The following is a 112,397-nucleotide window of genomic DNA, read 5'->3' as shown; positions in this document are numbered from 1 at the left end:
TTAGATGAGGATTTGTGGTTGGAGGAGCGTGTCGGCCTGGATGAGGATACTGGACCCTTTTGAAGATTTGCAGGATCCTCTCGAGGGGATGGCTGCTGGTGGAGGAGCGTCTGGTTTCCCACTTTCTGGCGAGGAGGCGTCCGTTGTGCGCCTTTTTCGGAAGGATGTGCTGCCAGACCTGATTCAGCAAGTCTCTTCAGTGCTGTGTTTCGAAGAGGTGCCACAGGGGACCCTCTTAGGGGGATCCGCGCTGCTTGAAGCTCTTTTCCTATGCATCAGGATATTCGGGATCTTGTCCTGGTGCAGTGGAATACGACGGAGGCGCCTTTTCGTTTTGCGTGCTCCATGGCTCGTTTGTATATCATTCCGGAGGGGGATAGGGCTACCTTGAAGTTGCCAGTGGTGGATGCAGTGATCTCAGCGATTGCTAAGCAGCATACTGTGCTTGTAGAGGGCGGTTCTGCCTTAAAGGGACTCTGAGTCCATTTATAACAGAATTTTGATGTCTCTGCCTTGGCGGTCCAGTCAGCTATTTGTGGGGGCTGGTAGCTCAGGCCGTTTTTCGGTGGGCCGAGCGTGTCCTGGATCGTGAGTCTGATGACTGGTCCTTGGTGGATCAGGAGGTGGCAAAGATTGAGATGGCTGCCTTGTTCCTCTCGGATGCCCTTTATGACTTGATGCAGATGTCTGCCAAGTCTATGGCTTTTGGAGTAGCCGCGCATCGTACATTGTGGCTTTGCGCTTGGTTGGTGGATGCAGCATCTAAAACTAAACTCACTAAATTTCCCTTTCAGGGTCTTTTTTATTTGGAGAGGATTTGGATGTTGGTTCAGACTCTGACTTTAAAGTGCCCCACCTGCCTGAGGACCGTGCTCGCTCAGCAGTTCGGGGTGGCACTCCCAGGGACGTCTGCAGGAGTTCCGCAGATACCACCCTGGGTGTGGGGGCTGCTCCTTCCCAGCTTTGGGGTTTTCCCGGGGTCGTTTTTATCAGTGCATGCAGTCCTTTCAGGGGGCCCGTTGGGGAGCTGGGAATCCCTCCACCGGTTCCCCTGCTGTCTGTCCTGCCCAATGACTCCTTGCCGGCACCTCTTCTGGTTCTAGTGGGTGCCCGGCTGCATAAGTTTTTTTCCAAAATGGGCTGAGATCACGTCCGATCAGTGGGTCCTTGAAGTGGTGCGGGACGGATATGCTCTGGTGTTTGCCCGCTCCCTGCCAGATCATTTTCTAGCTTTTCCGTGTAAGGCGGCATGGAAGACGTAGGCCTTTCGCCAGACCCTTCAATGCTTGCTACATCTCAAAGCAGTTGTTCCAGTACCCCCTCAGGAGTGTGGCACCGGCAGGTAGTCAATTGGGCATAATCAAAAAGGGTATCACTACCAGAACGAAGGAGGTTATTCTACCACTGTATCGAGCGATGGTGCACCCATATCTGGAGTACTGTGTCCAATACTGGTCGCCCTACCTTAAGAAGGATATGGCGATACTCGAGAGGGTCCAGAGAAGAGCAACAAGGATGATTTAGGGCATGGAAAACCTTTCATATGCTGAAAGGTTGAAGAAGTTGGGGCTCTTTACCCTAGAGAAGCGGAGACTTAGAGGGGACATGATAGAAACTTATAAAATCATGAAAGGCATAGAGAAGGTGGATAAGGACAGATTCTTCAGATTAACAGGGCCAACAAAAACAAGAGGTCTCCCTTCAGAAAAATTGAAGGGAGACAGATTCAAAACGAATGCTAGGAAGTTCTTCTTCACTCAGAGGGTGGTGGACACCTGGAGTATGCTCCCAGTGGAGGTGATAGGGCAGAGTACAATATTGGGCTTCAGAAAGAGATTGGATGACTTCCTGAAGGAGAAGGGGATTGAAGGGTACAAATAGAGGGTACAGATAGAGGGTAACTATACAGGTACTAATGAATAGGGAATAAAGAATTTAAGTAAGGACTTACAGGTCACGAACCTGGGGGCCGCCGCGGGAGCGGACTGCTGGGCACGATGGACCCCTGGTCTGACCCAGCAGAGGCAATGCTTATGTTCTTATGTTACTTTGTTGTGCCCAAGAAGGAGGGGACCTTTCGGCCCATCTTAGATTTAAAAGGGGTCAACCGGGCTCTCAAAATACCCTCTTTTCGTATGGAGACACTGCGGTCTGTCATTCTGGCGGTTCAGCTGGGGGAGTATCTGACTTCTCTCGATCTGGTGGAGGCCTACTTGGATGTTCCAATTCAGGCCTCCCATCCGTGCTTCCTTCACTTTGTGACCTTGGGTCAGCACTATTGGTTCTTTGTGCTTCCGTTTGTTGTGGCCACGGCTCCATGGACGTTCACCAAGGTTATGATGGTCGTTGCTGCAGCCTTGCGGACAGAGGGCATTCTGATGCATCCCTACCTGGATGACTGGTTGATTCGGGCAAAGTCGTCTCAGGAGAGCACCAGGGTCACGGCTAGGGTGGAGTTTCTTCAGTCGCTGGGATGGGTAGTCCACCTTTCCAAGAGTTGGTTGGTCCCATCTCAGCGCCTGGAGTACTTTGGGATTCTGTTCGATACCTCCTTGGGGAAGGTCTTCCTCCCAGAGGCTTGGGTAAGCAAATTGCAATCTCAGATTCACCTGCTTATGGCGTCCCAGTGTCCTTGGGTACAGAATTTCCTCCAAGTCTTGGGGTCGATGGCGGATTCTCTCGACGTAGTGAGGTGGATTCGGGCCTACATGCATCCTCTCCAGTATGCTCTGCTTAGGAGGTGGTCACCCCAGAGGCACAGTCTGAATCTTCCTGTTCCTCTGAGGGGCTTGGCGCGCTGAAGTCTTCATTGGTAGCTCCAGACCTCCCATCTTGTTCAAGGGACAAGTCTGGATCAGCCACAGTGGATGGTGCTTCTCATGGATGCCAGTCTCCTCGGTTGGGGAGCTCAATGTCTAGGTCACTCAGCTCAGGGCACCTGGTCCACCAAGGAGGCATCCTGGTCAATCAGTGTTCTGGAGACCAGAGCTGTCTATCTGGTGCTGTTAGCCTTCTGCTCCTTCTTGACAGGCAAGTCAGTCCGGGTTCTGTTGGACAATGCCACAGCGCTGGCCTATGTCAATCGTCGGGGGCATCAAGAGCATTCAGGTGGCGTAGGAGGTGGTTCTCTTGGTCTGGACAAAGTCTCACCTTCAGGACATCTCAGCCTTCCACATAGCTGGAGTGGAGAATGTTCAAGCGGAATTCCTCAGTCGTCACGTGCTAGATCCCGAAGAGTGGTGTCTAAGCCATGTGGCCTTTCAGTTGATAGTGCAGTCTTAGGATCAGCTCCTCATGGAACTGATGACCACGATTGTCAATGCCAAAACACCCCGCTTCTTCAGTTGTCGCAGAGGTCAGGCCAAGGGCCTGGATGCTCTGGTTCAACCATGGCCAACGAAGCGGCTGTTGCATGTGTTCCCTCCATGGCATTGTTCGTCATCCGGGCCTGGTGGCTCTGGATTGGTCCAGACGGCCATGGTATTATGGTATGCATGGTGCGGCATCTGGTGTCAGATCCTCTTCCTCTGCTTCTTTCGCCCGATCTTCTGACTCAGGGTCCCATTCTCATGTTCGATCCGGGTCCCTTTTGTCTTGAAAGGGAACGCCTAAGTAAGAAGTGGTATTCAGATAGTGATCTCCACCCTCTTGGGGTCCCAGAGACTTTCCACATCTTGGGCTTATATGTGGGTTTGGTGTATCTTTGAGGACTGGTGTAGGGCACGTGGTGTCTCTTTTCACGCTTCCCTGCCTCACATCTTAGTGTTCTTGCAGGATGGCCTGGACAGGGGCCTGGCTTGGTCTTCTCTCTGGCGGTCTTGTCAGCCTTTTGTGGGTTGTTACAGGGTTCGCAACTGACTGCCATTCTTGATGTCGTTTGCTTCTTGACCTTACTCTTAAGGCTGTCTTCTTGGTGGCTGTTACTTCTGCTAGGCGTGTTTCAGAGCTGCAGGCTGTTTCTTGTAGGTGTCCCTTCCTGGAGTTTTCTAGGGTGCGGGTCATTTTGTGGCCTGTTCTTCCTTTCTGCCAAAACTAGTTTCTCCTTTTCATGTCAATCAGGTGGTAGTCCTCCTGGTGTTGGATAGTCGGGAGGGATCTTCAGAGCAGAATCAGTTGCGCAAGCTAGATGTCTGTCAAGTTCTTCACTCTTATGTGCAGAGGACAGGAAATCAGATCATCTCTTTTTCCTTGCGGGTCCTCGTAAGGGAGATGGCACTTTCATGGCTACCATTGCATGCTGGATCAAGGAGACTATTACTTCCGCTTACCTTCTTCAGAAGAAGCCTGTTCTGGTATTTCTCAAGTCTCATTCCACTCGGGGTCAGGCAGCTTCTTGGGCTGAGTCTTCGCTTGTGCCTCCAGTGGATAGTTGTAAGGCTGTGGTTTGGTCTTCCTTGCATTCCTTTGTCAGACACTACCTTGTGAACATTCAGGCGCATCGGGACACGGTGTTCGGTGAGCATTTTCTGCTGTCAGCCCTTCGGTGGTCCGACCCATGATGGGGACTGCTTTGGTACGTCCTGCTTGTAAGATACCTATACCGGTCTGGAGAGTTGCTAAAGAAGGAGAAATTAGAGGGCAAATTCTATAAGAAGCGCCCAAAAGTTAGGTGCCTAATGAGGCACTGTTCATCACGATTCAAGTAAAATTGGGTGCTATTTAGTGAATTGCGTTGAGCGGCACCTATTTGGGCACCTATTTTGGAGGCGCCCAATAAATAGACCAACTCTAGGCACAACTAAAAGTTAGGCACCCATGTGAGCACTTAAGCACGCTTAAGAGCAGGGATTCTGTAAGAAGGCGCCTAACACGTAGCCACGCCCACATCTAATATGCATAGCGCCTATTTTTTTGAAGGCCGCCTAAATTTATAGAGGTGCCTTGTTACAGAATCGCGCTTTCTAGATAGGCGCCTATGTTTCAATCAGTGCTGATTAAAAGCTTAATTGAGCTTGTAATTCAATTTAGATAGTTGCCTATCTAGTTGGGCGCCTCTGAAATAGGTGCCTAACTTTAGGCGCTGGTTATAGACTTTGGGTCTAGAGTCTTACCTGCTAATTTACTTTCTTTTAGCCTCTCCAGATCGGTATAGGACCCCACCCTGTCTATTGTCGTGTTGTTCTTGTGGGTGTTGCGCGTGCAGATTTTGTTTTTTTTCTGCGGGTTCTAGTATTTTTCTAGGGCTGGGGAGAATTGAAGAACAGCAGCTGTGGGGACATTTTCTTGCCAGGATTTCTCCTTTGCATTTTCCAACAGCATTTAGGTATATTAGTTGTTACTCCTATTTGGACTCTTGTTTATTTCTGTTTCAAGTTCTTAGTTCTGCTTGGCTATTCGGCAGATTGATAGGAATAAGGAAAGGTACCTATTATGTACTATTCCAGAGTTTTGTTTCAGTCTCCACCTGCTGGTCATGATGAGATATAAACCACTTGTAAGATACCTATATCGGTCTGGAGAGGCTAAAAGAAAGTAAATTACCAGGTAAGAACCTAATTTTTCCTTTCAAAATCTTATGGCTACAGTTTTGCAATTGAGGAAGTATATGGTTAGTTCTACATATGACAAGTTCGAACTTACCTCATAGGTGGCAGCCATGTCGGTGGCTATGAGACACCTTGCCTTGCTCCATGTCTCCAAGCTTGATGTCAACCACCAAGATCGTTTGGCTAACACTCTGTGTCTTGGGGATGAACTTTTTGGACCATCCACGGACTCTGCTACTCAAATTGTCTGCCCATGAGACCAGATGGGACACTTTAGTCAAACCAAAGAAAAAGCCTCCACCTCCTAGAGTTTCCGGCCTGCTTCATCGTATCAATGTGGATATACTGCTAAACCTGTTCCTCCTCAACCTAGGAAGCAAACCTAAACAACAGGCTGCTCAACAAAAACCTACACAGCCCTTTTGACGTGTTCCTCAAGGGCATAGTCAACGTTCCTATTCTCAAATCTCTACCTCAGTCGATCGGAGGACGACTTCAATATTACATCAACTGGTGGGAGCTCATCACTACAGATCTCTGGGTTCTAGACATCATTCATCAGGGGTATGCTTTCCATTTCATACCCTTCCTCCAGATCATCCTCCAAGACAGTCTATTTCGGACCCTGTACAGTTTTCTCTTCTCATTCAGGAGATTCAATCCATCCTTCTTCTAAATGCCATCGAAGAAGTTCCTCCCGATATTTTTTAATTCTGAAGAAGATAGGAGGTATACGATCCATTCTGGATTTCAAAGATCTCAACAAATTTCTAGTCAAAGATAAATTTTGGATGCTCTCCCTTGCCCTTCTTTATCCACTTCTGGATTAGAATGATTAGCTGGATCTCAAGGAAGCCTACACACATATACCAATTCATCAGGCTTACAACAAATACCTTAATTTCCAAGTAAACTGATGTCATTATCAGTACAAGGTTCTTCCTTTCGGCCTGGCATCTTCTCCCAGGGTTTTTACGAAATGCCTGATTGTTGTGGCCACATATCTCCGATCCCACAGTCTTCAAGTCTTAACTTATCTGGACGACTGGACGATCAAAACAGTTTCATCACAGAAGGTGGTTCTAGCAACATCTCAGACCATTTCAATCCTACAAGCTTTGAGATTCAAAATCAATTTCACAAGTCTCACCTAGTTCCAACTCAATGTCTGCAATTCATTAGGGCTATCCTCGATACTACACTCATGAGAGCGTTTCTCCCTCCAGATTGCCTGGACACTCTTCTCATCCTGTCAACAGATGTTGAAGATACACACCATCTCGGCGAGACGTATGATGGTTCTTCTAGACCACATGGCTTCCACAGTTCATGTAACTCCACTAGCAAGGTTGTCTTCGCATTCCTCAGTGGACCCTTGCTTCTCAGTGGTCTCACACAACAGATCGTCTATCAACATGTATCTGTCACATCATCTCTTTAGCAGTCGCTTCAATGGTGGATGACCTCTTCAAATCTATCCAGAGGTCTAATTTTTTATCACCAGAAGGTGATAACAAAGGACGCATCTCCTTATGCCTGGGGGGGCGCACCTGGATGGCCTTCAAACTCAAGGTCATTGGTCTGCCAGGGAGCAGAAATTTCACATCAATTTGCTGGAGCTTCAAGCTTTTCAACACCTCTTAAGTTCTCTAGTCCTCCTCCTTCGCACAGACAATCAAGTAGCAATGTACTACATAAACAAACAAGGAGGCATGGGCTCTCTCCTGTTAGGTCAGGAAGCCCAGAAAATCTGGCTTTGGGCAACAGCTTGCAATCTTTTCTTAAAAGCTGTCTACATTCAGGTTGAAAAGAATTTCCTAGCAGACAACCTCAGCAGAATTCTTCAACCTCAGGAATGAACTCTCAAATCTGCAGCTCTTCATCCACTCTTTGCTCAATGGGGAATTCCACAAGTGGATTTATTTGCAACTACCCACAATCTGCCCCAGTTCTTCTTCAGACTATACTCTCCTCACCGTCTGGAAACAGATGCATTTCTTCTGAACTGGACGAACATGTTAATTTACGCATTTCCATCCACTCTTCTCGTACTAAAGACTCTGTTCAAACTCAAACAAGAGTCAGCCACCATGATTCTCATTGCTCCTCGGTGGCCCAGGCAGCATTGGTTCTCCCTTCTACTTCAACTCAGCTCCAGGCAGCCAATTCCTCTGCCAATCTTTCCTACTCTGCTTACTCAGAATCAAGGATCTCTTCTACTTCCCAACCTGTAATCATTATACCTGACAACTTGGCTTTTCTCGGGCTGAATTCATATGAGTTACAACCAGGCATATGAGCTCCTCCCCCTATATCCCGTTTAAGAGATCAATCTACCTGCTTTAAATATCAGCAGCAGTAGAAAAACAACTGCTTTTACATACAAGCAGCAGCGAGACCTACCGCAACCACCAAGAGCCCACAGACCCGATCCTGCCAGGAGTGTGAATTCCTCCCCCTGCAGTCCATTGGAGAGATCAATCTACCTGCTTTAAATATCAGCAGCAGTGGAGATCAACTGCTTTTACACCTAAGCAGCAACGAGACCAGCCACAACCACCGAGAGCACACAGACCCGATCCTACCAAGAGTGTGAACTCTTCCCCCCATGCAATCCGCTAAGAAGATCGACTGTCGGCTCCGGGCGGCTTTCCCGCAGAGGAGAGAATCCTGCATTCACCGTGGGCCTCATCTGGGGCAGCCTCCTTGGAGCGGCTGGGGCACGGGCAGTGTGTCTGGGAGGGAATGCATGGATGGGAGAACATCGCAGGGGAGGAGACATAGGCATCCTGGGACTGTCTGCCAAGTCTCTTCCCTGAAGAAGCCCTTTCTGGAAACGTCAATCGCTCCTCCTAAACTTACTTGCTCCACTTCATCACTGACGCTGAAACCGTGGATTGAAGACAAAGTTTTATTTTATTTTTCTTTCCAGCTTATGATTTATCTTTAATCTTATCTATTGTTTTGTTCTATTTCTATCATTTAAATTTCTCCAGAATTCTACTGTTCAACGGCTCCCCCTTCTGCTTCTATTCCTTTCTCTCCTCTCTTCTACCTTCCAAAGTATTTAGATCAATGCTGTCTTGTTAAAATGTTTATTTTATTTTTATTTTTCCTCTAACTCTACTTTTCACTTCTCTATTACCCTCCAGGTACTTTAGTTAGATTGTGAGCCTTCAGGACAATAAGGGAATTTTTCAAGTACCTTTCTTATTTCTAATCTTAATGTATATTTTCTGTAAACCGCTTAGAACCTAACGGATGTAGCGGTATATAAGAAATAAATTACATTACATTACATTACATCTCTCCCAGCATGTCTGCAATATTATTGATGAAACCAGCAACACAACAATGTTATCAACAAAAGTGGACAAAGTTTTCTTCCTGGTGTCGTCGTCACCATCATCATGATCCAACTTCCTTGTCAGTGGAACTGGTGTTGGATTATCTATTTCATCTGTCTGACTCTGGACTTAAATCCACATCTATTAGAGTCCATCTAAGTGCTATTACAGCTTTTCACTTGCCAGTCGAGAAAAAACCTCTTACTGCTCATCCCTTGGTCTCCAGGTTCATGAAGGGACTTTTCAATGTGAAACCATCTCTCAAACCTCCTCCGGTAGTCTGGGACCTTAATGTAGTTCTTTCCAGGTTGAAGAAGCCCCCTTTTGAACCAATGGCCTCAGCTCATCTCAAGTTTCTTACCTGGAAAGTTGTTTTTCTTATCGCTCTCACTTCTGCTAGAAGGGTCAGTGAGGTACAAGCCTTTGTGTAAAACCACCCTTTACAGGTCTTCACCATGATAAAGTGGTTCTATGCACACATCCCAAATTTCTTCCGAAAGTTGTGACGGAGTTTCATCTCGGTCAATTGTTTTTCCCTAAGCCTCATTCTCATACAGGAGAAACGGTGCTCCATACTCTGGACTGTAAACGTTCTTTGGCCTATTACATCGACAGGACAAAGCCACATAGATCATCTCCTCAACTTTTTGTCTCATTTGATCCTAATAAGTTGGGGAATACTGTTTCTAAGAGAACGATTTCTAACTTGCTGGCTGCCTATATATCGTTCTGCTATGCTCAGCCTGGACTGCACCTGGAGAGTCGTGTCACAGCCCACAAAATTAGAGCTATGGCAGCTTCTGTAGCTTTCCTCAGATCTCCATTTGAGGAAATCTGTAAAGCTGCCACCTGGTCCACAGTTCATATCTTCACTTTTCACTATTGTCTGGAGTCTTTCTCCAGATGGGATGGGCACTTTGGCCAATCTGTATTATAAAATTTATTTTCCTAAAGGCCAACTTTCCCGCCATCCCATTCTAGTTAGCTTGGAGGTCACCCATCAATGAGAATATGCTGCCTGCTTGTCCTGGGATAAAGCACTTACCATAACAGGTGTTATCCAGGGACAGCAGGTAGATATTCTCACAACCCTCCCATCTCCCCTGGTTGGCTTCTTAGCTGGCTTATCTTAACTGAGGGACCGCATGCCTACGTCAGGCGGGAAGGCACTCGTGCATGTGCGGTGAGGACTGATCACAAACTTTCTAAAACTTGAAGTTGCAATTCACTTTTCAAGTGTCCGTGCTGGGGCTCTGTCAGTGATGTCACCTATCAGTGAGAATATCTGTCTGCTGTCCCTGGATAACACCTGTTATGGTAAGCAATTGTGCTATTTGTGGCCTTCAGCTTTTTTCTAATATATGTATACATATCTATTGAATACTAGAGGTTTTTTTTTTTTAATGAAACCAATATCAGTCTTTTGTCTGGTATTTGAAGCAAAGTTATATGTTGAAAAAGATATTATTGAAAGATTTGTTAATATGTCACACTTCTGGCAACGTCTGCTGTTTCACACAATGTATTGAAATTTGTTCAATATCTGTGTTTTCATTTCCATAATTTTAATTGCTGCTTGAACAGGTCATTTATTAGCTTTTTACATTGTCTGGCCATACTAGATTATCTATGGCTTACTTAAATTTTTTTCTGAAAGTGTTTATTTCTTCTTTTTGGTTTTATTTTATTGTATATTCTGTTAGTGTAGTCATTACTTATTAATTGATTTGTACATTTGTTGTCCTTTGCTACTGTATACAGTAAATATAGTTTGGTATTCTTGTTTCCCTTTTTTTCTGCATTTCAAGTGTGATTCTGTAGCCCTTGATATCAATAATGTATATTTTGTAAATAAGGTTAAAAATACATTTAATTTCCTTTGTATCAGTGGGACACACAATATTAAGGAGAAATTAGGTTCTTACTGCTAATTTACTTTCTTTTAGATACTCCAGACCAGTAGAGGTTAATCTTTACGAGTGGGTATATATCCAATCATGACCAGCAGGTGGAGACTGAAAACAAAACTGTGGAATGCTACATAAGATATACCTTTTCTTATTCCTATCAGTCTGCCGAATAGCCAAGCAGAACTAAGAACTGGAAACAGAAATAAACAGTACTCCAAACAGGAGTAAAAACTAACATACCCAAATGCCTTTGGAAAATGCAGAGGAGAGATACCAGAAAGAAAATGTTCCCACAGCTCGCCACCTAAGCCAGCCGAGCCACAGCTGCTGTTCTTTAATTCTCCCCGACCCTAGAAAAATACTAGAACCCACAGCAAAAAACAAAACTGCCCGCGCAACAGCTCCAACAACATAACAGACAGAGTGGGGACCTCTACTGGTCTGGAGAAGTTAAAAGAAAGTAAATTAGCAGGTAAGAACCTAATTTCTCCTTCTTTAGCATTCTCTAGACCAGTAGAGTGGGACGTACCAAAGCAGTCCTCAACACAGGCGGGACCCCTGAAGGGCCAACACCAGAACACGCTCACCGAACATCGCGTCCCGACGCGCCTGAACATCTACCCAGTAGTGTTTGACAAAAGAATGCAAGGAAGACCAAACCGCAGCCTTACAAATGTCCACTGGAGGTACGAGTGAAGACTCAGCCAAAGAAGCTGCCTGACCCCTAGTGAAATGAGCCTTAAGAAAATCTGGAACAGACTTCTGCTTCAGAAGATAAGCAGAAGCAATAGTCTCCTTGATCCAGTGTGCAATAGTAGCCTTAGAAGTGCCAGTCCCCCTACGAGGACCCGCCAGAAGGACAAAAAGAGGATCTGATCTCCTGGGTCCGCTGCACATAAGAACGAAGGACCCGACCGACATCCAATTTGCGCAGCTGTCTTTGCTCAGAAGAGCCCTCCCGACTACCCAACACCGGGAGGACTACCGATTGATTGGCATGAAAAGGAGAAACTACTTTTGGCAGAAAGGAGGAACAGGCCTCAAGACAACCTGCTTCCTAGAAAACTCCAAGAAGGGAGCCCTACAAGAGAAAGCCTGCAGTTCAGAAACACGTTTAGCTGAAGTAATGGCCACCAAAAAGACTGCCCTCAGAATAAGAACCTTCAAAGAGCAGCCACCCAATGGTTCAAAAGGCGGGCACACCAGAACAGACAGAACCAGATTGAGATCCCAAGATGGAACAGAGGGCCGCACGGGAGGCCTGATCAACTTGGCCGCCCGAAAAAGCGAAGCACATCAGGAATGGCTGTCAAATGGTGACGTTTCATGAACCCACGAGAGGCCATAAGCTGAACCCGGAGAGAAGACCAAGCCAGTCCCCTATCCAGGCCATTCTGCAAGAACTCTAGGATGGTAGGCAGGGAAGCGCGAAAAGAGACCACGCCCTGCACCTGGCACCACCCCTCAAAGAGGCGCCAAACCCGCACATAAGCCCGTGAGGTAGAAAGCCTCCGGGACCCCAAGAGAGTAGAGATCACCTTATCTGAATATCCCTTCTTACCTAAGTGACTCCTTTCAAGAGCCAAGCTGTAAGACACAAGGGAGTCGGATCGAACATGGGAATGGAACCCTGCGTCACAAGGTCATCCAAGAGAGGCAGAGGAAGAGGATCCACACCAGATGCCTCACCAGATCCACATACCACGGACATCGAGGCCAATCCGGAGCCACCAGAGCCACAAGACCAGGATGGTGAATGATGCGAAGAACTCTGCCCACTAATGGCCATGGAGGGAACACATACAACAGCCCCTCCGTTGGCCATGATTGATCAAGAGCATCCAGATCCTCGGCCCGACCGTCCCTGCGATGACTGAAGAAGTGGGGCAGTTTGGCGTTGCCACTCTTGGCCATCAGGGGCTGACCCCAAGCCTGCACTAGCAACTGAAAGGCCACGGGGCTGAGACATCACTCTCCGGGAACTAAGGTGTGACGACTGAGGAAGTCCGCCTGAACATACTCCACCTTGGCTATGTGAGAGGCCGAGAGGTCCTGAAGATGCAATCCGCCCAGAGCATGAGCTGAGCCGCTTCTTGCACCACTTGAGTGCTCTTGGTGCCTCCCTGACGATTGACCGTGGCATTGTCTGACAACTCTGACTGCCTTGCCCATCAAAAGGGAGCGGAAGGCTAACAGCGCCTGGCAGAGGGCTCTGGTCTCCAACACATTAATCGACCAGGACGCCTCCTCTGTGGACAATGTGCCCTGAGCTGAGTGACCTAGACACTGAGCTCCCCAACTGAGGAGACTGGCATCCGTGAGAAGCACCGTCCACTGCAGTAGATCCAGACTCACCCCTTGAACCAAATGAGAGGTCTGGAGCCACCAACGAAGACTGCAGTGTGCCAAGCCATGCAGAGGGACAGGGACATCAAAACTGCCTCTGAGGGACCACCGCTGGAGCAGAGCATACTGAAGAGGACGCATGTGGGCCTGCGCCAACCTCACTACGTCCAGGGACACCGCCATCGACCCAAGACTTGGAGGAAATCCTGCGCCCAAGGACAACGGGACGCCATAAGGAGGCGAATCTGAGATTGCAATTTGCTTACCCGGGCCTATGGAAGGAAGACCTTCCCCAAGGAGGTATCGAACATCACCCCAAGGTATTCCAGACGCTGAACTGGGACCAACCGCCCCTTGGAAAGTTGACCACCCAGCCCAGCGATGGGAGAAACTCCACCACCCGAGCCATAACCCGGGTGCTATCCTGTATTGACTTCACCCAAATCAACCAGTCGTCCAGGCAGGGGTGCACCAGAATGCCCTCAGTCTGCAAGACTGCCACGTCGACCACCAGCATCTTGGTGAACGTCCAGGGAGCCGTGGCCAGGCCAAAGGGAAGCACACAGAACTGATAGTGCTGACCCAAGATCGCAAAGCGAAGGAAGCGCTGATGAGAGGCCCGAATGGGAACATGCAAGTAGGCCTCCGTCAGAGTGAGAAAAGTCAGGAACTTCCCCGGCTGAACCGCCAGAAGGACAGACCGCAGTGTGTCCATGTGAAAAGAGGGAATTTTGAGAGCCCTATTGACCCCTGGTTAAAATCGAGGATGGGCCAAAAGGTCCCCTCCTTCTTGGGCACCACAAAGGAAATGGCATACCTGCCGGTGTCGCACTCCTGAGAGAACACTGGAACAACCGCTTGGAGATCTAGCAAGCGCTGAAGGGTCTGGCGAAAGGCTAGCATCTCCCATGCCGCCTGACATAGAGAGGCTAGATACGATCTGGCAGAGAGCAGGCAAACTCCAGAGCATAACCGTCCCACACCACCTCCAGGACCCACTGATTGGACATGATCTCGGCCCACTTGGGAAACAAGTCACGCAGCCGGGCACCCACCGGAACTAAATGGGACTCCGGCAAAGAGTCATCGTGCAGGACGGGCAGCGGGGGAACCGGTGGGGGATTCCCAGCCCCCCCGATGGGCCCCCCTAAAGGACTGCATGCGCTGAGCCAACCGACCCCAGGGAAAAACTGGAAGCCTGGAAAGAAGCAGCCCCACGCCCAGGGTGAAACTTGTGAAATTCCTGCAGATGGCCCCGGGCAGTGCCACCCCGAGACGCCGGGCGGCACAGTCCTCAGGCAGACAGGGCACCTTAGAGTCTGTCAGAGTCTGAACCAACTTATCTAAGTCCTCTCCAAACAAAAACGACCCCCGAAGTTTAGTTTTGGACGCGGCAACTGCCGACCAAGCGCAAAGCTACAAGGTACGGTGTGCTGCCACACCAAAAGTCCCACATTTAGCTTAAGTCTGCACTAAGGCATAAAGAGCATCTGAGAGGAATGAGGCAGCCATCTCAATCTTCGCCACTTCCTGATCCACTAAGAACTAGTCATCAGACTCATGATCCAGGACACGCTCAGCCCACCAAAACACAGTGCAAGCCACCAGCCCCCTCACAAATAGCTGCCTGGATCCCCAAGGCAGAGACATCAAAATTCTGCTTAAGGAAGTGTCTCTAACGTAGTCTCCTCAGAGACCCTAAGGGCAGAACCGCCCTCAACAGGCACGGTAAGCCGCATAGCAATCTCTTGAGACCACCGCGTCCACCATTGGCAAAAGTAAGGTAGCTCTATCCCCCACCGGGATGGGATACCCATGAGCCAGGGCGTGCGCCAACCAAAATGGCGCTCCCGATGTATTCCACTGTGCCAGCACGATATCCCGAAAATCCTGAAGCACAGGAAAAGAGCGGGAGACAGGACGGACCCTCGGAAGCAGAGGGTCCCCCATAGGCGGGGTCTCCGGTGGCGCATCTTCAAAAACGCAGCACCGAAGAGACCTGCTCAATCAGGTCTAAAAGCGCATCCCTCCTAAGAAAAGGCGCACAACGGACACCTTTGCACCGGAAGATGGGAAACCTGATGACCTGCTGTCAGCGGCCGTCCCCTCTAGAGGATCCTGGAAGCCCTCCAAAGCGTCCACGCCAACACGCTCCTCCGACCACCAATCCGCAATCCAAGCCCTCCGCGGGCGCTTGGATGAGGGAGGAGGAAGAGGGGACGCCAAATGAAAAGAGGGAGGCAAAGCCACAGGGGGTGCAGAGGGAAACCACCCCCAAAATCCCCCCCAGCGCACGTGGGATCCCCTGAAATAGGCTCTGCACAAAGAAAGAAATTAAATCAGGGGACAAAACCCTCGGGGGTCCCCAGGGACTTCCTGCCCCAGCAGGGGTCCCTGCTGAAATCTGCCCCTGTGTTTGCAAAACAGGGGGAAGGTCACCTGAGGTTGCAGACAAAATGGAGGGGACTATCTGTTAAAATGGCGAAGATCCCACCAAAAATAGCCCCTCCAGGGCCTGTAGCAGCTGGGAAGCCTGATCTGTCCCAGCCGCTAAAGCAGGCAAGCCAGCAACAGCTGAGAAATCAGCTGAGAGGGAATCCTTTGTCCCCTACCGTTGGCCATTCGGGGAATCCCTTCGGAGGCAGTGAGAGAAGACTGGGCTGCCTCACTGCCCTCAGCCGACTCGTGAGGCACTAACGCAGGGGAGCTCTGGACGCCTCCAGCTACTGCCAACGGAGCTCCTCGACCGCACCAGCCCAAACCGCTGAGTTCAGGCCGGCCATGAGTGCCTTGCGGTTTGACCAAATTGTGTCCCACTCCCCTGGAGAAGGGCACAATTGCTCCATAGTTTCAAGTTTATTTATTAATTTGAGGAATCGCTTATCCATAGTTTACTAAGCGAATTACAATGAATTATATAAACACGTTAAAAAACATACATATAATATTAAGTAAAACAGGGTAAAAAACAGATTCATAAACAAACAACAGAAATACAAAAAGGATAAAAGGGAAAAGTTACATCGTTAATGTTTTTAAAAAAGGAGAGAACATTCAGGGAGAAAACATAAGGAGGGATGACTTAACTACACTGCCTAAATTATGTTTATTTTAGAGACTAAAGGCATCCTTAAAAAGATAGGTTTTTAGTTTATTTTTAAAATGACTGAGTTCTTTTTCATATCTTATGTATTGTGGTAGGGAGTTCCAAGTTTGAGGGGCCACTATAGAAAACATGTCATGACGTCTAGTACCTACAACTTTTAAAGAACGAACTGCCAATAATCCTTGCGCTAAAGATCGAAGAGTGCGTGTTGAGTTATGCGGGATGAGCATCCGATTTATAAATAATGTTACACTCGTAGATAGAGTTTTGAATACCAAAAGCAAAATTTTATAAGTAATTTGATGGCTAATGGGGAGCCAATGTGATTCAATCAAAAAAGGAGTTACATGGTTATATTTTTTACCTTTATGTAAAAGTTTGACATGACCTAGCTAGAAGAAAAGTGCCGGTTAGTGCAAAAATACAGTAAATTGACAGGGAAGCAACCCTGCAGACTGGCACTACCTCAGGATTTTTTTTTTAACAGAACAGACTCCACAGGCTCTCAAAGCAATATGCCTTGCTTGATTTAGGGGGTAAGGCTTACTGCTGAGGCTCCTCTAAAAAAATGTGGGGAGGTGGAGGAAGTGGGGTGAGGGACCCTGCTCGAGACCCACAGGGTTTGGCATCCCCGAGATCGGACGGACCCCCAAACAGGGCCCACCCAAGCTCAATCCGGCCAAAAACAGGGACTAGAAACCCCCTTAAACAAATTCCAACAGCCCTACCAAGGAAGAGGGGTACAATTCGCTCAACACCTGCTGGATACTGAAAGAAGACTGATAGGAATTGGGAAAGGTATCTCTTATGTACTATTCCACAGTTTTGTTTTCAGTCTCATGATTGGCTATATACCCACTCGTAAAGATTAGCTTCTACTGGTCTGGAGAGTGCTAATGAATTAAGCTTTAGAGACTGGAAAAAATGTGTACAAAAACTGAAAATTCTATGTACTGGTGAAAATTTGTCAATTTCTGAAAGCAGGTCTCAGTCAAAAAGCTGAATTATCCAATCTCTAACACACAGTTACACCTATCTGCCCTTTTTATTCATCTGTGGTCAGGAGTAACTGATATTTTTAAAACATTTCCTATCATTTTCCTGATGCTTCTTTTCTGTCTTTATATTCCTTTTCATAGCTGTAAAAGTTTTGGCAGGATCTGAGTTTTTGAATACTGTATACATGGAAGAAAGATTCAGTAAATAACTAGGGCTATACATCGATTTACAATTTTTAATTGCACGATTAATCACAATTAAAATTTTAAGGGCATGATTAATTGCATAAAGCGTCCCAGTATAGTGCAATATAGCAAATATAAATTCTCAAAACTGACACATTTCAATTCCCATAGAAATGCAGTATATCAAATCCCATTACCCCTGTTATTAAAAATAAAATCATTTATGTTACCATTGTTGTCTGGTAATTTTAACTTTCTAATCATCTCATTCTGCATCTCTGGTTCTGCTTCCCTGTGCTCTGTCTATTCACTGTTTTTTCCTCTTTACTTCCTGCCCTTTATCCATGTTTCACGATTAGCTTTTCTTTCATTTTTCTTCCTGTTATTCAAATCTGTCTAGTTTCTCTCTTTTCTCTTCCCTGCCATTCATGAGTACCATCATCTCCCTCCCCTTCCTTTCTGTTCCCTTACATGGGTACCCACTCTTCCCTCTCCCCACCACTCCATGCTCACCATTTCTCTCCTTTCCTTCTCTGTCACTCCCATGTTTTTCCATATCTGTTTCCAGAATCTGGCCATCTTAAACAACACCCTCCCTCCCCTCTTTCTACTAGCAGATCTTCCTGTGCTCCTACCCTTCCCCCCCCTGTATTTGGGTATCTCTCTCCTCCCTCCGCCCTCTCTCTGTGGTCAGGTATCCCTCCTCCCTCATCCCCATCTCTGTAGTCAGATATCCCTCATCCCTCCCTCCCCCTCTCTGTGGTCAGGTATCTCTCCTTCCTCCCCCTCCCCCTCTCTATGGTCAGGTATCTGTTCTTCCTCCCTGTCGCTGTGGTCAGGTATCTCTCCTCACCCCCTTTCCCCTCCCCACTCTGTGGTTGCACATCCCTCTCTTGCCTTCCTCCCCTCTCTCTAACCTTTCATAGCCTGCTGGTAGTGTTAGTGATAAAGCAGAGCACTGCTGGCAGACTAGCTGGCTACAGTCTCTCGCAGTCTTTTCAGTCCCTGCTACACTGGAACAGTTGTGTAAATTGAGTGCAACAAGGATTTAAGAGACTATGAGAAACTGGAGTCGGCTAGGGCCTAGCTTACCGGTAGTACTCTACTTTAATAGCTAGTACTACTGGCAAGCTATGAAAGGGAGAGGGGGGGATTCAGTGGACTGTAGCAGCGGCAACAGGTAGTAGACAGCCGTAGGTGGTGGCAAGAGCGGCTCTCCATGGGGTGGGCAGTAGTGGCAAGGCAGCTCTCCAGGGAGGGCAGTAGGGCCAGAGGCAATTCTCAATATGGCTTTAAGCTAGCATTCCTACAACTTCGTCTTCTGCTTGACATCTGGTGGAGTACACCAGAAATGATAGATGAAGAATGCCATGACTGGGAAGGAAGCCAGTAGGCCTGACCGTGTTAATCCTGTTAAATTTTTCAATGATAAACAATGCATTGTTCAGCTCTAGTAATAAACAAATCTCTGTTCCAGTATAAAATAAAATTTCTTAGATTTTAGCAATTAAGATGAGTTTTAAAATATAAAGATTTGAAATATCTGTTGGCATCCATGAAGGACTAAATTTAACCGTCTCTGCCCTAGCAGAAGTCACTGGTTTCTTGATTTGCAATTTCATTAGGTTTTATGAAAATTGTCTTAATCAGAAAAGCAGATGCACTAGAATTAATAAGGATTAAGCAAAACCCCAAAACGGTCTTTGAAGATTCAAAGAACACCTAACCATACAATTCTGCATTAACAGCAACAAAAATGTCATCACTACTACTAAATTAAAAATGGGGGGAGGGGTGTTTAGTGTCTGTGCAGAGTTAGTTCAGCAGTTAACAGATTTAGTCTGCTAACTGGATAATTATCTGGATGAAGTTGAAAATACAAAAAGGCTGCCTTAACTTTTATGTAGTTCTCTGGTCACCACTGAATCCAGATTTGCAACACCAGTCACTAACTGGATAGCAATGCTAAACATCTAGATTTAATTCAGCTGTGGAAGCTAGCATTTTAAAAATGCTAGCTGCCCTGACTGAATATTAAGCTGACATTTGCCATGGCCTGGTAGCTTTGAATTCGGGCATAAACATTAAAATGCAGGCAATTTTCTGTGCAAACAGCATACAATTCCTTACGGACTGGTTGTATGCCCCAGCTCGCGAGTTGGATTGTAGAAGGCATCAATCATTTTTCTCAGCTCTGCCTCCTTATCTTCCTGGGCCCTCTCTCTTCTGTCTTAGCTTCTATAAGTCTTAGCTTCTTTTCCTCTGCTCTGCACTAGATTTGTTATTTTTGGGTCTTAATCTGATCTTTTTTTGAGGCTTACCTGTACTAAGATGTTCCCATTAGTCCTTAAACAGATCTGTTTGGGAGAAGGGTCAGATGTTTAGGTCTCTAGTCAGGAGGACCACATTTTTTTTTAAGAGAGCACCTGCCTGACTGGCCTGTCCTATACTTGGAAGCTTGGGGATTCGCCCCTGCAGAGACAGGCGCTGAAAGCGCAGGCAGATTAGACCCTGCGACTGGCCAGGAGACTTGGCAGAGGTCGGCTGTGTCCCCCTATTGAAGAATTGTGTGGGAGCATGAGGGAGCATGAGGGGGTCAAGGGTTTCAGGTTTTGGGATCTGACTAAAAGGCAGCCTAAAGAATCAAGCCACTGGAGCTACCCTTGATTATCTGAGGCAGAAATTCCTTCACCATTTCCAGCTGCCATGAGAAGCTGATGTGGGCACAGCACATGGCAGTTCTGTGAGTACAGCTCATTACTGTCTATGGGAAAATCGGGGTGGGACTGAATTAAGCAAAAGTAAGGGTTTCTAAGATTGCCCCAAGAGTCCCCCAGCTCCAAATTCCTATTTTGACAATTTTTGGAGTTTGTTCCCACAGGCTGTTTTTAGTCAGAATCGCTGCCAGGACAGTCATCTTAGATTTCCCGATTTTAATTTAAAAGCCTCTGTCTTCTTCCAAAATACCTCAATATTGGTTCAAATCTATTGTAATGGACTCCAGGTAGTTTTACCCCTATATCATGCCAAGTTTGTGCTGGATGAGCACCTGAGGACGTCTGTGTGCCGCACAAGAGGGGGGTGGGAACCTGGGGTTAGCCCCCTCTGGTCCCTATGGGTTATGAGTGGCTGAAAGCTCAAGAGCTGGGTGTCAAAACCTTGTTAGAGCCCCTAAAACATGGCTATGTGTAGCTGGTGAAGTGCTTCTGTGTGGAAGTACCTGACCCCAAGAGGAGGCAAATATCAGTACAGCAGAGGTTACCAGAGGATACAGGTTAGGTCTTTGACCCCAATTTTTTATCTTGCTGTCTGTAGCCTACCACCAATATAAAGTAGTACCTGCAGAGTGCCAGCAGAGAGGTGCACAGGTTTCCTCCTCAGGGCGAAAATTCTTTGCAGTATGTGAAACTGCAGGAACCATAGGTCCAGTCAGAAAAGGACTGGAATGATTTGGGGTTGGATATTATGCCATTGCTTTCCAAGAAAATATCTTCCTTGGAGGATTCTGTGTCACGGTTTGGGGAAGATGGCTAGGAATCAGTGGCAGCCCTAGACCAGGGAGAGAATTTGATGGCGTGAAGACTTCTCAATGTAAATATATTCACCATTTCCTCTTTCCAAATTGATCCATAGTGCCTCTTCCTTGTCCTGCAGATCCTGCAATTGTGTGGCTTTAATACGATCTTTAACTATGGTATTAAATACTAGCACAATCCTCTCTTGCCCCATAACATATTAATTCTAGTGACTAAAGGGCTGGAGGAGAAGGACAAAACATGGCTAGTGCCTATCTTTTATCCAGCCCAGCTGGCACAGAAATCATTACTAAAAACTTAAACAATTTTCCAACCTTTGTGTCTGTAGTTTAAATTCAATCCTCTTTTGATCTTGATTTCCTCTCTGTCCTCAAGTTCTTTATTTTAAGGATTCTCTTCCAGTTTTCCATATCTTCCTCATTGCTCTTTCCTCCATGTATGTGCCTCTCCATGATTTCTCTCTATGGCTTCTCATCTCACTTTCTTCTATTTATTTGTTTTCTCTCCTATTCTCAGAATGGGTTACAGGTAGTCTTACTCTCTCTCCTCCACTTCTCACTCTTTTTTCCACTTTGACCCCCTTTCCCTCAGCCCTTCTTTTCCCAGTGCCACACAGCTACTCTCCATCTCTTTCAGTTACCCTGAATTCTCCTCAGGCTCCTAGCCTAGGGCTAACAGATTTCATCTGTTTTTTTTTAAAAAAAGAGGACATGCCCCACCCCAACACAAACCATCTCTTCTTCTCTGAGCTCGGGGCTGCATCTGGAAGGCCTCTGAGCATGCGACAAGATAAACGTCACATTGCCTCCGCCCATTCTCAGAGGCCTTCCAGACGGGGCACCAAGCTCAAGGCCTTCCAAAACTTGGACAAACTGCTGGGTTTTGGAAATCCACCTGGCCACCCGAACGGTCCTCTAAAAAGAGGACATATCCGGGTTTTCTCGGACATCTGGTAATCTTATCATAGTCTGTTTCTACTTCCCCAGAGCTCCACTATCAGTTTCTGTCACCAACACCCAGGGTTACCAGATTTTACTTTAGTAAAATCCAGTCTCCTAGACCCACCCCCAGGCCCACCCAGTTCTACCCATCCTCGTCCCTCAATCCTGCCTTAGCCCCTTCCCCGCTCTCATCGTGCAGGAGACTGCCCGATGCGATTTTGAGGAAGCTTTTCAAAACCAGGAGAAAGTGCCAGGTTTTGAAAAGCTGTCCAGACCCCTGGACATGTCCTCGAAAAGATGGGCATGTTCAAGGAAATCTGGACGTCTGGTAACCCTACCAACACCCAGCCTCTTGCAGTATTTCAGAGTAGCATTTGTACAGGCAGTACAGCCAATGCTCAGTCACAAAACAAATAACAGTACGTCAGTTCAGAACGTAATATAATAAGTTGTCAAATCAAAGATAAAACATTGATAGGTCCGGGATACCACTCGAAGTTGGCCTGCAGAACGTAATATAATAAGTTGTCAAATCAAAGATAAAACATTGATAGGTCCGGGATACCACTCGAAGTTGGCCTGCCGCCTATCCGTTTTATTTTAAACAAGAAAACAAAATTGAAAACCCAAGTCCAAATCCCCCACTCTAATCAGGATCCTAATAAAAAATAGAAATCATAAATTGAAAAACCAACATACACACTCCATGCATTTCCCCCCCCCCCTTAGGTAGAATGAAAGAGCTAAGAAAGGGCACAGAGAGCGACCCAGAGAGTAAGAAAGAAAGGAAGGACTCTGTCCCACCCCCAGACATCATAAGGAGATACATTGCCGCCACAGCCACATGTATCACTGACGGTCCGGAGTCTGCCGTTTTCCCTTCTCTGCTAAGAGCTCACAATTAGCCAACTGTGCCATCAGAGAGGTTCAGGTGGTGACAGGAGGGCTCTCCTCCTTCAGCCAGTATTTCAGAATGACTTTGACCACAAGTTACCTTCATTGGTTCCAGTCCCACCTCCCTTCTGTTTTCTTGAGTATCGCAGTGCACTAGTGGAGCGAAGGAATTCTGTAGAGGTAATATTAGTGAAGGTGGATGTTTCTGTGTTACATGTCGCAGTCTTCCTGAGCCTACTGTGACCCATTTATTCCCGGGCTGTTTTATTCTTTGAGGTAGAGGTGGTAAGTTGGCATGATTTTGTGGAGTGATGAAAGCTGCTTTAATTGTATTCAATTACTGTTTAAGTTTGCAGAGCTCCTCCTTAATACTAGCAAGTTGAAGACAGATGGGGCAAGCCTTAAGCCTCCAAATAGTATGTTTTGGAATTAAAGCACCAGAGTGATTGCATAGAATAAAGGTCATCTTGATTGGTTGTGAAGTGACTTGATTTGAGTAGTCCTGATTATTTGGGTCTCTATATATGAAAAGTGGTCCCTGGGGTTGGTGGGACTATAAGTCTTACCCTTATTCCTATGAAGGGAAAGAGGAAATACGATTTAACAAAGGAAAGATGAGGGTTTATTTTTTTGTTTTTTTTTAATAAGAAACAGGGAGGAGAAGAGAAATTAAGCAGATATAATGCTGAAAACCAGTGAAAAGAGCAGAATATGAAATGCTGAGCACTTAGCTTTTTGAAGTTCACAGGGCAGCCTTGCTCACAGCACTGTCCCAAAGATAATGCAGTTAACCGTAGAAGTAAATCAGAGCCCCTCCCTTCTCCACCTAATCAGCAGACACAATGGCTAAAAACTAGTAAGTCAGAAATACAGGCTCTATACCATCTAAAACACAGTATTTTAAACAAAAATGCAGGTTCTATAACAAATCAGTGGCTACCCTAAAACACAGGATTTATAACAGGATTTTCCCTACTTTAGTCACCCTGAGCCACAGGCACCAGGATTTAATTAGAGTTAAGTCTTACCCTTATTCCTATGAAGAGGAAGAGGAAATAAGATTTAACAGAGAAAAAAGAAGGGTTTATTTTTTTGTGCTTTTTTTTTTTTAAAGTAAGAAACAGGGAGGAGAAGAGAAATTAAGCAGATATAATGCTGAAAACCAGTGAAAAGAGCAGAATATGAAATGCTGAGCACTTAGCTTTTTGAAGTTCACAGGGCAGCCTTGTTCACAGCACTTGTCCTGTTGGAGGAAGACCGGACGGTGCCACCGGAGGTCAAACGCCATCTTTACTGCAGGTGAGCTGGGGTGAACATGATGGTTTCAGGCTCCCTTATGCGGTATTACCCGCTAGGTCCTCCCTCCGAAAAGGCAATATGGTCCCTCCAACCTGTAGCAATCGAAATAAGCACTCTGGAATAAAAACTATGAAGGTAGGTTGGAGGGAAATGCTGATTTTAGTGAGCGGGTCCCAGAGCAGTCCCTCGGGGCGTCCTATTCAGCACGTGCACATCATGTGATCCCAGCATTGTATCTCCTAATCAGTGACCCCTTTCCATTCCCTTCACCCCTTTCTTGCCCCCTTACTTCCTCTCCCACTACTTCTCTTTTTTACCTTCACCCCTTCCTTGTCATGCCAATGAAGTTATCTGAATCTGTCTGTTCCTTTAGCTATTATCAGTCTGCTGCACTTGCTACTAGGCTTCAGCAACTACTTCCTTCCCTGTATTCTATTGGACAGGCTGCAGGGGGAGATGGGAGCAGTAACTAGGATACAGAAGCCATATGGTAACTCTAGGTATATGATCATGGAGAAATGCAAAATTATTTAAGTTTTTGGTCTCCTAGAAGTGTAATTTTGGCATTTCTCCATGATCATATACCATTACAAATTTTCCTTTGCATTTATGATATATTGTTAATTTTCCAACAACAGACTCTGGAGGAGGCATTTTCATATGCTGAAATAAAGCCCATGTCGGGTTTCTTCAAATAAAGCAGTGTCTCTCAAACTTTGTGCCCCGAAGAGATTCCAGAATTCTACTTTATTTTTAAAAATTATCTTCATAAGTATACACTAGATGACATGTACATCGCATACGCAAGTCTGTCAATGTTATGAGCATCGGTACATAAGGATACATCCACCCAGACAAACATCATTCTTTGTTGTGTTGGTCTTTAAAAACTAACTTGAGCAACAAAGCAATCAAGGCTTTGTTACCGTTTGATCTTCTTATCTTTGCAGACTTGGATTTTCAGCTCTGACAGAAAATTAAATTGAAAAAGTGAACCACTGCTGATGGTGGATGATAGAATACGTGTTTTCTTGTTGACTATCAAGCCGCGTTTTCAGTTTTCACTCAAAAACAAGCATTGCTATTGCACTAATAATAATTAGCAATTATTCTACTTTAGTTTCATTGTTGTTACAATTACCCATACATAGCTTAAAGGTTTCTAATGCTGCTAAAGGCCCACTGTTTTGAAACTGCTTTCAACTCTTAACTCCCACTCACTGTGTCAGATACCTATACCCACTATCATTTCCTCTACCATAATTTCCCCAACCCTGTAATGTCTTGTCTAAATTAGATTGTAAGCTCTTCTGAGCAGGGACTGTTTATTGTATGTTAAAATGTACAGCGCTGCGTACACCTTTTCAGTGCTATTGAAATAATAAATAGTAGTAGTATGGTAGAGGCTTGCATGCTCATAGAAATTCTATGAGCATCAGAGCAGTGTTGAAGCATTTAGGCCCTGATTCTGCAAAGTGCGTCCTGATTTTAGGCTACAGCTGTCTAATCAGCCAATCGGGATGCCCTTTTTTAAAAAAATGTTTCCCAGGTAGGCTGCCTATATTGAAGGCGCCTCCGGGAGCCTAGGGAGTCCCGCAAAACTGCCTAAGCTCGTCTAAGGGCCTTAGGTGAACCTAGGCAGCCCTATGCGTCTCCCTAGTAGAGGAAGAGATGCTTACAATGTAGCCCAGCAAAATGCTGGCCTACACTGTAAGTAGATGTGGCCGCTATACTTATTGTGGCAAGGGATTGCCCTGCAGCGATAAATATAGCGGCTGTGGCCGTCTTTCCCCCCCCCCCCCCCAATCAGCAAGAGGGTGACCAATCCCTCCTGCCGGAAGGCCGCCCACCCGACACCCTCGATTGCCAGCAAGAGGGTACCCAACCCTTCCTGCTGGAGCGCTGCCCACCCGACACCCCTGATCGCCGGCAGGAGGGTGCCCAACTCCTCCTGACGGAAGGCCGCCCACCCAACACCCCCGATCGGCAGCAGGAGGGTGCCCAACCCCTCCTTCTAGAGGACGCTCCCCCCTCCGGACCCCCCCCTTCACTAATGTTTCCCTGCTGCGCTAACCTCCCCCCAACTAATCTCTTAATTATTGGCCGGGTCTTGCTGCCGTCCAGCTGGCAGGCCAATCTTCGAAATGAGGCGGGCCCGCTCCTTCCTGGCCCATCCTGCTAAGCCTAAGGCCTGATTGGCCCAGGCTCTAGGTGCCTTGACCAATCAGGCCTTAGGCTTATCGGGTCTGCCCATCCCCACTAAGCCTAAGGCCTGATTGGCACAGGCTCTAGGTGCCTGGACCAATCAGGCCTTAGGCTTATCTGGTCTACCCATCACCACTAAGCCTAAGGCCTGATTGGCACAGGCTCTAAGCACCTGGGCCAATCAGGCCTTAGGCTTAGTGGGGATGGGCGGACCCACTATGCCTAAGGCCTGAATGTTCCAGGCTTCTAAAGCCTGGGCCTATAGGCTTAGCGGGGATGGACCGGGAAGGGACAGGCCCACCTCATTTTGACGAGGTGAGCCTGCCGGCTGGACGGCAACATGACCCGTCCGTCCAACAATTAGATGTTAGGGGGGGGGGGAGACTAGGGGGGGGTGTCATCGGGGGGCATTAGCAGGGGGGTCCGGAGGGGAGGCGTCCTCCAGCAGGAGGAGTTGGGCACCATCCTGCCGGCGATCGGGGGGTGTTGGGTGGGCGGCATTCCGGCAGGAGGGGTTGGGCACCCTCCTGCCGGCGATTGGGGGTGGGGGACAGGCGGCCGCTATACTTATCGCGGCAGGGAGTTCCCTTGCCCTGATAACTATAGTGGCTGCGTCTACTTACAATGTAGGCCAGCATTTTGCTGGCCTGCATTGTAAGCGTCTCTTCCTCTTCTAGGGAGACGCATAGGGCCGCCTAGGTTCGCTTAAGGCCCTTAGGCGAGTTTAGGCGGTCTTGCGGGCCTTCCTAGGCTCCTTCAATATAAGCAGCCTGCTTGGGGAGCATTTTTTTTTTTTAAACGTGCACTCCGATAGGCTGACTAGACAGCTGTAGGCATACACCTGCCTAAAATCAGGACACACTTTGCAGAATCAAGGCCTTAGTGCCCTGTGCTGAGTAACCTCTACTGTAGCTTAGTAAAAGGGTGGGGGTGGGTAATTTTTTTTTAAATTTTATAATTTCAATTATAATGTGCTGCAAAAAACATTTTTTTGCTCTGTTTAGTGTGCCAGACACTGTAATAAAGGATTCTTAGCCTTCCCAGTCTTTATCGTCCTTAAAGCTTTTTCTTTATTGGCGTTTAGTGTGCTTGGAAAACGTTACAGGTCACACTTTTCTTCTCTGTGATAGTTTTTAGTCTACACGCCATCTCCCCTAGAAAAGATAAATTAAGCTGTTTTCAAAATCGTACACTGTATTGCAACTGCTATTATGTCAATCATTACACAACTGTTTCAGATTGAGAATAACTGGCTCAAGAAACAGGGATTTTGTAAGCCTCATAATATATATTCATAACAGAACTCGTTCTGGAATTCTGTTCCATAAGAACAAAGAAATAGGTCTTCCTCAACCAACATGTATTGTGCACTACTTCACTTTGGCATGTACAGCGACGAAGCCAAACACAACCTTATACCCGCAAGGAAAAGAACAGAGCCAGAAGCTCCTTCCTATAAGCTGCTGAGTACCAAAGAGACGGCACCTGCAGGAAGGAGAGTCACCACGTCGTTCACTCAACGAACCGGAAATTATTCTGCACGAGCTGGAAGTTATCCTGCATTTCCGTAAACAGGAAAAAGAGCTACAATCCGAATTGGAGTAGCCATGGCGGGCACGGCACTGAAGAGGCTGATGGCAGAATATAAACGTGAGTATCTAAAGCTAGCTGGACGATCAGGAGTTAAAAAAAGAGACGGGTATTAGGTTGGTACAGTACGCTGAAGGAATCCTGTTGTTATATTCAGCATGCAAAAGGAGGATTGTGGCTCAAATAGAGTGGTGGGAGTGGGATTAGTTAGAGTGACCAAGGGCTGAAATATAACTGTCATGAGTGAGAGAGGAAGTGTAATTGGGGTCATAGTTTAAGCATCAGGAAGGAGGGAGGTGACCTGAGTAGTCAATTCTGATGCTTAATCTAATATTCAAGATTTCAGACATGGTCACATTGACTCGAAACTCTGAGAGCCGTCCATAACTATTTAGCACATAAAACATAGCTACTAGAGAATCTCCTGGCGTGGTGAGGATAAACAGAGCATTGTTAGTAAAAAAAAAATAATAATAATAATAAAAAAAATTAGAAGCTGATTTTGTATTTTTATTCCTCACTTGAACTTTCTCTATTAATTTATTCTGAACCTGCTATGTCTGAGGCTCAGTTGCCATAGCAAACAGAATTGGTGAGATGGGTATGGGTGTTTGGTGCTGCTCCTTGTGACCCTGGGTAAGTCTCTTAATCCTCCATTGCTGCAGGTATGTTAGATAGATTGTGAACCCACCATGACAGATAGGGAAAAATGCTTAAGTACTGAATGTAAACCACTTAGACAACCTCTATTGGTAGGCGGTATATAAATAAATAATTTTATCTTAATACATGCTAAAGGTGTACTATAAATTGAATGGATCCAGCTAGAAAAAAAAGGGTCCCCATTCCCCCTTGTTTTCCAATACCTTAAACATAAAGGGCCTGTTTTACAAAGCTGTGTGACAATAGCCCCGAAGCCCTTTAAATCTCTATGGGCTTCGTGGACGTTACCGCACTGCAGCCACTAGTGCAGCTTTGTAAAACAGGCCCAAAGAGTCACTGCACCCAGTGTTCTCCCCAGGGCTTTTTAGCTGGGCAGTCCGCCCAGCAAATTTATATGACCGCCCGGCTGTCATCTATCGGGAATCCTGCTGCTGCCGCCACTCAACATAAAAAAATTCCCCCCAAAAAACCATCTCTCACCGGCTTGGAGATGCGAACTCATGCTTCGGGGCTCTAAGGTGTGCATGCCAACTTCCCTTCTCTTCCCTCCGAAATCGGAAGTTACATCCGGGGAGGGGGAGAAGAGAAGGGAAGCCGACACGCACACCTTAGAGCGGGAGCCCCGAAGCATGAGTTCGCTACGGGCTAAGGCAGGAGACTGGTCAACGACGGATAGAAGCTTGCAACTTGCTTCAGGCCTTCCTCGCTGCCAGGTCCTGCCTACTTTCTGTTTCCGCGAAGCAGGACCCGGCAACGAGGAGTCGCTGACTATGCCTAATGAGGCAAAAAAGTCACTGCGCAAGGGAAGCCTCCCCTTCGCTTGCTTGGAAACTTCACCACAGCACAGGATACCTATGGTGCAGGACAGGACACCGAACAAATTTGATCTCGCACTCTCTTCCATGCTGTCCTTCGCAACCTCAAAGCGAACAAGGAATCTTTCCGGGAGCTCGAGTAAGTGACGTCATTGTGCGAGGTGGTTGCCGGTAGTAGAAGTCAGTTGGACTGGTCTAGACTTGTACATTATAGGGGTGTGAGTGATATATAACTCCATGATTGATATGATTGATTACTAGTTGACAAAGGGCCAAAATTCATTTGTGGATATATTTTGATATTATTTTATATTTAGCAATTTGTCACTGGAAAAAAAACTGCAGGTACAGTAGTACTGTGGTATTTTTCCCCCCCAGGATTTGAAGTTACTGTAAAGTTATTTAAAGTTTATTTAGCTCTTGGTAGGATAGTAATTGTGAATAATTTCTAACCAAAATTTGTATGTCTACTCAGTAAACAGGGACGTTCAAGATGCTGAGTGCAAAAAATAGAGAGAAAACTTAAAAAATGGTGAACATGTGAATATAAAGGAGTGAAAAAGCTAATATAAGGGGCCTGAATGCAAAAACTTAAATAGCTATGTGTAGAAAATAGCTCGGTTTGCATCTTGGAGATAAGGATTTTTTAAATTGAAAATGCAAAATTATGCATACCATCTCTCCTCCCACACTAGGTCCAACATCCATAGTCAGTGGAATGCTTTTTTTTTTTGGGGGGGGGCCCAAAAGCACTGCCCAGGCTCCACCCCAGACCCAGCCGCCATACTAATAATAGTACTAATTGTAAATTCCATTTCTTCTATTCATTTTTCACATACACACAATATAATCTTATTAATAATACATAATGGTAACCACGAGATTAAACTACACAAAGCACACACTTTTACCCCTCCCCACCTTGCACAGCATTTCTTCCTCTCTCCTCCACCCCATGTGCAACGTCCACCATCTCTTTCTCATTCCTTCCCTTGCTGCAAAGGGAGTGAGGAAAGAAAGATAGAGGGATCCAGGATATATCGCTCCAACTCCTTCTACTGCCACATCCAACATTTCTCCCTCTCTCATCCCCCCTGGACTGTGTGCAGCATCTTTTGCCCCTGCTCACCAGCCCCATGCCCAACATTTCTCCTTCTATTACTCCTCTCCAGAACCATGCAACATCTCTTCCTCCATTCCCTCCACCACCAGGTCCAACATTCTTCCCTCTTGCATCTGTCCCACTGTTCCCTCTCCACCACCACATCCAACATTTCTCCCTCTCTTCTCTCTCTACCTTACTCCTCTCCCACCAACATGTCCAACAATTCTCTTCCTATGCCCAACATTCTCCTCTTTCTTCCTTTCCCCATGTACACCATCTCTTTCCCTCACACCCATGCTCAACAATTTTCCCTTTCTATTCCCTCCTCCACCTCAGCATCTCTTTCCTTCTATCCTTCCATCCTATGTCCCAAGTTTGTGCCCCCCTCCCTCCTTCCTTACAGACTTTGTCTTAAGTTTGTGTACCCTCTCTTCCTTCTGTGTCCCAACATGTCCCTCTCTCCATTCTGTGTCCCAAGTTCATGCTCCCACCCTCCTTCCTTCCTTTCTTTGTCCCAAGTTCATGCCCCTTCCTTCTGTATCCCAAGTTTGTGCCCCATCCCTCCTTCCTTACTGACATTTTCTCTGCGTACAGTGTGCTTTGTGTTTTTTTTAAAATTTTATTGTTGGTAGATCATTTTGACTTGGTCATTTTAAAAGTAGCTTGCAAACCAAAAAAGTGTGGGCACCCCTGCTGTAGAGCCATTTCTTGTATGACTGGATGAGCTATATTTATCTTTTTTTTTTTTTTAGTTGTTTAAATTCATGCAGAAATAAATGGCTATATTGAACCTAATGACTTCATTAACGCATTTCCCTTTTTTAAACCTCTATACCATTTGAAAGAGGGCAAATATCTAATTATTCCCTTCTAAAATTGGATACTTCTTAAATTTAGTAAAAATATTCTGGCACAAGTGTCAAACCTTAAAAAAGGAAGTCATATTGAGCATTGGAAAATAATAATAAACTAATAAATAATAGTACACATTTAGGGCTCCTTTTACTAAGTTGCAATAGTGGTTTTAGCGTGCGCTTAGTGCGCGCAGAATTGCCATGTGCACTAGAAGCTAACACCAGCATTGAGCTGACTTTAGTTTTCCCGCTTAGCGCGGGGGTTTGCGCGTGCTAAAAATGCTAGCGCACCTTAGTAAAAGAGGGGGTTAATTTTCCCCATCCCACCCCACCCGGCTACTTTTTCATGCCACCCGGCTGGAAAAAATTTCTGGAGAGAACACTGACTGCACCAGATCAAAAGCTTTCTCCATATTCATGGAGAAATGAATCATCAGTGTCCTCCCTACCTGTATTCTTTCTATCAAATGCAATATTCTAGTAAATATTTTTGTATCAATATTAAGCAAAGATATTGGATGGTAAAAAGGTCATAGTCCTTTCTTTGGGAATGATAGTAATTTCAGCCAAATGCACAAAATAAGGGACTTTGGCTCCACTCTCCAGGGAGTTGAGTAGGTGAGCCAGTGGTCTCACTAAATATTCCTGAAAATAATTTACTGTGAAGCCATGTAACCTGGGTGATTTAATGATATGTCTAATCTACAAACCCAGTAATCAAATAATTCAAAGGGGCCCTGTCAGCCTCAGATATGGTCTGTAGCATAACATCCTCTAAATGCCACTCCATATTCTCTTCTATCATCTCATGATGTGTAGAAGGATCTATAGAACTCCACAAAATGCTGTTATATTTTCTTCTCTTCATTAACCAAGTTCCCTTCCAGATTCTAATTTACAGAACACTGTTCCGGGTTGTCCAGACTTTTAATCCATGAACTAAGAACCTACTAACTTTATTACTAAATTCAAAAGACTTTGCCTTAACAGCTCCAACTTATAATATAGGTCCTTATCTCTTTATCCCTCCATTTCCTATGGGTCTCCAATAGTTATACCTATATCATAAGAACATAAGAAGTTGCCGCTGCTGGGTCAGACCAGTGGTCCATCGTACCCAGCATTCCGCTCCCTTGGCGGCCCCCAGGTCAAAGACCAGTGCCCTGAGACCAGCCCTATCTGCATATGTTCCGGTTCAGCAGGAACTTGTCTAACTTAGTCTTGAATCCCTGGAGGGTGTTTTCTCCTATAACAGCCTCCGGAAGAGCTTTCCAGTTTTCCACCACTCTCTGGGTGAAGAAGAACTTCCTTACGTTTGTATAAAATCTGTTCCTTTTTTAACTTTAGAGAGTGCCCTCTCGTTCTCCCTACCTTTGTCAGTGAGTTGCTTCTTACGTTTACATTCTAAAGACTCCAACATTTGGTGTATCATCTAATGTTATATGTTTTCTTTAGGTTGCCAGTGCCCTCTTGTGACTTTCACATCTTTCCATACTGCCTCCAGTGCTATCTTATTCCCATCATTAAAGTTCAAATATTCCTCAAGATGCCACTCCATCTGTCACGCAACTGTTCGGTCACTTAGTAAGCTATCATTAAGTCTCCAGTAATGTTGGCCCATTACCCTCTGAGTTTCCACCAGCTCCAGCCATACAGCTACATGGTCAGATCATGTGATAGTGCCTATATCAGCCATCTCAAATGTGGAAAAATATCTTCCCATCAAAATAAAATCTGTCCTTGCACGTGAAAAAAACAGGTGTAATCCTGATCACAAGAATTCAGGATTATCACCCACCACCACATTTAGAATATCCATGAATTGGTGTAACTCTCCTATCCCTTTTATAATATGATTTCTGCCCATCCTATTTGGCTAATTTAAATGCCAGGGTAAGATTTAAATCCAACAATTAGCCCTTCCTCCTTATATTTCAAAATTGTAGAAAAGTGATTAGTCAAAAATGCCCCCTGTCCCACATTAGGTACATATTCACTTTTGTATACTTTAGGCCAGTGGTTTCCAACCCTGTCCTGGAGGACCACCAGCCAGTTGGGTTTTTGGGATAACCCTAATGAATATGCTTGAGAGAGATTTGCATATAATGAAGGTAGAAGGCATGCAAAGCTGCCCCATTCATATTCACTAGGACTATCCTGAAAACTGACTGGCTGGTAGTCCTTCAGGACAGGGCTGGGAACCATTGCTTTAGGCCATTAATGGTAGCCACAATAAGCAGGAGTTGTCCACCAGTGTTCTTGCGACCCGGTGCACTTTCACACCCATGGTTTTCACAAATAACACCCCACTCTAACCTTTTTACATTTTACCTTACTGGAGGCCCAAATAAATCTGGGAAATCCTTTTTTTTATGAAAAGATGCTCAAGGGCTTGCAACAAATGGGTTTCCTGCACCCTCTGCAATTCCCTAAATAGCAGCCTTCTCTTCAAGGATGAAATTAGGCCTCTCATATAGGATACAATCTTTACCTTAGAATTCTTTTTGGATAAGCCTGATATTTCTGCTCCCTCCTTGTTCCACCCACCGCCTTGCCCACTCCTGCTCTATTTCCCTCCCTTACCTCACCAGGAAACGAGTGGAAGCCCCTCACCTGTCCCACTCCTCATCCAGGAAGTAACCTCCCACAAGTCATTACAGACACCACACAAAACTACCCTCCAACCCTTTTCCTCCCAACTCATTGCTTCCCTACAATATCTCCATCACTCCTGTCTTTCCCCATTCCCTCTCTTCTCAGCAAAATTGGAAATAAAGTACCATTCTGATCACTCCCTTCCCCAGCCTCAATTATACTCACAACCATTCATTCGTTTCCCTAGTATCATAAAAGAATGAAGGTCCTTTAAAGTCCCTTTCGGCACCAAGTTAAGTCTTTTCCCAAGGTCCTTGTTCAGTGGCACGGTGTCCATGCTTGTTGGGCCTCTCCACTTTCTCATAATATATGAAGATAGTAGAGGGATTAATTAGTTTGTTAGGTCTTGCAAGTTTTAGGAGGTCAAAACTTGTATAAAATACCAATACTATAGAGAACTCCTAAAAAGGAAAGATTGAATAAATTGTATAAGAAAGATACTTTTCTCTTTACACTCAGAAATGTGTACTTCAGCAGGGGCCGAAGCTCCTATAACCAAACCCACCGCCCCATCACAGTGTATGAAGCTTTAGAAAAAATACTAGATGTGTGCTATTCTAATAATGGTGAGCTTTCAACGGTAAAAAAAGTGAATTTCCACTTATCTTTTAAAGATGTTTAGCAGGTCCCGACATGGACCATGTTTTGTGATTCTGTTTCAAGGAACCCGAAAAGGAAAAAGGTTCTCAGCGATTCAAATGCCAAAAAATTGGTGATAGTGCGTATTGTAATGTGTTCTGTTGAAAAAGAAGAAAATTTGTAAAATATAACAAACGGATGACTGTATTAAATCTTTATGCAAACAGTATAAACAATATAAGCAATGTAAAAACTACTTAGATAGAGAGGGTACTTGCCATATATATTGGATTAGAAAAGACTTCTCTGCTCAAGTTTTCATATAACGGCTGTGAAACGCTGACTGAAATTTAAAATAAAGTGTAATGACATCATCACGCCTATGCGGGATGATGTAAGGACCAGCTGAGCCTTCTTGCCTCTGTCAGATGGAACTAGTATTGATAAAGATGGCAGGAACAGTTTTGTAAAGAACTACAAAAAAGCTTGCCACTCTAATTCACTATTCAAACCATTAGACTGCAAGGTATGAAGTTTCAAAATAAGCCATTGTTCTTTCATCCAAAAAACACGGGAGAGATCACCACCTCTAGGTAATCTAGGTACTTCTATTACTGAAAAACGGAAGTCATCAATGGTATGTTTCTTGTCAGTACAGTGTTGTACTAGTGGAGCTTCTAATTTGTTGGTCCGAATTTTGCTCAGATGTTCTGCAATTCTGAGCTTGATACTGTGTGATGTCTGATCAATATATTGTAACAGACATGGACACTGGACAATGTATATTAATCCCTGGGTCTCACAGTTTGAAGACACGTGAAGTGCTTTCTTTTGAATCCAATTTGGAAGAGAAAATTGAGAAAGAGTTACACTGTATTGACAATATTTACAGTGTCCACATGGAGAATGTCCGCTGTGTGAAACGGATTCTCCTATTGGGGTGTAATATGATCGTACTAGATATTGTTTTAAATTGGGACCTTTGGAAAAAGCAAATTTGGGCTGATCTTGAAACTCGGGATGGTATTGCATAATGTTCCAATGTTTTTTAATGATGCGTTTGATGTTAAATGCATGATTTGAATGAGATAATACACAAACTATGGATGATTCTCGTTCTTGATGCTTGTGTTCTATAACAGCAATTACACACATAATTGCCATTACAGAATTTGTGCTTAGCGCGTATACTTTAGGCGGCTTTTTGAGAAATTCCCCTGTATCTCATTCCTCTGAGCTGTAACTGAAATTATTTACAAAACAAAAAACGTTCAGGGTTGATATGACAAAAAATTCAGGTCAAAGAGACTAGGACTTTTCAACTTATATTTTCTGGAAGTGACTTTTTGTGGAATTCAGTTTGGATTTATAGTAGTAGTTTGGTATTTATCACATTGTATTAAAAGTAATTCCTGGTGAAAGTAAGCAATTCTTTCTTTGACAGTCACAAAATTGATATTTTGCCCAGTTTTGAACACCAGATTTTATGCTGAAAAATTAGATTGGCGATGACTGCTCTATACCACTAGGGGGTGTTACAGTACAACATTTACTGTATAAAGATTTTAGGTTTTTAGAATCAATATATGGGGGCCTCCCAGAGTTTGCATGGTTTTAGCAGCAGTGTCATATGAAGCATGCAGCTGCTTCCCAGTTTGTGCTACTGTTCTAGGGTGATACAGGACTTTTTCCAGCTACCAAGACCTGGTGTGGTTGGGGAGGGCTGTTAGATGGAAGCTTTGTTTTTTTTTTTTAAAAACCCCAAAAACTACAGTAAGGCACTTAACAGTTCTATGGTGGGGATACCAAATAATATTTTATTCCAATTACCCTGCATTTATAAACAAAGAAACAAAAAGAAAAGAAAATTGTTCCCTATTTTAAAATGCAGAGGAAAAAGTAAGTAGATAATTAGAGAAATCCTGACTAAGGCCCGGGATTCTGTATAGGACGTCAGTCTCAGATGTCCTATACAGAATCGGGCCTACACCCGCCCAAAGTTAACCTGATTCTGTAACCGACGTCCATGTTGCAAACGCCAGTTACAGAATCGGGTTTAACGTGCCCAACTTCCCTCCCCGGCCCCCCCAACGGCCCCCCCGAAGATCGATGGCAGGAGGGTGCCCAACTCCTCCTACTGGACCCCCCAACGCCCCCCCCCCCTTAAGCAGGAGGGGCCTTAGGTGCCTGGACCAATTAGGTCCTAGGATCCTGTGGGTTGGACAGGGTAGGGGTGGTCCCGCCTCATTTGGACAGAGGTGGGCCTGCTGGCCGGACTTGCAAGGAGCCGTCCGGTCCAACTTGCTGGTAAGGTCAAGGGGGGGTTCCGGGGTGATGGTGTTCGCTGGGGGGGTCCGGCAGGAGGGGTTGGGCACCCTCCTGCTGGTGATCGTCAGGGGGTTAGGCAGGAGGGGTTGGGCATCCTCCTGCCAGTGATCTTAGGGGGGGGCTGTTGGGGTCAGCAGGAGGGGTTGGGTACCCTCCTGCTGCGATCGTCGGGAGGGCCGTTGGGGGGTCAGCAGGAGGGGTTGAGCACCTTCTTGCCGCGATCGCTGGGGGGAGGGGAGACTTTTACGGCCTTAGCCGCAGCCGATATACTAATCATGGCAGGGAGATCCTTGCCGTGATTAGGTACAGCGGTCGCCTCTACTTACCATGTAGGCCAGTATTTTGCTAGCCAACATTGTAAGTGTCTCCCGTTCTGTTAGGGAGACGCGTAAGGCCGCCTAGGTTCGCTTAAGGCTACCGCCTAGCCTTAGGCGAGCTTAGGCGGCTTGCGGGCCTCTCTAGGCTCCCTGGAGGCGCCTTCAATATAGGTGGCCTGCCTGGGGAGCATTTTTTTTTTTAAGAAAAGGTGCCTCCCAATTGGCTGATTAGACAGCTGTAGGACGCCTACAGCTGCCTACAGTCGGGAACACTTTGCAGAATCAGGGCCTAAAAGTCCACCTTTTGAGGCGGCTTTTACTTTTTAACCCCTTTATTCACCTATTCAGTACCTATGTTGTTTAAATCATTTCCTATAATAAATGTAACTCCCTAATATTTTATTTTTCCTATTTGTGTGTCTTGAATAGATTGTCTTATACATGTTTGGGTAAAGCACATCTGGTAATGTCATACACTATGCGCTCCTTTTACTAAGGTGCGCTAGCGTTTGTAGCGCACGCAGGAAATTACTGTGCGCGACACGGAAAAACTAATACCAGCTTAATGCTGGCGTTAAGGTCTAGCGTGTGCTATTCTGCGTGTTATAGCCCTAACGCAGCTTAGTAAAAGGAGCCCTATGTAACAACAAAAAAAACCCTCTCTATAAAGCTAGTTTTCAGCATAACTATCAAAACGTGATCAATTTCAATAAAATTTGAGATGTGTCATCCAGAATAAATTTGCAATAAGCCTACGCTCATGCTGGCTACCTCACCTAAATGACGTTGCCACCACCTAGCAATTTATCGTGATGATATGTGGTGTTTGCTCTAAACAAAACTATTTACTGTGGTTTTCAGTGAGAAGGATCTGATCCTATATTTAAAATTTTTGTATCTGGTGGAAAGTTATGGCTCTTCTAGACTGGTGCAACAGTTTCTAGAAAAGAGTTGAAAGAGGATAAGCATAGATTATGTTTTGAAGAGATTATAAGAAACCGATTGCCAGTCGGGAACTGGTGCAGGGCCTAATCCAGGGGTAGGGAACTCCGGTCCTCGAGAGCCGTATTCCAGTCGGGTTTTCAGGATTTCCCCAATGAATATGCATTGAAAGTAGAGAGTTGCGCGGAGACAGGAATCCCACCCGTCCCCGTGAGGAATCCCTCCCGTCCCCGTGAGGAATCGCTCCCGTCCCCGTGAGGAATCCCTCCCGTCCCCGTGAGGAATCCCTCCCGTCCCCGTGAGGAATCCCTCCCGTCCCCGTGAGGAATCCCTCCCGTCCCCGTGAGGAATCCCTCCCGTCCCCATGAGGAATCCCTCCCGTCCCCATCCGTCCCCGTGAGGAATCCCTCCGTCCCCGTCCGTCCCCGCAAGGAATCCCCTCCGTCCCTGCCCGTCCCTATAAACTTCAGAAATAGTTATTTCATTTAATTATGCTACTGAATTAAAGGCTCTGGTAGAAACCCATTTACAAATAAGCAAAAACACTTTATTAATTTGGAAATTTTAATTGGGAAGAATACATACTTTGTAAACGGGTTTCTACCAGAGCCTCTAATGTTTATAAATTTTTATCAACACAACTAATATACTACTTTATCCTGAAGCAAAAAAAAAAGAAATAGAATTCTTTTCCTACCTTTGTTGCCTGGTTTCTGCTTTCCTCATGTTCTCATTCAATTCCTTCCATCCACTGTCTCTCTTCCTTCTGCGTCTTCCATTTGCTCTCTTACTGTGCCTCTCCCTTTCTCCCCCCTTCCAAATTGGTCTGGCACCCATCTTCTTCCCTCCGCTCCCCCCATAATCTGGCATCTCTGTCTTCTTCCCTGCCAGCGTCTTCTCCCCACTCTCTCTTCCCCATTTCTTTTCAGCGTCCTTCCCCCCCATCTTCCCCATGTCCTGTCAGCGTCCTTCTCCCTCTCTGTCTTCCCCATGGCCTTTCAGCGTCCTTCTCCACCCCTTTGTCTTCCCCAGTGCTTTCAACGTCCTTCTCCCCCCTCCTTCTCTCCCGCCCCGGGTGCAGCACAGCCAGCCAGGTCCCCTTACTTTTGTGGCGCTTCCCCGACCGACCGACCGACAACAGCCCCAGTCTGACAAACCTCCCTGCCCTTAACCGTGAATCTAAATTACCTTCTTACAGCTGCTGTAAGAAGGTAATTTAGATTCACGGTTAAGGGCAGGGAGGTTTGTCGGACCGAGGCTGTTGTCGGTCGGTCGGTCGGTTGGGGAAGCACCACAAAAGTAAGGGACCTGGCTGGCTGTGCTGCACCCGGGGTGGACCGCCCCCCTCCCTTGGTAGCCACTCGAGCCGCGAGGCTACTCTCTTTCTCCTTACCTGCCCTGCCTGCAGCACAGAGCCGAACGGAAGTCTTCCCGACATCAGCGCTGACGTCGGAGGGAAGGAGGGCTTTGTTTAAGCCCTCCCTCCCCTCCGACGTCAGCGCTGACGTTGGGAAGACTTCCGTTCGGCTCTGTGCTGCAAGCAGAGCAGGTAGGGAGAAGAGCTGCGCGACTGAGTACATCCAGCCCCATAGGAACCCCGCCACCCTCGGAGACATCCCCACGGGATTTCCGCGACCCTAGGGGGCATTCCCATGGGATTCCTGCGACCCTAGGGGGCGTCCCCGTGACCTGAAGGGGGAACCGCGGGATGCCCGTGGGTCCCGCGGGATTCCCGTCATCCCGTTCCCGTGCAGCTCTCTAATTGAAAGCAGTGCATGCAAATAGATCTCATGCATATTCATTGGGGAAATCCTGAAAACCCGACTGGAATACGGCTCTCGAGGACCGGAGTTCCCTACCCCTGTCCTAATCAATTGACATGGAAGAAAACATCACAGTAGTTGAAGTGACATCATTTAGATCAAAGGTTTCTAACACACAGTATGCATACCCCAAGGGGCACGTGAATGCTGGTGGGGGGTACATAGCACTGCGTGTCTCCTACCTTCCTTCCTTCCTCCCCCCAGTCCCCGTGGAGCCACCATCACTAAAATCATTTTGCTGCCTGTGTTGGGAGGCAGGCTCAGCTCCCACATTGCGCTCTTATCAATCTCTTGCTTCAACGGGTAAGCGACAGTGATTCCTACATGCTGCCTGCTGCTGACCCAGAAGCCTCTCCTGCCACATCCCACCCTATGGAAAAAAAGGAAGAAATGTTGGGCATGGCAGAGAAAGGAAGAGGATGCTGCATGGTGGGAGGAAGAGAGATGTTGTACCTAGGGAACAAGGAAGGGAGAGGAAGAGATGTTGGACTTTGAGGTGTATGAGAGGGAGGGAGAGATGCACAGCAGGGAGAGAGGGGAAAATAGGGAGATGTTGGATCCAGGAGCAGAAGGAAGTGATGGAGAGATGCTAGACAATGAGAGTGAGGGATGACAAAGGGCAGGAAGGAAGAGAGAAGGGACAGGGAGATGTCAAGTTACGGGGTTGAGGGGAGGAAGTGGAAGCAAATGCTGGACTAGAAGGGTTGAGAGAGGAAGATGCTGGGAATGGTGGAACACTATTGGAGAGGCCATGAGGGGGAGGAGAGGGATGGCAAAGAAATGATTGAGAGGATAGTGATTACAGAAGGTAGAAATGTGGTAATGAGGAGTTAAAAATGAAAGGGAATGGAGGGTTAAGGAAAAAGTGAAATGGGAGAGCTAATGGATGAAAGAAGATGAAAATGTGATACTGGTCATTCCATACCAAGTGGACTAAAATTTTTTTTTTTTTTTTTTTAAAAAGCTCCCCACCATTATGTCTCAGATTTTGTTCAAAAATTTATATGCATAACTAGCACATCATTAAAAAAGTTTCCCAAAATATCAGATCCCTAGGAACTAGACCCCCTTGTTTTACTGGTTGCTCGTAGTATCGTGCACAGCAGTGAATAAAATGACATTTTTAGCTGCTCATAAAGCTGATAGTAATTGATGAGAAATACACATTTTTGGCAGTCCAGCACAACTTTTTATGCTAGTTTCAGTGACACTAGTATGAGCATCAATGATACAAAAGCCTGCTTAAAAATTTTGCTCAAAGTGTGCCTTAAAATTTGTTGCAGTTAGTCGTAACAGATTTTGACCAGTTTATCAGTTGCTATAGCTCCAGAGCACTGGACGCTACACGTGTATATTATCGTCCGTGCATACAAAATATCCCACACTTTTAAGCAAATGTATATTTCAATAAGGGCTGTATTGCAAAACAAATAAATATAAATCTTGTAGAGTAATATTTCCTCTTTTAGATGGTACTAGTTAGAAAAAGATTCAGGCAGACTCTTTTATTATAATTGACCCTGAAAATTAACAAATTTCAGCCCTTGTGTCAATGGTGCATATTTTGAAGGAATGTTCTGATGCTATTCATACTGAATTGCTGCACATTTGACAATATCACAAGGGTAGAAAATGTATATGAAATAGGTATTGCATTGATCCATGGTGGCTTTGCTACTACTTCAGGGGTCTCAAAGTCCCTCCTTGAGGGCCGCAATCCAGTCGGGTTTTCAGGATTTCCCCAATGAATATGCATGAGATCTATGTGCATGCACCGCTTTCAATGCATGTTCATTGGGGAAATCCTGAAAACCCGACTGGATTGCGGCCCTCAAGGAGGGGCTTTGAGATCCCTGTTATAGAATGTTAAGTATCTTAGCATTCTTTAGTTAAAAAAAAAAAGTGTCACTTAAATACTAATAACTGAGGTTAATAGTAAAAACAACAAAAACACTTCTCAGTGGTAGCCCATGCTGATAACAACCCCCCCTCCCCCAAATGACAGTTTATGAACGTTTGCACAACTTTTCTTTTTGTGCAAATTCCTTGCTAAATTTTTTGCTAAGGCCTATATACATGATGAAATGCACACAAACTGGCACTAAACCAGGGGTGTCCAACCTGCGGTCTAAGGGCCACATGCAGCCACATGAAGCATTTTGTGCGGCCCTGGTCGATGGTGATGCAGTGTTTTCCTCTGCTGCCCCCGGGTGTTTACCATCTTGCCGGATCCCTCCTCTGTCTTTCTGCAGCGTTTGCGCGGCCCTAGAAAAAAAATTTTCAGCCAATGCGACCCAGGGATGCCAAAAGGTTGGACATCTCTGCATTAAACCATGCATGGAATTTACCATGCTTCATTATTACTTCAGTCTTGTAGGACTGTCCTCTAAACAAAACAGTACAATCTGGCACTCACTCACCGGTTTATTTGAATACCTGATTTTATATCAGTTCAGCTCTTTCTTCAAGAACTTGTTACACTACCTCTGAAGTCTGATCTTATTTGTTCCAATCATCTCTTTCTTTCAAAATATTTAATCAAAGTTTCCAGCACTGTACCTCATGCTTCCCGACTATGAGGTTTTGGGTTTCAAAAAAACAACAACTATGATCAAGGTTAAACTTTAAATGATAATGTTTGAAAATGGAAGAGCAATTGCTAGGTAGATCTGTCCAACCTAAATGGCACCAGCTTGCTGCAGGGTCCATGTACCAAAACACTCATTCTGTTTCATGTGGGATCACCTAATCACAACCTGCTCAGCTGCCAACTACAGGTCACCCTTTAGACTGCTGAAATTTTGACAGATGTAAAGAAAGAAACATAAATCTGGTTGAAGATTACAAAGTACAATATTTGTATGGGATTTTCTCTTTTAAATAAAAGAAAATGAGCTTCGTATTTCATTCAACCTAGAGATCAGAAGCTTGTGAACCTAGGCCTCTTGATGGTAGGTGAATTTCATGATCTTTGAGACTCCTATTCTTCAATGAGCAATCTGTGGGTCACTCATTTTCAGGGCAGCTTGATTTGGGTATACATGTGTGGCATAAGGACTCACATGTCCCATAAAAAACATAAGAACAGCCTTACTGGAGCAGATCAATGGTCCATCTAGAACAGGGATCTCAAAGTCCCTCCTTGAGGGCCGCAATCCAGTCAGGTTTTCAGGATTTCCCCAATGAATATGCACTGAAAGCAGTGCATGCACATAGATCTCATGCATATTCATTGGGGAAATCCTGAAAACCCGACTGGATTGCGGCCCTCAAGGAGGGACTTTGAGACCCCTGACCTAAAGTTAGGTGCCTACATTGGCTCACCTAGCTGATGTAGGCCTCTAACTTAATTGATTGATAAGCTTAATTGGTGCTGATAATTGATACTTAACACCTCATAATTGGTGTTAATTGGGCTTAATTAAAAGCTAGGCATAGAACTTGCAAAGCACGTTTCTATAAAAAGGCGCATAGTCAAAAGTACGTAGTTAAAGGTGGGCATGGTTAGGTATGCATCATTGGCATGTTTTTGAGTTAGGCGCCTGTTTTTGACTTCAGCGCAGGCATTTAGACCAAGAAAACCATCCCTTGTGCTCAACTTCTCTCCCTTTCTGTTCTTTCCCTCCCTAAATCCCATTGTCAGTCTCTCTCCCTCTCCTCTGTTTTTAGACCTATTATTTCTTTCCCCTCCCTCCCCCCCAGTCCAGTATATTCACGTCTCTTTGAATCCCCCTTCCCTCCCTCCGTGTACTTCTACATCAGGGCCCCCCCCCCCCCGAAGGCCTGCATGTTTCCCCAGCTTCCCCTGTCCACCATCCATCCTCCCTCTGAATCCGTTATCTATCATATCCAGCATCTCTCTTCTGTGTCCTGTCCCTCCATGCCCAGCATCTTTTCTCTGTTTCATGTCTCTCCCCATATCCAACTTCTTCCTTACCTCCTGTATCCCCTTCCCCAGGTACAGGCTTTCTCCTACTATCTCTCCTGCCATCCTGCACCCTGCCCACCTACTTTGGAGCAGTATCTGTCTCTCTTGTACCTTTCCCCTTCCCCCGGTGGTCTTGCATTTCTCTCTCTCCCTCTCTCCATTAGTCCAGCATCTCTCCTCTGCTTTCCTCCTCCTCTTTTTGGTTTGGTCTCTCTCTTCCCTTCACTTCACCCCTCCCCTCTCTCTTGCCCCTTCCTCCTCCCTCTGCACAGGCCTGGCAGGCATCTCTGAATCTTCAACATATGAGTATAGCAAATGTGTTATACTGCCCCCACTGCCGCAAAGGCTTGCTTCCCCGCTTTTACCTTAAGCTAATACGGCAGCCTGCAGGATCGCCGGTGTTATAGCAATCCCTGCAGCTTCCGTCGTCCTCAGTGGCATGCTCCCTATTCCACAATCCCTGATGTCAGAGGAGGGGTGGGACCGTAGCAAAGAGAACGTGCCGTTGAGGACGATGGGCAGCTGCAAGGATCACTACAGCACTGGCGATCCTGCAGGCTGCCGTATTAGCTTAAAGTAAGAGCGGGGAAGCTGGGGGAACATGCAGGCCTTTCCAAGCAGGAGCGGCAACGGACGGCCAGCAAGAGGCAGTGCTGCTGCTCTTGCTTTAGGAAGGCACGGGGGAGGGTCGGTCATTGAATCGGGAGGCCGATTTTAAAAAAAATTGATTCGAATCGGTGAATTGATTCGCATCGAAAATCGGGCAGCACTACTGTCTTATTACACTGTTTAGATGCCTTTAGATCCTCAGGCACAATCACCCCAAGCTCCCTCTCTTCGTTTGTGCTTATCAGCCTCTCACCTCCCAGCACATACGGTTCCTTCGGATTTCTACTTCCCAAATGCATCACTATGCACTTCTTCGTATTGAATTTTAGTTGCCAGACGTTTGACATTCTTCCCTCCAGGGTGTCCACTCTGTTATAAATCTTGTATCATCCACAAAAAGGCTAACATTACCTTTTAACCCTTCAGCAATGTCATTCACAAATATATTGAACAGAATCAGTCCCAGCACCAATCCTTGAGGCATTCCACTACTCACCTTTTCCTCCTCGGAGCAAATTCCATTAACTACCACCTTCTGGCGTCTGTCCATCAACCAGTTTCTAATCTAGTTCACTACTTTGGGCACTAACTTCAGCCCAAGGAGTTTATTCAAGAGCCTCTTAATGAGGAACCGTGTCAAAAGCTTTGCTGAAATCTAAGTAAATTACATCTAGTTCATGTCCATGATCCAATTCTCCAGTGAGACTTTATATATAGTGAGGTAAAATGTTTATGATTGCTGGTCCAGTCTATATGGATCTCGTTGCCACACCAAATCAGACGGATTGAGACATTTTCTATTTTTAGAAAACAAGGCCTTTTATTTACACAGGCATATACTTGAATGTGCTGCTTTGTTTTAGTATAATTTTATGTTAAGAAACATGTTTAATTGTGAGATGCTCAGAATTGTAGATGGTACGGGATAAAATTTTTTTTTTTTTTTTTTAAATTAACATAAAGTACAGTACAGTGGAACCTCGGTTTGCGAGTAACCCGGTTAGCGAGTGTTTTGCAAGACGAGCAAACAGTCAGCAGTCTTTCGTCTCGCAAAACAAGTGTTGACTCGCTACACGAGCTCTCACTAGGGTGGCCCAGGGGTGGGTGGGTACCTGTCTGTGGGTGCTGCAGCCCTTGCAGCATGGTGGTTTCCTTTCCCCGGGGTCCCCATGTGGCTCTCCTCCCTCTTCGGCGATGCCTGCGTGCTTGTACATGATGCGTGTGTTGTTGGAGCGGCGCCGGCTTGACAGGGGAGTTCAGAGGTCCTGCGCATGCGTCTGGAGGATGGCTGGCTTGAATCGGAAGTCGGGAGGCGCTGGTTAATGGCAAAGGCATCGCTGAAGAGGGAGGAGAACCGCACGGGGACCCCGGGGAAAGGAAACCACCACACTGCAGGGGCTGCAGCACCCACAGGCAGGTACCCACCCACCCCTGGGCCACCATAGTAAACCTTGGTTGTGGAAAAAATTGTTTCCGTTTACATTGTGGCCTATGGGGACATGTGCTTTGATATACGAGTATTTTGGATTACGAGCATGCTTCTGGAACAAATTATGCTTATAAACCAAGGTACCACTGTATTTCTGACAGATTAATCACGGACTTCCAATCAGTAACATTCCCAGCCAACATACAGCTGTCTTGTACAAGTTCATCTAAGATTCTTTCTAGCAAACAATAAAGTTGCCTGTATGACTTTCTCAAGTCAAAACTGCCTGTCCAAGTACTTTAGTCTTCTAGGTTGGTGCTGTACCATGATTTCTACGTAATCGGGACTTTTACAGCCCACATACACAACTCCCTGCCCAAATGAATCCAGGATGCATTTCCAACAGACAGTAAAGCTCCCTCTCTTGGGTGGTCTGACCTGCAATAGCCCTAGGCTATAGTCTGTACATACTTTTTTTTAAATCTGCCATCCTTTTTTCCTTAACTATTTACTAAAATCTGCACCAGCAATCTATCCATCAAGCTCCTACAAGGTCTGGCATTCCTGATAACTAAACTACTTTTATTCTTCATGTTGGTTCTGGCTTTTACCAGTGACTTTGTTTTATTCCCCAGCAGCTTATCAAATTAGGTGCATGATGTTCATATGTGTCCTAAACACCAGCAAGTTTCTCACTATTGATTTATTATGACTTATTTACTGCCTTTTTGAAGAAATTGCAGGGTACAGCAGTAAAAATATTCAATTACTCGTATGTAGCATATCATACTATGTTACCTCAATACTCAATAAAACATGTTAATAGCATAAGATGTAAGTGGGGTTAGAACATATAGACTGAAAGCTAAAGTGGAGTTTGGAGAAAATAAGGCTAACTATACCTCTGACTGCCCTTCTTTTATTATTAATGTTTGCCTACCTTCACTTTGGCAAAAACCATCAATGTGTGGAGTTGAAAAATTTTTTTAAAAGTGATCATCCAAGGATGAAACTGAATAAAAGGCACCCAAAATAAAAGTAGTAACATCAAATTATAAAATAATAAGAAAAAGGATGAAAACAAGTCATACAACACAATAAAAAAATTAAATATTTGATTGCAAACAACACAGCAAGTGATTGAATATCCTCATGATAAATATATCTGCTATACCATGTTTTGTATCAAAGGTGTCAAAAACACATTAAACAGAGTGTGGGCCAGACTCCTGAGGAATGCCATGTTCCAAAATCCTGATATTCTAGAACCTCACAAACTGTGGGCTAGATTTACTAAAATACACTATTTACAAGTATGTGCTAACTCCTTTAACGTGTGTTCCTTTCAGAGCTTTCATGCTTTTTTGAGTTCTGAACAACTTATAACAGTGATATTTCAAAGCCAGTTTAATAAATAAGTACTTTTCTGTTTAAGATATTAAAAAAACCAAGCCACTTTAATTATATGTCAAAATTTCAGTTCATTTATTATGGTTTTTTTGTAAATTATTACAGAGTTGACGCTGAATCCACCAGAAGGAATCGTAGCAGGTAAATTACTGAAGAAAATTTATTTTAAATACATCAGCATTCTAATAAGAGCATTATCCCAGGACAAGCAGGCAGGTATTCTCACTAGTGGGTGATGTCATCCGACAGAGCCCCGATACGGACATCTTGCAAGCATGTCTTGCTTGAAGAAACTCAGAAGTTTCGAGATGCCCGCACCGCGCATGCGCCAGTGCCTTCCCGCCCGATGTACCGGGCGCGTCTCCTCAGTTCTTTTCTTTCCGCGGAGCTGAGAAGTTCTCTTCAATTCTGCGCTGACTGAAATTTCAGTATTTTGCCTTCTTTCCCCGCGTTTTATTGTTTTCTTACTTTCTTTGACTTTTATTTCTATTTAAAAAAAAAAAAAAAAAAAAAGTTACAATTATTTCGTCCGGCGGTTCGGCCGGGCCGGCCTCGTGGCTGCGACCTAGCTCCTTCGACCTAGCAACGTCACTTTTCCGGCCTATGTCCCGGCCTATCACCGGTTTTAAAAAGTGCAGCAAGTGCCAGCGTGCGATTTCGTTGACGGACCCACACCGGCGCTGTCTTCAGTGTCTTGGTCCAGAACACGTTCCGAAATCGTGCCGGCCTTGTTCCACGCTCACAGCGCGCTCTTTTAAACGGCGCTGCTTACTTTGGGAGTCCATGTTTAAGATGGAGTCTTCTAAGGAGCCATCTGCTTCGACTTCGACGGATGTTTCACCGGTCTGTTCGAAGCCTGCATCTGCGACTCATGCATCGAGCATCGTGAAGCCAGCATCGTTCACACCGGCTTCTGCATCGAGTTCAGCATCGGTTCCTGCTCCCGTCTCCTCGGTTCAGGTACCGCCTTCCACTGTTCCTCCCGTGGTCATAAAAGTGCCCAAAGCTACCAAGCAGAAGCACTCGACCACGAAGGAACGCGATGACCGTGCAGGAGGACCCCCTTTCGGTGCGGATCCCTCCATATCGGCATCGCTTAAATCCCTGCTCGAAGCTCAATTTGTTGAGCTCATGCGGACGATGGGACCAAGGCTTATCGCTAATATTCAGGGCGATACTACGGTCCCGGTCCCGGAGAGCGGTCCGCCCCCTCCCCCTCCTCCTCGTCGTTCGATTTCCCTGCTCGACGAGGGGGAGCGGCGGAGGGCGGCGGAACCCACTAGGCGGGCTTCCCTTTCTGACATGCCGCCTTTAGAGCCCATTACACCTCCACGTCACCAGGGTACTACATCGGCCCCTGATAATCGGAGTCCTGGGCATACTGCATCGCAGGAGGAGTTCTTTCGCACTCCATACCAGACTTGGGTGGCACTGCGTGAGTCGGCATCGTTGCCTCCCATGCGCTCCACTGCATCGAGTCCAATCCATTCCTTCGAGGCTTCAAGGGATCGATCGATGCATCGAAGATCACGTTCCCCATCCCGGCATCGGGAGGGGCATCGATCTCGACATTCTTCTAGACACTCCTCGCGTCATTCGGAGGTGTCTCCACAGAAGAAAATGCAGCGTATGGGATACTCATCCTCAGATTTATCCCAGCCAGAGGGACCGGAGTATGAAGAACCATCTACCTCATACTCTCCATGCCGCTCCCAGCTCTCCCTGGAACCGGAGGCTTCCACGTCTTCTAGTCCGTCTCGCCGGCCGGCCTTGGCGGACCAACTTTCCTTTTCATCCTTTCTCAGACAGATGGCGGATGACTTGGATGTGACCTTAGATACTGGGTCGAAGTACTCTAAGGAGTATCTGGACACCATGCATTTACCTCATCCTCCGGCGGAGACACTTCGGCTTCCCCTACATAAGTTACTTGACCAGACTCTCATGCGGTGTTTGGAGACACCGTATTCCATACCTGCGGTACCTAGCAAGTTGGATGCTCGATACCGCATCGTGCACCACAAGGGGTTTGAGGGAGCTCAACTCTCTCACCAGTCCCTCCTAGTCGAGTCTTCCCTTAAACGTTCGCACCCCTCCCAAGTCTACGCTTCCGTGCCTCCTGGCAGGGAAGGGAGAACGATGGATAAGTTTGGTAGACGTATCTATCAAAATTCAATGATGGCGACTCGAGTGCTCAATTACAATTTTTTCTTCTCGTCCTATTTGGATTTTTTCTTGCCGGTACTCCGCAAGTTCACACCTTTCATCGATGCTGAGGCTCGGTTTGAGTTTGAGGAGGTGGTGGCGACCCTGTCCCAGTTGCGCCTCCAATTGATGCAATCCTCCTATGATGCTTTCGAGCTCTCGGCTCGTGCTGCGGCCTGCTCGGTCGCCATGCGTCGACTGGCTTGGCTTCGCACCATTGATATGGATCCGAATCTCCAAGACAGACTTGCAAATGTGCCTTGTGCGGGAGCGGATCTGTTCGATGAGTCTGTCGAGACTGTTACTAAAAAACTGTCAGACCACGAAAAATCTTTCCAGTCTATCATGAGGCCTAAGCCTAAACCACAACAGTCTCGTCCTTCTAGACCGCCTATAATCTACCAAAGGCGTTATCAACCAAGGCAGGCCCCTCCTGCGAGACAGCCTGCAAAGCGACAGCCGCCCCAGAAGACTCAGCAAAAGCCTCAAATGCCGGCTGCTCCCAAGGCTACTCAGCCTTTTTGACTCTCCTCCAGGGAGCATAACCGATCTCGTTCTGCCTACCCCATTTTTTCCCATAGGGGGTCGTCTCCATCATTTTTGTCATCGATGGGAGGCGATCACCACGGACCTCTGGGTCCTCTCCATCGTAAGAGAGGGATACTCTCTTCATTTCCAACGGGTCCCCCCGGACCATCCTCCAAGAGAGTATCCTTCCAACTCCACACAGACCGCTCTTCTTCTCCAGGAAGCTCAGGCTTTGCTCCGGCTTCGGGCCGTCGAGCCGGTACCGGTGGATCAACAAAACCAGGGGTTTTACTCCCGGTACTTCCTGGTCCCGAAGAAGACGGGCGATCTGCGTCCCATTTTGGACCTTCGGGTCCTCAACAAGTTTTTGGTCAGGGAACGGTTCCGCATGCTGACCCTTGCCTCTCTTTATCCCCTCATCGAGCAGAACGATTGGTTATGCTCTCTGGATCTCAAGGAGGCCTACACTCACATCCCGATTCATCCGGCCTCCCGCAAGTTCCTCAGATTCCGGGTGGGACATCTGCATCTGCAGTATCGAGTGCTTCCCTTCGGCCTATCTTCGTCGCCCAGAGTCTTCACGAAGTGTCTGGTAGTGGTGGCCGCTGCACTCCGGAACATGGGTCTCCAGGTGTTCCCATACCTCGACGACTGGCTCATCAAGGCCCCGTCCGCTCCCAAGGTCATTTCGGCGACCTTGACTACCATTTGTTTTCTGCAGAGCTTGGGCTTCGAGATCAACTTTCCAAAGTCTCATCTTCAGCCCACCCAGTCTCTCCCCTTCATAGGGGCTGTCCTGGATACCATTCAACTTCGAGCATTCCTTCCTCCTCCACGCTTACATGCTCTCCTTCTACTCTGCCAGTCAGTGTCTTCTCGCCAATCCATCTCAGCGAGACACATGATGGTCCTTTTAGGCCACATGGCATCTACAGTTCATGTGACGCCTTTTGCCAGACTACATCTCAGGATCCCTCAATGGACTCTGGCATCTCAGTGGACTCAGGTGTCCGACCCGTTATCTCGTCACATTGTGGTCACTCCTGCTCTACGGCAGTCTCTTCTCTGGTGGATGACCTCTTCGAATCTATCCAGAGGTTTGCTGTTTCATTCTCCTCCCCATCAGAAAGTTCTAACGACCGATTCATCGAACTATGCTTGGGGGGCCCATCTGGATGGTCTTCGCACTCAGGGGTTCTGGACCAGTGCGGAACGACTCCATCAAATCAATCTTCTGGAGCTCAGGGCCATCTTCAATGCTCTCCAAGCTTTTCAACATCTGCTTCACGACATGGTGGTCCTTATTCGCACAGACAATCAGGTCGCCATGTATTATGTCAACAAACAAGGGGGCACGGGCTCGGCCCCTCTTTGTCAGGAAGCTCTTCGAGTCTGGGATTGGGCGGTTCGCCACAACACCTTCCTCAGAGCAGTCTACATTCAGGGGAAGGACAACGTCTTGGCAGACAAATTGAGTCGTCTACTTCAGCCTCACGAATGGACGCTCCACTCCGACCCCCTTCATCAGATCTTTGCTCAGTGGGGGACACCTCAGATAGACCTCTTTGCAGCCCCCCACAACTTCAAGCTGCCTCAATTTTGCTCCAGGATCTACACTCCTCATCGCCTAGAGGCAGATGCTTTTCTGCTGGATTGGAGCAAACGTTTCCTATATGCGTTTCCTCCTTTTCCTCTCATTCAAAAGACTCTAGTCAAATTGAGATTAGACCATGCCACCATGATTCTGATTGCTCCTCGGTGGCCCAGACAACCTTGGTTCTCCCTTCTACTTCAACTCAGCAGCAGGGAGCCAGTACTTCTTCCAGTGTTTCCTTCACTACTCACTCAACATCAAGGTTCACTACTTCATCCCAATCTGCAGTCCCTCCACCTGACAGCTTGGTTCCTTTCAACATAACTCCTCACCAGTTCTCTCAAGCAGTGAGGGAGGTCTTGGAGGCTTCCAGGAAGCCTGCTACTCGACAATGCTATTCCCAAAAATGGACTAGATTCTCTTCCTGGTGTATTTCCAATGCCACGGAACCTCAGCGAGCTTCCCTATCTTCTGTATTGGATTATCTTCTACACCTGTCCCGGTCTGGCCTCAAGTCTACCTCTATACGAGTCCACCTGAGTGCTATTGCGGCTTTCCATCAGCCTCTACAAGGGAAACCTTTGTCTGCTCATCCTGTGGTTTCCAAATTTATGAAAGGGCTTTTTCATGTCAACCCTCCTCTCAAACCTCCTCCTGTGGTTTGGGATCTCAATGTTGTCCTGTCTCATCTTATGAAGCCTCCGTTTGAACCTCTCAACACGGCTCCACTCAAGTATCTCACCTGGAAGGTGGTTTTTCTAGTGGCCCTCACGTCAGCTCGTCGGGTCAGTGAGCTTCAGGCCCTAGTGGCGGATCCACCGTTCACCGTATTCCATCATGACAAGGTGGTTCTCCGTACTCATCCAAAATTCTTACCTAAAGTGGTCTCTGAATTTCACATCAACCAATCCATCGTGCTTCCGGTGTTCTTTCCAAAGCCTCATTCTCATCCTGGGGAATCTGCTTTGCACACTCTGGACTGTAAACGTGCTCTAGCTTTCTACTTGGATCGCACAAAGCCACACAGAACTGCTCCTCAACTTTTCGTCTCCTTTGATCCAAACAAGTTGGGACGACCGGTATCGAAGCGCACCATCTCCAACTGGATGGCGGCTTGTATCTCTTCCTGCTATGCCCAGGCTGGATTATCCCTTCCCTGTAAGGTCACAGCCCATAAGGTCAGAGCAATGGCAGCCTCTGTAGCCTTCCTCAGATCGACACCGATTGAGGAGATTTGTAAGGCTGCCACTTGGTCCTCGGTTCATACATTCACCTCTCATTATTGTCTGGATACTTTCTCCAGACGGGATGGACAGTTTGGCCAAACAGTGTTACAAAATTTGTTCTCTTAAGTTGCCAACTCTCCCACCATCCCATTGGGGTTAGCTTGGAGGTCACCCACTAGTGAGAATACCTGCCTGCTTGTCCTGGGATAAAGCAATGTTACTTACCGTAACAGTTGTTATCCAGGGACAGCAGGCAGCTATTCTCACGTCCCACCCACCTCCCCTGGGTTGGCTTCTCAGGCTAGCTACCTGAACTGAGGAGACGCGCCCGGTACATCGGGCGGGAAGGCACTGGCGCATGCGCGGTGCGGGCATCTCGAAACTTCTGAGTTTCTTCAAGCAAGACATGCTTGCAAGATGTCCGTATCTGGGCTCTGTCGGATGACATCACCCACTAGTGAGAATAGCTGCCTGCTGTCCCTGGATAACAACTGTTACGGTAAGTAACATTGCTTTTCTGAACAACCTGCTTTTTCCTTGGCTTTTTTTAGGTCCTATAAATGAAGAGAATTTCTTTGAATGGGAAGCTCTAATCATGTAAGTGTCACACTGCTTTTACTGTTCTTATTTATTTTTTCCAACTGAACAGAATGTTGAAAAGAAATTTATATATATTTATGAAGAGATTCACCCAAGGCGGTATTTCCCTTCCCCCCCTCCCCCCCAATTTTCAGCCAGCAGTAGTGAGTGTTTGCTGCTCGTCACTGGCATTATTCCTAGACTAGTCTTTAAGCCCGTTACATTAACGGGTGCTAGAATAGATGTGTCTGTCTGTCTTTCTTTATCTCTCTCTCCTTGGCTGCTGTCTGTATCCTTCTGTCTCCCCCTCCCCCCCGAGCAAAGCTGTCTGCCCCCAGCACCCACCTCCCCCCCAAATGTCTCTCCATGGCCCTCTTCTGTTTTCCCCCCAGAGCAAAGCTGTCTGTCCCCAACACACCTCCCCCCAAAGCAGCCCCCTTTCCCTATCTCTCCATGGCCCCTTCTGTCTCCCCCCAGCACATCCCTCTCCCCAAAGCAGCCCCCTTTCCCTCTCCCTCTCCCTGTCTCTCCATGGCCCCTTCTGTCTTCCCCCCCAGAGCAAATCTGTTTGCCCCAAGCACACCCCTCCCCCCAAAGCAGCCCCATTTCCCTCTCCCAATGACTCTCTCTCTGGCCCCCTTTCTCTGTCTGTCTTTCTGTCCCTCTCCCTGCCCCTGTGTCTTTCTTTCTTTCTGTCTCCCTCTCTCCGCTGTCTGTCTGTCATTTTTCCCCATTTCCCTGTGCAGCAGCATTTCCATCCCACTTCCCTATGCAGCAGCAACAGCATTTCCCTCCTATCCCCCCTTTCCTGTGCAGAAGCAGTAGCAGCATTTTCCCCACCCCCCTTTCCCTTCTCTTACCTTCTCTTCCCTGCTCCGTTCGGCCCCTCCCCCTTCTTGCACTGCCGTTGTCCTGCTCGATCTGGCCTGCTCCTGACCCTCCCACCGCCGACAAATCTCAGGGCTCCAGCCACGTAGGCAGCACTTTAAACACGCTGCTTTGCGGCCTTCTACTGCTGATTTCCTCTGCCGCTTCTCTCTCCGATGATGTCATCAGAGACGCGGCAGAGGAAATCGGCAGAGAAGGGCGCGAAGCAGCGTGTTTATAGTGCTGCCTACGCCGCTGGAGCCGGGAGGTTTGTGGAGGGTGAACGGCCGGAGCGGGGCTGCTGTCCACTGGTGCTGCCTACTCCGCTGGAGCCGGGAGGTTTGTAAAGAGCACAGTCGCACGCCTTCAGCCCCCGCATGCGCCGTGAGGTTAGAATGTTGCCACAGAAGCACACCTCAGGGTGCCACACCGCACGAATTTTCGAGAGCGCATGTGCGCTCTAGCGTTTTATTATTATTGATATTCAATGCTGGGCCCTATCCAAGTTTCAGCATTGAACATCTGTTGGGGGGGGGGCAGTTAACACTTAGCTGGTTAAGTCAATATTCAGCCTTTGACCACAGAAAACAAACTGCGTAAAGATAGGACTTCTGTTTTGTGGCCCGAATGGTTTACCTATTTCGAGAAAGGCTGAATATTGATACTTAACCCAGCTCCGCCCCTGGAATGCTCATGCATTAGCCGCTTTGGAATTCAATGCTAACCTATAATTTTCAGTGGAGATAACCGGTTAACTACTGCTGAAAATGACTGGATAACTGTAAACAAGCAATTTAACTGGTTATTGGCCATGTCCAGCCATTTAAATTGATTTGAATATCAACTGGGTGGGGTCTAGAATGTACTGCCACATAAGATTTTCTGTCATTTGTTAAACAGCATCATTTGTACACTTTGCTGGTTTGATAATGGAATTACTATAGAGATATGACTCCATGTTGAGCATTCATGAGGACTTTGGTAGACCTGGATATTAAGGGGCAAAATATGTAAACAGCGTCCCACTGCTGTCTAACCAGCCAATTGGGACACACATTTAAAAAAAAAAAAAATAATAACATCCCGAGGCAGGCCGCCTACATTGTAGGCATCTCCAGGAGCTTAGGGAGGTGCTTAGGTCCTCCTAAGGCTAGGCGTGGGGTTATGGCTTCGCCCAGAAGTGGCCTTAGGCAGCCCTATGCATCTCCCTAAACCTGCGGTAGGCGCCTGAAATGTAGGCCAGCAGCCTCAGCCTCTGAGCTTATCTTGACAAGGGATACACTGGGAGTGGCCTAAGATTCCGGAATTGGCCAAATCCCTTAGGTCACCCCATATGGAAGTGTATCCCAGAATGCACTATGAGAGGGGCCTAAGATTCAATTGGCCCAGGTGCCTAAGGCTTCTCCTGCAGGAGGGGCCTTAAGCGCCTGGGCCAATCAGGGCCTAAGACCCCACCCCGGTGCATACCATGATGCATCGGAAAGGGACAGGCCCCACATTGAAGTGAAGGCGTGCCTCCGGCTGACCATCAGCATAAGGGGAGTAGGGCTACTTTACGGGGTAGGGAGGTGTCCAGCAGGAGGGACTGGGCATCCCTCCTGCTGGCGATGTTTGGGGTGGGGTGCTGGGGTTCCGGCAGGAGGGACTGGGCATCCCTCTTGCCTGTGATATTCGGGGGGGGGGGGTGTCCCGCAGGAGGGACTGGGTATTCCTTCTGCCGGCAATCTTTGTGGCGATGTTCAAGGGAGTCTTGGGGTTTCTGCTGGAGGGTTTGGGCATTTCTCTTGCCTGCGATCTTTGTGGCGATGTTCGGGGGAGGGGGGTTCCAGCAGGATGGACTGGGCATCCCTCCTGCTGATAGTCTTCACAGGGGGATGGTGGGGACGGGTTGCTGCTAAACTTATCATGGAAGGGAAATCCCTTGCCGCGATAAGCTCAGTGGCAACCTGATTCTCTAACCAGTACTTGTGACATGGATGCCGGTTAGAGAATTGTGGTGTTAGGCGGGCTTAGGCGGACAGACACGATTCTACAGAGGACACCTGTATGTGATTCTCAAAAGCTGCTTGGGCGACTTCTGAGACTGGGCGTCCTATACAGAATCCGGCCCTCAGTGTCTAGTGTGAGCAAGCTGACTGGCTTTTGGAACATGCAGAGAAGCACCTTAGAACAGGAAGCAGGCTGAGTCCAGGTTCAGAACACACAAGAACAGTAAGTGCATACAGGGTTTGGCTTAGTTTTGCAAACTTCAATCGGAAAAAGATTCAGTATTATAGATAGAGATTTTTGATGTATTCTGGGGCTTTCTCTTCCAAGTTTGGGGCCTCCCTGCTTCACTCTGAGCCTGGGGTTTAACCTTCCTTCCTTAGGAACCAACCTCTATCCTCGTTCCCTGAGAGAAATTTCTGTTAAGGTGGGTTGGGCACAGCACCTCTCTAGGTGTTGAGCAGGACTCTGTCTCTGAATGTAGAGCATAGATCCCTCTGTGGATGAAGAGCACAAATCCATCCAAATATTTTTTGAAATGGTTGTGAGATTGAGGTATGCCAGAGGTGGAGCTAGTAGGTGGGGCTGGGGCACATACTAAAATTTCTCTATCAAAAATCGGGTCCCTTTTGGCATAAGAACATAAAAAATGCCTCCGCTGGGTCAGACCTGAGGTCCATCGTGCCCAGCAGTCCGCTCATGCGGCAGCCCAACAGGTCCAGGACCTGTGCAGTAATCCTCTATCTATACCCCTCTATCTCCTTTTTCAGCAGGAAATTGTCCAATCCTTTCTTGAACCCCAGTACCGTACTCTGCCCTATTACGCCCTCTGGAAGCGCATTCCAGGTGTCCACCACACGTTGGGTAAAGAAGAACTTGCTAGTATTTGTTTTGAATCTGTCCCCTTTCAACTTTTCCGAATGCCCTCTTGTTCTTTTATTTTTTGAAAGTTTTAAGAATCTGTCCCTCTCTACTCTCTCTATGCCCTTCATAGCATAAATATATCATGTGCACCTGATATATTTATATCCTATCTTAGTGATGCAGTAGAACAAGACTGCTTCAAATAATTTATCAGTACACCATACAAGACGTTATGTTAACAATTAGAGCAATACAAAATAAAACAAAATCTTAAAACAACAAATACTCTCCAAAATTCATTGTAAAACTTACTATATTTTAAAGGTTTCCTGAAAAATAACTGTCTTTAAAGGAGCAAGTTACTAAGCTGTGATAAAATATAGCACTTAAAGCAGCTTTGTTTACCATGGGAGTCACTAACCTCAGTTGCTCAATATCGCAGGTTAGTGACTCTTGCAGTAAATGAACAAAATACAACTTGGGATTAACCTCATAAGCTTTGGGCCTCTATTTTAAATGGTTTTGAACTGTATAAATTGAGGGTCTTCCCTTACCCAATCTCCAACACCCCAAGCCTACCTGAAACAATTCCTGTTGGTCCAGTGAAACAAAGCCGAAGTGATCCCCAATCTCTTTTACTCTTTGCTGCTCCAGGTTCATAGTGGCAGCTGTGATCCCCTAGCCAGACTTCTGCGAGGGTTTATGGCTGCAATTTTGGACCCAGGGCCTTAACGCTAGGAGTGACTCGGTATCCCTCCTACTGCCATCCCACTGGACCACTAGGGATTGTTTCAGGTAGGCGAGGTGGAACCTTGGACTAGGGTTTAGAAAGGTGTTTGCGGGGGTGGGGGGAGGGGGCAGTATTTATATAGCCCCAGCCTCGTTAAGATGGCACCCAGGAGCATTAGGCAGTGTGTTAGTGGCACAGTGCTCCCAGGCAGGTACAGTAACTCAGCTTGTAAAGTTCAACACAAGTTATATATTTTATTTGCGTAATAATGAGATACTTTGCATCTGATTATTATGTAGCTTGCAGTGACTTACACTAACGTGCGTTATAACAAAATGACATACAATTTGGTGTTTAAAGCATGTTGAGTCAAATTTTGTGCATTTTTCCCTTAATACACATATAGTAACAACCCCTTAAATGTTTCTAAAAAATAACCAGACTCCACCGTTAAGCACTCTGTTAGTGATTTCCATTTAACAAAACCAGACAAAGAAAAAACTGAGTTCCAATTAAATATATGATTCTCAGTCTTAAAAGCCAACCAACCCCCCTTTTTTTTTTTTAGCATCCCCACAATCCACTGGCCTTAAATTCATGTAAAAAAAATTAGCTCCCTTCTCTCTCCCCTCCCCCCCCCCACCCAGCATTTTCATGGCTATCCATGCCTTGTACTGGAAGTAGAAACAACCTCTGATGTCTCCTACCCTCATACATCCATTTTCAAAAATGAGACCACCAAGCACCTATCAGTAGCCTTATACTATATCTAGGATCAGACTGCCAAATAAGAGATTGTGCCTGCTCCTACTAGAAATCAGGCATACCCCAGTAGGTGGAGTGCTCTTATTATAAAAAAAAAAAAAAAGGGATCATGGGGTGGCTAGGTGTTTTACTTTCAGTGGCCCCTTTAAATGATGATGGGCTCAAGATAGAGCTCATGATTATTGCATATCAGATGTTGGGAACATGCGATATTTCTGACCCCAGTAATGCAAAAACTTTACTGCAGGGTTCAATAACCCATTAGGTATCATATGTTGGTGAATCTTGCAGCCTTTTTATCCTACTGCAAAATAGCTTGCAAATGTATTTTGCTGTAGGGTTAATAGATAGGAGGCCAAAGAAGTGTGGGATGAACACAGAAGATTTAGAATCAGAAAATAATATTAAAGATTGAACTAGGCCAGTTACTGGGCAGACTTGTACGGTCTGCGTCTGTGTATGGCCGTTTGGAGGAGGATGGGCAGGGGAGGACTTCAATGGCTGGGAGGGTGTAGATGGGCTGGAGTAAGTCTTAACAGTGATTTCGGCAGTTGGAACCCAAGCACAGTACCGGGTAAAGCTTTGGATTCTCGCCCAGAAATAGCTAAGAAGAAAAAAAAAAAAAAAAATTTTAATTGAATCAGGTTGGGCAGACTGGATGGACCATTCGGGTCTTTATCTGCCGTCATCTACTATGTTACTATGTTAGAGAATGAAGTAACTTTTTTTTCAAAGATCACAAGAGCATGAAAGGAAGATAAGGGATTTTGAACCTTGATTGATTCTCAGTCCACTGCTTAGCAGTCTTCCATATAACCAGAATAACAGAAATAACTGGATTATGGTATCTTTTTGATCTCATTAGTCACCTTGGATTATTTTGTGTGCTTTGTTTTATATTTAGGGCATTTCCATAGAAATATATCCTCCTGGATTATTTAGTTATTGATCAAATTCAGATCAGTCTTTCTGCATCTCTGTCAGGCATAACCTCTTGTACACTGATGATGCATTTATTAACACATTTGTAAGAGAATGAAACCTAGAAATTGGAAATGAGGTGAGGTTGTGTGCTTAAGAACATAAGAATAGCTTTACTGGGTCAGACCAATGGTCTGTCAAGCCCAGTAACCCATTCTCACGGTGGCCAATCCAGGTCACTAGTACCTGGCCAAAACCCAAGGTGTAGCAATATTCCATGCTACCAATACAGGGCAAGCAGTGGCTTTCCCCATGTCTTTCTCAATAACAGACTATGGACTTTTCCTCCAGGAACTTGTCCAAACTTTTCTTAAAACCAGGTATGCTATCTACTCTTACCACATCCTCTAGTAACGCGTTCCAGAGCTTAACTATTTTCTGAGTGAAAAAATTTTACCTCCTATTGGTTTTAAAAGTATTTCCCTGTAACTTCGAGTGTCCCCTAGTCTTTGTAATTTTTGACAGTGTGAAAAATCAATCCACTTGTACCCGTTCTACTCCACTCAGGATTTTGTAGACTTGGCACAAAAAGATAACCTAGACATCATCAGCATCACGGAAACATGATGGAACGAGGACCACGTCTGGGACACTGTGCTACTGGGATACAAGCTATACCGCAGAGACAGAGTAGGACAAAATGGTGGGGTATTGCCCTATACCTAAAAGAGGGAATTGAGTCTACCAGGGAGAACACGCCAAAGACGAACGACAAGGTAGAGTCTCTATGGGCCAAAATACCAGGAACAAATAGAATGGATACGAAGATCGGCATCTACTACCGACTTCAAGGGCAGTCCAAAAAGACTGATGGAGAAATGTCAGACGAGATTAAACACAAATTCAAGGGAGGCAACACAGTTATCATGGGCGCTTCAGTTATCCGGGGATAGATTGGAACTTAGGCAACTCCAGCTGCAGTAGGGAGACCAAGTTCCTGGATGCTGTAGGCGATTGCTTTCTAAAACAACTTGTCAAGGAAAATACAAGAGGAAATGCAATTCTGGACTTAATTCTAAATGGACTACAAGGTCCGGCACAAGGCATAGAAGTAGAAGGGACACTGGAAAACAGTGATCACAATATGATCCACTTCAACCTGGACAAGGGAACAAAACATCGATCCAGAACAACTGCCATGGCACTGAACTTCCGAAAAGGGATCTACGAAGGGATGAGAGTCATGGTGAGGAAGAAGATTAGGAAGAGGATAAGTACTGTAAATACACTAGAGCAAGCATGGACACAATCACCGAGGCGCAAAATCTGTATATACCCCGTATCAACAAGGGTTCCAAGAGAAGAGGGAAAAGAACAAGGAACCGGCATGGCTCACTGTAGCGGTAAAGGAAGCGATCAGAGACAAGAAGACTTCTTTACGGAATGGAAAACGGACGAAAACTGGAAAAAGCATAAACAACATCAAACCAAGTGCCATAAGGCGGTAAAAGTGGCCAAAAGAGACTAGGAGGAGAAAATAGCCAAGGAGGCAAAAGATTTTAAGCCGTTCTTTCAATATATTAAGGGGAAACGACCTGTGAAGGAAGCAGTGGGGCCGTTAGATGACCATGGAATAAAGGGAGTACTAAAGGAGGACAAAGCCATCACCGACAAACTGAACACATTTTTTGTGTCTATTTACAGAAGAGGATATATCTAATATACCGGAAGCCGACAGGCTATACACAGGAAATGAAGACGGGAAACTGACAGGGTCGGCGGTCAGTCTAGAAGAGGTATGCAGGCAGATTGATAGGCTTAAAAACAATAAATCCCCTGGACCGGACGGCATCCACCAAGGGTAATCAAGGAACTGAAAGGTTATAGCTAAACTGCTTCAACTAATAGCCAATATGTCGATCAAAGGAAGGATTCCGGAAGACTGGAATGTGGCAAATGTTACGCCAATCTTCAAGAAAGGTTCAAGGGGAGATCCGGGAAACTACAGACCAGTGAGTCTGACTTCGATACCAGGAAAGATGGTAGATGCGCTGATAAAGGACCGTATCATTGATCACAATCTGATGAGGACCAGCCAATATGGCTTCAGCAAAGGAAGATCTTGCTTGACCAACTAACTGCACTTCTTCGAGGGAGTAAACAGGCAGATAGACAAGGGTGACCTGGTCGACATTGTATATCTAAATTTTCAAAATGCGTTCGACAAAGTCCCACATTAACGTCTACTTTGAAAAATTGCAAGCCATGGAATCGAGGGTGATATACTCATGGGAATTGGCGGATAGGAAACAAAGAGTGGGGGTAAATGGACAATACTCGATCTAGAGAAGCGTCACAAGTGGAGTGCCGTGTGGTTTGTGCCCGTGCTCTTCAACATATTTATAAACAACCTGGAAATTGGTACGATGAGTGAGGTGGTTACATTTGTGGACAATACAAAGTTATTCAGAGTAGTGAGGACACAGAAGGATTGCAAAGACCTACAACGAGACATAAACACACTCGAGGAATGGGCCACGAAATGGCAAATGGGATTCAACATGGACAAGTGCAAAAATCATATGCACGAATACAGGATGTCCGGTGTTGTACTCGGAGAGAGCCCCCAGGAAAGGGACTTGGAAGTACTTGTAGACAAGTCAATGAAGCCATCCGCACAATGTGCGGCGGCAGTGAAAAGGCAAACAGAATGCTAGGAATGATCAAGAAGGGGATCGCAAACAGATCTGAGAAGTTTATCATGCTGCTGTACCGGGCCATGGTGCACCCCCACCTGGAATACTGCATCCAACATTGGTTGCCGTACATGAAAAAGGACATAGTACTACTCGAAAGGGTCCAGAGAAGAGCGACTAAAATGGTTAAGGGGCTTGAGGAGTTGCCGTACAATGAGAAGCTAGAGAAACTGGGCCTCCTCTCCCTTGAAAAGAGAAGACTGAGAGGGGATATGATCGAAACATTCAAAATATTGAAGGGAATTGACCTCGTGGAGATAGAGAGATTGTTCACCCTCTCCAAGGTGGAATGAATTGGCGTTGGGGAGCGGCATGCAGGTCAGCATGATGCTTCTGCAAGGAGAGCTTGGGGCGGCGGTGGCTTGGGGGGCCTGTTCCCTGATGATGGCGGCAGCAAACCTAGTGGCTTGGGGGAGGGCAGGGAGTAAGAAAGACAGATAGGGAGCAGGCTAGGAGACAGAAAGAAGGGGGGCAGGGAAACAAAGAAAGAAGGGAAACGGAAAGAAAGGGGGAACAGGGAGACAAAGGGAGTCAGGGAGACAGAAAGAAAGAAGGGGGCAGGGAGAAAGAAAGAAAGGTTGGGGGAGAGAATGAGGTCTGGAGGAGAGGAAGCATATAGGAGGCTGAAAGAAAGGAAGAAATATTGGATGCATAGTAAGAAGAAGAAAGTGCAACCAGAGACTCATGAAATCACCAGACAACAAAGGTAGGAAAAATGATTTTATTTTCAATTTAGTGATCAAAATGTGTCCATTTTGAGAATTTATATCTGCTGTCTATATTTTTCACTTTGGCTCCCTTTTACTAAACAGTTTTACTAAACAGCAATAGCGTTTTTTTGCGCAGGGAGCTTATGAGCGTCGAGAGCAGTGCAGGGCATTCAGCGCAGCTCCCTGCGCTAAAAACTGCTATCGCAGTTTAGTAAAAAGGGAGGGGGTATATTTGTCTATTTTTGTATGGTTGTTACTGAGGCGACATTGCAGAGTCATCTGCCTTGACCTCTTTGGAATAAAACCCCGGAATATGAATGATAATTAACATTTTCTCTGCCTTTCAGTGTGCTTTGTGGGGGTTTTTAAAAATTTTATTGTTGGTAGATCATTTTGACTTGGTCATTTTAAAAGTAGCTCGCAAGCCCAAAAAGTGTGGGCACCCCTGGTCTAAGTGTTCCACAATTTTATTTTTTATAATCGTTTCTACCATTTTGCCCAGCATGGAAGTGGAATTTCCCAGATCTCCCCTGGAGCCCTTTTTAAAAATCAGCGTAACATTGGCCACCCTCCAATTTTCAGGTACTACAGACAATTTTAGCGACAGGTTACAGATCACTAACAGCAGGTTAGCAATTTCATGTTTGAGTTCTTTTAGTACCCTGGGATGTATACCATCCGATCCAGTTGATTTATCACTTTTTAACTTGTCGATTTGGCTTAGTACATCTTCCAGATTCACTGAGATTTCTTTCAGTTCCTCCGCATCTTCACCCTTGAAAACCATTTCTATAAAGACCGAAGGAAAGAATTCATTCAGTCTTTCCGCTATGGCCTTATCCTCCTCCCTGAGCGCCCCTTTCACTCCTTGATCATCCAATAGTCCCACAGATTCCTCACAGGTTTTCTGCTTCTGATGTACCTAAAAAAATTGCTATGAGTTTTTGCCTCTTTTGCAAGTTTCTCTTCATATTCTTTCTTAGCTGTCTTTTATCAGTGCTTTGCATCTAACTTGCCAGTGCTTCTGTTTCTTCTTATTTTCTTTATTTGGATCTTTTTGCCATTCTTTAAAGGATGTTTTATTTTTTGCTCTAATAGCCTCTTTCACTTCATTCACCTTTTAACCATTCTGGATCTCGCTTCCACATTTGATGGGTTGTTATTGGCTGTTATACACTGGATGAACTTGTAACAGACTGTTCCGGAGCTCTGATAATGATTTATGAGTCACTGCCTTTACAGCTTTTGAAACCTCTGTCCATTTAGCAGAGAGGCCTCTCTCCTGAAAAAGCAAACCTTCAAATACCTACCATACATTAAAATCTTTACAAATCCCTTGCAGGCAGCTAGTTGAATTATTTTTCAGCACACCCTGGTTATTAACAGAGCACTATGACCATGCTATTACTTTAATGCATACACTTTGATTTTCTTTTTTGTTTGCTGTTTGTATTCAGGTTGCAAGATAAGAGGGCATGGTGAAGGGGTTCACTCTTTGATGTCTGTTTACAAAAAACAAATTAGCAAGATACCTTACATTTTGATCAGATAGGGAATTAGGTATGTCATGAGTAATACAACAAACACATTAGTAGCTGAATATGGGACTGCTGCGATTGAATAATGAGAAGAAAAATGTGAAGCTAGGAAAGCAATGCAAGAGCTTCAGATTTACAATAATAACATGGGAATTGAATTCAACAGATATTTTGTTCATACATGCTAAAGAACTATTTTATGTGTCCATGTCCAGGCGCTGGTTAGAGAATCGTGTTGCAGTTGAGCTGATCGCAGCAAGGGAATCTCCCTGCAGTGATCAGCACAGCAGTAGGGACCCATTCCCCAATACCGTCTGCGGCAGGAGGAGTGGCCAATTTCTTCTGCCACCCCCCCAAACCCCTCCCCCCCTGGAGTCCCCTGGCAGGAGGGTTACCCACTCTCTCCTGCCGAAACCCTCAAAACACCCTCCCAAACACAAGAGGCAGGAGGGCTACCTACTCCCTCCTGCCACCCTCCGAAGCATAACCTAACAGGAGGAGTGCCTAATTCCTCCTGCCACCAACCCCCTGAACCATTCCCCAGCAAGGTTACCCACTCCCTCCTACCAGAACCCCAAAATACCACCCCCCCCCCAAATCATGATAGGCAGAAGGGATACCCACTCCCTCCTGCCAGCAGGCCACCCCCACAGAGCAGAAACCCCAGTAGAACAGAGCTCCCACCCCGTTATCCCAACCCCCCTAAATACCTTTTGGAGTACTGCCAGCCAGAGGAATGCCTACACCTCCGGCCAGCAGGCTCGCCTCTTCAGAATGGCGGGCCATCCCTTCTCGGTGCACTGGAGAGGGGCCTAAGGCCCTAATTGGCCCAGGCGCCTTCCCATAGGAGAGACTTTAGGCACCTGAGCCAACCAGAGTTTTAGGCCTTCCAAGTGCATTCTGGGATTCACTGGGCGTGGTCTAAGACTCTGATTAGCCAGATCCCTAAGGCCACACCCATGGGTGGGTCATTTGTTTGGGGGGTGCCAGCAGTAGGGAGTGGGTATCCCCCTGCCAGGGATTGTTTTGGGGTTTGCGGCAGGAGGGATTGGGCATCCGTCCTGCTGGGGGTTGTTTCAGGGTTTGCGACATGAGGGTTTGGGCATCCCTCCTGCCATGGACAATGTGGGAGGTGGTTTAGGGTGGTGGCAGGAGGGAGTGGGCATCCCTTCTGTCGGCCAACTTGCAGTGGGGTTTAGGGGTTCCCTGCCACAGCCGCTCAGCTGATCCTGGCAGGGAGATTTCCTTGCCGTGATCAGTTTAGTGGCCGCATCTATTTGAAATTTAGACCAGCAATTCAATGACCTACATTTCAGGTGCCTATTGCAGCCCTAGGGAGATGCCTAGGGACATTTAAGGTCACCTAAGGCCACTTCTAGGTGAAACCACAACCATGCCCAGTTTTGGGCGAGCTTAAGTGTCCTTGGGTGCCTCCCAGCATCTGCAATAGACACCTACAATATAGTCGGCTTGCTTCGGATTGTTGGGTTTTTTCTTTTGTGAAAACATGTGTCCTGATTTGCTGGTTAGAAGCGGTAGGACACTTACTACCGCCTGCAATTGGGATGCCGTTTATAGAATTTGATCCTTACTGCCTAATATTGTAATTCCTGGACAAGTTGTTTTGCTTTTCTTATCCGTCCTTGAAGTAATTAGGTAAAAAGAATAGAAAATCTGCATAGCATAGCGTATAACATAGCACTTAACCACCACCAATTTTGTAGGGTATTTCTACACTAACCAATTAGCTGCATGTTCCCTCTGTCACGGTCCTGACCCTCCTTTGATGTAAGGTCCTGTTTTGTTCTGGGTCGGACTTCAGCAGAGGGGAAGGTGCAGTAGAGGTTGCAGGCAGCCTGTTAGAATCGCTGCAGCACCGGTGATACTCTGCAGGTTGTAATTACTTTTTAAAGCTTGAGCACCCCTAATCATTTTGAAAAGTTGACTCCTTATGGCTATGTCCCTGAGACTAAGTCACACTGAATATAATAGAGGGTGTGTGTTATCGTAGCTTAAAGGGCAAAGAAGTCAGAGTAATATTATATAACTGGACTAGTCGTTAAGCCCGTTACATTAACGGGTGCTAGAATTTATGTCTGTCTGTATTTTTCTTTCTGTCTCTTTCCTCCCTCCATTTCCCTGTGTAGCGCTGTCTCTGCTTTCTTCCTCAGTCTGCACTCTCAAGCTGTAACATTACTGCTTAGCTTTTTCTCCCTGCAAGCATCTCTGCTCTAGCCCCCTGTCCTTCTGTGACTGTCTGTCTGTCTCTCTCTACTTGTGCACTGTTTGTTTGTTTTTTTCAATCTCTCTTTAGCTCCTGATCCCCTCTCACTGACCCTTGCCGACTGCATGTAATTCCGGTTAGGTTTCCATGGCAACCCTGCTCGCGGGTCTGTTCGGTAGGGCCGTTTTTTCGGGTCTGCCGGCGCCGGGTGGGGAAGAGTCCTGGCTCCTTTTTTGGTTTGGGCGCGTGCAGAGAGGCTCAACAGCGCACAACCACCTTTCCTTCCCTCCCTCCATCAGGTGCAGTGCAGCTCCACCAATGTTAAAAGCAGCCGCATCGAAATCAGAGGCCTGCCACTGCCGTAGCACGTTCCCCTCTGCCTTGGTCCCGCCCCTTCTCTGACATATGGGACCGCGGCAGAGGGAACGTGTTACGGTGGCGGCAGGACTCCAATTTCAAAGCAGCTGCTTTTAACATAGGCGTAGCTGAACTGTACCTGATGGAGGAAGGGAAGGAACGGTGGGGCAAATTTCGTCAACGGCAGTCCTTGTGCGATTCGAGAGAGGGGGGGGGTGGAGTCGGCGACTTGCAGCTTCGCGTGCCTCCCACCCCCCCTTCCCTCCGGCTCCGCTGCCGATAGTCTCCACCTGCATTGCCCCTGGCGCAGCACTCACCGGCCCGTCGGGCGGGGAACGGAGGAACAGGTTCAGGGCTGCCAGGGGGGGAGGAGTGAGTCCGGCTGAGACTGGCAGGAAGAGGAAGGCGGAGCAGGTGAGCCGGCACCGAAAAAAACTTTAAAGAGCCAGCCAGACCGTGAGTGCGAGCTGTTGTAAGTTTGCATGTGCACTCTTGCCGGCCACGGACATACGGATCACGGAAGCACACGGATTAGAGTGCGCATGCGCCGCCTACGGTTTTATTATATAGATAAGACTTCTCAGTATACAAATAAGCAAAATATATGTCTGGCTTAAAAAGTAAGTAAATTGTTCACATACACTCAGAATTGTGAAATTTGACCAAGAGTGTTAGCTCCTATAGCCAAACCCACTGCCCCATCACTGTGTATGACTACAGTGGTACCTTAGTTTACGAGCATAATCCGTTCCAGGATCATGCTCGTAATCCAAAATGCTCGTTTTGCAAAGCAAAGTTCTCCATAGGCTTTAATGCAAACTCAAAAGATTCGTTCCACAACCGAAGTTTGCAATGGTGACCCAGGGGTGAGTACCTGCCTGCGGGTGCTTCACAGCGATTCAAAAGTGGTTCCTTCCTTGCCTCGGGGTCCCCATGCAGCTGCCCTCCTGCTTCGGCGATGCCTCTGCCGTCCCATCAGTGCTCTCCCGGCTCCCATCTAAACCGGCCGCCATCCTGAATGAGCATGCGCGACTTCACCTCTCTCCTCTCCTAAGTCAGCCGCTGCCCCGACAACACGCTCACCATGTACAAGCACGCAGATGGTCTGCGCATGCGCTGGACCTCAGGGCCAGCATAGAATTTTTTTTTTTTAAAGGCAATCATTTTAATGGAGCCTGTGGTTTTAACCCGCTTAAGCCCATGGGTTAAAACCACGGGCTTGCAGTGCGGGGAAGGGAGGCAGGCAGTGTGTTCAGGGCAGGCAGGTAGCGTGTTCGGGGCAGGCAGGCAGCGTGTTCGGGGCTGCAGGATAGGGACTGACAGGGCAGAGAGCAGGGTGGCAGAAGGCAGGGCAGCCGGAAAGAGCTTCAGCAACTGGTCCTCAGCAGTCGCTTTTTTTGATCGGCCAGCCCAGTTGGTGTTGCAGGGTTTTCTTTAGTGAAATGGGTCCCTGCCTACTTTGCATGCTGTTGCCCTTATTTTTCATGTGCGGAGCGGAGGATGGTCGGAAGAGAGGTAAATGAATCGGGCTGGGGTCGCTAAGGGGTCGCAAACCGATCAGTTTGCTTAGTGAATTTGGGCCAAAGATCTACCGTATTTTCACGCAAATAACACGCACCCGTATAAAACGCGCACACGGATATAGCGCGCAGAAATCACGATGATTTGCACAAAAACTTTGATATACCGCGCTCACGGGTATACCGCGCATGCTGCCCGACGCTCCTTTCGCCCGCCCTGACTTTCCGTGCGCTGTCCCGACTCTCCGTTCACCCCCCCTGACTTCCGTGCACTGTCCCCCCTTGAAGGTCTGTCCCCATCCTGAAAGCCTGATGCCCCACCCCCGACGTCCGATACATCCCTCCCCCCCCCCCGAAGGACCGCCGACTCCCCAACAATATCGGGCCAGGAGGGAGCCCAAATCCTCCTGGCCACGGCGACCCCCTAACCCCACCCCGCACTACATTACGGGCAGGAGGGATCCCAGGCCCTCCTGCCCCCGACGCAAACCCCCCTCCCCCCCAAGAACCTCCGACCGCCCCCCAGCCGACCCGCGATCCCCCTGGCGACCCCCACGACCCCCCCACCCCCCTTCCCCGTACCTTTGGTAGTTGGGCCAGAAGGGAGCCCAAACCCTCCTGGCCACGGCGACCCCCTAACCCCACCCCGCACTACATTACGGGCAGGAGGGATCCCAGGCCCTCCTGCCCTCGACGCAAACCCCCCTCCCCCCCAAGAACCTCCGACCGCCCCCCAGCCGACCCGCGATCCCCCTGGCGACCCCCACGACCCCCCACCCCCCTTCCCCGTACCTTTAGTAGTTGGCCGGACAGACGGGAGCCAAACCCGCCTGTCCGGCAGGCAGCCAACGAAGGAATGAGGCCGGATTGGCCCATCCATCCTAAAGCTCCGCCTACTGGTGGGGCCTAAGGCGCGTGGGCCAATCAGAATAGGCCCTGGAGCCTTAGGTCCCACCTGGGGGCGCGGCCTGAGGCACATGGTCGGGTTGGGCCCATGTGCCTCAGGCCGCGCCCCCAGGTGGGACCTAAGGCTCCAGGGCCTATTCTGATTGGCCCACGCGCCTTAGGCCCCACCAGTAGGCGGAGCTTTAGGATGGATGGGCCAATCCGGCCTCATTCCTTCGTTGGCTGCCTGCCGGACAGGCGGGTTTGGCTCCCGTCTGTCCGGCCAACTACTAAAGGTACGGGGAAGGGGGGTGGGGGGGTCGTGGGGGTCGCCAGGGGGATCGCGGGTCGGCTGGGAGGCGGTCGGAGGTTCTTGGGGGGGAGGGGGGTTTGCGTCGAGGGCAGGAGGGCCTGGGATCCCTCCTGCCCGTAATGTAGTGCGGTGTGGGGTTAGGGGGTCGCCGTGGCCAGGAGGGTTTGGGCTCCCTTCTGGTCCGATATTGTCGGGAAGTCGGCGGTCGTTCGGGGTGGGGGTGCGAGTGGTCCTGCCGGGGGGGGGATGTATCGGACGTCGGGGAGTCGGCCGGGCAAGAGGGCTTGGGCTCCCTCTTGCTCCGATCGTGGATGCGGGTGTGGGTGGGAGCGCGTGCGAGCGGTCGTTCGGGGTGGGGGTGCGAGTGGTCCTGCCGGGGGGGGGGGGATGTATCGGACGTCGGGGAGTCGGCCGGGCAAGAGGGCTTGGGCTCCCTCTTGCTCCGATCGTGGATGCGGGTGCGGATGGGAGCGCGTGCGAGCGGTCGTTCGGGGTGGGGGTGCGAGCGGTCCTGCTGGGGGGGTGAATCGGGCGTCGGGCGGGGTGGGAACTATGTTTTAAAACTTTGGTATACCGCGCTCACGCATATAACGCGCGAGGGGTGTGCGCGGTAGGTAAAAACGCGTATAACGCGCGCGTTATATGCGTGAAAATACGGTAATCTTTAATAGGTAATGGCTATGGAAGGTGATGGTTTGAGAGACTAGATGGCCTGGCCCCCTGGGCGGAAGAGAAAGATTCAAGATTGCAGGTCACTGTGGGGGGCTAAGGGAAATGCTAGTCATCACTGTGTGGAAGGGAGGAGGAAGAGAGAAGTGCCAGTCTCTGTGAGCTGGGAAAGAGAGAAAGAAGTGCCTATCTCCATGAGCTGAGGGAAGGAAAGGGAGAGAGAAGTGACAGCCTCCATGAGCTGGGGGATGAGGGAAGTGAATGAGAGAAGTGCAACTTTCTGCGAGCTGGGAGTGGGGGGGAGGAGGGAAGAAAATGAGAGAAATGCTACTCTTCTCGAGCTGGGTGAAGGAAATGAGAGAAATGCAGACACCACAGGGGGGAGGGGGGCTAAGTGAGAAATGCAGGACACTACGAGGAGGAAGAATTACCAGTTATTCTTGAATATAAACTCCCCAGCTTATATCCCCAGTTGATACCGAGTTAACAGTTTCCCCCCCTTTTTTAGGAAAAACTGTTAATTTGGCTGATTCGCAGATCAGCTTATATTTGAATATCTGTGGTATTCATACTTGTTAATCAGTTAACTGCAGGAGGTAACCAGATAAAGTGGTGCTATATTTGATATTTAAAGGTAGACAACTTGATATCTGGCCAAATGTCCTTTCAAAGTAGGGAGGAACAAGAGACACTCTTGAGATATGACTGCAGATTTACTGGACGGCGCTAATACTGTGTGTTAACCAATTAAGCTGGACCCCACATAATAGCAAATCTATATTTAACTTGTGGTGCCTAGTTAGCCAGAAATGTCACTGAATTTTCAGTTAAAGATAGTCAGATATCTTATCCAGTTAAATTTACTTGGTTAGTGCTCCACTGAATATCGATCCTCGTGTGTTAATGGGTCAATACCCTGTTTCCCTGAAAATAAAACCTATCCCGAAAATAAGCCTTGGCATGATTTTTAAAGATGCTCCTAATATAAGCCCCACCCCCAAAATAAGCCCTTGTTAAGATTGACCCCCGAAGCTCCCTCCCTCAGATGCACCCGATACTCCCTGACTCCATCCCTGACACTAATGCTGCCTGATTTGCTGAAAAAATTGGACTCGTCGATTCAACAACCCCCACACCTGCTGCTTTAGGAGGCCTCGGAGCGGTGGTATGTCTGTTTCGCAGTGGGAAGGTCGGTGAGGTTCTGCTGCACAGGGGGAGGGGAGTGAGTGGAGGAAATATGCTGCACATGGGGGGGGGGGGGAGTAGGAAAGAGGAAGGATTGGGGAGAAAGAATTGTTTTACATGAAAAAAAAAAATAAGACATCCCCAAAAGTAAGCCCTAGTGCATTTTTTGAACCCAAAATTAATATAAGCCACTGTTTTATTTTCGGGGAAACACGGTAGTTTTAGAAAAAGTCATATGTTGGCAAGTACCGTATTTTTTGCTCCATAAGATGCACTTTTTCCACCCCCAAAAAAGGGGTGGAAAGTAAGTGTGTCTTAAGATCGAAGATACAAATTTAAGCCCGCTGCTGCCGCCGCCACTGCATATTTTAAACCCCCTGCCACCGCCGCTGCATTTTTCTTAAACCACCGTCCCCGCCACATATTTTTAACCCGCCGCATATTAAAAAAACTCCCACCACTGCTGCAACTTTAATCCCACCCGTCCGCTTGCTCGCTCGCTGAGGATGCATCAGAGGAGAATCGCTGCCGTTGTACCTGATGGTCTAGCGAATTTCCTGGCCAGAAGCACAGAGATCAGGAGCAAGCGCTCCGCGTTCCTGTCTGGGTTCGCGCTAATCTCCAAATGGCTTCAGTCAGCTCTCGTGGGACTCACGAGAACTGACTGCAGCCATTCGGAGATCAGCATGGGCCCAGGCAGGAACGCGGAGCGCTTGCTCCTGATCTCTGTGCTTCTGGCCTGTGCGCTGCTGGCTGGGAAAAATGGGAGGAATTAAAAAAAGGTACCGAGGGGGGATGATTAAAGGTACGGGGTGATTAAAAAAGGTACTGGGGGATATGTGGGGGATGATTTATGGTACTGGGGGGCATATGGGGGCATGGGGGATGATTTAAGGGATATGGGGGATGATTTAAGGTACTGGGGGGCATGTGGTTGTATGGGGGGATGTTTTAAGGTTCTGGGGGCACATGGGAGTATGAGGGATGATTTAAGGTACTGGGGGTGTTTGGGGCCTGCCACTAGGCCTGCCTGCTTGTCACTAGGCCACTAGGCCTGCCTACCTGCTACTAGAACTGCCTGCTCTGTGCCCTGCCCCGGCCTACCACTAGACCACCAGATGAGGGGCAGGGTACAGAGCCTGGCAGTGAGGGGGGACAGGATGCAGTGCCTGGCAGGGAGAATTTAGTTCAGAATGGTTTTTTCTTGTTTTCCTCCTCTAAATCTAGGGTGCGTCTTATGGTCAGATGCATCTTATGGAGCGCAAAATACGGTAACCCCAGAAAAGTTCTTACTGTAGCTACTTGTCTTATGTAAAGAAACATTTTATTTCTAAGATAACATTTAAAGTACGAGTATTTTTATTTAATTCTCAAACACAGTTTTTATAGTTTATATGTTTTCTTCACAAACCACTAGCTCTAACTGTAGGAATTTCTGGTTAATGCAGCTTTTTGCTTACTAGCTCTACCCCAGTCAGTTTTCTTCCTGATTATTATTGTTTCTTTTAAATTTAATTAGTTCATCTTATTCCTACTTTTCTATGAAATCCTCTCCTTATGTGTTGGAGATGCTAAAGGGGGGTCATCAGAGTTAATATTTCTACCATAAATATTGTTTTATATTTTGGATTTTTGCTGTATATATGTTCTAATTTCTCGAACAAGTGGATCACTTGTATTATTTTTGTAAACTGATTTACATTTTTTTAAATTTATGTTTATCATGTCAAACATCATTAGAGCTGACTATTTTTCTGCAATATTCTGGGTGTGACCTTTCCATGGGAAAGTAGTTTGCCTTCCTTTGGGATTAAAGGGCAAATATCTACAACTAGCACTTACCAAGTTTTTTTTAGGTTGTCTGGTGTTTGACTTTGACATATTAGTGTGAACTGAACCAGCACTGTACAAATTAAATCTTTAAGTCAGTAAAGTAATTTGTACAAAATGTTTTGAAGAAAAAAAATCATTTGTTTTGATTTCTTAGTATTGCATGATGGTTTGTCAGAATCTTGTGTAGGACATGGCTATTACACTAAAACAGTAAACAAGACCACAAGGCAGTTTAACTATGCTTGATGAGATAGTGTGCTATATATAGTTTCACTAAACATTCATAAAAATGGATTGAAAGGTAATATTTTGTAAAGAAAAATGTGTACTCCGTATCACTTAGTGATAATATAGTTTGCATCCAATCAACATTAGCATACAAAAGTACCGGGTTGGGAGCGATTTTCTTGTATAGGGCTATACACACACAAATAGCATGCAACTCATAGGCATGTTATTTGTGTGGAGTAGCTCCATAAAAGAGAGGGGAACTATGCCTGGTGCCTGCTAAGAAGAGCAATTGCTAGGCATAGCTCCTCTTGCTTTCAGCCACAATTCTGTCCCTCTGCCCAGCTGATTGTGGCTCCAGAGCTGCTATCAGCTGAGAGCCAGCAGAAGAGAGAGCAGTGGCTGCCACATCAGCAGATCAGGGGTTTCCCCTGCTGGCTAGCTGCGATCATTACATTACATTATATTAGTGTCTTCTATTCCGCCACTACCTTTCGGTTCAAGGCGGATTACAAAAGAATTGGTCTAGGCATATCCAGAGAAATGACAAGATAGATAGTTAGAAGCATTAAGTTCTGAGGATATATTGAGAAGGTTAGTTAGATCAAGACTGTAAGCTCTCTGTGGTAAGAACATAAGAAGTTGCCTCCACTGGGTCAGACCAGAGGTCCATCTCGCCCAGCGGTCCGCTCCCGCGGCGGCCCATCAGGTCTATGACCTGTGAAGTGGTTTCTGACCACTTCTATAACCTACCTCTGGTTCTATCTGTACCCCTCAATCCCCTTGTCCTCCAGGAACCTATCCAAACCTTTCTTGAACCCCTGTAAAGTGCTCTGGCCTATCACATCCTCCGGAAGCGCGTTCCAAGTGTCCACCACCCTCTGGGTAAAAAAGAACTTCCTAGCATTTGTTCTAAACCTGTCCTCTTTCAATTTCTCCGAGTGACCCCTAATGTAACAAGCCTTGAGCTACTTTTGAAAGGACATGAGCTAAAAAGGAAAACCTGCAGTAAGAATGGCTAGCATTAGATTTGTTTTCCATCCTGTATTTATGTTTAACTTAGAGAGCTGAACGGGAACAACGGGAATCCTGTGGGGACACCCCATCGGATCACAGGGATCCTGTGGGGACCCCCCTTGTGGTCTCGGGGATCCCACGGGGTTGGAGGCAGCTTGAGCCGAGGGGGCTCGTCTTCTTTTCCTGCCCTTCATCTGGCTCCGCTATGCAGCGCTGCCAACATGCCACATGCAGCCGACCCGGAAGTCTTCCCCCAACATCAGAGCGAACATCGGAGGGAAGGCTTCACATCAGCCACGTGCAGCGTGCAGGGCCCGCTGCCCTGTGAAGAAGTGCAGCTCTGACGTTGAGAGAGGTACAGTCTTGCGGGAGGGGGAGAAGAAAAGGAGGGAGGGAGGGACTAGATTGCAGGCACGCATGGTACGTGTTGCAACTAGGAGGAAGCATGTTGGAACATGGGAGGCAAATGCAGGAGGGATTGCGTTTTTGGAAACTTGTGAGAGAGGATAGAGGAAGAGAGGGAAAGAGATGCTGAAGTGGGGGAGGGAATAGAAAGGGAGAATTGGGCATGAGTGTGTCAGTGAGAGGGAGAGAGAGATGGTGTACTCGGGGAATGGAATAAAGAGGAGAATTTTTGGTCATAGGGAGAGAGTGAGGTACAGATGATAGGGAAGAGAAAGATGAGAGGGAGAAATGTTGTGGAAAGGGAACAGTGGGACAGATTGAAAGGGATGCAAGAGGGAGGAATGTTTGACATAGTGGTGAAGGGAATGGAGGGAGAGATGTGGCATGGTGCTGGAGAGGGGTGATAGAAGGAGAAATGTTGGGCATGAAGCTGGTGGGCAGGGGCGAAAGATGCACTTGGTCTGGGGGATGAGAGAGGGATAAATGCTGGACCATGGTAGGAGGAACCAATGGACAGCAACAAGAATTTACAGAATACGGGAAAGCAGAAAAAAGAAACTGGGACTAACTTGATGGAAAAATAAGTCTGCAGACAACAAAAGTAAAAAAACAGAATTTATTGACTAAAATATGTTAGCTTTGGGAAATGTATATAGCAGATGTCTTTCTATTTGTTCAGAAGAAAAGGAAATGCATTTCTGGTTTTATTTCTACAGTGTTGAAGTACTTGCTGACCCTTGCTGTGATAGATGGCCAGAACTCCCCTCTACCAAGCGCAGCAGTTGCTGGCAGCATCCATGAGCCACTGAGGTGCCAGCATCTGTGACTCAGGGACGCTACTACTGCCTACCAAGCTTAGCAAGAGGGACCCCCGGCCAACTGCAGAGGAAGTCCTGAGCTGACAGCTTGGGGGTCCTTATCAGCTGAGTATTTAGATTTTATATTTACATTAGAGGCTCTGGTAGAAACCCATTTACAAAGTATTTATGCTTCCCAATTAATATTTCCAAATTAATAAAGTGTCTTTGCTTATTTGTAAATGGGTCTCTACCAGAGCCTTTAATTCAGTAGCATAATTAAATGAAATATCTACTTCTGAAGTTTATAGGGACAGGCGGGGACGGATTTGATTCCAGTGGGGACAGGTTTGATTCCAGCAGACATGGATGGGGACGGGTTTGATTCTACCGGGGACGGGTTTGGTTCTACCAGGGATGGGCGGGGACAGGTTTTATTTCTGTCCCCGTGCACCTCTCTAGTTTGACTCTCGATTTCTTGTGTCTTGCAAGCACTCCCTTGCTGGCTCTGCTTTTCTATTTTCTTCCTTCCGAAAAATGACATCTGATTTCCACATTCGGTTGCTGTGCCTTCTTTGCTGAGTGCTGTGAAACATGAGGATTATATTTTCAATCACTGCTATTTAAAATATATTAAGCTAGTCACAATATTTCAATGGCGAGGCTTTCTATTATATTTTTAAAGTACAAGTTCTTGGGAAATAAATAACTTGATAACATTGATATTAGGTTTTAAGATAAACTTATAAAAATATAGAATCTTCTGTAATGGGCAAATCAGTGAGCTATATTTTCCTAAACATATAGCTTAATGAAGTAATCCACAAACTATTTTTAATCGTTTCTGTAGGAGTGGTAGTTGCCAGAATCAATGTTATGAAAGTACTGGAATGGATAGAATATGATAAATGTTTCTTTTTATTATTAGAATAACTTTGTACATGCACCAACAGATCTGGTGAAGAGTTAGTAAAGTTTAGAAGAAACCTGAGGTGGTTCTGTTTTACGATGAACCAAATTCATTATAGGGTTTTTACAATTGTGCTGCTTATACAGAAAAGTTATTTGTGTGTTCCAGATATGCACATTTTTCTGCAGGACTTCATTCTGATTCTGTTTATGAGTGGACCCATTGGAGGGAATTTGTAGTATTGGATCTGATCCCCATCCCTCCCCATTCATTTCTTTTTACACTCCAATGTGGGTCCTTTACACCTTGAATTCAGGAGACAAAAGGAGGGTATGCTGCTATTTGGAAACATCACTCCCTCCTTTATGGTTACCAGTAGTCATTCTGTATGTCGATTTTAAGAGTGTAACTCAAGAGAGAAGAAGGATAGATTCCAGTTCACATTCCGATGATGTTCAAGGTCAGACCAGGAATGGTACCTCTTTGGTCTGAATTTCTATACATACTGTATATACTTATGGCCCCAAAAGGCATGAAAAATGTGAATCTTGGTTTATTTCCAGGCCTACCGTCCCTCCCCCGTGGCATCTGGCATTTCTCCTGTTTACTTCGCGCCCCCCACCCCCACACAGCCTTCCATAAAACTCTTGGTGAGCTGAGGCTGGAGGGTTCCCTACCTGCTCTTGCCTATGGCATCTCCCTTTCCAATAAGGCTGCCATGAATTCCTGTAGCAATCTTGCAAGATGGCAGCAGACATTTTGGGATTGGAGTTGGCACAGGCATTAACTCCTGCCCTTGCCAGCTCCAATTCCAAAATGGCTGCTGCAACTTCCAGTGGCAATTTTGTGAGACTGCTGCTAAAAATTCACAGCTCCTGGTTCATAAAGGGAAACTGTATAGGGCAGGAGTATGTGGGGATTGCACCTGCCCTAGTTTGCAATTCGACTACAAAGACTGTATGGTAAGTCCATGGGGCAGGGCATACAGATGGGTCTGGAAGAGGGAAATTCATTTGCTCAGTGGAAAGGAGTGAGGGAATTTCTGGTTTGGGGTGGGTGGGCCATTGGGAGAGGGGTAGTGGCAGTAACGGAACAGCACAGGGGAAGAAGGAAGGTGAGGAAAACGTGAATAAATATTCCAGTTAACATTTCCCCCGCCCTCTTTTTCTAGGGAAAAATGTTATCTTGGTTTATATTTAGATGTATATACACCATTATCACCTCACACCTTTTGCAACCTGCACAGGTCTTCATGTAACTGTCTCTCTCCCCTTCAATCCATTCAAAATTCTGCTGCATGACCTGTATTTCATTAGAGCCGCTATGCTTATATCACCCCTCTCCTCAAGTCACTTCATTAACTCCCTATCCATTTCCACATACAGTTCAAACTCCTCTTATTGACTTAAAGCAGGGGTCTTAAAGTCCCTCCTTGAGGGCTGCAATCCAGTCGGGTTTTCAGGATTTCCCCAATGAATATGCATGAGATCTATGTGCATGCACTGCTTTCAATGCATATTCATTGGGGAAATCCTGAAAACCCGACTGGATTGCGGTCCTCAAGGAGGGACTTTTGAGATCCCTGATATTAAGTGTATTCACTCTGCAGCTCCTCAATATCTCTCCTCTCTTATCTCACCCTATACAGTACTCCCCTGATATTCGCAGGGGTTCCATTCCAGGAACCCCCGTGAATCTTGAAAAACCGCAAATACGGTGTTTTGTGGGAGAGGCAGGAGAGGGCAGCTGGAGCACCAGTGAGTGAAGGAAATCACTTGCTGTATGCTCCAACCTCCTCTTCCTACACTAAAATCGGGCCTTACCAATCAGGAGCTGTGTGTCAAAGCGAGTGATTTCCTTCACGTGCTCCAGCTGCTCTCTCCTGCCTCTCCAGCTGTCCTCCCCTGGTCGATGGTTTGCGGTTGGAAAATAGCACGAATGACTGGGACAACGAACCGCCAACCACGAATGACTGGGGGAACACTGTACTCCTTATTGTTTATTGAAAGCTTTTATACTGCTTCTAATGACTGGGGGAGTCGATTCAGAGCGGTTTATATGAGCTTTTTAATTATGTTACAATATAGAGTTTGTGTTTCAATACAGACATTATTAAATCACAATCAATACATTATTAAACCATAATCATTACTTGTGCTTTTGTAAAGGTGTTACAATAAAGAGTTAGTGTTTTCTGAGTTGGTTCTCAATACAACTCTCTTAAACCATAATCAATCCTCTTTCTCATTTCCACCTAAATATATAATCTAATCTACCTGTTTATACATATCTACTTGTACATACCTATATAAAATACATCATATATTTATTCATATTATATCTTCTATCTGCCGTCGCATACAGTTCAAGATCTTATTGCTGACCTACAAGTATGTTCATTCTGTTGCCCCTTCAATATCTCTCCTCGCTTCTCACTCCTTATACACCTCCCAGAGAACTCTGTTCCTCAGATAAGTCTGTAAGCATTACCCTCCTCTACTACCAATTCCAGACTTCATTCCTTTCATCTAGCTGCCCCCTGTGCCTGGAATAAATTATACTAGTTTGTCTGTCAATCCCCTTCCCTTGTTTAAAAGCAGACTGAAAACCTACCATAATTTTTACCACTATCCCTATATTTCAATCTGTTTCCAGGGGCCCAGAAGATACCTGTTTTGAATGTGGTGTTTTCCCAGCTGTCCTAAGTTTTCCCCTTGACTATCCTTTAAGTCCTCCTAAAATGAGGTTCACCTGTGAAATGTTTCATCCAAACAGTAAGTATCACTTAACAAAATACTTTTCTTTACCTTTAGAAAACAGCCAGTTTGAGATGCTATCTTTGACAGATGTTATCTATATCCAGCCCTGAATACACAACAATAATTCTGATTTTGAAATCAGAGGCCCTTACCTCTTACATGGGATTTTAGGCTTGCCCTTCTGTCAGAGGGGCTAACGAAGAAAGCTACTTTTGGAGGGAGTGCACAGTTACTACAAGGTCTACGCATAGAATTCTAATCACAAAATGCAGAAAGGGATTCACCTTGGTAGTGTGTTTCTACTGCAGTCATCAGTGCACAGCATATTAAAATGAGGTTATTAGCTATTCTGATGGCAAAGTACACTGAAGATCTGAAGGTGTGCCCAGCATGAAAATTTATTGCCAAGTTTAAAAAGGTGTAAAAGGGTTAGCTTGCCCTTCTGCTTCAGTTGCATCTGGGCAGCAAAGCTAACCGCCTCATTACCATTCATTCCTCCCAGATTCACTGACTCCATGATCTCTTATTACCCCCTCCCCCCAAAAAATAAATAAATAAATTGCCCTAATGTGTGTCAGGAGTGGGGAACAAAGGCCGCAATCCATTCAGGGTTTCAGGATTTTCTTCAATGACTATGTATGAGATTTATTTGCATGCATTGCCTCCATTGTATGCAAATAGATCAAATGCATAATCATTGAAAACATCCTGAAAATCTGACTGGATTGTGGCCCTCGTTCCCCATCCCCTGGTCTAAGTAAATCTCCCACCAACAAAATTGCCCTGCTGTCAGGTGACACCCCCATCCCCAATTCTCCAGCCTCTCCTACCCCTTTGGCATATTTTAAGGCAAGATTAATGCCTAGTTGCTCCTACCTCCACACTGTCAACTTGAAAAATGGTAATGCTCCACCTTTTGGTGGAGAATATCAAAGAAGGGAAAAATTGCCTTATTTGGAAGACTGACCTAAAGTGGTATGTTCCAGGATATTAAAAAAGCAAAAAACAAATTATGTATTCTCATGCAGGTAGTAAGATCTAATCACATGCACATTTATTTAAATTTGCCATTAATGGACTGTTGCGATGTGCATTCATGCAAAACAGCTTGTTTATTCCCAGTGCAAATGGAGGTTCCTTGCATCTTCCTGTACCTTAGTCTCTTGAGAGCTAGAAAATGAATGAGAAAAGAACAGTCTTATGCTATATTGTATTGTAGACCACTTTCCCCTCTTCTGTTTAATATTTTTCTTGCACCTCTCATGACTCTTTGTCAATCTATTGGTTTTCCCATATTTGCCTATGTGGATGATATACAGCTTTTACATCTACTGGATCCCAATAGCTCTTCTGGAAACATCAGCAATTAATGAGAAACTTGAACAGATACATCAATGGCTTGATACCAACAGATTAGCCCTTAACATTAATAAAACAAACATTATGTTTTTCCCCTGGAAAGATAGTTATAAACTTATCTTTCCAATTTCTATTAAAGGTATCGCCCTGAAGTTGATAAATAAAATTAAGATTCTAGGTGTTATCTTTGATAATAAATTAACTTTACATTACATTAGTGATTTCTATAACCTACCATGACTATATTAGAAACATAGAAAGATGACGGCAGAAAAGGGCTATAGCCCACCAAGTCTGCCCACTCTACTGACCCTCCCTATCAAGACTGAGTGTCTTATTAGGCCTCTGTAGGGATCCCACGTAGATGTCCCATTTATTCTTAAAGTCAAGCACGCTGTTGGCTTTGGCCACCTGCTCCGGAAGCTTATTCCAGTGCTCCACCACTCTTTCCGTGAAGAAATACTTCCTAATGTCACCCCTAAATTTCCCTCCTCTGAGTTTGAGCGGATGCCCTCTTGTGGCCGAGGGTCCCCTGAGTAGGAAGATGTCATCTTCCACCTCGACACGACCCGTGATGTATTTAAACGTTTCAATCATGTCTCCCCTCTCCCTGCGCTCCTCCAGAGTGTAGAGCTGCAGTTTGTTCAGTCTCTCTTCGTACGAGAGACCCTTGAGCCCCGAGATATTCCTGGTGGCCATCCGCTGAACCGACTCGACTCTAAGCATATCTTTGCGGTAATGTGGCCTCCAGAACTGCACACAGTACTCCAGGTGGGGTCTCACCATGGTTCTATACAGTGGCATTATGACCTCAGGTTTCCTGCTTACGAAACTTCTATTGATACATCCCATCATTTGTCTCGCCTTGGATGATGCTTTTTCCACCTGGTTTGCAACCTTCATGTCTGCACTGATGATCACTCCCAAGTCTCGCTCTACTGTCGTCCTAGCCAAAGTTTCTCCATTTAAGGTGTAGGTTTTGCACGGATTCCTGCTACCGAGGTGCATGACCTTACATTTCTTGGCGTTGAAGCCCAGCTGCCATGTTGTGGACTATCTCTCCAAAGTAAGCAGGTCCTGCGTCATACAATCCTGCAAATTATTTTCCCTTACTATATTGCATATTAATTACTATATTGCATATTAATCACGTTGATAAATCAACTTTTTATAGGCTCCGTCAAATTCGCTCAGTATCAAAATTCTTATGTCCAAAGTCTCTGACCATACTAATTCATTCTTTGGTTATTTCAAAAATTGACTACTACAATGCCCTATTTAAGGGAATGGCTCAAAAGGATATCAGGCATCTGCAGATCATCCAGAATGCTTCAATTAAACTTATTATGAGAGCCAAGAAATTTGATCATGTGACTCCTTTACTTAAAAAAGCACACTGGCTTCCAGTCACACATCGTATAATGTACAAATTAAGTTTGCTCACCTTTAAATCTCTGATATTTAAAACCCCAGCTTTTATTTATAAAGTATTGATTCCTTATACTGCAGGTCAAATGACCAACACTTATTAGTCATTCCCTCCCTTAAAATTATTAACACACGACGGCAATCCATCTTTTCCATTACAGCTCCTCAAACATGAAATTCCCTTCCAATTTACTTAAGAGAAGAAAAAAATTTGGAAAAATTTAAGAGCAAACTCAAGGGCTTTCTTTTTAAAGATGCATTCAGTGACTAAATGAATTGCTTAGGAGTTTCATTTTATCTTTATATTTTTTGAGAGTTTTTCTCCTTCCCCTTCCTATTGTTTTTGATCTTAATTGTCTTTCTTTTTATTAATCAGATTGTATTTCTTTCCTATTTTTTCCTTGTGTTTTATTATGTTTGTAAAGTTGGTTTTTATTATGTTTCGTAGATTTAGTCTTTTTGTTAGTTATGTTTGTTTCCCCTAACTTTGTAATTTTATTAATTTGTTCATCACTTAGAATTTGGAATAGGCGATTAATCAAATTTTATAATAAACTTGAAACTTGCTAAGCGGTATATTGAGAGAGGGGGAGGCGGGAGGATATAGGTGATTAAGTGTCAAATAGCTGAGTTTTCAATTTCTTCCGGAATATGGTGTGGTTAGGTTCCATTCTGATCGCATCAGTAAGGTCATTCCAAGTTTTTACACCAAGAAAGGTGAGCATGGAGTGGAAAACACGTTTGTATCGAGGGTTCTGCGGGAGGTAGACCATACTTTGGAGAAGAGTTGGATGAGAGGAGCCGCAGAGTTTCCATAGTATACGGTGAATGATGTATGAAGTTGTGAAGGTTATTCGTGATTGGATGGGTAGCCAGTGCAGTTGCCTAGTGAAGGCTGTAATCGAGTCGTATTTTTTCAGGTTGAAGATTAATCTGATAGCTATGTTTTGGATGAGTTGCATTTTGTGGATTAAAGCGGTGTTGAGTCCTATGTAGATGGAGTTGCAGTAGTCTAGTTGTGGTAGTATCATCAGTTGTACAATTAGGGCAAAGTGGTGCTGGTGAAAGTATGGTCTGATTAATCTTAGTTGTCTCAAGGTGTAGAGGGATTTCTTTCGGAGACTGGAGATTTGTGATTCCATGGTAAGTGTGGAGTCAAGTATGCAACCTAGGATTTTGGAGGATTCTTCTACAGGGAGGGTCTTGCCCGATCGAAGAGTGATGCTTGTTGGTGCCATCTGTTGGGGAGTGTGTAAGTATAGTACTTTGGTTTTAGTTGTGTTTAATTTTAGTTTGTCGGTGGTTGCCCAGATTTGGATTCTTTCATTGTTGTGTGAGACTTTGTTGGTGATGTCCGAGTGATTGTTGGCTATGGGAATAAGGAGAATGATGCCATTTGCATAGGACAATATGCTTTCATCTTTGAATTTGATGTTACCAAGAGAACTCATGAAGATGTTGAATAGGATGGGGGAGAGTGGGGAGCCCTGTGGGATGCCATAGAAGGCCTTCCAGGGGTTGGAGATCTCTCCATTCGTTTTGACAATGTATTCCGTTTGTAGGAAATCTGAGAACCATCTTAGCATTGTGCCAGTTATGCCGATTTCTGACAGTTTTGTTAGTAGTAGGTGGTGGTCTACTGAATCGAAGGCTGCTGAAATGTCGAATTGAAGGAGTATTGCTTGACATCCTGTACTGAGTAGTTGTTTGGTTTTAGTGATCAAAGTCAGAAGAAGTTCTGTGCTGGGTTGTTGACGGAATCCGAATTGGGATGGATGGAGGCATGAGTGTTGCTCAATGTAGGTTGTGAGCTATTTGCACACATGGGTCTCAATGATTTTTGTCAGGATGGGTGAGTGCTATTTTACCCATTATTTCTGGCAAGTGGCCTTGGTTTAAGGGGTTATTTAAGAGGTTGGTAATCCAGATGGTGATCTGTTCAGGAGCGGCAGTGAGAAGATAAGAGGGGCAGTTGTCTAGGGGGCTGCAGTGCTTGGACAGTTTGGATAGTAGTTTTTTTGTGTGTCAGGGTTGGACAGGTTGGAGAATGAAGCCCAGATCTGATCTGCTTTGGTGGGTTCAATGGGGAGTTGAGACATGTCGAGAGTGTGCGTCTCGGTGGTGAGAGCTTTGGTTACCTCAGATTGAACATTTTTTATTTTGCTGAGAAAGAAGTAAGCTAACTCTTGAGCTGTGATTTGGTTGAGGAGTCCTGTGGATTCTTGTATCGGTGGGGTTGTGAATTGCCGCACCAGGTGAAATAGCTTTTTATTGTCCAACGTTCCGGTACCTAATTTGCTGGCATAGTAGTTTTTCTTGGTCTCAGCTCTGTTGGATTTGTATTTATTTATTGCCTTGCGCCATTGTGTTCTGTGTTTTTGTGTGCCACTTTTCCACCACTTCCTTTCCAGTCGCCTGCATAGTTGTTTGTCAAATCTCAGCGATTCGGTGAACCAGGGGGAATTATGGTTTTGTTTTGTTTTGTGGGGATAGAGTATTCAAGGTGTTGGTGATGGATTGGTTCCAGCTTGTTAGCATAGTCGTAGTGCAGTCTGAAGGGGGGATTAAGGTAGTCTCAACTAAGTTCCAGAATAGGTCTGGCCTTGACTTTTCTCAAACTAGTTTAACTTCCTTGGTGGCTTTGTTGTTCAGGTTTGCCGTTGTAAAATTTAGGCAGAAGTTTAGTAGATAATGGTCTGTCCATGGTACCAGAGTCCTGATATTTGCAGTCAGACATTTAGTTTAACGAAACAAGACTTAAACTAGTTCTTGCTGCTTACAGTGAGTACAAACCTCTATGTGAAGTGTAAGTATTTAAGCAATACCTTAGAGACTATATTAAATGAAGCCAGTATAAATCATATGGTGATGTGAAGTTGCTTTGAAATGTGATAGTTTCTCCACCTGTTTAGTGCTATGACTTTATGGTAAACCTGTGCAGGTTTTAGTAATATAGCTTACACTTTGCAAAATGAGTGATTTGAAGTGGGTTGAACTTGGCTGATGTACTCTAATCAAATGATCTAAGAAGCCCTTAAGCTAACAAACTTGTTTCCCCCAAAGTTTTAAACAGAAGCTGCAGTTTGCCTGTTCAGCACTTCATGCCTCACATCTTTCTTCAATGTGCCTAATCATACCTCTCAGGACTCACTTGAACGACTTCTGTAAATCACTAACTGAGCTGAACTCCTAATTAGCATACATTTTGCCTCTATTATGTTTGAGGTTGCAAGCACATGCCACTGTCTTTAGCCTTTTATCAAAATCCTAATTTTGCTACTATTAGAGATTATTGAAGTATCAGTTGTAGCACTAATGCTGAGTGAAACTTTAATTCATCAATCTGATGTCATTTGATTTTGAATCTTTGTGGAAATATAGCCACTGAATTTAGCTGTTAAAAATGGATGTATTCCAGTACTTTATCACTGTCTCTGGTCAAAACTACCACAATACACATTCTCCAAAAATGTAACTGCTATAGATACTCCAAAAAAGCAATAAAAGTCAATGGGTTCATAGAGGGGACCAACCTGCATATGTAGCCACTTGTGAATGGACAGTAAGTAATTAAATAAATTAATATGAGAAACGGGGTGTCCTCAGTGTGAGAAGTCAGCGACGGGAGATTCTCCAAGGCTTTACACAACATGGCACAGGTTAAACAACCTCTGCCTGCACACCATCACCGGATACCTCACCTGTGCTCAAAGTGATTAATCATGTTGAAACTTAAACACTGATATAAAAAGTTCATCAATCACACAAGTGCATAGGTAAAGCAGGACATCCCGCTAAAAGTGCCCCCCAGCCAACTCCTAAAGGTAAACTCAGACTTAGCTTGAAAATTCATCCATTGGTCTGTAGTCAAACAAGGAGGTCAGCATTCCTATATGACCTCATAACCAGGTTCAACCAAGCCCGGTTTTGGAGACTCAAAATGTCCCTTCATCAGGAACCCGTTGCCAATCAGGAAGGAGATGAATCAAAAGCGTAGCCACATCCAGCGAACAGATAAGCACATAGCACATAAGCATTGCCTCTGCCGAGTCAGACCATAGGTCCATCACGCCCAGCAGTCCGCTCCCGCGGTGGCCCCCCAGGTCAATGACCTGTAGTGATCTATTACTCTACTACTCTATTACTTTACAGCCTTCTGTACTGTATAGTAACCCTCTAATTGTACCCCTGGATCCCCTTTTCCTTCATGAACTCGTCCAATCCCCTTTTGAACCCCAAAGTCGTACTCTGCTCTACCACCTCCTCTGGAAGCGTATTCCAGATGTTCACCACCCTCTGCGTGAAGAAGAACTTCCTAGCATTTGTTCTGAACCTATCTCCCTTCAATTTTTTTGAGTGCCCTCTAGTTTTTGTTGCCCCTGCTAGGATGAAGAATCTGTCCCTCTCTACCTTCACTATACCCTTCATGATCTTATGAATTTCTATCATATCCCCTCTAAGTCTCCGCTTTTCCAACGTAACCAGCGAAGAGGAGGGCGGAGCTAACAGAGGAGCGCAAAAAGTGCTTTAAAGCCAAAATGGACTGACATCAGTAGGGTAAAACAGCCAACCAAGACCAAAAGCAAATTAGGCCAGTCAGGAGAGAGACTACACGATAGTGTTTCACTCAATACTCTTGTTGAGGCCATATGGTTGAACAGTGTTAAGTTGAAAGATCCAGAATTGTTCCCATAACTGAATATGGGCGGCCTTGTTTCCTTTAAAATCCCACAATATCTGTTCCATGATGAACCATGAGAGATCATAAAAATCGTGGCCCTTCTCCAAGCAATGAGGAACCATGGGGCAGATAAAGTAGCAATATTGAGTCTACTTTTATGTTCTGACAGTCTTGTCTTGATCTTTCTGCTAGTGCGTCTCACATATACCAGTTTACATGGGCACGTGATCACATAAATCACCCACTGCGACAGGCAAGTAGTCTGATGTCTTAATTTATATTTGCGGTGGGTTTGCGGGTGATGCCAGCTAGAGATGGAGAGAGAATTGTGGCACATGTTACAATGACCACAAGCACTGTGTCTCCCCTGAGTGAAAATATTGCTTGGAGAGGCCTAGATTCTTGGAGAGGCCTAGTAAGGAGATTGCCTAGATTCTTAGGGCGAGAAAAAGCTATACATGGAGGGTCCTCAGTGTTCTCCCCAGAAATTTTTTCCAGGCGGGTGGCATGAAAAAGTAGCCGGTTAGGGCAGTATGGGGAAATTTAGTGGTGGGGAAAATTAACCCCCTCTTTTACTAAGGTGCACTAGCATTTTTAGCACGCGCAAACCCCTGCGCTACGTGGGAAAACTAACGCCAGCTCAATGCTGGCGTTAGCATCTAGCGCGTGTGGCAATTCGCACGCTAAGCGCATGCTAAAACCACTATTGTAACTTAGTAAAAGAAGCCCTAAATGTGTACTATTTTTATTAGTTAATTATTATTATTTTCCAATGCTCAATATGACTTCCTTTTTTAAGGTTTGACACTTGTGCCAGAATATTTTTACTACATTTAAGAAGTATTTGCCCTCTTTCAAATGGTATAGAGGTTAAAAAAGGTAAAGGCGTTAATGAAGTCATTAGGTTCAATATAGCCATTTATTTCTGCATGAATTTAAACAACTAAAATAAATAGATAAATATAGCTCATCCAGTCATACAAGAAATGGCTCTACAGCAAGGGTGCCCACACTTTTTGGGCTTGCGAGCTACTTTTAAAATGACCAAGTCAAAATGATCTACCATCAATAAAATAAAAAAAAACACAAAGCACACTGTACGCAGAGAAAATGTTAATTATCATTTATATTCCGCGGGTTTTCAAAGAGGCCAAGGCAGACGATTCTATGCAATGTCACCTCAGGAACAACTATACAAAAATAGACAAATATCTCAATAGTGGTTTTTAGCGCAGGGAGATGCGTTGAATGCCCTGTGCTGCTCTCGATGCTCATAGGCTCCCTGTGCTAAAAAACGCTATTGTGGTTTAGTAAAAGGGGGCCATAGTACAAAATATAGATAGCAGATATAAATTCTCAAAACAGACACATTTTGATCACTAAACTGAAAATAAAATCATTTTTCCAACCTTTTTGTCTGATGATTTCATGAGTCTCTGGTTGCACTTCCTTCTTCTGACTGTAAATCCAATATTTTTTTCTTTCTGCCCCTCCCCTTTTCTTTCTGTCTTTCTTTCTCTCTCCCCCCTGCCTGCCAGTCTTTCTCTCTCTCCCTGCTCCACAAGCCATCGCGCCGATTTCTCCACTTCGCCGATTCTTTCCCTACCCCCTAAGCCACCACAACAATTTCTCCCTGCTGCTTCCACGAGCCAGGCCAGGCACGTACAAGCGCCGGACTCACAAGACTTCACCTCTGATGTCAATTCTAATGTCGGAGAGGAAGTTCCAGGCCAGCCAGGCAGCGATTGGCTGGCCCAGAACTTCCTCTCTGATGTCAGAATTGACGTCGGAGGTGAATTCTTGTGAGTCCGGCGCTTGTATGCGCCTGGCCTGGCTCAGGAAGGCAGGAAGAAAAAGATTGCAAAGGCAACGCGATCAACTCACATTGCCTTTGCGATCTACTGGTCGATCACACTCGACCATTTTGGCACCCCTCTGCTGTTATGGTATCCTGTCCTGACCTGAGGAAAGGGGTTTAGTCCCCAAAAAACTGCCTTATTTCCATTTCCTATTTATAAACTTTAATCAATAGATACAATACTACTTGATTCTACATAAAGCAACAAAAAAATTTTTTTCTACCTTTTGTCGTTTCTGCTTTAATCATTTTCTTTTCGCTCTCTTCTTTCTATTCAGCATTTGTCCTCGCTCCCTTCTATGCAACATCTGTCCTCTCTTTGCCCTTTCCACCCAGCCTCTGCCCTCTCTCTCTCTCCCCCTTCCATGTACTGTCCACCCTCTGTGCCCCTTGCATCCACTGTCCACCCTCTCTGCCCTTTCCATCCAGTGTCCACCTGCTCTCTGTTCCATATGGCATCTTCCCTCTTTCTATGTCCCTTCAATAAACTGTATATCCTGTGCCCTTTCTCTCCTTTGTACATGATTCATTTCAGCTTCACCCCTCCCCTATGCTCTGTTATCTCACTCTTCTCCTTTCCTTCCCTCCCACTCCACCCCATGGTCTGGCATCTCTATCTCCTTCCCTTCTCCCCCCCCATGCCCTGGGATCTCCATCCACCCCCTCCCCCCATATGCGCGAAAGTTGCATCCCGTGGGGGGGAGGGAAGAAAAGGGAAGCTGGTATGCACACGATAGAGCCCCAGAAGGAAGTTTACAGCTTGCTGCTTGTACTTTCTTCGGGCCTTCCTCGCTGCCGGGTCCTGCCTTCGCAGAAACAGAAAGTAGGCAGGCCCAAAGCAAGTGAAAGCATGCTGGCAAAAACAAACAAAAAAAAGGCAGGCATCAAACAAAATTTTTGGTGACGAGTCAGCCCAAGAAGGAGCAGCGGCGGCAGCAGCAAGATTTGCTGGGCGGTCATCTAAATTAGCTGGGTGGAGCGCCCGGCTAAAAGACCCTGGGGAGAACACTGCCTATGTATGTTTAAACAACCAAATCTGTAACTCCTCTATTACGTTCCACTCCATATATGTTAACTTGTAATGAAACATTATTCGCCGATGACGCTGATGACACCAAACTAAGCAATGTAGTGGGCAAAAGCACAACAGACATAAATTCAATGTCCGACAACATGATGCACGACCTACTCCTACTGGAGCACTGGTCTAGGTCCTGGCAACTCAGCTTCAGTGCCAAAAAATGCAAAGTCATGCACCTGGGCAGCCAAAATCCATGCAAGACTTACACCCTTAATGATGAGATCCTAACAAGAACTGAAGCAGAACGAGACTTAGGGGTGATCGTCAGTGAAAACATGAAGACTGCCAATCAAGTGGAGCAAGCTTCATCCAAGGCAAGGCAAATCATAGGTTGCATACGCAGGAGTTTCGTCAGCCGAAAGCCTGAAGTCATTATGCCATTGTATAGATCCATGGTGAGGCCCCACCTGGAATACTGTGTGCAATTCTGGAGGCCGCATTACCGTAAGGATGTGCTGAGACAGGAGTTGGTCCAGAGAATGGCCACCCGGATGGTCTCAGGACTCAAGGATCTCCCATACGAGGAACGGCTGGATAAGTTGCAGCTGTACTCACTCGAGGAACGCAGAGAGAGAGGTGACATGATCGAGACATTCAAGTATCTCACGGGCCGCATCGAAGTAGAAGAAGATATCTTCTTTTTCAAGGGTACCGCAGCAACAAGGGGGCATCCGTGGAAAATCAGGGGCAGGAAACTGCACGGGGACACCAGGAAATTATTTTTCACTGAAAGGGTGGTTGATCGCTGGAATAGTCTTCCACTTCAGGTTATTGAGGCCAGCAGCGTGCCTGATTTTAAGGCCAAATGGGATAGACACGTGGGATCTATTCACAGAGAAAGGTAGGAAAGGATCATTGGGGTGGGCAGACTAGACGGGCCGTGGCCCTTATCTGCCGTCTATTTCTATGTTTCTATCTTTCTAAGGCAAGCAGTCCACCAAAGAATCTAACATGAAATAACAGAAAACCATGTCTTGCATACACACAGAACACAGATTCACCCTCACCCAGTATGGAATAAGTAATCACAAACTAAAAATAGAAATATGTTGATAAAGGTTAAACTGAACCGCCAAGAAGCCAAACTGCATACAGTGAAACACCACAGAAACAATGACACATAGCCCCCTAATACTCTGCAAAATATAAATATAGCAGATGTAAATTTGAAACTACTGACAATCACCACTTTACAAATTAACAAATAGAAATAAAACAAAAATTGAAAATAATATACCATTTTATTGGACTAATCCATTTTTCAATTAACTTTCAGAGGCCCTGGCCTCCTTCTTCAGGTCAATATAATATACTGCTGTTACGTTATACTGTCCTGACCTGAGAAACGGGGTTTTGGTCTCTAAAAGTTAGTAAAAAAATGTATTAAAATGAGTCCAATAAAAAAAATTACCTTATTTTCTACTTATAAAAGTTTTTCAATACAACTACAATACTATTTTATTCTAAAGCAACAAAAAAAATTTTTCTACCTTTTGTTGTGTCTGCTTTAATCATCTTGTCTTCACTCTTCTTTCTAGCCAGCATCTGTCTGCTCTGTCTTCCATGCAGCATCAGCCCCTTCCATCCACTGTCCGCCCTCTCCCCGTTCCATATGGCATCTTCCCTCTTTTTATTCTCCTTCAATAAACTTTCTATTGTGTGCCCCTTCTCTTCTCCTTTGTACATGATTGATTTCAGCTCTGCTACCTCTCCATTTTTCTCTCTCTTGTCACCATCCCGTCCCCTATGCTCTGGCATCTCTCTCTTCTCCTTTCTTTTCTTCGCACCCCACAGTCTGATATCTTCCCTTCCCTGATTCTCTAGCATCTCTCTCCTTTCCTTTTCTTCCATCTCTCCCTCCTCCTCCATGCTCTGACATCTCCTCCTTCCTTTCCCCCTTCCTTTTCCCTTGGTCTGGCATACTTTCCTCCTTCCCTCCATGCCCTGGCATCTCTTTCTCCCTCCCTTCCCTCCAAGCCCTGGCATCTCGTTTCATTCCCTCTCTCATCTTCTTTCTCCCTCCAGTTGGGTGCAGCAAGTCTCTCCCCCTCTGCTCCCTTTCCTCCTTCTGTCACCCAAGGCCTGGCGTCATGAACTTCGGGCAGCAGCATTCACAATTCGCTGCTGTTGCCAGCTTCGGGTCCTGCCTTCATGGAAACAGGAAGTAGGCAGGATCCGGCAGAGAGGAAGGCCTGCAGCTTGCAACAGCAGTGAATTGTAAATGCTGTTGCTAGGCGAAGAAGTTCATGACGCCAGGCCGAGCACCTGGGGCAGACTGCTACTCTCCCTCCCCCCGACCCTCCTATCTCTCCCTCCTTCCCATCACGAGACTCTAAACAGCACTGCTTCACTCTAAGCAGGCTGCTTCACGGCTTTCTCCTGCCGTGATTCCCTCTGGCATGTCACTGATGAGGAAGGAGGAAAAGATAGGAGGGTCGGATCGGGTTGGGGGGCGCCCGGAATGATGACGAGGCTGCCAGCGAATCCAGCAAGGGTGAGGCCCCAAAGCACAGCACTGGCGGGCCCCCCTTACCATTTCGGGCCCTAGGCCTGTGCCTACTGGGCCTATCCTTTAATTCGGCCCTGCTTCCCCTCCCCCCATATGTCCTGACATCTCTCTCTTCCACTTCATGGTCTGGTATCTTCTTTCCCTCCCTCCCATGGTCTTGGCCTCTCTTTCCTCCTTTTCCTGGTCTTCCTTCTCCCTCCTTCCCTCTCTCTCCCCAATTGGGTGCAGCAGCATTTCTCTTCCCCCCTCTGCCCAAATTGGGTGCAGAAGCATGTCTCTTCCCCCTCCCTCCCAATTGGGTGCAGCAGCATGTCTCCCCCCCCCCCCGATCGGGTGCAGCAGCATTTCTCTTCCCCCTCCCATCCATTGGGTACAGCAGCAGCATTTCTCTTCCCCCCCAATTGGGACATCAGAAGCAGCATTTCTCTTCACCTTCCCCCTAATTGAGTGCAGCAGCATGTCTCTTCCCCCTCCCCCCCATTGGGTACAGCAGCAGAAGCATTTCTCTTAAACCCCCCTCCCCAATTGGGTACAGCAGAAGCAGCAGCATTTCTCTTCACCCTACCCCCCCATTGGGTATAGCAGCAACATCATTTCTCTTCTCCTTCCCCCTCTAATTGGGTACAGCAGCATTTCTCTTCACATTCCCCCCCTCCCCCCCCCCGGTCTCATACATATGGCAGATTTGCTACAGACAAAGGCAAGTTGCAAGTTTCCCTTTATTGCTGACCTATCTCCCTAAGGTCAGCGACAGAGGGAAGCTTACAACTTGCTGCTCTTGCTTACTTTGGACCTTTCTCGTTGCCGGGTCCAGCTTTCGCGGAAACAGAAAGTAGGCAGGACCCGGCAACTTGAAAGGCCTGAAATAAGCAAGAACAAGTAAGCTTCCCTCCGTGGCTGGCCTATCTCCCGCATGCTCCGGGGCTCTAATGGTACCGCTGTCCGTGCTGGCTTCTCTTCCCTACCCCCCTGCCCCCCCCGGACGTAACTTCCGGTTTTGGGGGGAAGAGAAGGGAAACTGGGTTCAAGTCGCTTCCTGGATTTTGTTTTGTTTAGTCAGGTGGGAGTCTTTCAGCGGCTCTTCAGGCTGTGCGTTAAGCAGTGGCGGCAGCAGGATTCACAGCAGATGACAGTCGGGCGGGCATCTAAATTTGCTGGGCGGAGCGCCCGGCTAAAAAGCGCTGGGGAGAACACTGGTCCTTGAAAATGGGATGGAAGTCTAAAATATGCCAGTGCTTATTGGCAATCTTGGCTACCTTTTGAGCTTGATCAGAAAAAGAAATAACACAGATTTGCTAGTCTGTAGTTTTCTTGCCATGAGGGGTGTGTAGTAACTCCAGGTTGGCATAACGGGCCCTGCGATAAGCATTTTTAATAGCCTATTCCGGGTACCCTCTAGCTCTAAAACATTGAGACATCACGTTAGCCTGAGTTTTGAACTCGGCGGTGGTAGAACATATATGACGAATCCTTAAGAATTGATTCACTGGAAAAGATTGTTTTAATCTGGTGAGATGACAACTAGAATAGTGTAAGTAGGGTTATGGTCGGTTGATTTCCTGTAGACCTTAGAGGTCAATTTTTGAGATGTCTTAGAGACCACAATGTCAAGGTAAGTAAGTGTGACTGTTAACCACCACATAAAATTTCAAATGAGAATCTAGGGAACTAAGCCATGTTAAAAATTCCTGAAAATTCCCAGCAGAGTCAGACCAAATTTAAAAAAACATCGTCAATATACCTCAAACATAAGGTAATAGACATAGCCCAAGCGGATGGATACAAGTGCTTTTCTTCAAAAGCTGTAACGTAGAAGTTAGCAACGCTGGGAGCCATGGCAGTACCCATGGCAACTCCATGGGTTTGAAGGTAGAACTCACCTTGGACCTTAAAAATTTTTTTTTGAAGAACCAGAGAAGATAAGGTCATACGAAAGGATTTAGATATGTGAATATCATCAGGCAAGGAAGATAAAGTACAGTCCACAATCCTGAGCGCTTCCTGTTGAGGGACATTACTATACAGGGCTTCCAAATCAAGGGTAATCAAAAGGTCAGATTGCTGTACACAGACCGATTTAATACGGTTCAAAAAATGTGTGGTATCCAAAACAAAATATTTAGCCTTGGCTACTTCAGGTTTAAGAAAGTGATCCACCATTTTTGAGAGGGATTCCAATACAGTACCTCAAAGGGACACAATGGGTCTCCCAGGTGGGTTTTCAAGGATCTTGTGTATTTTTGAAACGGTGTAAAAAGTTGGATTATGGCTGGGGACTTGAGTAAGAAATTTAGCTTCCCCTTTTGTAATAACATTGTCTGTGAGGGCGGCTTGGACAATGTTCATAATGGTAGATTGAAGACCAGGGGCTCCTGATGAAGGGACATTTCGAGTCTCCGAAACCGGGCTTGGTTGAACCTGGTTATGAGGTCATGTATGAATGCTGCCCGCTTTGTTTGACTACAGACCAATGGATGAATTTTCTAGCTAAGCCTGAGTTTACTTTTAGGAGTTGGCTGGAGGCATTTTTAGCAGGACGTCCTGCTTTACCTATGCACTTGTGTGATTGATGAACTTTTTATATCACTGTTTAAGTTTCAACATGATTAATCACTTTGAGCACAGGTGAGGTGTCCAGTGATGGTGTGCAGACAGAGGTTGTTTAACCTGTGCCATGTTGTGTAAAGCACTGGAGAATCTTCTCCCCTCGCTGACCTCTCACACTGAGGACACCCCGTTTCACATATTAATTTATTTAATTACTTATTGTCCATTCACAGGTGGTTACATATGCAGGTTGGTCCCCTCTAAGAATCTATTGACTTTTACTGCTTTTTTTGGTGTGTCTTTTGAAGTATCTATAGCAGTTACATTTTTGGAGAACGTGTATTATGGTAGTTTTGACCAGAGGCAGTGATAAAGTACTGGAATACATCAATTTTTAACAGCTAAATTCAGTGGTTATATTTCCACAAAGATTCAAAATCAAATGACAGCAGATTGATGAATTAAAGTTTCACTCAGTATTAGTGCTATAATTGATACTTTAATAGTCTCCAGTAGTACCAAAATTAGGATTTTGATCAAAGGCTAAAGACAGAGTTGAGAGGGCATAGAATGAGGTTAAGAGGTGATAGGCTCAGGAATAATCTAAGGAAATACTTTTTTACAGAAAGGATAGTAAATGTGTGAAATAATCTCCCAGTAGATGTGGTGGATACAAAGTCTGTGTCTGAATTCAAGGAAATGTGGGCCAGGCATATGGGATTTCTTAGGGAGAGGAGGAGATAGTGGGTGCTGTGGATGAGCAGACTTAATGGGCCATTTGGCTTTTAAGTGCTGTCATGTTTTTCTGTTTCTAACTGTATAATGGGAAAAGGTAAGACTACTATGCAGATCCTAGACCTGATGGGTGAGCGAGTGGACTGCTGGGCGCGATGGACCTCTTGTCTAACCCAGCAGAGGCACTTCTTATGTTCTTAATAATTGAGGCTTTGGTGGGAAAGTACTGAAAAGATTCTAAGATGTGATTTTTGTTCAAACAGTTTACCCAGATGGCAGAGTATGTATTTCCATCCTTCATGCTCCAGGAGATGATCCAATGGGCTATGAGAGCAGTGCAGAGCGATGGAGTCCAGTACAGAGTGTGGAGAAGATTCTGCTTTCAGTTGTCAGTATGTTAGCAGGTGAGCAGCTGTCTGATTTACATTTAAGAATTACCATCATATTGCTTTACCAAACCTTTGGTTTCTTATTTTGATTTTTATTGTGGAACTTTCTTGAAATAGATGTGAGAGAGAAATAATGTAGAATCATCGAAAAGAGCTGTATCTTTTAATCATACTGCTGTTTTTCTCCTTTCAGAGCCAAATGATGAGAGTGGAGCCAATGTGGATGCATCTAAAATGTGGCGGGAAGATCGAGAACAATTTAATAAAATTGCCGTGCAGATCGTAAAGAAATCACTTGGCCTTTAAAGTAACAGATGGACATTGTTCGTTGTTTTGAGACCATTGGAGATCAGTGTGTGCTCTGCATTGGTACCAAAAAGCAGATTTTACCTACAAATTCTCTGGGTTTCAATTTTATTTAGTATGGTGTGGCTGGCTTTTTTTTTTTTTTGGGGGGGGGGGTTGGGGGAGAGGGGAGAGGAAGAGAAGCAAAAAGGCAGGAGGTTAATTCAAGAAACACTAGCTAGTTGATAAATCTGTTTTCAATCTTAGTGATTAGGCTGTGTTTTCTAGATTCTTAATCCAGTCCTCAGGATACGCCCGTCAGTCTGGTGTTCAGAATATCACACAATGAACATGCATGAGAGATTTGGACGCACTGCTTCCACTTTATTCAGACCTATTTCATTCAAATTCCTTGTGGATATCCTTAGAAATTGGCTGAGTGTGTAGTTCAAGGACTGGGTTGAGAACCAGTGTTCAAGGCAGATAAAATAGATGTTTGAAAAATGTAGCAGATGAAGGATGGACCCTTTCTCTCTGTATTATGGGGTTCACGCAGTAATCCAGAAGCTGGCTGATCTGTGATTTCCTAGCTTGAGTTTATGCACGAGAATGACTGATTTGTTATTAGAAGGGGCATAATTCTAGCTGTGAACATATGTGCATACATGCCAAAAATCACCTGTGCACTTTTATCTTACATAGCATGTATTTTATAGGTGGGTGTGCACATGGGCAGAGTGTGGGTGGGACTGACACGTGCGTAACTTATAGAACAGTATATGTTACACATGCATCTGCAGCATTTAGGCCTGATCACAACTCTCTTGCTGGTGTAAGTTCTCGTGCCTAAGTGCCTATATGCATATTTCGACCTGTGGAACTAGTATGCTATAAAGCAGGGTGGACAACTATGATCCTTGAGGGTCACAGTCCAGTTGGGTTTTCAAGGTTTCCACAATGAATATGCGTTGAATCTATTTGCATATATTGGAAGCAATACATGCGATCTCATGCGCATTCGTTGCAGAAATCTTGAAAACCCGACTGGGTTGTGGTCTTTGAGGTCTATAAAGGAGCATAGGCGCCCTATATTCGTTTATAGAATAGATACTACACAAATATAGGTGCACAATTATAGAATTAATCTCTTAGCTCCTAGGATAGGTGAGCACACTTGCGTCTTACCGTTCTTGTTCCTCCCTTCTTGTACTCCCTTCTCCATGATTTCTAGTTTCCTCTCTTCCATAACCTAGAGATGGGAAGAAAGCAATACACACTTCCTGGTTTTTCATCTTTTGCATCCACTTATGGTTTGGCCCTGATTATTTGTGCAGATTATTTTAAATGGTTCTCTGACATATTTGTATGCAAATACCCAAATGTTGTGCAGTATTGCTGTGAGTGCCAAAGGCAGCTTCTCTGGATAACATTTTAGCAATATTGCAAGAGGGCTGCTTGGCATATGTTTGCATTACTCCAGAGCTAATTGTACCTTTTACATATTCATCTTTCCCCTCTCCAGATATCTTTAGTAGCTTCTATACACCTTTTGTTGGAATGGAATCGAGAACCTTCATTAATTGATTCTGGAAAAAGCAAACTATCGTATACAGTAATTCACAAAGGGGGTTGAATACACGAAGGTTCTTGAGGCATTGTGCATTTTTCTCAAGATATGCCACAACAGCCTGGGAATTATTGTCACCTATGCAACAATTCATTAATGCTTATGACCTAATAGAGACTGGCCAGGATTTATTTCCCTTAGTCTGCTTATCAGAAAAAATTGCCAGAACTCAACTGAAACATGTATCTGATAAATGTATTTCAGGACAAAATAGTCAAACTGATTTTCCAGACTGTACGGGGATAGTTTAATAGGGTATCTAGGATAATAGGCACCTTTCCAACCTATCTTATAAAGATACCTATGTATTTTTATAAAACACTAGGACAAATCGTACAGAAATCGTGCCTGTATTGACAAACAGATGTAAATTCTGACTCTGGCTTAGCTGTGACCCTGGGCAGGTATGTGCTGGCTTGCACCACACATACTTTTGGGCATGACACAATTTTATAATAGCCTATTACATGTATCGTACAGTGTTTTACTTGTGAAAATGGTCTATAAAATTACCTTGTGTGTGGGAGATATCACAATCTGATAGCTTGAAGTGAATCTCTCATCAGCTGAAAATGTATAAAACGTATATGACTTTGCAAGATCCACGCTGAAAAGAAAGTTAAGCATGTCTTTTGACATCAATTTTCTATTTAGATCAGGGGTTCTCAATCCAGTACTTGGGCCACATCCAGCCTGCCAGGTTTTCAGGATATCCATAATGAATATGCATGAGATAAATTGGCATATGCCACCTTCATTGTATGCAAATCTGTCATTAGTTATGTCCCAATGACTGGATTGAAAATCACTGATTTAGACAAAAGATCGCCTTTTTTCTGATGTATTTTCAATTTGTTGCATTGGATTTTTTCACAATTGTCTTTGAAGTTCAGTAAGCCACCTTTAAAATAAGTAGCTCTGAAACAGCACATCTCTGAAGCTTTTCTCCTTTTTACCTTTAAGTAAATTCTCTTCAAATTTGGAGTTCAGATGTTTGTATCCCTGGTGTACATTGATAGATAGTGTTGCTATGCTTCATTTCTTTGGGTATTCCAGTGCTCACCTGACTGGGATTTGGCTCCAAACTCATGTCTTTAGAAAATATCACTGTTTGAAAAGGGGAAAGTTAGGTCATGCAAACCATTACATACACTTAAAAGGGTCTGTCATCATTTTGCAAAGTCTGTTGAGAACAATTACTTTATATACTGTAATATAAGATGAGATTTTGGGGGCCAAAAATGGGGGTCTCATCTTATATTCAGGTCAGCACCCACCCGTCCCTCTCCTAGCCTTTGCCGGCATGCCGTATGACCTGGTAGGCTGGGACAGGAGGGATCCCTCCCATTTCCTGTTCCAATTGACTCTGACAATTTTTTAACCTTCCTTCCATCTCCCCCTGCGTACTTTTTTAAATCCCTAGTGGTCCAGCGGTGTACTAGGCAGAAGCGAGCTTTCTGCGCTCCCTTTCTGCGCTCCTGCCCCACGCTGAGACTCTCTGAATGGCTGCTGTCAGTTCTTGTGGTCCAGCGGTATACCGGGCAGGAGTGAGCTTTATGGCCTTCTGCCCGACGCTGAATGGCTGCCACCAGTTCTCGCGGGACTCATGAGAATTGGTGGTAGCCAATCAGAGAGCGTCTCAGGGCTGGGCAGGAGTGTAAAAAGCTCACTCGGGCTCGGTACACCACTGGGGCGCAAGAATTTGAGGCAGCCATTCAGGGAGGGGCTCAGCGCGGGACAGGAGCGCAGAAAGCTCACTCCTGCCCTGTACACCGCTGGACCAACAGAGATTTAAAAAGGTACACTGAGGTTGGAGGTAGGTAAAAAAAATTGTCAGTCGGCCAGGACAGGAGACAGTAGGGATTCCTCCTGTCCTGGCATATCAAGTCATACGGCAGGCTCGGTGGAGGCCTGCAGGACATTGGGAGAGAGTGGGGAACAGGGTGCAGAGCCTATCACGGAGTGAGGGGGGCTTGGGGCAGAGCCTGGCAGGGCAGGGCACATGAATATTAACCTCCAGGTTTATCTTAGAGTCAACCTTTTTTCCTCGTTTTTTTGGGGGGAAAAGGATACCTTGACTTATATCTGGATCATCTTATATTCAAGTATATACGTTACACTGCATTGGAATACTAATGTATGCAAAAATTATGCACAGGAGTAATTCTGTACCAGACAGAGCTGATTAATCACTGAGACAATCTAAATATCTTCTTTTCAACATGAACAAAATTAGCTCTAGAATGTTTGACCTTTCACACAGCACAAAAATTTAGTGGAATTGTTTTTGTTAATACATTTATGTCATATACAATAAATATAATTAGACCTAATTTAATAATGAAAATCAGTATAAAAAATGAACAGTAATGTATTGTGCGAGAAACTCTCCAAATGGTGCTTCACATGATAAAACGCCAAGGGGAGAAGTTATCAGCATGGGCTACCATTAAGTGTGTTATGTTACTGTTAACCCCTGTTATTAGTAACCAGGTCTTATTGCATAAACTGGGACCTGTGCTAAAATTACACAACTTAAAGGTAGCCCATGTTGATAACTATGCTCGCAGCTAATGAGTGTGCATTATGGCAAGTAACATAATTTGGCGTTGGAGCACACAAAATGCAGTTTGTGAATTTGTTTGCTTTTGCACGGAATAAAATTTTGTATGCAGTTTTCAGTGTGCAAACATTTATTCAATTTCAAATTGATAGGTGTGATATATTGTGATGAAGAATCATGCAGAGGAGCTCGTTGACTGTTAGCATATAGTTAAGCTCTGTGAAATAGGTTTTGCATGTTTCCATTTTTACCACTTGTTTGTTTTTGCAAAATTTTAGGCCACAAAATTTCATGTGCAATTTTTCTTCCCAGGTCATATGCATGAGCCAACAGCAGGAAGCAAAATTCTCAATTAGTTTGTGCAAATAGTGCATTTTAGTAAATAACCTTCAAAGATTACACTTCAATAGGAACAGTCATTGTATGTAACTATATTGCTTGAAATATTTTACAGTCATATAATTTGTGATCCCTAAATAGAGTTATCAGTGCATACCTGATGATAGCTTTGGAAAGGAGAGAGCGGCAATATTATTACGATGTCACAGCTGGAGAATGGAGGTATATGACAATTGCAGTAATCCAAAGAGATTTCATGGTAGTGTTAGGATTAGAAGTTATTTCAAGTCATATTCTCATGCAGCATATTAAATAGCTCAGCTGAGATCCTATGCCTTTACAGTAACTCTGTGTGTATTTTAATAGAAGAAGATTTTAGACCTACTTGGAGAATAAGACCATGCACACAAGGTGATAGAAGTACTTGATTGCACAATCTAACACTGAATTTCCCGATGGATCAACTTCAGTGTTGTGACCCTGATTAGCACTCCAGTAGAACCCTGAATCATTTTATAATAGCACTAAAATTTAAATCATTTTAAAATAGCACTAAAAAATAAGTTATATTCATCAGAGTATTTGATGTTTATGTTTACGCTTATTCAAGATTCATGTGATTACTTTTTGTTTGCATTGTGGTTCTCAAATTCCTCAATTGAATCTGAAAGGAAACTGCAAGATGAATTTAGGCGAGATGGCAAGCAGTTCAGGTCCACATCTGCATATATCTGAGGCTGCTGGAAAATCTTGCCCAGCAGGCAACCAATACTTAGTAGCAGATGGCAAATTACTGTGTTTTTTTTTAATATATTTATTTTTATTTTCAAAAATGATTTGTACAATACAAAAGGTATAACAATCTGAAAACAACTCAGAACCATAAAGCAACAGATGATAAGAGAGTCTACCATGTGGTTTCTTCATGGAGACATCAGGAACCAGCAAGAGCAGAGCAGACCAGAATCCACCTCCCACCCCTCCCCCAAAGCACTCCAATGTCAAAAATTCAAAAAAGCACTTTGGGCTTCATGGGACAAACTGTCCCAAACCAGAGCCCAATAGCCCGGAATTTTTTCCAACAACCAGGACCAAATTGTTTGACATCCAAATATTCAAATTTTAACAAAGTGATCATTTCATTTCTTCACATAGTAACGGTAGGTACCTCAGCCTGCTGCCAAAAGAATACATTTCCTAGCCAACAAAGAATTATCCCTAGATAGTCCCAAAGATGAGATTTGTAAAAAAGCATAACATTCACCCACAGAGGAAGTCTCTTCTTCATGATCGTCTGTAGATAAAGTCCCACAAAAGACCAAAAGGTCTGCAGCCTATCACAGGACCAGGACATAGGGAAGAGTGTGTGGCACAGTGGATGGCGCTACAGCCTCAGCACCCTGGGGTTGTGGGTTAAAACCCTGCGCTGCTCCTTGTGACCCTGGGCAAGTTGCTCAGTCCTCCATAGCCGCAGGTATGTTACATAGATTGTGAGCCCGCCGGGACAGATAAGGAAAATGCTTGAGTACCTAATTATAAAACCGCTTAGATCACTGTTCTTCAACCGCGGACCGGTGCTAGTCCGCAGAAAATTTCTGCCGGTCTGCGCAGGGCCGGCGAGATAGAGTCAGCAGTTCAAGTTCCTGTCGACTGCGGTTCCTGCCAACTGCCGTTCCTCCCAGCCTCGGGCGATCAGGACAGGCTGCCGACATCGGGGCCTTCCCTCTGTGAGTCTCGCCTGTTCGGAAACAGGAAGTTGAAACAAAATAGGCGGGACTCAGAGAGTGAAGGTCCCGATGTCAGCAGCCTGTCTTGATCGCCCGAGGTTGGGAGGAACCACAGTACCCTCTATTCCATTATTGTCCCATCATCCCTAAAACTTCCCAAGCCCCCCAAACTATCCTCACCCCAAACTACTTCTTTGCAACTACCCAAAGAGCTCCACCCCTAAAACTACCAATGCAACTGCCCCACTACACCCCCAAACTGTTCAACCCCCCAAATTACTCATCCTGCACCTATCCCACTACCCCAAATTGTTCAACCTACAAAACACTCCCAGCAATTTCCCCTCACTCCTATAACTAGCCCTCTAACAGCTCAAACCTCTCCCCCACACCACCATCACCCCAAACTCTATCACCCCACAAATCTACTCTTTGCATTTGCTCTACCATCTGCCCCACCCCTAAACTACCCCCTGCAACTAAACCTAGCCCCCCAAAACACAGATACACACACACATTTACAAATAGGATTTATAAATAATTCCATGTGGGATACATATAATTCATTCTACAAGGGGTGCTGAAAAGTTCTCACCCCAACCAAGAAGGGAACGACAGGAATATGGTTCGATCAATGATCTGTAGGGAGAGAGCTGCAGGTACAAGGGAGATGATCAGCGTGTGCGGGAGCAAGATCCTGGGGAGCCTTCGACAGTGGCTATCTCCCCTCCCAGCGGCTCTCCTACTTGCCAGGGCAGTGATTCACTGGCAACTTCCTCTTTCCTCAGAGGTGGCAACAGACCCAAGGCTGCCTAAGTAAATCACTGCTGCAGGCAAGTACTGAGAACTGTTGGAAGGGGAGGAAGCCACTGTAGGAGGCTGGGAAGCTGCTGGATAAAAGAGAGCTGCTACTGGACCTGGAGGGAGGTAGAAGGAGAGATGCTGCTGGGAGGAGAGGAGGGAAAGGGATGGGAAGAGAGTTAATGTTGCATAGGGGAGGAGGGAAGGGAGAAGGAAAAAAGGAAGGAAACAGCTGACAGGGAGATTACAGGAGGGGAAGGGGTCAAGGTGGAATGGAGAGATCAGATGAAGGAAAAGGTAGAGAGGAATGAGAAAGTAGAGAGAGATTGATGCTGGAAAGGGGGTCAGCAGAGAAATGAGAGGGATAAAGATGCTAGATCTAGTGTAGGAGAGATAAAAATGAAGAAAGCAGTGAAGCTGGAATGAATGATGTAAAAAGGAGAGGAGGCACAAGCTGGATTGACAGGGGAGAGGGGCAAAGAAAGAAATCAGATACATATGGAAGGGGGAGAGGGCAGACAGTGGATGGAACTGGCAGATGTTTGATTGAAGAGACAGGGCAGACGCTGGAAGAAAAAGAGTGAAAAGAAGATGAAAGCAGAAACCAGAGACAACAAAAGGTAGAAAAAAAAATCATTTTATTTCTATTTTGTCATTAGAATATATCATAAACTTGAATAACCCAGTTGGTGTCGATTGGCACTTTGAGCAGCAGGCATGAGGGGCAAATCTTGCTACATAAGCCTTGTAAGGAGAAACATAAAGACGTAACAAGAATTTGTAGTGTTGTTCCTGCAGAACCACCGATCGAGTCAAATGGGGTAGATGTTTCATAAGAAGACGTAAGCCATCACCGGTCAGGTGTTCAGAAGAGGTAAGATCTTGATTCCACACCACTGCTATAGCATCAAAGTCTCAGGGAACACTAAAGCTGCCCAAACTGACTTGATGGAAGGACAGGCTGGTTCTGGGCTGTCTAGACAAAGTCAAAATTTCCTTTACCATGTCTGCTATATCTTCATTCAAAGTATTATGGTCCAAAGAACAGAGGTAATGGGTGAGTTGACAGTATGAAAACCAATCTCGTGCCTGCAAAGGGCCATGAACTTGTAGGTCCTGAAAAGAAAGAGGAAATCCTTGTTCAGACACCACATCCCTCACATAACAGAGACCCTGAGTAGACCATCTCTGTAAATAGAGCTTGGAGCCATCCGGGTCCAGATCACATAAAGGCAAAAGTATGGTAGAGGTAAAAGGTAAATGCATTCGTTTACACAACCATTGCCAGCACTGTCGCATGAATTTCAACAGCAGATGAGAACGAGTAGGAAAAATCCGATGCGGTCTTTTAGCATAAAGATAATATAGCAAATGCGTTGGTGCCATCAACTGCTGGGATTTGTTTATTTGCTTAATCCAGTCCACCAGATGTCTAAGACAACAGGCAACATTATATCTTCTCAGATCCAGCTATGCCAAACCACCTCTCCCCAGAGGCAAAGAAAGTTGCGTAAGAGTCAATCTTGGTTTCTTAATGTTCCAAAGAAATTTTTGCAAAACTTTGTGATAAAGATCTATATCCTTATTGGTCACATACATAGTAAAAGTTTGCTTCACATAAATCCATTTTGGAGACAAGACCATTTTAAACAATGCAATTCTGCCCTGCAAAGGCAGCGGGAAATTAGTACAAAGAGCAAGTAAATCCCTTGACTTTCCCAGTAATAGAGGAAAATTTTCAGCATAAGCCTTCCTAAGGTTTCTAGTAATATAAACCCCCAAATACTTGAGTCTGTGCGCCACCTTTAGTAATGGGAATGGGGAAGTCCAATCCTCGTAGTTATACCCACTGAAAGCCTCAGATTTCTCTAAATTTAATTCAAAGCCCGACACCCTCCCATAGAGAGCAACCAGCTGTAAAACCTATTGGAAAGATCTTTGGGGGTGAGCTAACAACAGTAAGACATTGTCGGTGAATGCCAGACAACGTACTTCTTCCTGTCTCCCTAGAAGACCCCCCAAATAGAACCATCCTCCCGGATTTCCACAGCAAAGGTTCCAAAGATAAAATGAATAATAAGGGGATAGTGGGCACCCTTGACATGTTCCCCTCTCCACCACAAAACCTCTTAACACAGTCAAATTAGTTTTAGAAGTGAACTAAATTCATTCTTATTCTCTCTCTCTCTCTCTCTCTTGAAAGACAAATTGACAGTTCTTCTGCTGTTAAGACCATTCTATTCTAGTAAGTCATTTGACAACAAGTAAACCTATGAGAAGTGTGTATCTGCTCTGTGACTTCCAGGTCCGATGTACTCAAGTTACTGATGTAAAGTGCCATACTGTAATTGATTTCATTCTGATTTCCACATACTTACCAAATGATGTCAACATTAATCAGGAGGCTTGGTGATCCTCCCTTTGCATCCTTTGAGCTGTCCCAGATTAGCCCTTTAAAAATATTCCCAGTACTGAAGATGCAAATTCACAGTGACTAGATAAAAAGAGATGTACCTATTGCTTTACATTGACACATATTGGTCAGGTGCAAGGTGCATTCTGAAAACCCAGCTATTACGGCCTCCACTGATAGACCACTTAAATGACTTAGTTAAAAATAAGCCTAGTTATGTTTAAACAAAAATAACCTCAGGGACATTCCTTATTTGAGGAAAAGTTTAAAACATGAAATGGGTTTTTAGCTTGCTTCTGTTCATGAATATGTAAAACATTACAACAGCCATGAGGCTCATCTTGCCAACAATCCGTCACTTTCTCAGTATCACAACCTTGTGTGTGTGAATTTTAATGGGTGCTAATTAACATCAGTAGTTGGTGTTAGCATCCGACTAATGGCGTTAATTGACTCATTGCCCAATTAATTTGCATGTGCAGCATGGGAACATGCCTAAATTTTGGTGTCTAAAACTAGGTGCCATATAGAATACCAGGAAAAGTGCATTTGCAAGGGGAGCATTTCATTTATGCATGCAACTTACAGTATATTGTAAGTTTGCACACTCCTACTGCATTTAGTTGCCTACACTTACACCATCTCTTTGGGCTAGATTCACTAAGCAAACCAATCGGTTTGCGACCCAATTTCCCTGCGACCCAATTCACTAACCCGTGTCCCGATCATCCTCCGATCCGTGCATGCAAATGAAGGGGAACGGCATTCAAATGATAGCAGGCAGCGATTCACAAACAAAAACCCTGCAACACCGACTGGGCTGGCCGATCACAAACAAGCAACTGCTTAGGACCAGTTGCTCCAGGGCAGGATTAATTCATCGAGGGCCCCTAGGCACACAAGTACACTGGGCCCCCTGCCCCGCCCCACCCCACCATGCGCCCAGGCGGGAACAGAAAGCTGTGTCAGAAGAAAGCTTTGAGCAATTACAGTTCCCGTTGCCTTTCTTACCCACGTTGCTTGCTTGTCTTACTTTCTGTCGAGGGGGGGGGGGGGCTGCATTGCCAATTGGGGTGGGGCTCGCATTGCCGATCGATACTGGAGGGGCCCATCAACGTTTGGAAAAAACAATGTTTATGCCCTCCTTCATCAGGCCCCCCTGACAATTTCGGGCCCTAGGCACGTGCCTACTTGGCTTATTGGTTAATCCTGCCCTGAGTTGCTCAGGTTCTTTCTGACTGCCCTGTGTTCTGCCACCCTGCTCTCTGCCCCGAACTCCTGCCTGCCACGATCTCCTGCCTACCCCGAACTCCTGTAGCCCTGACTCTCCCACTTGCCCCAAACTCTGGCCTGCCCTGAACTCCTGCAGCCCCGACTCTCCCACTCTTCCCCGCAGTGCAAGCCCGTGGTTTTAACCCGTGTGCTTAAAACAGGTTCAAACCATATGCTCGCAAAAAAGTTTAAAACGGTTAAAAAAAATTCTCTGCCGGGCTCGGAGGGCCAGCGCATGCACAGACCATCTACAGATGGTCTGGGCATGCGTTGGGATCGCTATAGAGCGATCCAAGCAGGCAGTTGGCGTGATTCCGATCACCTTCATTTGCACGAGGGCGATTCATGAATCAGCCCCCCGGACACGGATCTGATCCGATCCGTGCCCTTAGTGAATCTAGCCCTATGGCTGGTGTTAGTGGGAGGACCTAAATATTAGGTGTACTGATAAGTGCCTAGGTTCCTGCTATGCGGTCTCAAGGGGCCTAAATGGAGGCACCCAGATATACTGTAGAATTGCCCCCATAACATTTCCTTTACATGATCACAGTTACACCCCTCCCCCGATCCAGCAGGGGAGAACACTTCAAAAGAAGCGGTGCCAACAGCTCACCGAGACCAGCAGCAGTATCGGGAGCCCCTCTCCAGCAGGGCACCTGATCACAGTTACACCCCTCCCCCGATCCAGCAGGGGAGAACACTTTAAAAGAAGCGGTGCCAACGGCTCACCGAGACCAGCAGCAGTATCGGGAGCCCCTCTCCAGCAGAGCACCTGATCACAGTTACACCCCTCCCCCGATCCAGCATGGGAGAATACTTTAAATATATATTTTTTATTTCTCTTGATACTTATTTTTTATCTCTATTTTTTAATTTATTTTACTTATTTATTTTTAATTCTATCTTTAAATTTATTTATTCATTACTTGGTGGAATATTCATTTCTATCTCTATCCTCTATCTCTGTCTTTATATTTTATCTTTATTTTTCATAAATTGTCTCTTCAAGTTAGATTGTGAGCCTTTGGGACAGTTAGGGAATTTCCAAGTACCTATCTTATTTATTTTTATTTATTGTATCTTTTAATGCATTCATTTTTGTAAACCGCTTAGAAACCGCACGGTTATTAGCGGTATATAAGAATTAAATTAAATTAAATATATGCATAACCTGAGAACAAGCAGAACAGGTGCAGCTCTGGGACTTAAGTTTACATTTTATAAAATATGCAGATACTGTATACATCTATTCTTAACAGCACATAGATGCTCCTAACTACAGCTGCATTAGAACCAAATATGTACAGTACACATATAAGTGCATATGCTGCTGTTTAAAACTATGAACCACATATGTTTGTTTGCCGTTCTGTTGTGTTAAATTACCCAAGATGAGGGTGAGAATAAATTTAATAAAAAGCTAGCTGTCTAATTTACAGGATATAGCAAGTATGTGAATAAGTTACATCAGTTTTCAAAGTAATTTGTGCATGCATTCCTTTCTAATTACTCCACTGAAATTACACGTAGACATTTACTATGAAGTATGGATAAAATGTTTGAGAAAATTTAAGCATGCATACCTTTTGGAAATGCAAAACTATACATGTAAGCCAAAACTGTCTTCAGAAATACCTCAGCAGGTAAAGTATGCTTGATATGGCCTAAAGTACATACCTCTACCCAAATATGCTTTAGGTAATGTTGAAATAAGTCATTTTGGCAAAAAGCCTCTTTTTCATGCACATTCATAGCTTAAAAATTATTCCCTAGAGGAGAATATCATTGCTAAAGATAAACACTTTTTAGAAGCTTGTTCAGTTTGCTTTAGGACACGTGGATTTTGGGTAGATGCAATAAGGTTGCTCAGGTTTATCTTCTCTTTCTGAATTTTGTATACTTGAGTTTTGGAGACAATTTTAAAATAAAACTTTAATCTTCAAAATCTACTGCAAAAATGTGCTAGCAGATGACACTGAATGTATAGATCCCTGAATTAGTATTTTTATTCAGACCTCTGAGCCTAGACTATAGGGAAACCTACAGGTTTTTGCTCTAAAATTGCAGATTTGATGGGATGTAGATTGCTGATGTTATGTATGGACTTATATCCTGCCAAATCCTCATTAGTGGATATTATAGTTAGCTGTAAAGTGGAACCCCTGCTAAATATTTCATGACCTGGATATTCTGACAATGTGCACAAAAGAATAATCCATGCTAAGTCAAATTGTTTTTATCTCTGTATTTATTCAAAAATGCAGTATCCTTTATGTTGGAATTAAAATTTATATTTGAAAAATAAAGGAATATTTTCACCTTTACGCTGTTATAATTCTGAACTCTAAACTGATTTCCATTTTTATTATTTTTTTAATTCGATCTTGTGCAATACCAGACAATATATCAAACTTAGGGATCCTTTTACTTTGCTGGAGTAAAATGTAGCTGTACCATACTCTTATGTGGGGTTTTCCTATGCACTAAGGCCTGGATTCTATAACCAGCACCATCGGCGGTGGCCACCTTAAAAATGGCTGCTGATTGTGTGTCATTCATGCGAGTTTCCCTCAGGATAGCTGGCGCTCTCCAATGCAGTTTTATCCGGTAAAGCGAATGATTAGAGGTTTGAGGAAGCCCTGGAGGATAAGCAGATTTCAGATGAAGTTTTGGAAAAATAGATTGATTTGGATTATATGTGAATTTTGGATTTTATTTAGTTATTGCATTTAAGATTTTTGAAAATTTTTTGGATGGGAGCACTAAGCACTTTTTGAATTTGGAGCACCTAGCACTTTTTCAATCAGCAGCAATAGAAGCCCGGGACTTTTATCAACTCCCTCATGGCCCAATTGGATCAGTTGGGTGGGGTTTCGGCGGGAGGGCTTGTCTGTGGTGTTCTTTGCTCACATGTTTATAGACAATAGACTGTTTTCAGTCCAATTCTTTATATGTGAGTTTGCAAACCTGAGGAAGGCGTGTTCACTGAAACACAGACCGTGTAGGGTCCGGTTGGATTTTTATCACTGTATTTTTTATCATTGTACTTTTTTAATTGAATTTTCATGGTTTTATATGTCAGTGTTTAATAAATTATCTCCAGAACATCTGTATCCACAGTTTTTGTTTTTGTTTTCATCGGTGGATTGTTTTCACTGTGGATCATTGGGTCTCCCCATTTTTCTTTGTTGTAGATGTAGGAATGAGACAAATCATGAAAAAGTTGAACTGACTGAGGGGCTGATACAGTTGACTACTGTGAGCAGAAGCATATGGTTAGTGCGAGGGGTATGTGCATAGTACTGGGTGCAAAGGCCTGGATTCTGTATAGGACGCCCAGGAGGGGTATCCTATACAGCAGGGCTGCCCAAGTCCGGTCCTCGAGATCTACTGGCAGGCCAGGTTTTCAGGATATCCACAATGAATATGCAGGAGAGAGATTTACCTACACTGCCTTCTTGGTATGCAAATCTCTCTCATGCATGTTCATTGTGGATATCCTGAAAACCTGGCTTACCAGATCTCGAGGACCGGACTTGGGCAGCCTTGCTATACAGAATCGGGCCTACACTAACCCCGATTCTGTAACCGGTGTCCATGTTACAGAATCGGGTTAGAGTAGACGCAGCTGCTACACGTATCGTGGCAAGGGATCTCCCTGCCACGATAAGTATAGTGGCCACGGCCGCCTATCCAATCACCGGCAGGAGGGTACCCAACCCCTCCTGCCAGAACGCTGCCCCCCCCCTGACACTCCCGATCACCAGCAGGTGGGTGCCCAACCCATCCTGCAGTAAGACCGCCCCCCCGACACTTCTGATCGTCGGCAGGAGGGTGCCCAACCCCTCCTGCCGGAAGGCTGCTCCCCCCACACTCCTGATCACTGGTAGAAGGGTGCCCAACCCATCCTGCCGGAAGGCCGCCCCCCCCTCCAGACCCCCAGTGGGGATGGGCGAACCCGATAAGCTTAAGGCCTAATTGGTCCAGGCTCCTACTTGCTGCGATAAGTATAGCAGCTGCGTCTACTTACATTGTAGGCCAGCATTTTGCTGGCCTACATTGTAAGCATCTCTTCCTCTATTAGGGAGACGCATAGGGCTGCCTAGGTTCGCCTAAGGCCTTTAGGTGAGCTTAGGCAGTCTTGTGGGCCTCCCTAGGCTCCCGGAGGCGCCTTCAATATAGGCGGCCTGCCTGGGGAGCATTTTTTTTTTAAACGTGCATCCTGATTGGCTGATTAGACAGCTGTAGAATGCCTACAGCTGCCTAAAATCGAGATGCACTTTGCAGAATCAGGGCCAAAATGCCTAAAGGAGTTCACTGCAGAAATTACCCTGAGCAGTGCTGGTAGAGTACACATGGGTGTACAGTATTTTAAAATGAAAGTTAGCGAACCCATTAGGTATTCAGGTGCAATGCACAGAGGTAAATGGGATTCTAAAGCATGCAGAACATGAGATCTAGGGCAGCTAAAGGGATTTAATGCCAATTTTTCTTTTTCTACGATCATAACAAGTGTCTACACCTTTAACTCTTTAATTGACAGATGGTGAAACGGCTGTTTTATGTAACTTGTTGAACGAGAGCAACAGTGCCAAGTAACAGGCATTTGGAGATGCAGATCACTCATAAGAGTCTTAGAAGACACATGCTGCTTCTGAGCAACAATAATAAATAGAGGGTTAAGAGGGTCCTTTTACCAAGCTGCAATAAGTACCAGCATGTGCTTACTACAGCTTAAAATGACTTACCACAAGGCACGCTCAGGCAGCCTGTGATATGTTCCAGGGGAACGAACCCACACATGCAGTAAAAATGATTTTGTACTGCGGGGGAGATGTGTCTGCAGTAATCAGCACAGCTACATTGCCATGCACTAACTGATTAGTGCATGAGCCCTTACCACCTTCAAAATAGGTAACAAGGACTCATGTGCTAATGACACTATTAGTGTATGTCAGTAAATATCATATTTTCACATATATAACACATCTGTATCATGTACAGATGTTAAAAGGAAAAAGCCATATAATAAACTTACATTAATATGTGAAAATATTCTTCCTCCCTGAAATCTTCCTGCTTAGGCTGGTGGTGGGACTGCAGCCTTCGGG

At 45.5% G+C, this 112,397-nt stretch overlaps 1 protein-coding gene across 1 annotated transcript; it reads left to right on the top strand.

Annotated features, from left to right (window-relative positions):
* The first annotated feature begins 27,655 nt into the window (after positions 1 to 27,655).
* Positions 27,656 to 97,533, top strand: UBE2G2 (ubiquitin conjugating enzyme E2 G2). The gene is made up of 6 exons (XM_033946425.1): positions 27,656 to 27,904; positions 47,407 to 47,442; positions 53,406 to 53,451; positions 79,569 to 79,687; positions 96,134 to 96,274; positions 96,453 to 97,533. The coding sequence occupies exons 1-6, from the start codon at positions 27,862 to 27,864 to the stop codon at positions 96,563 to 96,565; spliced, it is 498 nt and encodes a 165-aa protein (XP_033802316.1). The 5' UTR covers positions 27,656 to 27,861; the 3' UTR covers positions 96,566 to 97,533.
* Positions 97,534 to 112,397: the final 14,864 nt, after the last annotated feature.

Source organism: Geotrypetes seraphini, chromosome 5, assembly GCF_902459505.1.
Source record: "Geotrypetes seraphini chromosome 5, aGeoSer1.1, whole genome shotgun sequence".
NCBI classification, from domain to species: Eukaryota; Metazoa; Chordata; class Amphibia; order Gymnophiona; family Dermophiidae; genus Geotrypetes; species Geotrypetes seraphini.
Note: the sequence above shows the minus strand (reverse complement) of the source record. Positions and strands in the feature narration are given on the sequence as shown.

What these genes read in the sequence shown, in the direction of transcription:
- UBE2G2 (XM_033946425.1), top strand. Translation starts at nt 27,862, where the DNA reads ATGGCGGGCACGGCACTGAAGAGGCTGATGGCAGAATATAAAC. An exon ending in ACCAGAAGGAATCGTAGCAG is followed by an intron (nt 47,443 to 53,405) that starts GTAAATTACTGA and finishes GGCTTTTTTTAG; the next exon opens with GTCCTATAAATGAAGAGAAT. An exon ending in AGTTGTCAGTATGTTAGCAG is followed by an intron (nt 96,275 to 96,452) that starts GTGAGCAGCTGT and finishes TTCTCCTTTCAG; the next exon opens with AGCCAAATGATGAGAGTGGA.